The sequence below is a fragment of the Cololabis saira genome, chromosome 12 (genome assembly GCF_033807715.1).
Source record: "Cololabis saira isolate AMF1-May2022 chromosome 12, fColSai1.1, whole genome shotgun sequence".
Classification (NCBI taxonomy): Eukaryota; Metazoa; Chordata; class Actinopteri; order Beloniformes; family Belonidae; genus Cololabis; species Cololabis saira.
Window position 1 is genome coordinate 6,425,656 of NC_084598.1, and position 117,332 is coordinate 6,542,987.

At 40.4% G+C, this 117,332-nt stretch overlaps 7 protein-coding genes across 8 annotated transcripts; 4 read left to right on the forward strand and 3 right to left on the reverse strand.

Moving 5' to 3' along the window:
- Nucleotides 1-7,824: 7,824 nt before the first annotated feature.
- tuba5 (tubulin alpha 5) lies at nt 7,825-19,977 on the reverse strand. Its single transcript, XM_061735291.1, has 5 exons — nt 19,805-19,977; nt 16,327-16,552; nt 14,627-14,775; nt 11,538-12,218; nt 7,825-10,030 (listed from the first exon to the last, which is right to left on the reverse strand). The coding sequence occupies exons 1-5, from the start codon at nt 19,805-19,807 to the stop codon at nt 9,737-9,739; spliced, it is 1,353 nt and encodes a 450-aa protein (XP_061591275.1). The 5' UTR covers nt 19,808-19,977; the 3' UTR covers nt 7,825-9,736.
- A 1,802-nt stretch (nt 19,978-21,779) lies between these two features.
- On the reverse strand, nt 21,780-36,532 carry LOC133456735 (kelch-like protein 12). 2 transcript variants are annotated; one of them, XM_061735292.1, is made up of 13 exons: nt 36,255-36,532; nt 36,066-36,173; nt 35,051-35,277; nt 33,506-33,659; nt 30,252-30,469; nt 27,087-27,236; nt 26,857-26,971; nt 26,665-26,771; nt 26,377-26,572; nt 26,119-26,277; nt 24,214-24,312; nt 23,948-24,134; nt 21,780-22,952 (listed from the first exon to the last, which is right to left on the reverse strand). In XM_061735292.1, exons 2-13 carry the CDS (start codon nt 36,121-36,123, stop codon nt 22,826-22,828), a joined length of 1,797 nt encoding a protein of 598 aa, XP_061591276.1. In that variant the 5' UTR covers nt 36,124-36,173; nt 36,255-36,532; the 3' UTR covers nt 21,780-22,825. The 2 variants fall into 2 exon arrangements, with proteins under 2 accessions (XP_061591276.1, XP_061591277.1); XM_061735293.1 differs by lacking the exon at nt 36,066-36,173.
- A 1,268-nt stretch (nt 36,533-37,800) lies between these two features.
- On the forward strand, nt 37,801-55,238 carry ptpn1 (protein tyrosine phosphatase non-receptor type 1). Its single transcript, XM_061735294.1, has 10 exons — nt 37,801-37,854; nt 37,996-38,254; nt 39,664-39,754; nt 40,548-40,648; nt 44,544-44,642; nt 45,751-45,888; nt 46,456-46,665; nt 47,878-48,039; nt 48,128-48,288; nt 53,251-55,238. The coding sequence occupies exons 2-10, from the start codon at nt 38,198-38,200 to the stop codon at nt 53,540-53,542; spliced, it is 1,311 nt and encodes a 436-aa protein (XP_061591278.1). The 5' UTR covers nt 37,801-37,854; nt 37,996-38,197; the 3' UTR covers nt 53,543-55,238.
- Nucleotides 55,239-71,379: 16,141 nt separating this feature from the next.
- On the reverse strand, nt 71,380-74,914 carry cebpb (CCAAT enhancer binding protein beta). Its single transcript, XM_061735295.1, has one exon. It carries the CDS (start codon nt 74,754-74,756, stop codon nt 73,827-73,829), a length of 930 nt encoding a protein of 309 aa, XP_061591279.1. The 5' UTR covers nt 74,757-74,914; the 3' UTR covers nt 71,380-73,826.
- Nucleotides 74,915-82,952: 8,038 nt separating this feature from the next.
- On the forward strand, nt 82,953-89,567 carry peds1 (plasmanylethanolamine desaturase 1). The gene is made up of 6 exons (XM_061735296.1): nt 82,953-83,128; nt 83,919-84,038; nt 84,134-84,225; nt 84,324-84,468; nt 84,593-84,805; nt 86,277-89,567. Exons 1-6 carry the CDS (start codon nt 82,993-82,995, stop codon nt 86,396-86,398), a joined length of 828 nt encoding a protein of 275 aa, XP_061591280.1. The 5' UTR covers nt 82,953-82,992; the 3' UTR covers nt 86,399-89,567.
- A 4,402-nt stretch (nt 89,568-93,969) lies between these two features.
- Nucleotides 93,970-98,008, forward strand: LOC133456740 (ubiquitin-conjugating enzyme E2 variant 1-like). The gene is made up of 4 exons (XM_061735297.1): nt 93,970-94,037; nt 96,025-96,173; nt 96,464-96,589; nt 97,501-98,008. Exons 1-4 carry the CDS (start codon nt 93,974-93,976, stop codon nt 97,645-97,647), a joined length of 486 nt encoding a protein of 161 aa, XP_061591281.1. The 5' UTR covers nt 93,970-93,973; the 3' UTR covers nt 97,648-98,008.
- An 11,809-nt stretch (nt 98,009-109,817) lies between these two features.
- On the forward strand, nt 109,818-117,011 carry slc52a3 (solute carrier family 52 member 3). The gene is made up of 4 exons (XM_061735298.1): nt 109,818-109,963; nt 112,845-113,889; nt 114,888-115,011; nt 115,234-117,011. The coding sequence occupies exons 2-4, from the start codon at nt 112,883-112,885 to the stop codon at nt 115,444-115,446; spliced, it is 1,344 nt and encodes a 447-aa protein (XP_061591282.1). The 5' UTR covers nt 109,818-109,963; nt 112,845-112,882; the 3' UTR covers nt 115,447-117,011.
- Nucleotides 117,012-117,332: the final 321 nt, after the last annotated feature.

Genomic DNA, 117,332 nt, shown 5'->3' on the forward strand with positions numbered 1-117,332 from the left:
ACTAATATGCATTTTGCCCAAATGATTTGGGATGAAACGCATAACTGACGATAGAATCTATGTGACCGGCAAGTGTTTTTTTGGTTTTTTTATTGAGGCCAGTGGGGTGGCCAGCAAATTTGTAGGGGGGGCCATGGCCACCCCCTGGTGGCGCCACTGTATGAGATACCTGAGCTTCTGCGGTATTTGCTGTCAACACGACATATTACACAGTAATTATTGCTATATACTATTTTCATCCTGCCGCATAACAAGAGCTATTAAACATTTTTCCATTACAGATAGTCCATATAATCTCACTTACAGTTAAACTGCTGAGAAGATGAGTTTTCATGTAGTCTAAATATGCAGCCTAAAGGTTGAACATGGAGTTATATATGCACTCAGCAGGAAACACAAAACATATAAATTAATAATAAAGGAACAGAAATGACACTCATTTCCCCATAATCATAGGCAGCATGACCAACAACAGCCAAAGGGTATACAATGATTGCTGTTTGATAAAAGGTGGGAAGACGAACATCTGCCGTATTTAAATAGGCACTTTACATATTATTGTGTTTCAACAAGAAGCAAAAAATGTTGCTTTATTATTTTGCAGCTCACACTGACAAAACAAAAAGTAAGTTAAACTTGATAGATAATTATGGTTGATGCAAGCCATCAGCAGATTACACGAGTGCAGTGTAAATGTCAGTGCAATAAAAAGTAAACTTATGAAATTGATCAGTTCATTAAAATGTGTTAGTGTTCTGTAATAACTAGCTGTGGCTGTATGTTTGATATAAAAAATTAATATTTTTTCGACAAAATGATCTTGTAAAATGAATTTTCTTGAGTGGTTGTCTGTGATGAGCTGGGGAGCGGTCCAGGGTGTAAATCTGCCTGAGCTGAGGAGATCAGGCTCCAGCAGATCCCTTGACCCCAAATAGGAAGGACTGGGTATTTGTGATGGAAGCTTTTTTTTCTGAGGAATTTAAATGCTTTTTACAGTCCAGTCTGCTTAATGGTCTCATTATTATAATGCTCATAATTACTTTTGGATTTGATATTTCTTTGTTCCCACAGTTGTCCTTGAACTGCAGCATTATTATGTCTGTAATCCAGTTGCAGTTAAGCCTCTATGGCTACAGTTAATAGGTGGCCATGATGTCTCCTCAGCTGACTACAATCCAAACATCTATGTAACACAACCCCGGCCATTCTTCACTTTTCCCCACTTCACACGTCAGTCTAAAAGACGTGGCAACTTTCTATTACGGTATCGTTTTACAAAGACGAAGTCAATTATATTTGTATAACCCTCCTCGCTTAATAGACTCTTAGCTGAGTGTTTACACTGGCGCGGAGGGATACGTGCAGGTGACACCTCCGAGGCAGCCGGGAGTCCTTGTTTAAAAGCCAAGGGTCTGATTGGATGTTAGTCTGTCACAAACGCGTTAGAACATCTGCCACCGAACAGCAGAGCGTTCACACATTGGACCTTTGTTGTAATGAACTTGGTCCCGACTTTTAAAAAAATGCACTTATTTTTTCCCTCATCGAGGAAAAACACAGTTCCCCACTTGTTATGTGTCATTTAACTGATTTCTCTGAAGATTCCCCCAAAAACATTGATATTTTTAATGAATACATTAATGGAATTTAAAGGGGACCTATTATGGCATCTAATGTCTATTTTAAACAGGCCTCGAATGTCTTAAAAACAAGCTTTTGATTTTTTTTGCTAAATAAATTAGAAATTCAGCCTCTGAGCCATGTCTTTATCTTCCCATTCTCTAACCTCATTATATATGCGGGATTCTGAGTGAGCGGGGCTATGATAATGAGGCACTGTGCTGATTGGCTGCCTGAATGACACGATACACCGCTACGGAAAAATGGCGGAAGCTCCGGCCGGCAGAGTTATTTACACCGTGTCCTAATAACTGCATGCGATGCGAGCGAGCATCACCGACAAAATTATTTCAATTGCTTTATTTTCTATTGGACTGTCCTAACTGTCCGCAGCGACGCAGCGACGCAGCGACGCAGCGACGCAGCGCACCCTTTTGAGCTGAACATTTGTCGGACGCCCTGCTTCTATTCTCTTCCTGTCGCTTGCGTTGAAAGCCGGTTGAAGGCGCTGTATGAATGTATGTATGAAACTGTATGTATGAAACAGTCATGGATGAGGAACGGCTGATCCAGTTATGGCCCTTTCGCACTTGTACCGCCTTAGCCCGGCGCGGCTCGACGCGGCTCCACCCGTGTGTTTTTCCACCCCCAGGTGAGAAGTGGGGGGGGGGTGGGGTGAAGCGGCTGTGACGTACTCGATTGCGCAACACCTTTGTTTGTGTCGGCGCAGATGAAAAATCAGCTGGAGCCGCGAGCGGCTGAGAAAAAAACAGCCCGTCTACATCCCTTTTTTAATTCTCTCGTCAGCCCCCAGGTTTATGAACATCTGCACCTCAGAGTTGGATCACCAAACAGACGTTTGCGCTTTATAATAAAATTGCCGCGAGCCGCCAGTCGCCCTCGCGCTGACTCCCACTTCCTGATTCAAACGTCTGCCGGCCCCCCGGCCAATCAGAGCCGTGGAGGGTGCTGACGTCTGAAATAGTCCCGGCTCAGCCCGGATAGAACCTCACCAGAATGGTTACAGAAAAAGTATCGGCTTGGAGCGGCTCTACCCGTCTCAGCCCCTAGTGCAAAAGCGCAAGACGGGGCCGTGGCGGGTAGAACCGAGGTGAAGCGGGACTAGTGCGAAAGGGCCATTAGTTGAAATGAGAAGTTATCTCTATGATACCTCCTCATTTCACTACAAAAACCTCAACGCAACGCAGTGCTACGCGATAGTCGGACACTCGCATGCAGTTACACGGTTTTATAGTTGTGGGCGTGGTTTGCATTTTGGTTACGTAACGAAAATGCACCGAATCTGAACGGCTCATAGAAGCCACATCACACTGGATGGCTCATCCGGGCGGCTGTACAGACACTGCAGAATTTGGTTGCTTTCCTCCTTCTCTGAGTTGTCAGGCTGAGGGGAGACCACTTTATATATGTTAAAGTAAGAGAAAACCTGTTTTTCATAATAGGTCCCCTTTAATGAAAAATCAGTTCAGGCGGATTCAGTCTTGGCTGTGACCTAACACACACCAGGACTGGTGCGTTCATCTGTGGGTGTCATGCAATTAGCTCTTTTTGTTCTTGTTATTGATATTTCTTAATGACTCTGGCATATGTTTGATTGTTAGATTTCCCCCGTGCTCATGACATATATTGAGATAAGATATGTTCAAACACACTAATGAATGTTCAGTTGTTAAGATAATCACAATTTAACAGAATTGGTTAAAGTCTTATGACACACATCATCATTGCGAAGATGTTTAGAGCCTTGGTGCTGTCGTCAATTCAAGCACCTTCATTGTCGCCGCTGGACAAAGCAGGCAGCACTGTGAAAATCATGATTCCTCCAGTGCATTAGACACCATTCAGTCAGCATTACTATGTAAGAAACCCAAGAGAACACAGGTAGAAGCCTCCACAATCACCTGCATCAGCAGACCACAGCTTGTGAGACTGAGGGTTGTGTTTCCAACCAGGTGGTCAGCAGCACAGGAGCACCACAGGGGACTGTACTCTCACCACTCCTCTTCACTCTGTACCACAGACCTCCAGAGTGTTGTCATCTGAAGAAAAACTCAGAAGACTCTGCAGTTGTTGGGTCTATCAGGGGTAGACAGGATACTATAGAGCAGGGGTATTCAACTAGATTCGGCCGGGGGCCACATCTGCAAAAGGACTGTATGGAGAGGGCCGCACAATTTGAAAATGTGGGGGTTTTCAAAATGTATTTTGCACTCAAAGACGAAGACTTATGTAAATATAATACATTTGTATTATACATTTGAATATATCTAGTTTACATATGAATTATGTATTAATTGTGTCCAGATTTAGTAATTGTGAATGTTAAATATAATATTCAAATAAAGAAATATTTTGAATGCAAGTTCAGTTTGAAACCATGCATTGTGCAAACTTAATGAAATTGATATTGACCTACTTTTAATAAAACACGCCATAATGACAAAGCACCACTTTCCACCAAGATTTCCTTATTTGAATATTATATTAAGCATTGAGCACAACCATTTTAGTCCATAGTAGCCAAAAAAAAAAAAAAAACACCCCCTTTTTTGAAATATGACCAGGGGCCACATAAAAGCTCCTGGCGGGCCGCATGTGGCCCGCAGGCCGCCAATTGAATATCCCTGCTATAGAGAACTGGTGGACCATTGTGTGCCATGGTGTGGGTACAATAATCTCATCTTGAATGTGAACAAGACAAAAGGGATGATTGTGGATTTTAGGATGAGAAATAAGTCAAACACTATTTCCATTACGAGAGAAGTGCAGGTGGTGGAGGAGTATACCTAGGTGTTCCACTGGACAAAAAACCCCACCGGAGACACAGAAGTGATACTGTACTAGGAAAGACAGAGCAGACTGTATTTCTTGAGAAACAGCACAACTAATGTTCAAAGCAAAGAATAATTCATTACCGGGACATATACAGGGGATATTTTTTGAAAGAGAGGGAGGCTGCAACCTCAGGGGTCAGTTTAATTTAAAAGTTCTCAACAGAAACACTGAAAAGCTTCTGCATGTCGACCTGCGGATGAAACTGTGGAATAGCCTGAACATGGAACTAAAACAAAGTCAAAACATATCTCCATTTAAAAAAAGATACAAAAAAAAATCTATACAGATGCGAATAAACATGTACATTTATTAATATATGTAGATATATAGATGTATATTATGGATATAGATATGTTATATGTAGGTATGTATATGGATATATTGAGTTGTATTATACGTACAGTATTTATATATCTATATCTCTATTAATATATATTGATTTATAGTTATATGTAGATATGTCAATATATAGATTTATAGAAATTTTTATGTATATAATTGGGGGTAAATATATGAACCAGTATATATAGCATATCTACTCTTATATAGTTATTCAAGTATATTCTTATATCATTGCTGTCTATTGTTCTCTATTATATTGTAGTATTATTGTAAAGTAATGATAATGTAATACTATGCTTTGTAATTACTTATATTATTACATACATACATAGTAGCACAACTAAATACTGGCCGTTTTTTTTTTTTTGTTTGCTTTGATTGGTTTTGTTCATCATTTATATATACATATAATTGAGTAGTATATCACTATATTGAATAGTTATTAAAGTAGGGGTGTTTGGTTATGTGTGGTTAAGTGAGCTTATTGAAACTCTTGTTATATGTAAGAATGTATGTAAGATTCAAAAAAATTAAATACAAATATATATATATATATATATATATATATATATATATATATATATATATATATATATATTTATTTATTTTTTATTTTTTTTCTGTATTCTGGTTCTGTTGAGGGGACTGTCCTGGAGCTGATTGTGCAAAGAAGGACCCATCATATAATGGAAAACATGATGGAAAACACTGAGCACGCTCTTCACAAAAGAGATTCAACGTCTTCAGTCCGAAGCTTCTTCAGATCAACTGCAAAGACTGCTACAAAGGTCCTTCCTGCCAGCCGTAACAGTCAGTAATGACTTTTTAAAGAGACTTAAATACTGACTGTTACTGTAACATAAACAGTCATTTCCCTTCAGTGATTTTAAAAAGTATTATTGAATTGAATTGATATTAATTAAATTGATTGATGGACTCCATTCACCCTTGACGTTCAGGGTGTGAAACAAGTTTTTACACGAGATTATATTACAAACACAACTTACATTTTTAGTTACATTCCTTTTGAATTTTCTGTACTGAAGCTTCAAGAGTTTCAAAAGGATTAGAACATTAGTTAACAGTTAATCCCAAAGGAAATCACATTTTGTTAAGACCTTTCCTCTCTGAAAACAGATGCGACAACACTTTACACTGGACTTATAAAGAGAAACTCTTGACAAAAGAATGTATGTAGATACAAAGATCCAGCTTGCAGCTCAAACATACACAGAATCTCTGAATGGCTCATTATCAAGGTGCATCAATAAATCAGTCACATGAAAGGATGCATTAACAACACTTTAGACAAAAAGATGGTGCAAGAAGGTAAGCAAACATTTAATGTTGTGATAAGAAGACCTGTGTGTAAAGGAGTGGATAATTAAAGGGGTTTGGTCTCTTAAATTCAATCTTAAATGGTCTCTTTCACTAAGTCGAAACCTTTTTCACAAATAAAGGTATTTACATGGTCTCCATTACCGCTGGGTGGTATTAGATAGTGTTTTCTCTTTGTCTTTTCCATAAAATGCATCTGTTGCAGAACTGTCTGTGCATATAATCCTTTTAGTCTTTTACTGGAGTTGATCTGATGACTCGGCATATGAAATGGTTCCAGGATCCACTCACAGACACACACAGAGGGGGCACAACTTCAGGATGTCTAAGGAAATATTCCTGTACCTTTGAACCAAGCTGCATAGTGACTGAAAAAGTGCACATATGCTTAACCAAAACTTAACCATTGCACCATGTTAGCTGACAACATTTAGATCTATGAAGATGGCTGCCTTTTCTGTGCAGGAAAAACAAGGCGTGTTGTTAATAGGAGCTCTAACGCTGCATGACTGTTATATTGGCCAGATTTTCTTTTCAGGACAATTTAAAGACATGCTGTTCTACTGTACATGGATTAAAGGTTAGGTCTTCCACGTGCACTGGCTCCATTGATGGATCACACATGCCCGTTTCAGCCCCGGAGTCACTCTGCAGCTACTTTAACAGCAAAACTTGGCTTTCCATCATCCTTCAAGGAAAAGGTGTGTTTTGGAACAGTAATGGAGGAATGGCAGGGACTCTGCAGGATGCTCGAAGTTTGAGCACGTCTGCACTCTGGGAAATGGTTGAACATTGTAGAAGCCTTTACTCAGCTTGAAAGACAGTGACATTGAAGTGGTGAAGTGTGCAGTGCTGCTGTGTCCTTCACAATCTCTGAGAACGTAATGAATGAACGGCCCACACCTGTTGCAGCAGCTGCTGGTGCCGAGCCTGAGGTCCCAACACAACAGGCTCAGAGCAGCAAAACAACCCGTTATATCAGGGAAGATAAGCACAAATGCTTTCTTTAATCTTTTGTGTGTATGAATTACACCCCAGCGTGAAAATGTAGTTCTTTCCTCTTTTCATTTCTCACCGTATTTAACAAAAATAAAGCTAAAAAAAAACAAAGCAAAAACTACACGCATTTGGGCAGTACTGGGTACCCCCTTACTGTGTTCTGATCTAACTGGCAGTTAGGATTTTCAACTTAGAAGTTCAACAAACCCCATTTTATTTACACCACTAACAACAAGATAACAGCAAAACACACCTGAAAAATACTGTCTCAGAATAAGTAACTAGTTAAGGTAGGTCACCAGCACTTTAGCCATAAAATGTTATCACCTGGAGCAGAGAGGTGGCTGTAATGTAGGTAACGTTATTTAAAGAGCACCTTTCACAGACAATTCAATTCAATTACATTCAATTACATTTTATTTATATAGCGTCTATTACAACACAGTTGTCTCTAGGATCTTTCCAGATACCCAGAACATAAACCCCCGAGCAATTATTACATAAACAATGGCAGGTAAAAAAAACTCCCCTAGTGGGAGAAAAGCCTTAAGCCAAACAGTGGCAGGAAAAACTCCCCTTTAGGAGGGAAGAAACCTGGACCAGGACCTGGATCATAAGGGGGGAAGAAACCTGGACCAGGACCTGGATAATAAGGGGGTAGAAACCTGGACCAGGACCATAAGGGGGAACCTCCTGCTGAAGACCAGCTGGGCAGAGCAGGAAAAGAGAAAACAGACACCAGTCACAAAGTGCTTTATGATAAAACATAATAGTGATGGATGAAAGCGATGAAACAAGAAAACACGCCACAGCGTAAGACAACATTAACCATCACTTAAAAGTCTGAATGAGAATGTTTTCAGATGTTTTTTTAAAAGTGTCCCCTGAGACTATAGAATGGAGAGAAGGTGGGAGAGAGTTCCAGGGTCCCAAAAACCTGATCACTGCGTGTTTTGAAGTGAGAGCGAGGCACCAGCAGCAATCTCTGGTCCGATGACCGCAGAGATCGAACACAAGGACACAAAAGCTCAGAGATATACTGGGGTGCCGTACCATTTAGAGCTCTGAACGTTAAAACAAGACTATTAAAATTGATCCTGAAACTGACTGGAAGCCTGTAGTTTTTACATTTGGAGTAATGATTGATTCCTCATTTCCTACACAAGTGCAATGACCTTCTTGAAAAGTCGTTTCTGTCTTGCCAAAGGATCATCCAACATAATTCCACCAAAGCCTGATGTCAAACTTGAGAAGCTTAAATTCTTCTAGTCAGATGCCAAAAAGAAAGATTAGGATGTGCTGGATGTTCTCCATTTTTCTTCCCTCCTTGACACTATTGCATGGGTGTGATGCCATCTGATGCAGGAACAGCCGTCCACCCTGCACAGCTGGTGGGGAACATGCAGGCCAGGCCAGGACTTCCAGACCATAACATACCAGTCCAGACGGAGCTGTACTCATGCTAAAGAGTGGGGTAGTACGGGGGGTTATTTGAGTCATCTTCCTGATTTCTGACAACGTAAAACACAAAACAAGTGTACCACTACCGACTGGAAGCACAATGGACCACCTTATATGGGTTGAGTTTCTTTATTGTACATTATATAATTGTCAGTAAAAAGGAACTATTTCTTACATTTCAAAAATCCCAAATAAATCGTTGATTCATTAAATATGTGAGATTATTTGCACATGTAGTATTTTCACACAATACTTGTTTTTATATTATGTTCAGAGTAAAATTAGTACAGTACCTTTTTACTATGACATAGTTATGGCAGCGCTGAGATCTGATATGAGAAAGTGGTGATCATCACCTTCGAGCTGTGGTTTCATAAAGAAGATACCAAATCAGACTTTTTTTTTAGAGCACATTTCTGAATGAAGATTCTGACGTAACTTTTTTTAATCTAATGCCCGAATCTACGGTGGCAGAGACTGAAAATAAAAGTAACGCTGCAAACAGAAACAAACGCCGCTGCAAATTAAATAAACGCTTAGCAAATAAAATAAACACTGCAAACAAAAAGAAACGCCGCTGCAAATAAAATAAAAGCTGCAAAAATAAAGAAACGCCGCTGCAAATAAAATAAAAAAACAACGGAAATAAAAAAGCCACAACGGAAGTGAATTACCGGGGACTATTTTTGCTGATGCACCGGTGTCGCACATTAAAAATTACATGTAGCGACGTTGAACACTAAGCTTTTCACTTATTTTCTCGTTCGTTGTTCTTATTCCTCGCTCTTCTTATTTCTTCCTTTTCACTTACGTCCTCTTTGTCTTCTTGTTCTCCTCTCACATAAAAACACAGGTGCATCGGCAAAAATAGTCCCCGGTAATTTAATTCCGTTGTGGCTTTTTTATTTGCGTCGTTTTAAAAAAAATTTGCGGCGTTTCTTTTTATTTTCAGCATTTATTTTATTTGCAAAGCGTTTATTTTATTTGCAGCGGCGTTACTTTTGATTTGCAGCGTTTCTTTAATTTTCCGCAATGGCGGGTCTCGACCACCGTACGAATCACCCCCCCCACAAAAACAACCAAAAAACAAGATCATTACTGGCATCGCAGCTCACTAGGTTCAAACTTCTTCATCGTCGTTTTCAGAGTCCGAGCTCATTCGGCCCAACTCCTCATAATCCTTTTCCAGGCAGGCCAGGTCCTCTCTGGCCTCTGCAAACTCCCCCTCCTCCATGCCTTCCCCCACGTACCAGTGCACAAAGGCCCGCTTGGCGTACATGAGGTCGAACTTGTGGTTGAGCCGAGACCAGGCCTCAGAGATGGCGGTGGTGTTGCTCAGCATGCACACGGCCCTCTGGAGCTTGGCCAGGTCTCCCCCGGGGACTGCAGTGGGGGGCTGGTAGTTGATGCCAACCTGTTGACAAAAAGAGAGGCATCAGAAGGATGAAAGGATCTGGAGCTGCACATCTTACCCTATAGTCCATGGGCCAGACCAGATATCAGCACCACTCAAGGTGACCAAACTTACTTATGATTTACTTATGATTTTTGAAAAGATCCATGTCTATAGATGATATTTTGGTATGATAACCCTTCCTGAGTGGCAGCTGGATCATAGTTATCAGCTCATGAAGTTACCACCCCCTTCAGGTTAATTGATGATTCTAAATTGGGTGTATTATACATTTCCTGTATCCTTATGGTCCTGTGAGTATTCCAGTTTTTGTATTTTTTTGTGTGTATTTTTTGTATTTTGTGTCTCTAATGTTGTTTATAAAACTAAGCTGATTCTTTATCTCATTGTGGTGTCCTTTATGTTGTGTATTTGCATGATAAAGACCAGTTTGTGACATTACTGTTATAGTTTCATAGGAGCCTAAATATGCTCTTCTACTTTAAGGCTCACAATGACCTGTAACAATGATATATTATGGGGTATATTATGCATTTCCTGAATCCTTATGGTCCTCTGAGTATTCCAGTTTTGGTATTGTGTGTCTCTGTTGTTCCTAGATGACACAGGGATAAAAGATAGTATATCATTTAGGCGAAAATTGTGTAAAAATGTGTGTTTTTTATAGTTTAAAGAGCTGCAGTGACCTCTATGGTGGTCAGAAAAGATTCATATCTTAGCTTGAATGAATGCTTAAAAGGTTCCATTTAAAATGATACCAAAGACAATATTGTGAAACATTGACAGATATCCTGAACATGAGTCTAAACCAGGATATGCAGCAGCATCTAAAATGTAATTTTCTGAAGGGGGTGGGTAACTTCATGAGCTGATAACTATGATACAGCTACCACTCAGGAAGGGTTATCATACCAAAATGTCATCTATAGACATGGATCTTTTCAAAAATCATAAGTAAGTTTGGTCACCTTGAGTAGTACTGACCAGTGAGATTTTGGGCTCTGGCCCATGGACTAATAGTAGTGTTTGGGTGCTTTCACACCTGTCCTGTTTGGAGCAGTTGTTCCGAAACAGGGAGCGTTTCCCCCTAAAGATCGGTTGGTTTGGTATATGTGAACACATCAATCGCTCTCGGATGCGAGACAAAACAAGCGAGCCGAGATCTCTTAGGAGAGGTGGTCTCTGCTCGCTTCCATTCCAGACCTGGAGCGGTTCGTTTGCAGTGAGAACATAATCCACACAGCAACCCACACAACTCCCTCACAAGTGTGCTTACGATGCTCCATAGTTGTTGTTTTTCCCGGGGTACGGAGGAGGAAACTCCTTCCGCGTTCATTTCTGACCAATGAGAGAACAGTTGGTTCGCGCATGGCATTTGTTAACAGCTTTGAACCGCTACAGACGGTTGCCTTGTGAACACATACGAAAAACGAAACAACTGTATCGATTTAGCCCCTGAATCGGAACAAAACAAACGGGCCACAGGTCTGAAAGCTCCCTTACTCACCTTGAAGCCGGTGGGGCACCAGTCAACAAACTGGATGGAGCGCCGCGTCTTTATACTGGCGATGGCAGCATTCACGTCCTTTGGGACAACATCGCCTCTGTACAGCAGGCAGCAGGCCATGTACTTGCCCCGACGAGGGTCGCACTTCACCATCTGGTTGGTCGGTTCGAAGCAGGCGCTGGTGATCTCGGACACGCTCAGCTGCTCGTGGTAAGCCTTCTCAGCAGAGATGATGGGAGAGTAGGTAACCAAGGGGAAGTGGACCCGTGGAAATGGCACCAGGTTGGTCTGGAACTCCGTCAGATCAACGTTGAGGGCACCGTCGAAGCGAAGGGAGGCGGTGATGGAGGACACGATCTGGCCGATGAGTCTATTCAGGTTGATGTAACCGGGACTGTTAATGTCCATGTTGTGGCGGCAGATGTCGTAGATGGCCTCGTTGTCCACCATGAAGGCGCAGTCGGAGTGCTCTATGGTGGTGTGGGTGGTCAGGATGGCGTTGTACGGCTCCACCACGGCCGTGGACACATGAGGAGCCGGGTAAACGGCAAACTCCAGCTTGGATTTCTTGCCGTATTCTAACGAGAGACGTTCCATCAGGAGAGAGGTGAACCCGGAGCCAGTGCCGCCCCCAAAGCTGTGGAAAACGAGGAACCCCTGCAGGCCGGTGCACTGGTCCGTCTGAGTGGAAGAGACACAGTCACTGGGTCTGCACAAGCAACAGTCTGTACTTCTATGGTACAAGTGTTTCAAATGAAAAAGAGACTGCAGCTACCAGAATCCTTACAGCCCATTTCAATAAATTATAGACCCAACACAGACTTCACCCAAGTTTCCATTTGGTGAAGGTTTCCACCATTTCCATTGTAGCCTAAATCCTCCTCACCTAGCTCTGATCATCAGAACAAAAGAGTTTGTGTACAACTCATGAACATATTAGAGCATTTAGCAAACAGAGCACATGATAGTCTCCTTGGACGGAGAGAAGGTCACGCACACATGCATGCGCGCACGATGCACATTATATATTGGTCCGTGGCTACAAACATGGGGAAAGTTATTTATTATGGAGCTAGAACAGTCTCATAATTCACAAATGCACAGGACAAGTTTCACGAATACACAGACCGATTTGCAAATGCACAGAACAATTCGGCGCTAACGCAGCTCAAACAGCAGGTGTATCCGCCCCTTTAATCTGATTGGTTAGAGTAAGTCGTGTTTTATCCACTGCTCTGCGTCCCCCACGTGGGGTGCGCTCTTATGATTGGCTGAAACAAAGGAAGACATCTGATTGGTTGCAGATCCTTTTGTGTTAAAAAAAACGTATTTGTGGATCGAGTCACGTCAGGGGAGTCTCAAAAGTCACGCGCAAATCCAGCGCAGCTCACAGACAAAAAAACGTTTGTAAATCAGGTTATATTTGTGTGTGCATCAAAAATACATTTGTATATCTTGTCCTACGCACGTGTGAATTGTTCTGTGCATTTGCAAATCGGCCTGTCCATTCGTGAAACTTGTCCTGTGCATTTGTGAATTATGAGACTGTTCTAGCTCCATAATTTATTTTCAGGGTGTTAAAGCTAATAATTATCTATAGATACAGACAAGGAAATGTGGCTTAAGTCTGAATCCTAAAAGGCTTGAAATGAAGGCCACAAGACTATTGAAGACCTTTCACCCACCTTTGCTACGCTCTAGCTGATTGGTAGAAAAGGGAAAAAATTGAAAAAGATATGTGACAGGGCACCGACAATCCCAGGAAACTCAGCCTGCACATCAGGATGATAAGAGACAGTAATTGGATAAATAACTGTAATGACGTTACATGACATTTAGCAGAGGCTTTTATCCGAAGCGAGCCACAGCACAGAAACACAATCAAGCCGCAGTAACACGGTAGATCACAAAGTCCTGCAAGTGCAGTTTAGGAAGTTGAAGAGAGATCCGTTTATGATGGAAGCTGCTCTTGGAAGAGGAACGTTTTCAAGAGCTTGTTGAACGTAGAGAGGGACGTCTCTGCTCCTGTGGCCACTAGTAACTTATTCTTCCATTGAGGACCTCGTGAGTGAAGAGTCTCGACTGCGGTGGCCTCGTGGGAGAGAGGGCAAGGCCAGTCTGTGTGAAGATCACCTTGTAGACAAGTGTCAGGAGACTTGCAGACACAGGTAGCCCCTGTGGATCAATGAGCAGAAACGCGTGAAAGACCAGAACACGCTGCTGCATTCTGGTCCTTTTGTAATGGTTTGATTGCACAAGCTGGAAGGCCGGCTGGGAGGGCATTGCTGTAATCGACGTGGGATAAAACCATTGCCTGTACCAGGAGTTTAGTTTCATATCGAGTCAGGTGCCTTTTTTTAAAAGATTGTTTTTTGTACAGTCCAGTTTTTATTTTATTTTCCTTTTTGAGACATGGGTGCATTAGAAGCCTTTATTAAAAGTGAGAGAGAGAGTTTGAGCCCCTCATTCGGTTTAGTTACCAGAAGAGAACATCCAAGTTTATTTGCCCCCACACGTCTGTGAATATCAGCCACCTGGCTTTACGAGGTTCATAAAAACAAACGTGAATAGACAATGCCTAGTTTGTGGTTTGCTAGTTTGGGCAGGACATTTGCAAGTTTCATTTTTTTGGATTTGCTTCCCACAGACATGCAAATGAGGAGAGAGATCCAGCTGTGGTATCAGGTCATGAATAAAACATCTAGTTAGCTTGGAAACTGTAAATACTGGAAAACAACTAACATAAGTATAGCTTTTTCAAAGCGCAGCACGACCTTCAAATGTTTGCGAAATAATGCATCTCATTTCATGTTTAGTCTGCCCAAAACAAAGGTTTAATGAAGTTTGAAGAGGGTTAGGAGCAAAACCTTTTTTGGGTTTACTCTCCTGAACTAACAAGGTACAACATGTTAGTTCAGAAACTTGAGCAGTATCGTGTTTCTTCTTTGAATGTAAAATTTAAATTTGGGAAAATAGTTTTGTGGACTAAAATCAATGTGGTGTTGGATTTTCTATTGATGAATTAGATTTGAGTCATCTGTTCATTTGTTGAAGGGCATGTACAGGAACGGTCCGACGTGAGGACTGACCATTTTCCGAACACGCTCCATGACTCCATCGATGATTTCCTTCCCGACGGTGTAATGGCCGCGGGCGTAGTTGTTGGCAGCGTCCTCCTTTCCAGAGATCAGCTGCTCAGGGTGGAAGAGCTCTCTGTACTTTCCAACCCTCACTTCATCTGGAGAGAAACGTTTCAATCAGAGCAGACAACTGGAGAGATGGAAATGTTGCCCACACGTGACACACCAAGGCTGTCAAAACAGTCGGACAGGCCAAAATATATAAAGTTGAACAAGCACTGAACAAGCTTGTTTCACGGTCATTATTTATTCATTAATTTGCATCAAAATCAGAAAATGACTGTGGCAATTATACGGTTGTATTTTCTTTTTCCTGAAATTGCCCCTTCTTGGATTTTCTCATGCCTCTGAACATGGATGAGATGCATTAAAATGTGGTTTGTGAGAGCTTCCCCTCTGTGTGCTGGATCTGACAGGTTCATGCACAAGAACAGGACTTTTGGAATATGAAAAAGGTAATTGTTTTTCCTCCGTTCTCCACCCGTCGGGTTGGACTAGAGCAAGGCGAGGTGTTGGCCGTGGGAGTAAGGAGAATAACATGGAGCTCCATGTTTGATCAGGCTGGTGCAATAAGACGATTTAAAACGTTTTAAACGAGCTCTGTATGAAAATAGACGCAGAGTCTGCTTGAAAGTGAGAGAGCTCGTCATCCCAGCCGAGGTGTCTCATGCCCTTCAGGCTGTACATTTAAAGCCCCCAAATTCCTGATTCATTTGAATGTTCAGGTCAAGATCGGTAAAATGAGAAGCATGTTCACATGTTGAGGAAACTCACTGGTTAAAGACACACTGCCTCAACTGAACTGTTTAATCTGCAATGGGAAGGACTGGGGTTCTCAATCTGGTATTTTTTACAACCCTATACTGTAGTTTGCACACGAGAGGCCTCTCTGAACCTGCTGGATATCTGATTCAGGATTTTACTTTCCCTCCCTGGTTTCCCTGCCTGGACAGAGTGAGTGGATGATTCCTGTTAATTTACATCAGAACTGCGTCAGTGTGTTGTTCACTTAGGTGTATACGGGCCTCGCCAGAAATCTTTTATTTCCTCCACTTTCACAAACCATAAAAAGGACTGGATCATGCAACAACCCACATGTGCACACACCAGTATGGATCACAAGTGTCCAATGCGGTTAATTCTCACATAGACACTTTATAATCCTGTAAATGTGCAAGGATTTTGTTCATGTGCAAATCTAATTTTAACAGCCCCCGTGTAATAACAGCAAAAAAGGACAAAGAATATACTTCAAGTTGTTGATTGAATGATAAAGGAAAATCAAAGGGGTTAAAAAAAACATTTCTTATCAGAATATTGAAAATAATTTTATCTCTTGATGTTTTCAACATTACACATTGAACCACTCGACTATAAAAGGGTCAGATTTGTGGTTCCTCGTAGTCGAGAGCAGGACTTTAATGAAACTGTACAATTGAATGCTGCACTCAACTTCCTGCTCTTTACTGAATGGAGATGGAATAAAAGGTAAAAGAGTCAGTAATGCAGCTGTTGCTAAGATACCGTCGCTCCTATCAGCAGTCACCTGCTTGATCAGTTTATTGCGTGGGTGGACGTGTGTCACACTGGGAGTAAAAGCACTTCTGTGTGTCTTCCTCCTCATCCACACATGAGACCAGGGTGCTCACCGATCACCGTGGGGTCCAGGTCCACAAACACGGCTCTGGGAACGTGGCGGCCGAAGCTCCCGCTGTTGAAGAAAGTGTTGAAGGGATCTTCACGAGAGTTCAGCTCAGCAGGGCCACCCAGGGAGACGCCGTCAGGCCCGATGCCGTGCTCCAGGCAGAAAAGCTCCCAGCATGCATTTCCAGTCTGGACACCTGCCTGGCCCACATGGATGGAGATGCACTCTCTCTGCGTAGAAACGTAGAAAGTAGACGGGAGTTGTTCACAGTGAAGGCACAAACTGAGGGAGGGAAATTAAGTTTGTTTTTCTTTTTTTTTGTCATTTACTTTTTATTGGTTTTGATTTTACATGTACATTTTTTTTTTTTTTTTTTTTTTACATTTTTTTGACTTCTTATATTGACATTCTTATATTTATATATTTTTTGTACATAACGAGACATGCCCCATTTATCTGTTCATTTTATTCTATTTTATTTCTTATTCTATTTGATATTTTCAACGTCTTGCTGCTCAGTTGTCTTGCAATTGCCCCTCGGGGATAAATAAAGTTTTCTGAATCTGAATCTGAAACAGTCAAACAATCAAAATGAAGACCTATAAATCTGAACAAAAGTATCAAGGGGAAAGTAAAAGTGTACATAAGGGGATTGGTAAACACCTCCAGAAAAAAGAAAAAAAGTGTGTACATAAAAAAAATATTCTGATAATCCAGTCTGAAATTACCTGAAGTCCGGTTTTGTGGTAGAGACATATGTTATCCACTTTTGCCAATTATCAATAAATGCTTCTTTTTGTGTTCTTAAATTAAAAGTAATTATTTCCATTACATAGATGCTGTACACAATATCAATCCATTCATCTACACTAGGTGCCTCCCTCTTCAGCCATTTCTTTGTTATTGACTTCTTACAAGCCACCAGTAATATTCTCAGTAAATATTTATCTTTATTCCTCCATTCCAGTTCCTCTAGATCAGGGATCTGCAACCCGCGGCTCTAGAGCCGCATGCGGCTCTTTAGCGCTGCCCTAGCGGCTCCCTGGAGCTTTTTCAAAAATATTTAACCTTTTTTTCTTCTTTTTAAAAAAAATGTTTTTCTTCTTTTTTTCCTCTTTTTTTCCTTTTTTTCTTTCTTCTTCTTTTTTTCTTCCTTTTTCCTTTCCTTTTTAATCTCGACATTTCGACTTTTTTCTCAACATTTTGACTTTTTTTCTCGAAATTTCGACTTTTTTTCTCGACATTTCGACTTTTTTCTCGACATTTCGACTTTTTTCTTGACATTTCGACTTTTTTCTCAACATTTCGACTTTTTTCTCGAAATTTTGACTTTTTTCTCGACATTTCGACTTTTTTCTCGACATTTCGACTTTTTTCTCGAAGTGCATAATAAAAAAAAAAACTTCCCCCACTTATAACTAATATAGATACATGATGCATGTGTTTGCCTTAATTCTAAGGCTTATACAAGAATTTTCATTTTTTGTGGCTCCAGACACATTTGTTTTTTGTGTTTTTGGTCCAATATGGCTCTTTCAACATTTTGGGTTGCCGACCCCTGGTCTAGATCCATCAAATATAACAAATTAAAGCAAAAAGTTATTTTTGTTGAAAAAACAGTCTCAAGGATTTGATGCACTCGCAACCAAAATGGGGTCAAAACAGGACAAGTTTGTTTTTCTACACACTCCCTTTGATGTTATTGGTGTTTTGTGGTGCTTATGTTCATATTTTATGTATATAGTGTTATCATATTTGTTTTGTAATGCTTGTGCTCCTAACTGTCTTGGACAGGGCACTCCTAGAAGAGAGATGTATAATCTTGAGTTTCCTTTCCTGGTTAAATAAAAGGTTAATTTATAAATAAATAGTTTCCCTATTCTAAATAAGTTTTATGGAGTATAAAAGTGTGCTCAAATTTAAAGCGAGGAAACACATTTTTAGATACATTTGTCAGGTGTACACAGGTATCACTAGGAGCTGTTCATCCTTTGTCTCTTGTCCAGAGAAGTATACTAATATAAAAGTATTGGCACATCCACAGCCGGGCCGGGCTTTAGTACGTTTTGCTGCAGCGAGATCAAGACTAACCACGGAGCCACGATGATTCCAAGCACACGTCGGTTAGAACCAGGGCTTTGCAGCTGTTTCAATAGCTGATGTAAACCCAGACAGTCATTTCCAGGTGGGGAAGTGTTACATATGTAAAAGGCAACGTTAGAGCTTTTTATAAGGTTTAATGTATGCTTTGTGAAAGGTTTAAGCTAAATTAATTGGTGTGCTAAATGTTAGAGGTCAAAATCAGATTGGACCACACCCAGTGTATGTTTATGTTCAAACCTTCCAACTCCCTACCACTAATGAGTTTAATCATCATTTACGTTGCTATTAATTAAAGATACATGTGGTGATGGTTTGGCTGTCGGTAGTACGATGGGATGTGAAGAAAGTTCCAGGGAAATCCATAGGCGTTTAAGGCCGAGCTTCTCTGAAAGTATATATGAAGATGCCGAAAAAGAGAGCTGTGTACTCAAGTCCTGCAAAGACCATGAATATATGATACCCCGTGTCTTGCAGCCTGTTAAGTGCTATCTATATATATCTATATGCAGTTGGAGGATCTGCATTAGTCTATGTGGTTTGTGCCCTAATTTGAAATGTCCAATAACAAAATTGAAAATCTGGCACAGCTAAACCACAGAGCTGCAGTGTAGGTTACTTGATCCTGGACGTCTGTCGTCCCGAATGAATCTGGAGACTGCAGACTGAATGCATAGTCATTTAAAGAGGGTTGAAGTAGCAACCAAAGAGAAAATTAATGTTCATTTTCATGATGAGACGTTCTCTCCCATCTGCGGAAGTCTGCCTTCATCTTACATATAAAACATGTGAGATATGGAAGTTTAAATCTGAAAAAACAGAAAGAAAGAAAGAAAGAAAAAAGAAAGAAAGAAAGAAAGAAAGAAAGAAAAGTGCATAGAGATGGAAACTACAAATAGAAATTCTAATCGTTGTCAATATTGAATTTTGTATTTATTTTTGAAAGTTAAACTCCTTCACACTGCCATTTAGGGAACAATTAAAACAATGTTTGCTCGTCTTATTGCACGGCTTTCTTGCTTTCTTGCTCATTAACCATAAAGAACGGTAAAAACTGGACGAGCTCAGTCCCACCGCAGACTGCTGCGGTTTCTAAGCATTAGCCTGCAGTCATGTTTCAACAGGTTGAGAATTTCACATTGTTAGGAATAGATTATTTTCACCGCTGTGGGACATTTGTGAGACAAATAGTGTAAATAGAATAAAGAGAACATAAAAAACTGTTAAAAAATGTGAACATTCAGCTATAAAGCTATAAAGTATGAAGTACAATAAAAATAAGTGTAGAATAATATATATGCAGGTTTTAGATAATTGAGAAAAAGGCTTCAGTCTTTGGAAATGAATGATTCAATATCAAAATGTAAAAAATCATATCTTACCATGTTGCTCCAGGTGATAAAAGTATTAAGTTTTGTTGCAGACTATTGGACGTTGGCCGTCTATCAGTGAGGGTTCTGATGGTGTTAATTCCTCTGCAGGGTCCTGGGAAGCGGCTCCGCCGACACACCGACGAGTCGTCACCTTTTATACGTGCTCTCTGACATTGCTGAGTCAGGGATTTAGGAGGAGGGCGCTGAAAGATGAAGGATGGTCCAGTAACTTTCCCTCCACAAAAGACTAGTTTTCACTAAGTGTTGCTTTTGTCACGTTTGGGGCTTGCTCTTACTTGCATGCATCAGAAAAAAAGACATTTGGACAATGTTCTGTCAACATCGTTTTTCACGCTTTTGTTTATCTTTTGCAGACTGGATAAAAGGATAAAGTAGAAGAACTTACCTGGATCCTTCATTTAACATGAGATGTTCTTCTTGTCCTGTACTAAGAGTAGAAGAATTAGGAAACATACAGTACACATGTATATTTCTTTATCTAAATACACAAGAAGGGAATTAACAGACGTTTTTTAATAAAGACCTATACAATGTTTGAGAAACTTTAATAAACATTGAAAAATTAATATTTATCTTCTCCATTAGAGGACTTTCTGTAAGCATTTACTCACTTCAGTGTGGACTAAGCTGAAGTTCCAGTGTATGCTGTCTGAATTCAGACCCAGAGGTGTCTTACTCTCTGTGCAGAATCATATTAACATCATCATATTTTTGTTACCTTAAAATGAGCATTTTCTATAAAGAGACAGAACTGGCCCTCTTTTATAAATCTTTATAAATTTGCCATCATGTTTTTACTGTAACCAAGAAAGCAAACCGGGCACTGACAAGCGGTGTCCTTTCAGTGTCACTAGCTGCACACACTACTCCTCAGAAAAAATTCAAGTGATATTCGATCTGTGGTTAATTTGAAATTGCTCTTTTTGTGAAAGCGATGGTAGCAGAAAACCAGATTTACCGGGCTCGTCCCACTGGGTGGAGACCTCAGGGGAGATGCAGGTCACGCTGGAGGGTCTATGTCCCTCAGTAGCTTGGGAACGCCTTGGGACCCCCCGATGAGCTGGAGGAAGTGGCTGGGGAGAGAAAAACTCGCTGGCTAGGCTACTGCCCCCTGGATAAGCAGAAGCTGGATGGATGAAGAGCAGCAGAGATGATGAATACAAATATAAACATAAAATAAATCCCATTTGGTGGCAGATACATTTGACCAAGGGTATTCTTTGAGTTTAAAAAACAGAAACACATAGATAAGATTGGAGATACTGGATAATTCAACTCTGATCCAAATATGTAGGGTTCTGTGATGTCACAGACCTGGACCACCTACTGAATGATATACAGTACAATTCTATATACTGTATTTTCTGGACTATAAGCCGCTACTTTTTTTATAGGTTTTGATTATTATTACTATTACTATTATTACTATTCTGTGGATTTTTCTTCCACCGCTCGGGGCGCTCTAACCGGAATTAGAATTAAAACTAAGACAAAATAAATGCAAAGAAGAATACGCTACTTCTTCTTTAGCAGATAGAAGTAGGTAGAAGCAGATTTCAAACAGATAAATACATAAATAAATACCGGTTATTTTCTCTTGGTTCTGTCCCGTTTTAATCAGCAAAGTTGCTGCCGTGTTAAAAGACACTGTTAGGAAAGGATCTATTTAGGTACAAACATGTACATCATTTACAGTTTAAAATCCTTCTGTACATGAAGTAAATATCTAATCTAACAACAGAAATATCTGCAGCTTGCATATTTAAATAGAGCGGATGCGGCCCTTATGCAGGTGCAGCTTGTATATCTTTTTTTTATTTTTTAAGAATAGAGCGGATGCGGCTTATATGCAGGTGCAGCTTATAGTCCAGAAAATACGGTACTCCTGAAGAAACCAGCAGGGGTGTGACACACCTGAGTTTGAGTTAATAGTCATTTCAGTCACCCAAATATGTGTTCTCACAGATTCTTTTATTTTATTTTTTAAATAAAATCTCCCCTTTAAGTTGCAGGTACAATTATAGCACTGGTGGATCAATTTTGTACAGACTGGTGAGTAGGACAAGTTGCTGCGATGAAAAGGCTGGATGGCTCTGATTTGTGGTCGAGGCTTCTTTTCTCACGTGCGATGCCACTGATTCAGATGTCAGAATGTGAAGAGAAAAATGCAGCACACGTCAAGCGTTTTAGTGCATCACAGGTAAGACATCATTTTTTCAGCGTTTTTATTTTCTTCCCAGGCAATCTTAAAAGTCTATATCCTAGATGTCCAAATCTGTATGCAGAGGCGGGGCGGCTTATAAAAAAAAGAAAAGAAAATCACATGCAACTCATTCTTTTATTTCTCAATTTTGTCAAAATGAAGAACAAAATAATCATGTGGTACAACTCGATCTTTTCTAAAACAGTATTCATCTCTAAATATATCTTCTGAGAGAGACAGTACGTATTAAACCTTCTGTATTTAAAGTGACTTAAATCTAAAAGCATAGTTTACAGAAAAATTACAAAAGTGATTTAATCGTTGACTCGTTAATGACCCTGCAATTGCCGAATGAGTTCACTCAACAAAAAGCAAATGTAGTGTAACCGTCAGTCAAATGGGAGGCAACATGAATGTTCACCGTTGGATGTAGGCCAGAGCCATAAGGCATATAGCAGCACGTGGAGTCTAGAAACTACTCCATTGCTTTCTTTCAGTGAGTAAAAATATATATATTGCACTTTGAAGACAAAATGAAAAAATAATCTCACAGATAAAGGCAGACACAAGTATCACCTAAGAGTCATGCGGGTGATGATGGGCTCCTTGGAGATGAAGTCTACCGGGGTGAGGCTGAATCCCTGTCGTATAGTCTGAATGGTGACGAGGTAACCATCCTGCAGAGAACGCTCAGACTGCAGCCGTTCATTCAAACATCTCCCTTTGTGGTTCTGTTTTAGTGGCATTTCAGCAAAGTCTAGCTGCCTGTCTTCCAACCTGCTTCTTCCTCTTGTGCTTCTGAGACATCACTTTTCTCGCAGAACGCAAACCCCTGCATCGCACCGCTGGGTGGCCATAGAGGTGACGACCTCCCAGGAGTCGATCACCGGGTCGTAACATTCTATGCTGCTGAGGAGAGAGTTGCCATCGTACCTGCAGGGGCACAGAGGAGTTGAGTGTGGCAGCAGAACTGAGGAAATACACATTTTAACATCACAATCATACTTCTGTGTTATTTGCATGTTGCAGCATGTACAGGACTGTCTCGGAAAATTTGAATATTGTGATAAAGTTCTTTATTTTCTGTAATGCAATTAAAAAAAACCTAAAATGTCATACATTCTGGATTCATTACAAATCAACTGAAATATTGCAAGCCTTTTATTATTTTAATATTGCTGATTATGGCTTACAGTTTAAGATTAAGATTCCCAGAATATTCTAATTTTTTGAGATAGGATATTTGAGTTTTCTTAAGCTGTAAACCATGATCAGCAATATTAAAATAATAAAAGGCTTGCAATATTTCAGTTGATTTGTAATGAATCCAGAATGTATGACATTTTTGTTTTTGTAATTGCATTACAGAAAATCACAATATTCTAATTTTCTGAGACAGTCCTGTAAGTGCAAAAGCAAATAATCAAATGTATCAAATCAAATTAAAATATTTTCTTGCGTTTTCATCATCTCACAACTGTCTGTAGGGCTTGAAAAGTCAGAGACACAAAGTCTGTCTGAAAGGTGGATATTGTGACTTTATGAACAAGTGAGGATTTGTTACGTGTATGTGAAAGTTAAGTCCTTATTTTTCCCATTTTGTTTAAAATTGCCTCTAATTTCCAAGAGGAAAGTGATTAAACTGAATTAGAGAAAACTAAATGAAGGAAATGCTGAAAGCCTGTGCTTTGTAAAACCCGGATCTGAAGGCCCACAGGTCCACAAACAGCAGCAACTGAGGTGGCTTCAGTGAAGGTCTGGGAAACTTACGGTTACATTTATAATCATAATTATTCCATTTTGTCCAAGTCCAGACCCATTGAAAATGAAAGCATGTTTCCTAAAATAGCTGTAATTCCTAAATGCTATATTTTTGAGAAACCTCAAGTTGAACCTTTAGATGCATAACGAAGGACAATGTTCCTCACCCAGCGATGGCGTAGAGTCGTCCTCGGAGAACGGTGGCTCCTACGTAGCAGCGAGGCGTCGTCATACTGGCTACCGTGGTCCAATAATCGGTTCTGATGTTGTAAACCTCCACAGAGTCGAGGTGCGAAACGCCATCAAAACCTCCCACAACGTAAATGTGGTCATTAAGTAAAGCCACACCAGCCCCTGAAAGAACATTTGAAGGTGTCAAAGAAGAGAGGAACGCAGAGCTGCGACGGTTCATCCCGCTCGTTATTTCACCCACCTGAGCGCTTGGTAGCCATGGGCGTCACGCTGGTCCAGTGGCCCGTGTGAGGGTCGTACCGCTCCACTGAATTCAGTATATTTAGTCCGTCGTAACCACCTGCAGCACAACGTAGCAAAGATTTAAGCTCATTAGAACAATGTAAGATATCTTACATATATTTAAAAGGCTGATTTATGGTTCCGCGTTACACCAACGCAGACCCTACGGCGTAGGTACGCGGCGACACGCACCGAACTCTGCACGTCGCCGCGTACCTACGCCGTCGATTTTATGCAGAACCATAAATCAGCCGCCCATTTGCTCCTGAAAGAAACTCCTAAAATAACTCCTAAAAGACAAGTAAAATATGGGTGATTACTTGTAATCTTTCTACGTTTGTACTTTCTAAACAGAAAACAAGCTTTATATTGTGATATTTAAATGTTCTTCTATTCTCTTCCTGCCGCTCGCATTGAAAGCCGGTTGAAAGCGCTGTATGAAACAGTCATGGATGAGGAACGGTTGATCCAGTTAGTTGAAATGAGAAGTTATCTCTATGATACCTCCTCATTTCACTACAAAAACCTCAATAAAGTGGTAGAAAGAAACGGGACGCACAGCGCAGGAGATCGGGAGCGCAGAGAAAAGGGCCCTCTTCTCTTTTTTCTGATTAAATGCATGCGAAATAGACAAACAGGCGATCTATGAGTAACTTCAATGAGAAATAAAACACAGAGAATATGGATAAAAGGAGGTGCTGGATCCAATCGAATAGGTACCGGATCTTGTTCCGGCAGGATCCGCCACATATTAAGCCCTAATAAGATTCTTCTTATTATTATATCTTATTATCTTATCAGCACCGTCCAGCTCCCTGGCGATCTCCCTCCAGCAGCTGCCACTTTATTGAGGTTCTTGTATTGAAATGACTGTTTCCTACAGCGCTTTCAACCAGCTTTCAACGCGAGCGACAGGAAGAAAATAGAAACAGGCCATCCGACAAAAGTCCAGCTCAAAACGGCGCACCGCATCGCGCCGCGCCGCTCGCAACCAGTATAGACAGTGCAATAAAAAATAAAGCAATGGAATTATTTTTGACGCTGACGCTCACTCGCGTCGCATGCAATTAGGACACGTGTAAGTCCTTATTTGTCTAATATTGTAATAAACATGGAGAACATTGTAAATACTGATAGCATGATATCAAAACTTGCAACTAGTAATTGACAACTCGTTTAATGGTGATTATTGTCGGATTAATTTCTCCAGCATCTATAATAATAAAGCAGAATAAAACAGACAGAAATGCTGTATTTTCATGTTGTTTTCCATCATTTTATAGAGCTGACTGACTTAACTGACACATCACACTTTTAAGGACCTTTTATTGGACCCATCATTAAGGTTGGATCTATGGTTTGGACACAACATATCTTACACTAATTATTAAATGATGGATATAGTATAATACTGGTATAAACCTCAACAGAGAAAGATGAGTGATTAAAAACTAAAAATCATAATCGAGAGTCAATGCCAAGCTCATTTTTAGATTTAATTAGAGAGGAACCAATCGATTGGCTGGTGATTGAGCACTGTCCAAGGCTATGGAGCTAACAATGAGTAAGAGGCTGAAAATAAAAGACAGTAGACCACACAGCAGCTTCGGTTACCTTTTACAGGTCGATTATGTTTCTGCATGCAGTTGATTAAAGTTCATAGAAAAAAAAAAAGAGAATCGAGAGACTAAGAAAACCAGAAACTTGCAACTAGTGCATCTTTTGCTTTAATGATTTCTAGGATATCACAAAAGCTTCTCTCTCATTGACACAGATCCAACGTTGATTCAACTGCTAGAAAGTTGAGACCTAATATGAGCCTCTGTGCCACCAAAGTGAATATATCATGATCTTGCATCCATACCTAAACAGTATATGAGTCCACTTGCCACCACCAGACCAGCTCCTTCCCTGGCCGTCTGCATATCTCCCAGCATGCTCCACTGGTCAATGTTGGGATCGTATCGCTCCATGCTCGTATGACGCCGGCTTCCGTCAAACCCACCGGCAACATATATCATGTCTGTCAAAAGCAAGATGTAGAAGTGACATTTACAAGGAATTGAAGAGAAAGAAAGCGCCAGACAGCTTTGTGGCGTTGAAACACTCACTAAACACTCACCTCCGAGCGTTGTGGCTCCAGCAAGGCCCCGCCGTACATTCATGGTGGCAACGGTGTACCAAACGCCATCCTCATCCGCCGTGTAGTCCAAGCACTCCACGGAGCTGAGTCTCGACCGGCCGTCGTAGCCTCCGATCACATAAACCCGATCGTGCAGAGACACCGTTGCCACATAGCGCCGTTTTCGTGCAATATTCTATTCAGGACATACCAGTTTGTATCAGATAAAAAGCTTTAAAAAAATTGAAAAAAATCAACAAGACTGTTTTTCAAAAACACACTACTCACAGGCAGAAAGCTCCATTCTTGAGTTTTGGGATCGTACTTCTCAACTACGTCTATGGGTGACTGCTGGCTGCCGAAGCCACCTATAACCAGCAGGACTTCTTTGGCACCTAAAATGGAAATAGAGGGGATTATAAGGCTGGTGTAGAAGAGACAAGCATTGAGTTAAATTACATTTAAAAGCAGAGTTTCTACCTAGTCTGGCTTGTGTGCGGGGGCCCTGCATCTCACTCCTCAGCTCTGGTCTTAAGTGGAATTTTTTGGCCTCGTCAACAAGGTCTCGACATGGCAGGCTGCACCGAATGAGAGGCTAAAACATGTAAAAGCTTGCTTAATTATGGTCTTCTACAAACATCAGCAGAGATCTTTCATCTGAAGCTTCGAGTGTGATTACCCAACAATCCGTTTCATGTCGCCAAGCTCACCTCTGCGTCGATGACATCTGTTATGTAGCGAGGGGTGAGGAGAGGCATTCGAACAAACTCAAGCATGTCTGGCAGATAAGGCTCTCGCTCTTTCCGGTTGTGTTTGACCCAGTTTAATACGGCCTCAAAGACGGGCTCTTCCGAGTCCACCTGCGGACAGACGACACCGGCGGCAGCCATAGTTACGACCGCGACAGCAACGCTTCACACCAGCAACTGACAGGTGCAGTTAAAAGATATGCACCCAATGTATTTGTGATGCAGCCAAACTGCAGCTGTTGGTATAACAACCCTGGTTCCCAAAAACCTGCTGTGTAAAATGCAAATTAAACAAACTAAAAAAAATAATAATTGAAACCCCTGAAAATGGTGTAAAGAACACGTTTTAAACAATTACACTTTCATTTTCACTTTCATACCAGCAACGGAAAGCTGAGATCATAGAAACAAGACTGGAAGGGTAATATAACGTGAAAGGGCCGGTAGCATGGATGAATTTAAAAAGAGCTGATTTAAAAATAAAGATGGGAAGATGTTCATGACTGTATGGCGACGGCAAGACAGTTGGGCACATAGTTCAACAATAACACATCTTAATATGACATTTATATTCAGTTTTGTTTCTGTCTGTTAGTTTGACAAAGCTGATGGTAAAAATTCCACCGGAATAAGTGTATTATTGGATATTTTAACCTATTTTTTGAAAATGCTTGAATAGTCCACCCTGTAAACTTTGCAATGCCTTTAGATGCTTTTTTAACCGTTCAGCTGTGATTCCTGAACCATCTCTACAGACATCAGAGCACAATTTTCCTTCCTTAACCGTTAGAAAGACAAAAAGGTTTAGTTTAACAACCCCTGCATCAGTGTGTCTTCGCTGGGGCTGTAAGGGTTTCAAAAATAGAGAGGAACTAAGGTGAAAACTGAAAAACTTCTCTGTGTTTGGATGAATCCAGATTTTTAACTCCTATTCCAAATCGTGATAAAACATATTTAACAGGATTCAAACATTCTTGTGGATTCATCTCTTAGTTTATTCAAAAGCAAATGGACAAAAAGAAAAAAATCCTCCTGTGGTGTTTTTCCTTTTTGCATATTGCTCTTATTATATAAAGGCTTTCATCCCGCGCATGTAGGCAGCTGGAATGTTGTTGAAATGTTAGCGACTGTGTTCCGGCTGCATGGCGGTTAACACCAACGCTAGGGTGGGTTTGTGTGTCGATGTCCAGTCGTGGTCACATGATCCAGATTTGGCGACTCTGGGAAGAACGTGCAGTGACCCAGAACAGCGGTCGGTGAAATGAACCGGTGGAACATCTCTGGTTGCTTTTCAGTTAGAGATCCACATGAGACCACAACCGTTAACAAGGGGAAGTGGGGTCTGCAGTTTTCTGTTTTTGAGGGTCCAATTCACCAGAATAGTCTGGATGCCAGACTTTTGGGAGACAAAATCTTTGCATTTTAAAATGAAAACATATTAATGGAGCTGATTGATTTTGGACATCATAGACGTCACATCCTCCAGACTTAACAGGAAACGGACCACGAGGCTCATTATTGTGAGTTCAAAAGCAAGGATTTCTAATGGTTTAGGGGTTGGATAATTACCGTATTTTCTGGACTATAAGCCGCTACATTTTTCATAGGTTTTCAACCATGCAGCTTATACAAAGGTGCGGCTATTCTGTGGATTTTTCTTCCACCGCTCTGGGCGCTCTAACCGGAATTAGAATCAAAACTAAGACAAAATAAATGCAAAGAAGAATACGCTACTTCTTCTTTAGCAGATAGAAGTAGGTAGAAGCAGATTTCAAACAGATAAATAGATAAATAAATACGGGTTATTTTCTCTTGGTTCTGTCCCGTTTTAATCAGCAAAGTTGCTGCCGTGTTAAAAGACACTGTTAGGAAAGGATCTATTTAGGTACAAACATGTACATCATTTACAGTTTAAAATCCTTCTGTACATGTAGTTAATATCTAATCTAACAACATAAATATCTGCGGCTTGTATATCTTTTTTTTTTTTTTTTTAAATAGAGCGGATGCGGCTTGTATGCAGGTGCGGCTTATAGTCCAGAAAAATACGGTAGTAGAGCCAAGCATCAATAATCATAAATATTTTGTGCAGGTTTTGAGGAAACATGTACTGCTATACCGGCATTATTTCCAAGAAAGTCCTTACTTATTCTGGCAAAAGTCAAATCCCGTTCTGCACATATTCCAACGACATGGCTCTGTAGTTAAGAGTCTTGTCTTTGTGTAGATCCATCAGCCAGTGAACATGGTGGTAGTGGGGTGATGAAATCAGCTCAAATGAGCTATGTATAACGAAAACAAAGCTTCAGCATTTGACACGTTGTCTTTGTAACATCTTCAAGTTCATTTTTCATTTTCATTTAACAGAGGGGACCATTATTAATGGAAGTAGAGTTTTACACCTGACTGCAGTGGACCCATTTCAACCTTTTTTGTAAATGCAAGAGCACAATATTCAAAAGGTAACAGCACAAACTGCCAAATGTAAAAGTTTACACCCAAAAAAACCCTCTGAGATGACAGACAACACCTGAACTGAAGTGAAATTATGCGTGACTGTGTTTTACAGGTATAGTCTAGTTTTATTTTTAAAACAACAAAAATGACGGGAAGAACCATTAAGCACAATGGATGATCTATAAATCACCATGTGATAATGACGGTGTTTATACAAAGCACCGCATGTGCTTTGAAACAGGAATTTCCTGAGCACAAAAGGCAAACTTAAATTAGCTTCGCATCTCTGCAATTTCACTGTCAGATCAATCCAGAAAACTGAGGGGATCTGGAGGTCTGGCGGGGGTGCACGGACTGAGATTAGCACAGGTTGGTACTTGCCCTCTTTTTAATGTTCAGGTATTTGAGAAACAATAAAAAGCTATGACAGTCAAAATAAACAAACTTTTATTTTTTTTTAAGTCGAGCCAATTTTCATGCAATTAAACATTCATTTTAACTACATTAAAGGAGCAGGTGTTTATAAAGACCATTTTGAAGACCTTCTCAATAATAAAAGGCAGCTTTTATGTATTTCCAATAAAGAAAATAGTTATTTTTAGTATTCAGTGACGACAGAACACAGGGAAAAACAAAAAAGTAGAAAACGTCCATATAGTCAAGTCCTACCTGTATTTCGTCACATTTTATGAGTTTTTCCACTTCTGTCTGGCTCAGCAACATGAACTCCTCGTGTTGAACCACCTCGGAGAAATGTTTCTGGGAGAAGAGTTCAGCTGCCTGCATCAGGTCAAGGCAATTGTGGGTTTCGGCAAAATCCCGAATACCCAAACAGTTGGATGGATCGAGCTGACTCTCCAAAAAATCACAACATGCCCTCTTCACCCCTGGGGAAAAACAAGAATATGTTGGTGTATGCCCACACATCATTCACATTCACCCAAACTCTGGCAAAGAGGGCCTGAAATTCAACTCAACTCCTCATTAGGAGGGGCAGAAACTATCTCATTTGAAAACTGGTCCTGTGTCCATTTGGCAAATTGAAAAAAATTGCCAAATAACACTTAAAAAATATTCAAAAAATGTCAACAACAAAACATGGTACAAGTTTCTAAATCAAACACATGCATAAGTATCTAAGGAAAGAAACTTCAACACTTATGCACATTTGCAGCCAACTCTGAAGGTTGGTGTTATTGGGTTTGTGTGCCAAAATTGATAGGATGAAATCTGGTGTGCATTAGAAAACCAGGGAACTGTACGACCCATCAAAACCAAATGCAGAGGTGTCAAGTAACGAAGTACAAATACTTCATTACCTTAGTTAAGTAGAAATTTTGGTTATCTATACTTCACTGGAGTAATTATTTTTCAGATGACTTTTTACTTTTACTCCTTACATTTTCACGCAATTATCTGTACTTTTTACTCCTTACATTTTAAAAACAGCCTCGTTACTCTATTTCATTTCGGCCTTTAAAAAAAAACTATCCAGTTAAATTGCTCCATCCGGATAGAGTGAATTTGGTTGTGGTTGTTTCAGATGTTCTTGTCCAGTTTTGTTCTTACATCCGTTCCCTCAGATTCCTGCAACTAAACTTGGATGTACATTCCAATAAAGGTTAGGATAAATGATAACATGCCTCTGAAGTTTGACTTTTTGCACCATTACAATACTTATAGGCAACTAGTCATCATATCTGCTGCTCTCTGAAACACATGTTAATGCTCAATAGTACACATATATGGTTCTTTAATATATTTGCATTATACTAAGATACATTCATTTTCAATGGCTTTTGTCCTTAATGGCTTGTTTCCCCCTTACATTACTTTTACTTTTATACTTTAAGTAGTTTTGAAACCAGTACTTTTATACTTTTACTTGAGTAAAAAACTTGAGTTGATACTTCAACTTCTACAGGAGTATTTTTAAACTCTATAATCTATACTTCTACCTGAGTAATGAATGTGAATACTTTTGACACCTCTGACCAAATGACGCACAGTTATTGCAAATGCTACCAAAAAAAATCAAGTTGGTACTGCGCCATATCATATTGTCCTTGATCAAATTTAAACACACCTTTCCAGGATTAAATTGCACTGTGATATCAATAATATACAGACATAATGCACCACTGGACCCCAGTGGGGCATATAGCACATGTGTTGGCTGATAAACTCTGTAAACGGTGTGCTGACTCCACCTGTTTGGCATCAAGGTGTGTGCCAGCGTGATAGCAATGTGGACTCAAGAGCGTATGACGAGAAGAGGAAATAGTGGGGGGAAGTTACTGATGTAGTTACATATTGGCTGGGCAGGAATATAAAGCAGAAATGTGTATACTGTATTCCAAAATGTGGAAAATGAGGGCTTAAAAGCTCAACCTTAATATCTCGCCTGTGACATATGAAGCATACCATGAAAGACAGGAAGCTACCCTATTAATGAAGGAGTTTTCTGCCTGCAAAAACAAACATCTGGTCAACCCCATGACTGAACTACACAAACAGATGTGTGTAGCAGCAGACAGTGGACTAGAACACACATCTTTGCGTTGGCCATAGGGCTGGGCGATATGGACCAAAAGTCATATCTCGATATTTTCTAGCTGAATGGCGATACTCGATATATATCTCGATATTTTTTCTGTGCCATAATTGGGGTTTCCCCCAAAGCATTATAGAATAGCATCTCTGTTAGCTTCATTTTTTTTCTGAGGCAAACCCTTAAAAAAACAGTCAGTTTTAATACAAAGCCTCGTGCCAAATGTCACACAGATTACTTTATTAACAGAGGTCACAATATCAAAATGTATAAAACAAATGAAATAAAAATAAACTGCCTGCACATATAGAATAAAAATGTTTCTTGAATAAAATAAAACAAATATCCCTTTCCTGCATAACAATTACATTAAAATACACTGTGCAATTAATACAATGTAGACAGTAACAGGCAGACTTTTCCACTGAGGTTGACAGTTGTGCAAATAACAAAACATTTGTGCAAATCTCAAATAAAACATTCAAGTCAATTTGTCACCAAATAAGCTATATCAAAATCAAAAAAAAAAAAAAAAAAAAAATTAAATTTTTTTTTTTTTTTTTTTTGAAATCGATATAAACGATATTGTCTCGTACCATATCGCGTTTGAAAATATATCGATATATATTCAAATCTCGATATATCGCCCAGCCCTAGTTGGCCACTGTCTGCAAATTTGGCTATCGGTAAGCTTCTTCATCACTCAAAAAAAAAAAAAACTTTCTCATGTTCCAGTAAGAGCCCTAAAAACCACCACCCAAACATTTGTTGTGGGCTACAGTGAGGAAGAGAGAGTACGTGTGTACAAAAGAGGAAACGCTACTGTTTCCGTGTGACTTACTGTACGCTGTCAGAACACACAATGCTGTGTCACTATTACTGCAAGGTCTCATTGCTGTTGATAACATCAGGTGGTGAAAAAGTCACCTAGTATTATATGCTATTAATGACAGCAGCTGATTGGAAATTAAGGATGGAAAACATTATTTTTGTACTAATAAATGCTGCTGATGAAATCTGCATTCGCCAATAAAAGTTAATTTACTTTTTTTTATCTGATCTTTTAAAACCTTTAACAAAAAAACAAACAAAAAAAAAATCAGACCTCAAAATCAGACTTTTTTTTAATATAATTTTGATGATTTATTGTCCACCCCATTTCCTGCGTGATCCCTCATTCTATTCCTTTAGCGTGGCGGTGCCATTTATTGGGTAGCAACACCTTCAGTGACTGACAATAATTGCACTTTGCTGACGACACATTTCGTTGACCTAATGGCTAATCTGTCAAGCATCAACAATGCATCATAAAGCCAGCTAGGAAAAGTAAATACTTTTAAAATGAAGGTAGAAGTCACACCCCTAAATTTACCTTTGAGCTGCAGCAAACACGCTGCGGGGAGTAGTTCCTGTACATTTTCAACCGTGACGAGGACAGTCTCTGTGTAGACAAAGTCCAACAAGATCTCCATAGTTGAGGCGGTGAGGCCTTGAATGTCGACAAAAGATTTCCCTTTTTCTGAAAGCTGTTTGGCAACAGAAAGAAAAAGATCATTAGGAGCTTACTTCAATGTTTCAAATATGGTCAAATAGTTCATTTAAGGCCATTGTTGCATTAAAGATCAAGGGCAGCCACAAATGGGGAAAAAAAGAAAAGAAAAAGTGTAGAACAGATTCTACAATGCCTAGAAAAATGTCTACACCCACTTTGGCATTTTGCAGGTTTAGGTGCTCTTTATTTTCAGACTGTGCCACACATTTTGAGTCTGCAACGTGTGTGAGGCACCAAAACAGAGTAGATGAAGAAGCATTCTAGGACCCTTATACTGCTTTTTAGACACAAATACTGTTTATTTGCCAGTTTGTAACCCACTGGGAGAGAGAAAATGTCAGCATTAAGGCAAATCTTCGAACCCCTATCAGACTCATTTGTACTAAATGGGATACTTAAGAAACTCTACGCTCTTCCTTATTATTAGTCACATGGCTGCTCCTGGTAAACTGCATTTTAACGAGTCCAGGGGGGAGGTTTGCCACCCTGGACAAGTTGTACAATTTTATGGCATGTAGCAGTAAAAATATTTTTGGAGGAGCAGCTCTGTTATCTGTGCAGTTTGTGGTGGAGAGGGTGGCCTGTCATCCACAGTTTTATTGACAGTATTCTAGAGTGTCACTAATATGCCAAGAAATGTCATCCTCAGTACGAGAAGCCAGGAGCTTCTGAATTTCATTACCTTTACAGTTTCCTGTCATCCGTATTTCCACATTGTGCAATGTTCCTGAACGAGTGCTCTGAATAGTCGTGGTGCTCATTTGTGTCAGTGATACACTGAACAGCACATGGGCCGTTATTAAAGCAAACACAATATCTGGTCACAGCATGCTAAATACTGCTCTGTTTCAGACTCTAACAACTTTAAATGATTACTATTTAATCTTACTAAAGGGGCAACAGAGTCATGAGACATGCCTACTTTAGACTTTTAGATTTATTCTGATAGACCACTTTAGCTTTCGCTGCCTGTCTGAAAAGGATATTTGACAACATACTTAACTTGCAATGAACATTACACATTATTTATAAGACTTCTGAATTTAATCTGCAACACCAGTTCTTACAATTGAGCTGAAAAGAAAACCATCTACACATTCATGCATGCACACATAATTTTTCTTTTTTTTTATTAACTTTTTTTTCTTTGTAATTCTTCTTATCCAAATTGAATTATTCAGTGGAGGCCAATAACATGAAATCCCATAACATAATTTAAAATAACAAGTTGCAATAAAACATATAAAAGCCCCCATTAGATGGTATGCTTTTATCTAATGGTTAGGTCCATTAGATATGTTACTGTGAAAATCCATTTATTCTTTTTTTTCTCTTCTACATAAAAGATAACATAGACACTTTTACCTCACTGGTGAACATGGCACAAAAATAGTCACTGCAGGCAGCTAAGACGATCCGGTGAGCAGGAAAATCTGTGTTCTCCACCCTCAGAGTGATGTCACAGAGTGTGTTACTCTTGCGAAGTGAATTCATTGCATTGAGAATGGATTTGGCATGGGAATTGGTCATGATGTCTTTAGGAGCCATGCTGCTTTGAGAATCCCTCAAGGATCTCAAACTACCGCAAGAATCTAAATACAAACAGACAATCTGTCAAAAAGGTGTCACAAAGGACTGATGCATTTCATTACAAACAATTTATTTTTTTACACACCTGGCAAAAGTCACATTGAAATGTGAGGAACTTGGTTTGCGAGTGATTAGTGAACAGAAAATCAGTCAACAGCTACTTGATTAAAAAGCCTGCCCCCCCGATGATAGAATAAAGTGTTTGTGAATTGTAATTATTACTGAAAATAAGTTAAGAATGACTGTGTCAGTTCTGTTTGTGGTAAATTCTAACATGCACATTAGAGACACATCAATTTATTAAAAAATGATGACTCACAACTAAAAGTTAGTTGATAAACTAGAGTGTTACCTCTGTGAGATTGTAAAGCAATTCTTGTTTTGCATTATGCATCACAGAGTAAAATGTATGTATGAATCTAGTACAGTCTTTAGGAAGCCCGGGAAACCCGAGGCTATATATATATATATATATATATATATATATATATATATATATATATTCTACTTCAGTACAGATCACAAATATTTGTACTTTACATAGACTTTATTTATATCCAACAAGTGACTTTCCACCTCATTTTAGAAGAACCTGTACTTCTTCATGATTCATTTCACAAATAATTTAGCAGTGGAAAGAAGTCTGACATGTCTTACTTTGCAAAAGTAATAAAACACTGTAAGAAATACACAGCTTAAACTGGTTGCCTAATAAGCATTTCCTCCATGTTCATCAATACTTATTTTTAGCCAAGTATTTATGCAATGGGGTAATGCCAGTGCAACTTACCGTTGAGAGATCTGAACACTTTTTCCACCACTGGGAGGCAATAACTATAGCTACACATGAGCTGCAGCAGCCCCAGCTGACGGAACAGCACACACTTCAGAAACACGGCTACAGAGCAAGCTCACAGTCAGGAGAAGACAGCACAGGAAGCCACACAAACACAGGATCGTAGCGGGAATGAGCGAGTACCTGTCGCTGCAGTGAGACTGGTTGACACGCTGAGCTGTCGCTAGCTAACGCCACTAGCAGCACAGCCTCGTCCTACTTCTGGCTGTCAGTCAGTGTTTATACACAATGCCGCTCCGCCAGAGCTAATCCATCCTGACCTCTGGCAGGCCACACTATGTTCCGAGAGGACCTGTGTTTGAGTGTCAAAATAACCACATATTCTCCCCCGGGACGACCTTTTGGACAGCAACACTGTTTGCTGGACTGAGCAGCATCAGCAGCAGCAGCAGCGCTGGACGTAAACACACCGCGACGTCACTGTACGTGCGCGCCCCCGCGGCCGGACGAGCGCGGGCACTTCTCTCTCCAGTAATCGAAATTCATGGAAACCCCACCTATCTTTAATACCTTTTATAACGAATTTAAGTTGTACTGTAAATCCCTTGAAGTATATGAACTTCAAATCTGTGAACAAACTGCTGAATTACATTCAGTGTTATAAATTAATAGATTCTGATTGAAATGATGTACAACCCTACCAAAATTATTTTTTTCTTTTTTTCTTCAATAAATCTTTATTGACAAAGATTACAATATACAGTATAAAGATCATAGCGTACAGGTGGAACAGAGAACAGAAGAGCCAGGGGTACATTGTATTATATAAAAACTTTGTAGAGGGTGCAAATATTCACAGTCTTAATAGCCTTTTGATAAGAAGAATCAATAAGTGATTTAAAATAAATTTCCATTTCCTTCTGAAACACAACAAAACAAGGTTTTTTGTTAATGAATGTACTTTTACTGCAAAATTTCTTTTATCCTCGTTTTCTTTTAAGCTACATATATTTATTTTATTTGTCATTATTTTGACATAACACTTATGATGTTTAGAAAATGTATTTATTTAATTTAATTTAAGTTTTTCTTGTTCCTTATTTTCTATTTCCTATTTCATTAATGTGTCCACTCAGTACAGGCCTTTTCTAATGTGCTTGCTACATGGCAGCTTGTTTATTGTTTATTGAGATCCCCATTAGCTGCAGCAGAAACTGAAGCTATTCTTCGTGGGGTCTTAATACAAAATAAAACAAATAGAGAAAAGAACTTAAAAAAATTAAAAAATACAGAATAAGAGCAAGAAAAAAAAAAAAAAAAAAAAAAAAAAAAATATATATATATATATATATATATATATATATATATATATATATATATATATATATATACAAAATCAAGATAATTTAAATCAAGACAAGAACAGAAGAACAGACACCTAGGGGGAGTATTGGGATTGGGCCAAAGAAGTCAACTATATCATCCCCACATATATATATATACATCTATATATATATATATATATATATATATATATATATATATATATATATATATATATATATATATATAAATACCTATTACACCCTATCATATCTAATATTCCAAGTAAATTATATTATATTCACACAGGATGTATCTCGTTTGTTTGTAAATTCAAAATTTTCAATAAAAAAAAAAAAACCTTCTCTCTCCGGTAACAAGATGCCTCCTGCGCGCTCCCGCCTGCGCGCCCCCGCTTGCGCGCTCCCGCCTGCCGATGCCTGCTAACGCTGTGAGAATGGTAAAGTGACTGTTTGGTTCCAACAGTATTACTTCCCGTATCTGACGAAAAAACTTATACATCACATTTCCCAAAAGGAGGACAAAGAGCGGGGTCTTGTCACTTGTAAAGCGGCCGCGCTTCTCTTTTTTCCTGTTTCAGCCCAAGGACGGCGGCGTCCCCGTGTAGGAGGAGCCGCGTTTCCGCTCCAGCAGGCCGACTGTAATCCACCGCACTGACGATCCCCGCCGCCGAGCACCGGGCTGCCAGAGCAGGAAACTGTTTAACTACGGTCTAGTTCTGTCCCCGGGGAGCCCGGGGGTCTGCCGTCTCGGAGAGGAGCCGTGGCCGCGGAAGAGTCTCGATGGAGGGCGAGTTCGTGGAGATCGACGGCAGCGGCAGCTGGAGCGCCGTGTACCAGGTAGGACCGGACCAGGTGAAACTCCTGTCACTGTCGCCAAACTACAGCCCAGTCAGCTTTACAGGGCAGAGACGGGTCTCTGTTAGGTATTTATTATTACTGTTATTGCTGTTGGTACTGTTGGTGTTATTTTAAACTTTTTATCCCACTGTGCTCGGATCATTTCAATCATTCATGAGGTGTTAAGCCCCAGCACGTCCCAGCAGGAGCTGCTACATTCAGGTTCCTACTGCTGGAAATCCTTGAAATCCATTTCATTACAAACAATTAATTTTTTTACACACCTGACAAAAGTCCCATTGAAATGTGAAGAACTTGATGATGAACTTGAATGATTAGTGAACAGAAAATCAGTCAACAGCTACTTGATTAAAAATCCTGCCATGATAGAATAAAGTGTGTGTGAATTGTAATTATTACTGAAAATAAGTGAAGAACATGCACATTAGAGACACACCAATTTATTAAAAAATGATGACTCACTAAAAGTTAGTTGATAAACTAGTGCTACCTATAAGGGTAACTAGTGTTACCCTTATATTCTACTTCAGTACAGATCACAAATATTTGTACTTTACATATACTTTATTTATATCCAATAAGTGACATTCCACCTCATTTTAGAAGAACCTGTAGTTTCTTATGATTCATTTCACAAATAATTACATTCAGGGTTCCTACGGGGGCTTGAAATCCTTGAAAGTGCTTGAATTTCAATGTTGTGTTTTCAAGGCTTGAAAAGTGCTTGAATTTTAATTTAAGTGCTTTCACAAAATTGGGATCAGACTGTAGCCTATAGTTTAGTTATTACAAGGAGAAATAAAACCAGTAAGATGAAACTAGATGTTTACAGCGCAATACAATGTACATCATTGTGATAAAAAGCGGAAAAAATAATTATGAGTATATATATTCCTGTAGATATTTTACCCCAGCGATAAGGTGCTTGGAGATTTTGAAAATGACCCTTGAAAGTGCTTGAAAAGTGCTTGAACTTGACCTGGAAAAATGTGTAGGAACCCTGTAGATTTCTGATACTGCACACCAACTGTCCATGTTGTTGCTCATATGTTGTTAAATATGTCCCAGATATCATTAGATCCTTATTCTCACCTCGAAAATATTAATTAATTATATCTTATTGGTTGTCACTTTATCAGTCTTCTAACCTTATTATGGTCTTGTCGAAAGCTGCCGTGTTTAACTGTTTATCGTTCACACCCACCCACGCACGTGTGATAGTGAGAGAACATGACAGATGTTTTACAGAAGTGTTTCTGCAGAATTCAGTTCAGGAAGGATTCTTCACACTTAATTTTATTGAGTTATATGGATTAAACAGACACATAAAGTGTTAAGAAAGAAGAAAAGTGCTGTTGAAATAAATGTTTTAATTTTATTTTGTGCAGGATATTCGCCAACAGTCGTGTGAACTCCCTTGCAAGGTTGCCAAATTACCCGAAAACAAGACACGGAACCGTTACAGAGATGTCAGCCCGTGTAAGATGATATTCGCTTATATTGGTGCAAACATTGTAAAGATTGAAAACTCCTTTATGTCCATGGCAGCTTGGATTATCAACATGGTGTACCGTTAATAGTGTCCTTGAACTAATGTCCAGTCAGTAACAGTAAAAGTAACATCTGTTGATGAGTGGTATTAGATTTAGTGAGATTTATTCATACACATTCCTATTTTCGTTTCTCTCTTCATCAAAAAACACATTTAAGCTTCAGTACCTCATTTGTTCTCTTAGTTCATCTTTTATATTCCTTAAAACACTTACTAGGACACAATACTAAGGCTTTTAATTATGTATCTTTTGCTTGATTATAATTTTTTTAATCCTTGCAGAAACAGTACATTCTACCACTTTTGTGTCTTTCCATGTTAAAATAATTTTTCAGGGCACATCTTTGTATTCTAGGTGAATTATTTTTTCATAAAATAAAAATATCTCAGTCCACCGCCTGAACTTAGGTGGTTTCCACTTTTACACACTGATATGCAAATTGAGTAACGTGGTTTTGCAAATGGTTACCATTTTTTTCTTATTCTCCTTTGACAAGATGTGAAAATAAGGAACATGAAACTTGTTCATGCTGTTTACGTTTAACAAAGAGGTTCTTTTACTGTAATGGTTCACCTCTCAGTTGTAAGGTCTTCAGCTTGTTCACAGGCACTCTGTTCCCGGTAATCGTGTTGGTATGAGACTTGCGTGTAGTCGTGCAGTTGCTACATATGAAAAAAACGTGTATTTTTCATTCTCTTTTTTCTTTTCCATTTTCACAGTTGACCACAGCAGAATTTGCCTGCAGCTGGGTACGAATGATTACATAAATGCCAGCCTTATAACAGTAGAGGAGACGCAGAGGAACTATATTCTTACTCAGGTAAGATTCATTTTTCTCTCAATGTCTTTTTTTTTTTTTGAGTGTGATAACGGAGACTATCTTTAATTGCAAACACATCTGATGAATGTACCTGGAAAGGCGTTTACGTACTGGCATTTCTTTGTCCCCTTCTGGCAGTCACGATGCCTGTACGTACAGTAAGAGCTGCTTTCCTGAAAGCCGTAACATCTGATCACCTCTTTTTTTTCCGCCTCCTGAGGAAGACCAAAATGAGAATTTAACAACTTTCTGATCATGTAGTACGTGTGCCGACTATAGCTGAAGAACAGAGTCGCACTTCGCTCTAGGGATGAGCAGCGCTCACGGTTAAAACCCACCCAAAAATGAAACAGCTGGTGAGGAAGACCTGGACACTTCCAGCTGGTGAGGAAGACCTGGACACTTCCAGCTGGTGAGGAAGAAGCAAACACTTCCAGCTGGTGAGGAAGACCTGGACACTTCCAGCTGGTGAGGAAGACCTGGACACTTCCAGCTGGTGAGGAAGACCTGGACACTTCCAGCTGGTGAGGAAGACCTGGACAATTCCAGCTGGTGAGGAAGACCTGGACAATTCCAGCTGGTGAGGAAGACGCAAACACTTCCAGCTGGTGAGGAAGACCCAGACACTTCCAGCTGGTGAGGAAGACCCAGACACTTCCAGCTGGTGAGGAAGACCTGGGCACTTCCAGCTTGTGAGGAAGACCTGGACACTTCCAGCTGGTGAGGAAGACGCAAACACTTCCAGCTGGTGAGGAAGACCAGGACACTTCCAGCTGGTGAGGAAGACCTGGACAATTCCAGCTGGTGAGGAAGACGCAAACACTTCCAGCTGGTGAGGAAGACGCAAACACTTCCAGCTGGTGAGGAAGACCAGGACACTTCCAGCTGGTGAGGAAGACGTGGACAATTCCAGCTGGTGAGGAAGACGTGGACAATTCCAGCTGGTGAGGAAGACCAGGACACTTCCACTGCCAATCCAGGAAGCAGGAACACACTGAGACACACGTCAAGCACTGGAAATCTGCAACAAAAACCACAAACAAAACACGGAGCCGACCAAAACACGAGCAGCAATCGACCCAAATCTCGAGATCCGAACATTATTGACTGTACTGATGCTGTACAGGCAGCTGAATCCATCTGTTACACTGTTCAAACCTTCCCGATCAGATTCTCCACATCAGCGTCTCACACACACACACACACACACACACACACTCTCCTGTGCAATTGCGCGTGTACGCTTACACGCGCTCCTGTTAAATAGGCCGTCACAATACGAAGAAAGCTGACAGCATCTTCTCTTCCGCTGTTTAAAAAAAGAATTAATAATATGAGCGTAATGAACGTGATTGACTCTTTTCCGCCTCGTTTCACACACACTAGTCCAGGTTTCAGAATGCCGGTTTCATGTACTTAAGGACACACGTTTACAAGATTTTCCCCGTTTCCTTGGGCCAGGATGTAAAAGCCAGTGGAGTGAAATTGGTGACTCACTTTTACAGAAATGTTACAGAACGCCAGTATTTAAGCGCCAAATAAAACTTGAGTAAAAGCTACTTATTTGAATAGAGAGCTGACAATAGTGTTCAAGACTGTTAGTAGTGCTGGGCGGTATGACCAAAAATGTATATCACGGTATTTTTCAAAATTATATCGGTTTCATGGTATATCACAGTATTTTTTTTTCATGCACAACTGGGTGTTAGCCACATTTTCTAATGATTTGGAAAGGAATTGCTGCAGTAAATTGGCTTAGAATGGCCTATTTTACTGTCATGAGGAGGAAATATTGTAGAAAAACATTAATGTCCACACTAGTATAAATACAGGTTTGCATGGCCTCACAAAATGATGCCGTTTACAATGAGGTGGCGGCACTTATGATTCTAATGAAGTGAGAGAATCAGTCAGACAACACTTAAAGACTTTAAGTGTTGTCTGACTTTTCTCCCGCACTTCTAGTGTTACCTGTAGACGTGGTGGACGCAGATCTCAGCTTCATGCATTCTTGATATTCTATCACATGTTTGCGGCTGAGGTGGTGGAGCAAGTTGCTAGTGTTTCCTCCCGCGGCTACAACTTTAGCTTTACAACACTTGCAGATGATTGTTGTTTGTTGGACGTTGTCTTTTTTAAAGCCAAAGAATTTCCACACAACCGACACGGTTGTGTGGAAAGTTCCCCTGTGTCATGTTCTGGAACAGTTGTGGGACTTTGGTTTTCAGCCATCTTCACCCACATATGTCCGCTGTAAACAATGCAACTGCTAAATAGTGATGCACCGAAATGAAAATTTGTGGCCGAAACCGAAAAAGAAAATAATAATAAACACTTGGCCGAATACCGAACAATACCGAACATGGTTCTTCGCAGTTTTTCATTTATTTTGCCAATTTTTTCACCATTGCATAAATCAAATGAATTTGATTTAGGCATGCTTTTCAAAGAAAAAAATCTTTTCCAAATTACAAGGTAGAAAATATTTATTGAACATAAAAAACTGAACATTTTTTAATTTCCCAGCATTGTTGTTTTGGTTCCACCTCCTGGTGAATGTTAGGTAAAAAATGTATAGGGTATATTAGCTGCAGCAGTTGGAGATTCTGGTGCCTGTTACAGGTGGCAGGTGAAACCAAATGAGCTCAGTGGAAATTCTAGTGTGCCGTTTAAGGCACGCTGTGAATGGCTCACTTCCTATTTGTAAGTACCGCTTTAGTTTTCAAATCTACACTGAGTGTAGTTCCCAATATCTGCAGTATCTGTGAGGGAACATGCATCTGAGGATATATTTCTGTCTTCTTTTAAATGCATATTTGTCTTTAAGACGTTATTTAATAAAATGCAGCCATCGAGTGGTTAACAATGCTGATGCAAAACAAGTTATGAAGGTATATGTATTACTTCCCTGGGTTTGGTTATCTATGTTGGCAAGTGATCAGTACAGTTAACCAGCAGAAAACCTGGATTAGATGTTGAGAAGTAAAAACACTCTTGATTTTAAAATTAGTTATTTATCATCACATATATGTATGTATGTATATACACACACACACACACACACACACAACCGAGAGATATGAACCAGCAATATTTGTCAAGATGCACACTTTTAACATTATGTTTTTATAGACTATTTTGGCCTTTGTTTTTCAAAGATAGATTAAAAAAGCAGGAGAGAGTAGGAGGCTGGACATGCAGTGACTGGGATTCAAACCGAGGCGTGCTGCAGTGTATCTGGGAGCATGTTTAGTTGTGGCAGCGCCCCATGAGCAGCACAAGGCTCGTTACATGTTACCTGTGTGGTATAAATCTGCACCAATCCCAGCATGATCCCTCTATGGCTGACGGTGTAGGAGAAAAAAAATTGTAATCCTGTGGACCGATTGTACCAACTTAACATGAACTTGCCTCAGTCTCCTTTTTAGGAAGAGAGAGGGGAAAAAAAAGCCAGACAAAGAGGAAAAGAAGAAAAAACAACACAGACTCTTGTGTGTTGAGGATACACTTTGTTGGAGAGCCATCTATTATCCATTCCTCTACGTTGAACTCCAGACCCTCTGCAGAAACTAGCTAGAAACTGGTTTATCTGTTTGCATGCAAAAACCATTCATTGTTACTTTTGGGTTGTGCTGAGACTTCCCGTCTGCAGAACATTGTAGAGGAGTGAATAACAGACTTCTCCTGCAAAACCTTTAACCCCTAAAACATGCATACAAGGTAAAATCACTTTCTTCCAGGATGATGTTAGGCTTAGGATAAGGTTACATTTGTCAAAAAACTTACCTTGTGCTTCATAAAAATCAGTCCATCTCTAAATATAAAAACTGTTATATTTCTGGAATACAAAGCAATATTTTTTTTTAATGATGACTTCATTATTTTTTCATTTAAGGGACCCCTTCCAAGTACATGTGGCCATTTCTGGGAGATGGTGTGGGAGCAGAACACCCGCGGCGTGGTGATGCTGAATCGAGTCATAGAGAAAGGATCTGTAAGCACTGGTTTTCTTCCTTACAATGTACTTTAAGACCCGTTTTAGACACGGCCTCATCGCTTTGTTAAAACGATTGCATTCAGTTATTAAGAAGTAGGCCGTCTTTTCATTAAGGTTCATATGAAGCAAACGCACTGCGTTATGTTAGAATAGTGGAGGATGGGAGGAGATGAAAATATTTACAATAGGTCAGGAAAAGGGCCGGAGGAGCAGCTCAAATGCTTTTTTTTCTTTTTTACTTATTTTCTGCAGCTATTTATTCTAGGTAGAATTGTGGAGAAAGGATGTTGATGCAGAATTATACAATCTTTAATGTTTTTTTAAGCAGCTGATCAGAAGCCAGATCAACCCATTGCTGCTGTGTCAGTGTGACTGCTGCTCTGTTTAAATGATGACATGTATGTACCGTATTTTCCGCACTATAAGGCGCACCTAAAAGCCTTTCATTTTCTCAAAAACCGGATATATGATCATTACGGTCATTTCTGTTACTGTAGTCAGGGGGATTGTGGGTAATGTAGTTGGTGTCGCCGAAGTAATGGCGCTAAAAACGTCAGAAATCGTCACAGACGTTCAAGACAACATTAGCAATGCTGACTCGCATAATGGCGACTTTGACGAGATGAAGCAAAGCTGTTTTTTATCATGTTAATAACGTTTGAAATACAGTCTTTTTTTCTTTTTTTTTTTTTGCATTTGCTGTAGGATTTTGTAGCATTTCCTGTAGCGCAGCTCCATCAGGTAGATACGTAACTCAACCCCAGCCACTATAGTACGGTATTTTACCAGATATTTAGTGCACCTTATAATGCAGTGCGCCTTATATATGGAAAAAGTTTTAAAATACGTCATTCATTGAAGGTGCGTCTTATAATGCGGTGCGCCTTATAGTGTAGAAAATACGGTAACTAAGCCCGGTCGAGTCCCAGTGCTGCTCCTTTACACACGACAGCAGCTTAGATGACACCAGATTAATAGAAAGCAGTGGCACGTCTAAAAGGAGCTTTTGTTCGGGACTGTTTTCATGCCTCATTTTCCCAGAGATCCTAACACTTTACATGTTCTCATGTTAAATTGTGTAACATGCACCTTCATTTGTTCTCAGATCAAATGTGCGCAGTATTGGCCACAGAGAGAAGAGAGAGACGCCATCTTTGAAGATAGCAATTTCAAGCTTAACCTCGTCTCAGAGGATATCAAATCTTACTACACAGTCCGTCAGCTGGAGTTGGAAAATCTGTCTGTAAGTCGCCTTTCTGGTTTATAAAAGCCTATAAAAAGATTTATTATTTTCTTTGTTTCCAAATACACATACCAACCAAAAATAATTTGTTTATTTATTTGTGGGTGTTTTAATACCTGCAGCTACAAGTAACGTTCATGAATATGAATGTTTTTCAGATCTTTGGTGATGGGAAATCTTACTGATATGCTTATGGATAAGATGTTTTTGTTTTTGAATCTCTTTTAAACCCCTGACCAGGATCTTTTACTGTGAACAAAGAGCATTTGGCAAATTAAATTCACCAAACTTAATTTGGTCGGATGATGATTCGAGAACTGCAACATCACATACAATTAATTTCCTTTTCCTGAGTTCTCTAATCTGTGTAATCTCAGTTACAAATTTGCTGACATTATGGCTTTACTTTACTGTCTTTTCATTCCATAATTTGTACTGCACACACATTTTTATATGCATATCACCAATATAAGTGCATATACATGTTTCTACATTTGCACAAGCTCACATTTATTTGTAATTGAGGTTTTATCCCTCTTCCTCCTGCATGTCTTATTGTTTTTACAGACTCAGGAGACGCGTGAGATTTTACATTTCCACTATACCACTTGGCCTGATTTCGGGGTACCGGAGTCTCCTGCATCCTTCCTTAACTTCCTGTTCAAGGTGCGGGAGTCAGGTTGTCTGAATTCCGACCAGGGACCAGTGGTCGTCCACTGCAGTGCCGGCATTGGACGCTCGGGAACCTTCTGTCTCGTGGACACCTGTCTCTTGTTGGTTCGTACAGAATATTTCTCTTGTACTAATTATATTGTACATACAAGCAGCAAAAGCTGTTCAACAGAATATGAAGAAGCAAAGCTTTGATTGTTCAGTCAAATGAAAAATGTACAGACTCACTAGGGGTGTAACGATACACTAATCTCACGATACGGTACGATACACGATATTGAGGTCACGATAACGATACGATATTATAGCAGTATTTTTTTAACAACCTTGAATGAGGAACATATGACTGGAAAAAATAGTCTTTTATTTTGAAAGACACAAAATACAAAACAATACTGTGCGTTTGCCCTATTGTTACAGTTTGTAATGCTTTATAACTGTTTAAGTTTTAAAGAGAAAGCCAGGCCAACCATTTTCCACAAACTGAACTAAAAGTAAATGTCAGGTTTGCATTATGCATCTTCAGTTTCTTACAAGTACAAATATTTTGCTACAAACTGAATAGTTTCTCTCATGTATGATTTGACTTTTTTCTTTTCCAGAAATTTAACAACTAAAATTAAATAAATAAATAAAAGTAAATAAATACATACAATTTTACATCATAAAAAAGATTGATTCATGCTCACCTTGTAAGTGTAAGAGGAGATTTATTTTTGTTAAGAAGGTTATTTTGGTAATTCAGGGTTCATTATTTTTTATATTATTTTATAAATATATTCTTTATATTCTGATGTAAATCAGGGACTATAATGACACTAGTCAGTTTATCTGTAGTGATTAGTCTGTTTTAGATTGGGCGGAGTGATACGCCACAGTACGGCACTAGGTGCTGTGTTGATGTTCTAAAATCCTACGCTGTTGAGGGACATTAAAGTACACTGGAACTCAGCAGAAGTTGTCCCCGTGTTTATCCTACTCACCACCCCAAAAAGGTTTAATTTAATAAGGTAAGGCTTAACTCTACACCAGACTTAAAAGTTCACAGCTCAAAACCCTGCAAGAGTCCCGTGATCGGGACCGCAAAACGGTACTAGTTTCTTCTGAGCGGAGGAAGATTTTGGTCCGTGGGTCGAGGCGCGGTCGGATGCGCGTTACTAGTCAACAAAATAGATTAATATTAATAACCCAATATCGCGATACACTTTGTCACCTCCACGACACGTATTGTGACGTTTTTGTATCGTGAAATTTTGTGGCATGATATATTGTTACACCCCTAAGACTCACTTATTGATCCTTTGCTGTTGTGTGTAGATGTCCCTTCGTAAGGACCCGTCTTCAGTGCGCATCCGGGATGTGCTGTTAGAGATGCGCCGCCATCGAATGGGCTTGATACAGACGGCAGATCAGCTTCGCTTCTCCTACCTGGCTGTAATTGAAGGTGCCAAGTACATCAAGGGAGACACATCTCTGCAGGCACGACTCTCCTCACAAATTTAATTTGGTGCACCGTCTTCTCAGATTAAGGAATTTTAATAATAAAGCAAAGCATTTTTCTCTTAAGGAGTCCTGGAAAGAACTGTCAAATGAAGACGATGATCCTCCAGAGTTCAGCCCACCTCCTCCTCTCCCTCCTCCCAGAGACCTTTACTGTGGAAAGGTTGAGCCATCCTCTTCCCCTGAACATGTTGAGATGATCCAGCCCATGGAGATCTGCAGTCTTGGGTAATAACTCCTTTCATGTTTTAAGCTTTACAAACACTATTATTGATTGTTCAGAAACCAAAGCTGTCAGTTCTTGTAATTTTCATTTTGTTTCATAGAGCAAAAAAAAACAAAAAAAAACAATGAATTGAAAGCGGTTGAACTAAAATGGCTGAATCTCAACCAGCTGGCGCTGTTAAAGTTTAAATAGCTGCATATTATTTTATCTCTTTGTAAAAAATACTGTGGCAACTTCTCTGTGTAAATTCAGCCTAGAAACCATTAGGGGTGTAACGATACACTAATCTCACGATACGATACACGATATTGAGGTCACGATAACGATACGATATTATAGCAGTATTTTTTTAACAACCTTGAATGAGGAACATATGACTGGAAAAAATTGTCTTTTATTTGAAAGACACAAAATACAAAACAATGCTGTACGTTTGCCCTATTGTTACAGTTTGTAATGCTTTATAACTGTTTAAGTTTTAAAGAGAAAGCCAGGCCAAACATTTTCCACAAACTGAACTAAAAGTAAATGTCAGGTTTGCATTATGCATCTTCAGTTTCCTACAAATATTTTGCCACAAACTGAATAGTTTCTCTCATGTATGATTTGACTTTTTTCTTTTCCAGAAATTTAACAACTAAATTTAAATAAATAAAAAAAGTAAATAAATACATACAATTTTACATCATAAAACAGATTCATGCTCACCTTATAAATGTAAGAGGAGATTTATTTTTGTTACGAAGGTTATTTTGGTAATTCAGGGTTCATTATTTTATAAATCTATTCTTTATATTCTGATGTAAATCAGGGACTATAATGACACTAGTCAGTTTATCTGTAGTGATTAGTCTGTTTTAGATTGGGCGGAGTGATACGCCACAGTACGGCACTAGGTGCTGTGTTGATGTTCTAAAATCCTACACTGTTGAGGGACAGTAAAGTACACTGGAACTCAGCAGAAGTTGTCCCCGTGTTTATCCTACTCACGACCCGAAAAAGGTTTAATTTAATAAGGTAAGGCTTAACTCTACACCAGCCTTACATAAGTAAAAGTTCAGAGCTCAAAACCCTGCAATAGTCCCGTGATCGGGACCAAAACGGTACTAGTTTCTTCTGAGCGGAGGAAGATTTTGGTCTGCGGGTCGAGGCGCATTACTAGTCAGCACAATAGATTAATATTAATAACCCAATATTGCGATACACTTTGTCACCTCCACGACACGTTTCGTGACGTTTTTGTATCGCAAAATTTCGTGGCACGATATATTGTTACACCCCTAGAAACCCTATGAAATAGATGTTTATTAGGTGATATGGTGATACAGTGAATAGCACTGTTGCCTCCCAGGTTTTCAGCATAGACCCCGTTTACATGTTTTGTACAAGGGTTTCTCCAGATTCAGCTTGAGTGCCAACGTGCAGAACGTGCCGGTACGGCACAACAAATTGTCCAGAACCCTTTCAGGCTCTCCTTGTCATTGGCTGATAGTAATTGAACCCGTCTGCGACATCCCTAAATCTGTACCTCGGTCACTTTTCTGTAAAAGCGAGATGCCAATCTGCCTTGTAACACGAAGTGTCAACATGGGGCAAATCTGAGCTGAATCCAGCCGTATTAAGGAGGATACACTTCCAGCAGCTGCAGGTACATTTGATATATAACGTCTTTTCAGAGGAATCCTACCGTTTTCTTTTTCTTCTTTCTTTCCCATAGCACATGTGCCAGATGAGTTTAAAAAAAAAAACAAGCTCTTAGATGAGTTCCACGGTATTTTGGTCAAGCTGTAGCATGTCTCCTCTGCCTGACGCCAAACAGACCAGCAGAGATGCAGCTGAAGACGGTTGAGCCAGAGGTTACAACGATCACTCGTATGACTGTGAAAAGCTTTTAAGTGAGATGTCAGAGTTGTTTATAACGTCACCTATAGGGGTGGGAAAAAAAATCGATATTTCAATATATTGTTGTGCTCTCTGTTTCAATAAATAATCGATATACTGTCTGCTAATATCGATATTTTATTACAACACACATAATGGTTTACGCGGTTGTCACCGCACTATTGTTCAAGCTCTGCCCCGCCCGCCCCCGCTGCCCTCGTGAACAAAACAAACATATCAAAGCGGCCGCCTGAGAAACCAGCTCAGAAAATACAGAACCACGGGTTACTTCCATAATACATCCATGGTTACTTCGTACAGACAGCGGGCTGAGCAGCACTGTTAATGCTGGAAGTTACTGGTGTTTAAGCTGCCATGTGCGTTAATGTCCGCTCACACAGACAACCAGCTGCGTTAAGAAACGGACCCCGCTCCGCTCGCGCTCCACGTGAGGAGAGCGGCTCGCGTTACACCAACGCAAAACCTACGCCGTAGGGTACGCGGCGACGCGTACAGTACGGTGCGTGTCGCCGCGTACCTTACGACGTAAATCTGCGTTGGTGTAACGCGGAACCATAAATCAGCCTTTACACACGACACGGACACAGACACACGCCCACCCCTGCAAAACCAGTGTTCAGTGCTTTGGATATTTCAGCTTAAATTTCAAAATGTTATATTAGTTCAATGAAGTTCATATTATTTATATTTATTATAGCTTGTTTGGTTTCTTCTGTTATCGGATACAGTTTGTCATGATAAGTGAAAAATGCCTGATGCTTCATGGCAATATGTGTGTGTGGTGACAGAATAAATTAGACAGGCTAAAAGGATATTGGAAAAGAAGGCATATTGAAAAGCCTATTTGAGTTATTTCTTAGTTATTTCACAATAATTATTTGTGAAAGTATTATTTCACTAGTTATTTTACAGTCATATAATTCAGGCAACAGCGCAAACATTTTTTTTAATAACACTAATACACATCAATATCGGATCAAATCGAATCAAATGGTGATAATAGATTCTGAATCTTAAGAATCGGATCAATTCTTGACATTTTAATAGATACCCAGCCCTAGGAGGCAGTGAGGTACTGTGCAAAATGAAGTTGCTTACTGACTTTTCAGTATTAGAAACAAAGCAGTGCACTGTCTTGGTTTATATAAAACATGTTATTAATGTTCATGCACTTTAATTTGTCCAGCTGTACAGTGTTTACATTTACAAGCCTAGGAGACAGTGAGGAAATATACAAATGCACTTTCTTGTATGAAGTTTTAGCATTGAATAAATGCATAACTACAGACGTTTTCCTTTTTATAGGTATTTTTTCTTTTTCAGTCCCATATATCGTGATATATCGCTCTTACCGATATATCGATATATCGATATATCGAATATCGAAAATATCGTGATATTATCGATATCCTAGGCCACATATCGCCAAAGTATCGAATTGGGACTTACCCGTATCGTCCCACCCCTAGTCACCTACTTAATGAGATTAAGCCTTTGCTGTTAATGAAAACTCCAACTGCTTGTACCGCCAAAGGAAACACACATACCAGCGCTGTCTGAATAAAGTGGTGAGGGCATTAACTTTGAACTGACCTACAGTCCGTCTAAATGACAGCCTGCCATCAAGCTGTCATTCAGACTCACTGTAGGTCAGCAGATTGATAATTGCAGAGCTGCTGCATGACCAATATCTGAAAGGTGGATAAGATATTGCTCGTCCAGTATGTCCAGTATTTTATTTGTTTATATATAAACTCACCACAAAAAGTAAGGACATTTGTGTTAGGTAAAGTATTTCTTTTTTGTAACAAATGCTTCTTGGCAAGTTTTTGATGGATGCAACCCACATACTCTGCTCTGCCGCTCACTGTTCCTTACAGTGGAGCCGTTTAAAAGGTAGGTAAACGGACTTTCAAACTTGTATAAGATTAATTGCCAAGAGGCATTGTTAAATAATCTGCCAAACACAAATTTCCTTACCTTTTGTGGTAAATGTATGACGTTATCAGGGCTGACTTAGAAAGAAAAATGAACTAAAACACATTGCATTATTTAAACTGAAATTACTTTGCTTTGAAAATGATTTCGTCTAAATATATGCAAGTAGACGTAAGTGTTTATGTCATTAAGAATGAATGTGCTAACTGTGTTGTCTTTTCCGCTGTATTTAAGTTGCACAGTTCAAGTGTTTTCTTTTTCTCCTGCCCCTCCCATGTGGCACAGATTGGATTAGGGCTGGGCGATATGGACCAAAAGTCATATCTCGGTTTTTTCTAGCTGAATGGCGATACTCGATATATATCGATATTTTTTCTGTGCCATAATTGGGGTTTCCCCCAAAGCATTATAGCATAGCATCTCTGTTAGCTTAATTTTTTCTGAGGCAAACCCTTAAAAAAACAGTCAGTTTTAATACAAAGCCTCGTGCCAAATGTCACACAGGTACCTTTATTAACAGAGGTCTGCACAATATCAACATGTATAAAACAAATGAAATAAAAATAAACTGCCTGCATATATAGAATAAAAATGCTTCTTGAATAAAATAAAACAAATATCCCTTTCCTGTATAACAATTAAATTAAAATACACTGTGCAATTAATACAATGTAGACAGTAACAGGCAGACTTTTCCACTGAGGTTGACAGTTGTGGAAATAACAAAACATTTGTGCAAATCTCAAATAAAACAAAGTCAATTTGTCACAAAATAAGCTATATCAAAATCATAGAAAAAAAAATTATTATTATTTTTTTTAAATCGATATAAACGATACTGTCTCGTACCATATCGCGTTTGAAAATATATCGATATATATTAAAATCTTGATATATCGCCCAGCCCTAGATTGGATATCAACAGAAGACATGCAAGCAGTACAAAAATGCATGGATTTTGATATTATCAAATAGGTTTCAGACCTCAGTCGTGTGTACATAAATTTGATAGTAATCGGATACCTGGATTTGCATCTGGTATCGCCTGTTTCTCGTCATGTCGTATTCATCAAATACTAAACCAAAGAGAGATGTTGACTCTGTTCTGATGTTTCCGCGTTTAGGTTCTCACCAAACGTGGAGCTGCGGAAGAGGAACATCGGCGTCCCCCAGCCTCCTCCCGAAGGGGCCGATCAGGGGCCCGGGGCTCTGGGAATCCAACCCCCTACCTCCAAAGCTCCCAACAGATCCCAGCAGAAGCAGGAGACGGGGGAGCTGGAACTTCCCGCCGCGGCGGAGCAGCCAGAGGAAAGCTCGCCTTCGCCGGGGACCTGGTCCCCTCTACTAACCAATGTGTGCCTGTGCACGGTGCTGATGCTCAGCGCTTACGTTTGCTATCGAGCCTATTTCCACTGATGTTTGTCTCGCCCCCTCTTTTTTTTTTTTTTTTTTTTTTTGCTCACTGTCTCCACAAATGTTTCAAAGTGGACTCGGCTGGCCAGTCAGCCTGCTTCGTTTCTGCGACCGAGTGGACTGTTTTGTGTTCAGCAGATTCAGGTTTCTGTGTATTAGTTTGATGAATGCAGTGCGGGGAGCGGTTGGGTGCCGCTCATTACCCATCCAGAAGTTCCTTCCGTTTGCCATCGTGGGTGCTCAGGGCCTCCGTTTTTTTTTGTTTTTTTTTTAAGGTGCCTCATCCCAAACATGTGTGCCGACTTAAACACAGACCCAGCATACATCACACATCACTGTAATAGAAAAGAGTTTGTTCTGTTTTGATGCTCCTGGTCTGTGAACCAGGATGAATGACCTCTCTGCCCATTTTATGACATCTCTCCTTTCGTATTTACTAAAATGACACCTGAATGTGTGTTTTTCTGTTTTTATCCTTAAATCATGTGTCCATTTGTGATTTCAGATTTTCTTTGTTTTGATTAAAAATGGGTTGAAAATGAATGAGCCACATTTCTGAAGAGCCAGTCTGAAGGGAGGAACTGTCCTGTAACTATGGGATGCTACTTAACCCAGCACTTGAGTGGATGTGGGTGAAATTTGGAAAGAAGCAACTTCATGCCCATTATATGCAGGTTTCTGAAATGTGATGTCATCTCCCATGGCCTGTGGTTACTGGTTGAGTGCAGTCGTACACGTTTTCATGCATCTGAACACTTGCAAAGCTAATTGTGTGAGTTCAGTGTGTTTCATGACAAACTAATGTAACGTTTACGGTGAGACGAATGTGATGTAGATGGGGTGCCCTGTGGGTCCCCCTATGTTCTCTTCCAGGCCATCAAACAGTTTCTCCTCCAGTCGCCTTGCTTAGTCATATTGGCATTAGAGAAATGTTGTAACACCTGGTTTTGGATGCTGTCCTCAGAAAGAATACATCAGATGTGTCAACACAACCTGGAGGCAGCTGATTTCTGTTGAAAGTGAAAAGTGTACAATTCATGCACGTGTGCCAGCAAATGATCAGAAACACAAAGCAATTAAAAATGAATAACGGAACATATTGTGCTGCCCTTTATGTTATGAGATAAGTTCTGAGCAGGGAACCAGGGATTTCTAACAAACCAAACCAAAAACAACACACCAGCGCAGGGATGAAAACGAAACACTGTACTGAATATTCAATGTATCATGGTGTGGCTCTGAGCCGTCAGTATTCTTTTCTTTTCTTTTTACAAAAGCATGTCGCATTTTTGAGTCAAGAGATTAGTTAAGCTGCTGCCATTCGTTTACCTTTGGGACTTGACAAAGTTCATCACTTTGACAGCTGTACCGTTCTGTAGAATGTATGAATGTCTCTCCAGGGACACACCATTGTTAAATTTATATATACATGTGTGTGTATATATATGTATGTATATATATATATATATATATATAGATATAGATATATACACACACATATGTATATCTGTGTATATATGTCTGTCAAATCAGGTTTAATTGTGCTGAGTTCTTTTCCTGCTTTAGTAATGGGTTATTCTCAGCATCTGTGCACCAGTTGCACCAGGTTTCCTGTTTTTCTAACGTTATGCTGAGCTCAAAACCTTTTTTATATATATTTGTTGTTTTTCTTTTTAAATAAATTAAAAATAATCAAAAACGTGTTGTGTTCTTTCTGTAACAGGATTGTTCGATAGACAAGTTCTTCAGTTTGAATAAGAACGGTGATATATTAGTGATGTAGGAAATGTATATTTATGTATATTTAAAAGTATATTTAATTTACACAAGCAAGGCCAAAGTACTCAACCGCTGTCCTGCAGTTTCCTTCATATGCGTTGCAAGTAAATGAGTTAGAAATTGTTGCAGATTTTCAGCTCATACGGATGCTGACTGCTGAGATCACAGCGATGGAAGAGCCTGAAACCTGAAGGATTGCGTATCCAGACTATAATACAGCCACTATAAGAAAACTACATTTTTACAGAATTTATGTCTTCAAATGAGCATTTCAGTTACTTAAGTCCAAACTTTTAACATAAGATTATGGTTTAAAATAGCATAGTAATATAGTAAATGTAGGCATCCTTAGTCTGTGTTTCGATTGTTCAGTTTTAATGACTTTCCAAATGTATTTTTCATTCAGTTTATTTAGATACAAATAGAAAATAATAGATCAATTATTGTCCTGTTGTTTTTACTTTTTAATAATTGGAATTGGCTATTATAAAACTGATTTGAATAAAAGCAAAAGTCAGTATTTATTGTGACCTTCCTCAGAACCGAGCATCTAACCCTTTTTGTCCCATACAGATGTTTGCAGGAATATTCTTTAGGTCCCACTCTATTTAGCCTGAAGTATTTTCCCACTGGGTCCATATCTGTAACTTTCTAAAACTGTGAATGGTTTATCTTGGAACATTGTCAAGGCCAGGCACTAAAATAGCTCCACAAAAACAAAACCTTTGGTGATTATTATCCTCTTACTGTTATAGTTGACTTACCTCTCTTAATGGGGTGAAAGCGCTTCACGGGCTGCAGGATGTGGCTGTTTTAAAAGCACCACATGGTGGCTCTGTGGGACTGCAATGCTCCTCTCTACTCAGTAAATATGAAGTATTGGCTCTAAGTTGCAGCCCACTCTTTCCTGTTTTCTCCACGGTGTTGGGGTTTACACATTATTATATTTCTACTTTCAGAGGACCAGAACTGAGAGTATTTGTTCCTTAGCAGCTATACTGCCTTCAGGTTTGAGGGGGTTTGGGACTGCAAGGCAAAAATGTGGAAATATTTCTCTCCAGTGGTTCAAATTCTTATTGCCACTGTTTATGCAAAGAGTTTTTGTTTTCTTTCTTTAATGTTTAATTTTTGTTCACTTCCAATATTTGTTCTGGACTTTCTCAAAGCAGCCATCATTGTTCAAGACTTTTTTTTAAATGTTTTATTCCTCTACAGCATGTATTACGCAAAAGCATGGAAGTTTGATGTCCAAACTGTTTCATGACACACGACTTGAATGGGTTTATGGCCATTTCAGAGTCAGCGCTAACATCAGTGGGAAGTTGTCTGTAAAACACAGATGAACATGTCCGTAGACACATTCAGTGCTTGAGAAAACTCCATCGTGCGGGCGTATTACAGATGATTTGGCAACAGTCTTGGCTAGAACTTCCTGTTTGGGAAACAAGAAAGAGGCACTGGTACGTGCTGTTCAAGTGAGTAATAGCACTCCCAACTAACGCTCTGCTGACGTCAAAGCGTTGCCATAGTAAGAAACTACAATCAAGGTGTAACCTGAGGCCGGAAGTCTTTTTTCAAAGCCTCGGTTACTTGTAGTGAAACTACGGCCCGTCTGATGTGATGGAAGCATTGTGAGTCATGCATTTGTGGTGACAGTTGTTATTTAAGAAACACAAGCTCAAAAACACTTTGAAGGCATTTAAAATTGAGGTATTTTATGTTGCATGCTTACGCACAGATTTTTTGATGAGTTTGGTTTAGAATTAGATGTTTTTTTGGGGGGGAAAGTGGCTTGAATGAATTTGAAAAGTGCACCGAGTTACTCTACAGTGTCTCCTTACTCAGACTAATGGTACATTACTGCTGAGTCCACATTCATACTCAGCCAAGGAGGATATTGACCCTGCCCTGCTGACTCTTCCAGCATGTGTCCTCAGTTTAGTTATTAACCTGGAACTTCCCAATAGCTGGCCAGCTGTGAGGGTGGGAGGAGCCGTCACTGCCTGTAAAGCCTGCAGAGGATTTTCAGAGAGGCCTGCAGGGATCAGGAAATTCCTGAATGCGAGGAGAGTCAGGTCTTTCCAAGTGTGACTCTGCAAAGTCTGAGTCAACACACGTAGCAGTGGTGTACAATGGACGCTTAGTGGAACAAAGTTTGTTGGCACGCTGTCAGACGAACCATGTCTCTTCATGCCCTTCTCGTTTCGACACCTCAAAAAGCCTGCAGATGAGACACAGCTCTCAGCGTCAGCCAGTGATTAGAAGTAATCAGCACGCAGGCATAATGTTTTGTTTTGTTTTTCCTTTGGGTGTTTCAGATGCAAATCTCACTGCAAGATATAATCTACATTACATACTTTGTATGAAAACAGAAATATCTGAAACTAGACCTGCACCAGCATGGATTTGGAAAATACACATCTTTGCTTTCTTCCAAGATCAGGAGAAGGAAAGTGATACCACCAACAGCAGCTAATCAGCATAACTTTAACCTAACATAATAATTAGAAACAGGTTTTCTAAATGTAACAAAATTCATCTGACAGCTTGCCTTCATCTCACTGGTTAACATGCCACATCTGTTCTGTTTAAGTGTGACAACATTGTGCTGCTAGTTATACTATACAGAGTAATGACACTCTCATGTCTGCATGGACTGTTTCTTGTGATGGACATACTGTCAAAATGCTGTCAGGTGGAGTTTGCTGCTGGTGGATAAAGCCGGGACAACTCTTCCCTCCCGGTTTCGACTTCCTTGCAAATCCCAGCCAGCTGATGATGTTACCTTCATGGGTGCAACTTTATTCTGCTGCAAACTAAACCAGTGAGAGATAAACTAAAATAGTGGTGTAGTTGAGGCCTTTCCCAGTCAAACTGTCTCTTTTTTTTTGTTTGTTCCTTTGACTCCATTTTACCCGTTGAATTCCCCCCTGAACCCCATATTGCCTCTTTGTGTAGTGAGGTGCTCTCACTGCACAATATTCAATCAATTCAATTTTATTTATATAGCGTCTATTACAACATAAGTTGTATTAAGTTTATTTATAAGATAGACCTTATATTTGAAAAATACAGAGGTGTCAAAAGTATTCACATTCATTACTCAGGTAGAAGTATACTGTAGTATACTACAGTAGAGTTTTAAAATACTCCTGTAGAAGTTGAAGTATCAACTCAAGTTTTTTACTCAAGTAAAAGTATAAAAGTACTGGTTTCAAAACTACTTAAAGTATAAAAGTAAAAGTAATGTAAGGGGGAAAAAAGCCATTAAGGACAAAAGCCATTGAAAATGAATGTATCTTAGTATAATGCAAATATATTAAAGAACCATATATGTGTACTATTGAGCATTAACATGTGTTTCAGAGAGCAGGAGATATGATGACTAGTTGCTTATAAGTATTGTAATGGTGAAAAAAGTCAAACTTCAGAGGCATGTTATCATTTATCCTAACCTTTATTGGGATGTACATCCAAGTTTAGTTGCAGGAATCTGAGGGAACGGATGTAAGAACAAAACTGGACAAGAACATCTGAAACAACCACAACCAAATTCACTCTATCCGGATGGAGCAATTTAACTGGATAGTTTTGTTTTAAAGGCCGAAATGAAATAGAGTAACGAGGCTGTTTTTAAAATGTAGGGGGTAAAAAGTACAGATAATTGCGTGAAAATGTAAGGAGTAAAAGTAAAAAGTCGTCTGAAAAATAATTACTCCAGTGAAGTATAGATAACCAAAATTTCTACTTAAGTAAGGTAACAAAGTATTTGTACTTTGTTACTTGACACCTCTGGAAAAATATAAGGGACTGCATAAAAGGGTCAACATGATGAGCACTTTGAGGAAGTTTCACCTGTATCAGCCAAAGCAGTGAAATACCACGGAGGCATTAAAACATTTCACTGGTTGATTTGTTTTTCTTTACAAAAAAAGCTGAGTGTTTTTTTCGGGTGGAAAAGCACTGTGTTGTTCTCCGTGAGCTGCAATGCCGTTGTCACAGGGGGCTGATGTCTTTGGTTACGTCTGTTGAGACATTCACTCGTGAGCAGTTCCTGTTCCTGTTCCTGCCCCCCCCCCCCCCCTCTGAGCTGCTGATATTGAGGACCAACCGTCACACACGACACATACACACACCATCGCTGTGACATACACCGGCGGCTGTCGTAAGCTAAGTTCATGCATATAGGTCAGAAGGTAAATATTGAGAGTATGGAGCTGGTGCTTCCCCCCGTCAGAGCTCCCGCATCCTTCCGGTGGGCGCGCGCAGCCTGGACTGATGACGTGGATGTGTATGTAAACAAAGTAGCCTGACCTGCCTGCCTCACCACAGATGTCATCAGCGTGTTTTTTGGCTTTTTCGCTGATGTTATCCCTACGGCAGTGGCAAAAAAATGTCAAAAAGAGATGCCTTTGATGTAATGATTGTGAGTTTGAAGCAGTGGGTGGAAATAGCACTAATTCTTCTCGTTTACAACATTTAGAAATACGGCAAGAGAACGTGACGATGTCCTCATAGTCAGACTAGTGTGGGTGGTGAATATTTTCATGGTTGCCACCCTCGTCAACACACCCTGCTTCCTGTTGAGTAATCTATACATGTCAAAACCAAACATCACCTACTGCTAACTAACGTTAAGCTGCTGTCTGTGATTTCAGAACACTAATTGAAATTACATAACATTTTACTGCCACACTAAATCAAATAGAAATGAGTTCATTTTTAAATGATCCTGTTTTTGGCTGCTGCATGCAGTCAGAGGATCAGAGGGGATCAAACTTCCCACAGGTTCATGGCTTCATCATTGGTTCACAACTGTGCTGACTGCAGAGGTTTTATCTTGTAAGAACTCAGGTCTTTCATGGGATCCTTCAGAGGTGTCAAGTAACGAAGTACAAATACTTTGTTACCTTACTTAAGTAGAAATTTTGGTTATCTATACTTCACTGGAGTAATTATTTTTCAGACGACTTTTTACTTTTACTTCTTACATTTTCACACAATTATCTGTACTTTTTACTCCTTACATTTTAAAAACAGCCTCGTTACTCTATTTCATTTCAGCCTTTAAACAAAAACTATCCAGTTAAATTGCTCCATCCGGATAGAGTGAATTTGGTTGTGGTTGTTTCAGATGTTCTTGTCCAGTTTTGTTCTTACATCCGTTCCCTCAGATTCCTGCAACTAAACTTGGATGTACATTCCAATAAAGGTTAGGATAAATGATAACATGCCTCTGAAGTTTGACTTTTTGCACCATTACAATACTTATAGGCAACTAGTCATCATATCTTCTGCTCTCTGAAACACATGTTAATGCTCAATAGTACACATATATGGTTCTTTAATATATTTACATTATACTAAGATACATTCATTTTCAATAACTTTTGTCCTTAATGGCTTTTTCCCCCTTACATTACTTTTACTTTTATGCTTTAAGTAGTTTTGAAACCAGTACTTTTATACTTTTACTTGAGTAAAAAACTTGAGTTGATACTTCAACTTCCACAGGAGTATTTTTAAACTCTAGTATCTATACTTTTACCTGAGTAATGAATGTGAATACTGAAGACACCTCTGGGATCCTTGACAGTCAGAGGTAGCGTTTCTTGAAACTGTTCAGTGAAGTGGATAATACATTTTCACTTCCATTATATTCATAATATCTGAGGCGTGGTTGTCAAAATAAAACAGGATGTTGGCTCAACTGCCCACAGACCCAGATGTCTAGTAATCTAGGAAAGTTTTAGACACCAGCTATGAGGAACATCGATGGGCTGAACTTTCAATATTGATAAAAACATGGCGCCTCCAAAGACACGTAGGATGCTTTCCTTTTTCATGTATCAGGTGACGGATTAAAAGAAAGAGGAGCCTGACAGTGAGATTAGCTCACTTTTACACCTGTCGGGACAGTTTCCTGCCAAAGTTTGCGTTATCAGAGGGAGGACTCTTTATAAATCACCTTTGATCCTCGTCCTCTTTTTATTTATTTATTTTTTTAAGAGATTTGGAGTAAAAAGTATATCCTGATAGGAATAATCTCTTTGCAGACGATGGTGTCACCATTCACCTTGATGACTAATTTCATGCTACTAACCTCAGATAAGACTGAGGTTGTCTTTGGAGCTGAGCACTTCAGAAACACCCTGTCTAGTAATTAAGTAATAAATGTGGATGACACTATACTTTCAGATCTAGTACTACTGTCAGGACTCTTGGACAAACTTTTGACCAGGATTTGTCCTCTAAATCTCACATTAAACACATTTCTAAAGCTACTTCCTGTTGAATTTGATATTCTTGCTCTTACAAAGCATCAAAGACCAAACTCCATCATACCTTCAAGAAATCATAGTTCTTTATTATCCCAATAGAGCATTGTCTCCCAACCTGGGGTCCGTACCCCCTGGGGGGGGCGCGAAACTTTATCTGCTTTGAAATGATGCAGTTGTAAAAATTATATTTGCGAATGAGCCATTCATAAGACATTGTTAGGAATAATGTATGAATGTCTTGAATATTTTTTTGTGTTTTTTATACACTGGTGACAAACACAGGAAATTATTTCATTCCTTATTATTATATCATTACTCAACATTTAATCTACTCCGACAGGTTGTTAAAGGAAAAATGTAAAAAAATGTTGGTCTCATATTAAAAGAGACATTTTTCAGAAATATTTGTATGTCCTTTTATGTCCTTTTGTGCGTATTTCATACGTTGGTGACATTGTAGAAAACAAAGTCATATGTATACAGAGTAAACCAAAGAGAAATGTATCAAAAAAACATAATTAATGTTTATTTTTTTCAATTAAAGACTATTTTGGTGCTAGTACGTACGGGTCGGGGGGCCTGGCTGGTCTTAGACACAAGTAGGGGGGAACAAGGAAAAAAGGTTGGGAACCACTGCAATAGAGGACTTCACTCTAATGGCTACAGGTTTGCTTGTGGTTTCTAAAGTTTCCAAATGTAGAAAGTTATCAGGCTCCTCTCTTGTCCAATGAGCTCCCAGTTAGTGTTCAGGACGCCCTCGCTGCCTTTCTGATTAGGCTTAAAACTTTCCATCCATCCAGTTTCTGTAGCAGCTTGATCCACTGCGACGTCTCGGGCGTCTGCTGGAGTCAGTCCCAGCTACTACAGGTCAAAGCTCTCGCTCAGGACGGGGGACGCACCAGTCAAGATCCCATTGCATTGCATTTTTACTGCTAGGTTGTTTTTAAATCATTGGTATTGTGTGAACTTGGAACCTGGTGAAACCTGGATTAAATCATTGGACTGAATCCATTGAATAATTGGACGGTGTTGAACTTGTTTTCTGTGTAAAGTGCATTGAGATGATTTTAGTTGTAATTGGACCAAAACAAATTAAGTGAATTGAATTAAATTCAACATTTGACTTATAGTGTACATTTTAATTTTCCATTGAACTTTTTATTTACCACATTCACTCACCTGCATTCCTTTGACATTTATAGTTTTAGATTTTATACAGCCGATTGCCCTTCAACACTGCTTTCTTTTACTTATAAATGTCAAAAGGAATCATAATTAGGTCATATGAATCACTGAAAAAGATCAATAATGATTGTGAATACACTCTGTTATTACAAAGGGATCCTTGTTTGCAGGCTTTTTTTTGTTTGTAAAGGATTTTCTGGTCTCATGGTTATGAAATTCTGTCTTTTGTTATTCTGTAACATTTTTTGGCACTACTGGCCTCTATTCAAACTAGTTGGACAAGAAATGGCAATAGAGAGAGTGGGAAGACATGCAGGAAAGAGCGGCAGGCCAGGATTTGAACCTGCGCTACCTGCACGAGGGCAATGGCCTCTGTAGATGGACCCACTCCCACCCAGCTGTCCAGGCCCGGGTTTTTTTGTTATTCTTACACAAGAAGCAAACAATGCCACCCTGGCTCAACTTCTATCATTGCAGTAAACATTGCTCACTAGTCAAACATGTCTACCGTTACAGAGTGATGTTTTCTATGCTCTATTTAGTCTACATATTGATTAATGACTAATATACATCATCCCTGTGTTCTGCTGCATCTGCTGGTCACTCTGCCTTTTCCCAAACTGCAAATGCATTGAAGTTAACGCTGTTGCACTAACAATCAAGCCAGTGGTCGTTGTGCAAGGCTGGTTGACTGTTACACAAGATTTGGGCAGTGACACTTGCTGTGTAGTGACCGCAAGATGCTTTTGCACGTCAGTTTTTTATTTTCACAGTCATCTACGACGAAATAGCAGAAGTGAACCAAGATGTTGAAATCTTGGTTCACTTCAAGACAGATCAACTTTTGGTTCGTTTACCGTATCTCACGCTGTCTGGCTTCCCGTTACAGCCCATGGTCCGGATATCCGGTGGGCCTTTCACTTAGCAAGGAAACTGAAATTAAACAATCAAAATCACAGGGTTAAAAAACGCTCAAACTAAGAAATCAACTGTACTTCTCTGTTTTAACTGTGGCAGAAGAGATAGCCCGGGCCTGGCACTTCTGACCAGTTATTTCAGTAGTTAGGGAACAACTTTACATTTGTAATTGAACTGAGAATCTTAAGAGGCGTGTCAGTCATTTTGTCTTTAAAAGCAATCAAAACTCTAAACCAGGGGTCGGCAACCCAACATGTTGAAAGAGGCTGGAGCCGCAAAAAATGAAAAGTCTTGTATAAGCCTTAGAATGAAGGCAAATGGCGAAAGGCGGAATGTCGAGAAAAAAGTAGAAATGTTTAGAAAAAAGTCAAAATTTCGAGAAAAAAGTCAAAATGTTGAGGAAAAAGTCAAAATGTCAGAAAAAAAAGAGGAAAAAAAGAAGGAAAAGAAAAAAAAGAAGAAAAAAGGTCAAAAATATTTGAAAAAGCCACTAGGGCGGCGCTAAAGAGCCGCCTGCGGCTCTAGAGCCGTGGGTTGCCGACCCCTGCTCTAAACCAATCTCACATGTAAAGACCCACCCCAGCAGTTATTACTCTAAAAACTAAAATTTTTTAAAATTGTACATTTCTAGAAAAAATGAAAACTAAAATAAAATAGCTTTTGTACGATTGTACACCTTTTTCCTCATTCAGTGAATGGCGATCCATGAACATTTAAATATGGCCGCCTGCCAGCAAGGATAGCAGCTAGCTGTTTCCTGTAATGTACCAGCTTCTCTGCTCATTGGTTCCTCGCTGATCTTCTCAGTGGAACATCAGCCAAACATGGCTGATTTTTCACATCATCTCCGACGACACATGCGCACACAAAAATATCTTACAGACGTTTTAAAAACAGCATATTAAGTGCTGCAATATAAAAGCTTAAAAAGTGGATTCTCTTGTTGGGCCATCTTTATGGCATTACAGTATCCAGTTGGCATGACATCATTTAAGTTATGCAATAGACCAGCATGTATTTCTGTCCAGAGCTGAATAAATGTGTTTTTGCCAACATCTTGTATTGATGATGTGAGTGTTGGACTGCTGAGTTGGACAGCTTCTCCAGCACGTCCCAAAGATGTTCAAAGATGTGGATTGGTGTGCCATTCCAGTGAGTCCAAGGAACCCTGATATTGTGATCTATTGATGGAAAAAAGGGATCATTCAGCTGATGTCATGTTGGCCTATAATGGTACTGAACATGGACCTGACCTACCACTCTGGAACAGTATAAATCTGGACTCGTCAGGCCATATGATCTTTTTCCATTACTTCAGAGTCCCATTTTTATGCTCCTCTGAAACTGAACTTTTTTTTTCACCGAGCCTCACTGATAAGAGGTTTTCTTAAGGCTGAACAGCTACACAATGTGGGTGTAGCAATGTTGAAAGTTTCACTATTAAACAAAAGTTCTTGGTTTGATTTCAACAAAAGTGGAATCACTATTGTGAGAATATGTATTTGTCAGTGGTGCGCAAAAATGCTGTAAATGTAAAATGTAAATGTATGTAATGGTAAAAATGCTTCAGGAATCTGATATGGGAAGTCCAAATGACATGCAGAGGTGTCAGATCTCAGGATTCAGTTGGTCTTCCTTGTTATCTAGACTACTGGCCAGACCCTCCATGACATCACCAGTACCATATCTAAAGAATGATTTTGAAGCCTCTTTTATCTTCATAGGCTACTGCGTGGTGCCATGTCGTTATTAGCAAAGATCACAGTTTGGCTTGGCTGATTTAGCTTATGCTAGCCTATCATGCTAATTGATGCAGTTTCAATTCAATTTTCAATTCAATTCACACTTTATTAGAGACACATCTTGAGAAGAGGTCCATAAGTTTGACATTACATTCATTCTCATCAAATCTAACCAAATGAGTTGAATCCAGGATGAGCAGAGCTCCACTGGATTGTTTTTAAAATGTGAACTACAGTGGAGATCCACTAGCTGTTGGAAACCGCCCCTAGTGGTCAGTGGATGAGCTGCAAATTTGCCCATTACACTTCCTGGGTGGATATAAACATGCACATATACACTTCAAGTCAGTGCACTTGGAATTACATCACATCCAAGTTGAACATGGTCCAGCTGTAAAACTGTTGAATAAAAAAAGTGTGCTTTTAGAGTCACAAAGCTGTTCCATAAAACATGTACAGAATGAACCTCTCTAAAATGTTTGACTATCCACCCACACTGCTAGCAATTGTTAGCAATACTAATCCATAGGAAAGCTGTATGCAGTATATGTAGCACATACAAACAGCATAGCAACACGGTTACCAATACCAACCAAATATTACTAGGAATGTGTCTGACTAGCAGAGCTGCTGTAAACAGTAAAATGACTTAATGTTTATTTTGTTGATGTGAGTATGTTGAAATTTGAGTACACTGCAAAAACTCAAAATCTTAACAAGAATATTTGTCTTATTTCTAGTTAAAATGTCTAATTTTTAGTAAACAAAATGTCATTAAACTTAAAACAAGACTCAACAAGACTTAAAACAACAATTTTCACCTGTTTCAAGTAGATTTTCACTTAAAATAAGTAGAAAAATCTGCCAGTGGAACAAGATTTTTTTGCTTGTAATGAGAAGATAAATCTTGTCCCACTGGCAGATTTTTTCTACTTATTTCAAGTGAAAATGTACTTAAAACATTTTCAAATAAAAAGTTATTTTTCTGGTAATGACTCTTGTTTTAAGTGTAATGAGATTTTCTGACTAAAAATGAGACATTTTAACTCGAAATAAGACAAATATTCCTGTTAAGATTTTGAGTTTTTGCAGTGTAGGTACGGTTATTTCAACTTTCCAAGCTAGAATTCAGGTCTCAGGGGGTATTCCAGTTGAATCCTCCAACTAGGAACTTGGAATCTGAGAACAAATGGTACGTAGACACCATTACATCGAGCACAAGAGCGCTACACTCATCTCTGGACATTTGACCTTTCATCCAGAGTTGCATTTGTACGATTCAAGATTATTTTGTTACATGCTGGAAAATAATAGCAATCTTCTTGGGTTTTGGCAATCTCACGAATAAATGATCATAAAACATTTGCAGAACAGTGATGGGAGTTAGTGAGACGGAGTGAATCTCTTATGTTGCCCCGTCCCTCGTAACTTTCTATTTAAGAACTGATGGATATCCACTCGTGCATGCACAATCACCGCGGTGAATAATGTTCTGCTCCTGCTTCTAAGAAAACATCATAGACATAACCTGAACATTTTCCAGTTCAAAAGGCCATTGCCCCTGTTACTCAAAAAAAAAAAAGAAAGTTCATAGAGGAAGCACTGGTTTAAGTGATGTCTAGATCATTTTTTGCATGCTTGTTTGTCTCTGTGATGGGCTGGTATCTGTCCAAGGCGTACCTTAATTGCCTCTTGCCCCGTGACACCTGGGAGAGGGTCCAGTTATCCCATGTCTCTGAACAGCATTGAAACTGAAATAAAAAAACCAATAAACTTTCTTAAACGTAAAACTGAAGTGAATTTGGTGTTTTTATAGTTGCCTCTGGCCCTGAGGTGGACTGGTGACCGTTTACTCCCCCCGTGACCCTGGATAGGAAGAAACAGGTAGAGATCATTGTTTGGGTGGATGGATAATCATAATAACAATAAACTATAGTAATATAACACTTTTCTAAACAATGTTACTGAGCCCTTAGCATAGCATCAAAGAACTAATTCAATTCTATCCAAACCAACAGATGGCATCTTTCCATGATCACTGTGATGGCGTCAATTCAGTCAAAGCTAAGGTATGGCAAGGTTACGAGTCACAGAACTTAACTACAGTATCAATCAACATGCCCAGCAAATAGTCTGCTATGTAGCTTCTGTGTGGTCAAGAAAATTTGAACTTTTTCAAATGCAGTCTCACTTACATCCTGCTAATGTAACTATGAACACTTTAACAACGTGTTGATCAATTCAGTCAATGCGCCTTTACGCAATACCAATCCGTTTTCTGCTCCACGGCAGCAAGCGGCAGAGTTAAAGAGCAGAAATAGCGTATCTGACAAACGCAATTTAACTCATTCTGTTCACTTCATTCACTATGTCAGTGCAACAATATCACGTGGACATGGAGTGGCTAACAGCCTGGTTAATAGCCTGACTCCCGCTTTCCCTACCTGCTCCTTCTCCATCTGCTGCTGGGGCAACATTGGACCCATCACTTGCTTTCTTTTTTTTTAAAGAAATTGCAGGGTTGCCTGCTTTGTTTTCATTTTTGTAAGTTAGTAACACTGCAAAGCGCGCTAAAAACGAGATTGACTGAGCGACCACTGTCGTCAGGAACGCTGGGACATCACATTTCAAGATATGAGGGGGGTACAAGTGTTGGGAAAGATAATACCTAGTGAAATCGATCATGTTGTTCTGATTTACATTTGTAGTTATTTTATGTGTATTAAATAATAGAATAATCAATACAAATAGACACAGAGTAATTCCATAAATGTATTTTAAAAACATTTACATTTCCCCCTGAAGCCAAGGCGGCTGCCGTACACAATTGACGCCCCTGCTGTGATCGTGGAAAGATCTCTCGGGTGTACCTACAGGTATGCAGGGTGTACCTGCGTCTTGCCTGGTGACACCTGCTCTGCAAAAACTCAGTTCTAAGAAAGTATAAAAACCTTGTTTTCAAGAAAATTAGAAAACAATTTTAGACTCTTTAGCTAGTTTTATTATTTTATTCTTAACTCCATTGCGAGGGCCGAAGAACATAACCTCCTATCTGAAAATTTCATTTTTTTGGGAAAACACAAAAAACTGTACCTGGTTGGTATCGTTAACACATAATATAGTAATATAGTCCCAAAACAGTGAAATGTATAGGGGTATCCTTAAAAAATAGCATTCTCAGTTTTTTGTTTTTTTGTGAAATTTTCAGATAGGAGGTTATGTTCTTCTGCCCTCGATTGGTAAATTAAATAGCTTAAAATATGACAATCTTAACTTGATTAATGGAGTATTGGGCTTATTTCTAGAGGGGCTGTTGTTTTGTTTTTTAACAGGGTGGGACAGGTTCCCGCTATCCCATGACCCTGCAGAGCACTGAAACTGGTAAAGGAGATGAATAAACTTTCAAAGCATCACGCTGAAATGAATTTGGTGATTTCATAATTGCCTCTTCATATTATTTTAAGACTCAGACCATCTGGCCCTCTGTGGGACTGGTAACATCGTTCCCAAAAAGAGCAAATCATGAGAACACTTCTGGAAATCTTTGTTAATAAACAGTTTATCACTGCATCCATAAATGCAAGTTAACTGTAATCTGTAAACAAAAAACTGCATACATGTACAGAAATGCAGTCACTTTGCCTGGATAAGAGCTCGGGAGGGAAAATGGAAACTCTCTGTGCTAAAACTAGCTTCTTAAGAGTAGTTTAAAATCCATCCAAGTTTAAAATCCATCATTTGTGGTGATCTGGGTGCAAACATCAGGTTCAGTTGGGGAGCTAAACTGCCAAACCTGCATTAGAAAACTGCTACCCACTGAAAACATGCTGTGAATTATATAATTATTGAATTATTATTATTATTATTATTATTATTTAATTATATTAAATACTGTCTAAAAGACTTAGGGACCACTAGTTTGGTTGTTTTATCAAACTTGAAATGAACATCCTTAACTATTTTTCAGCTGGTTATTAAGACAAAAAAAGAAAGTACCGGTCAAACATTATCAGCCAAGATTTGTTTATTGGAATCAGCCACAGAAATATCCATAGCAATTGACCTCAAAATCATATACATGAAATAAGATCACAAAATGTTCAGAATAAGATGATTCTACTTGAAAAAATTTGTTTTTAGCATGACGTACCAAGCTCAGACTGAACTCTTTTTAAGGAGCCTGTCTCATAAAGATGTTTGTCAGGATATTAATTATGATTTTATTTTATTTAAGAGAGTCAGGTGGCTTTATTTAGTAGAAAATAAACATGGATGTCACTAAACCTTGTCTAAAACAACAAGACGACGGTCGACTCTTGCACAGTTTTGTGTGAACAATGCTGCTGTCATGCAGTAATATATTTGTGCGTAAGGCTCCTGTTTATTCCAGCCTGATCAGACCAAACCTTATTCCCTGCAAACATCAGGTTCAGTTGGGGAGCTAAACTGCCAAACCTGCATTTGAAAACTGCTACCCACTGAAAACATTTGCCGCTTTAAGAGTCAACAGCGAAGCCTGAACTGTTGAGCAGATGAATCCTACCATGTCAAGCAATGATGGTGCAATTCACTATCTACACTTGCAGCAGTTTGAATATAATTACAGAGTTGTTAAAGGGAAAGGTGATGCAACACAGAAGTAAACATGCTCCACCTTGTGAAATGTCTTACTGGCATTAAACTGAAAATTAATGCAAATATCAACATTTGATATGTTGCCCAATTAAAACATTGTTTGAGCCATTTGGACATTTATCCACTCTATTTCCACAACTTTCAGTGTAGAAATGGAGATTTAGATAAAGGTTGTTATTTTTATTTGATGATGTCACACTGCAACTTAAAAGACGTAAACAAACATTTTCCGAATTGATCTCCTACTAAGGGGAAAAACGTTTTAACCATTTCTGACTAGCGCAAATGATGCAAGTGCAAGACGAGGAAAGTTCTCAACACGGAGTCACAATCAGCCGTTTTAGTTCTTAAAACGTCCAACATCTCGTACTGGTTTATTGACGAATCATTCTTTAATCTGAGAATAAAATAACAATCCAGTTGGCCACCAGAAATATTAACTCTCAGCGTGCGATCGATCAGTTCAACGCAGACAAGCTTTCATCTAAACGTGAGTGATTAGAGAGAAACCCACTCAGGTTGCTGATCAACTGCTGATGTTCAGTATTTCACTTGCTGTTAACAAATCCCACAAAAGTATCTGTACAAATTGACTGAGTCTCCTTGATTTCTGTGGAGTCACAGCTTTTAGCATTAAATACCTGTGTGCTGTATGAGCCTAAGAAAGCAGTTTAGTCCAGTGTGTGATGTTGACTAAAACAACAAGACCCTGCTGTTTTAGCGCATTATTCGGATAAAATGAAATAAAATAAAATAAAATGCAGCTATAACATTTGCTGAAAGATTTTAAATGGAGACCACGGTCATCTGGACAGTAAAGGAGGACGTGATCATTTAGAAGCATCTCCAAACCATCAAGATCTGACCAGAAGGGCTTCAGGTTCTTTCTTTAACTTCTAGTCTGTCATCACAACTAAACATCTTTAACACATAAATCAGTATCCACCTAGTTATCAGCGGGTTTTTGCAACTGAATAAGAAAGTTGTTTTTGATTCAAACAGCATGCTTTAGCTATGTCTATTAAACAGCGTAATATTCCTAAATATCCTAATTCTGCACGTAACAACCACTTACTATTACTAATCTGTTCATGACTTTTTGTCTGGTGTTTTTTGTGTATATGGTTTACAAAGTGTCAGAGGTGAATCTCACATTTTCTGGTTAAACCGTCCATTTAATTCCCCGGCGTAGGGTGATATAGAAGCACCAAATCCTCATACTTATAGACAGAAATAGCCAATGTGTGATATCATTACTTTGCAATAGCTAAAATTGCCATAAAATCATCAAAACAGCCGATGAAGGGCAATATAGCGTTTATTTGAACACAGTGTTTCTAAATTACAACAACAATGTAAGTAAAGAGTTTTGAGGAACAATTCCTAACATGTCAGCATGACTCATTAGTGGAAAAGTTTCTTCCATTTCACAACTTGTACAGAGTGGACACTGGAATGACAGGTATTTATGTGTGTGTATGTGGGGGTGAGTGAGTGAGTGAGTGTGTGTGTGTGTGTGTGTGTGTGTGTGTGTGTTTGTATTGCTTTATCACAGGAGTTTTTAGGAGACGAGTTGGAGCGGCTGTGATGCAACAAGGAGTTTACGGACAGACACTGCCCATTGCCAGTAAAATGTGGAAAGGGGGCTGGGCTAAACTCTGAAGAAAAGAGGTCATCCTGTGTGGGAATTTCCCCCTGGCCTGTCAGCATGTACCAGGAGCCTAGAAGGACTGCGTGTGTCTTCGTTAGGATCCAAGAGGGGTCATCGAAGAAAGAATGCTCAAAATGTGTGGATGAATCTGTGCCAACACTGACGGCGTTGAGCTGCACGAGCAGGAGCTGTGCACAGAGCAGTGCAGCGCGCTTCTGAAACACTGCTTTGTCTGAGCTTTTGAAATGTATTTTTGAAGCCTGCTAAAAACAATGCGTGTCATTTGCAGTGTTTTGTGCTCACAGGCCTAAATCCAAGCCACAACCTCTTACAGCACTTGGAGGATAACACATTCTTATTCAAATGTGGGTGTAGCAGTCTTCTCATGGCGTTGTGTTGGAAAGGGAGGATGTTGCACAACGGTTTAAAGCACAACAGTTCATCATTATGTTGAAACATCCCAAATGTCATCTCTCACTGTACAAACAGCAGTTATCTTTGTGCTTCATTGGAAGCACATGGCTGCCAGTACAGTAAGCGTATAAGCCCTCAGGTAAAAAAAAAAATTGCTCCTCGCCCTGAGTTGTCACAGAATCACTCCGTGCTCCTTCTGTTTATCTGCTCTGTCTGGGATTTGCTTGCTTGGGACTGATACGATTTACACTGTGCACACAGTAAAAATTCAGGCTGAGGGTTTGGTAAATTCCACTGCAAAAAAAGCATTTGTCAGCTTATCTGTAGTATTTGTCACTCCGCCACTCCTGTCCTGAACTGGTGACTTTTTCTGCCTTCATGTGTTCCAGCTGAGGGTTAAGCGAGGTTTGCTCAGGAGTGACACACATCTCACCTGCCACGGCCGTTCACCCGTGACCCGAGGCAGCGCGATGAGGTTAGTTGCTGATTAATTTCGACGCAACCTTGAACCCCTCTGCGGGCCAGTGGACCCAGCAGACTATTGACAGAGAAGTGTGCGAAAGATAAAGCTAACATTTCAGTGCTGCGTGCAAAGTGACCAAATCTTTTTTTCGTTCTGCTGCCCTCAGCAGTATCGTTTCAGCAGAAAATGGTTTCAACCATTGAAGGATCTGAGGACTTTGTGTCAAATCATTAAGTAAACATAGACATATAAATGAAACTAGGTTTAAGAGCACCACAAATAAAAAGGTGTGAGGTTTCCTTTTTTGGTTTTATGTTACTCTGGTTAGATATAAAGAGACTGATTTAGAGGAATAATCTAATTTTTGGTGGGAAACATAGTTTGACATATAGAGCCTTAGTAATTCTTCCTCTGAGGACATTTCTGTAACCGTGTAATCACACTGGTTATAGCACTGGGTGCTATTTTCTGCATTTTAGATACACAAGATGTGCATGACAACTAAACGCCAATAAACTGGTATCTGTATGTGTTAAATGTCTGCACAGCTACCACATATATTCAAATAAATATAGTGTTATGTTGCTTTTGTTTTATTCTACCATGCTGGCCTGATTTAAAAGAATGCACACAGGTTTATCGCTGTGCTGCTTTCTTATTTGAAATACAAATGACAAATCTCTAATGGGGGTGAATATGAGGCATGCTTAACGCCCATGTCTGTGTGTCTGTCTCCCCCTAAACCTGCTTCAGACAAAAAGAAGGAAACACAAGTGAAATCGTTTTAACAAAGTATAAATCTATTTAATTCAATAAAATATCAAGTACGATTAAAGCATTTCACCTTTTAATATTAAATAATTAGACTTATTTCATTCATTGCCAATACTATTACAAAGAGTTGCATCATTTCACTGCAGCACAACTCTTCCCCTGACAGCCATTGCTGCAGACACACAAAATGTACAAATTCACTGGTATGTATTTAAAAGCTGCACAGAAATACTGCATACACCAAAATTACATCTGAGGATAAAGCTCAGGCGACGTGTGATGGTTGCGCAATCCATGCAGCCACTTATTCAGTCTCAGTCAAAGTGTACTTGTAAACTGGCGGCCGCCGCTTTCACCTGTAAAGCGTTGCGCGTTTGAGCAGCGCGTCCCTCCTGCTCCAAGTCCTGCAGGCGAGCAGAGAGGGGGGGTGGGTGTCTGCGGCCGCCTAGATCTGTCCGGTGGCGGAGAGCAGGTTCCGCAGGGTGGTCAGCTCCCTGGACAGCTGGTCCACCCGCTTCTGTAAGCGATCGTTCTCGGCCGCCAGTTCCAACACTTTGTGCTGCGTCTCCAAGTTGCGCAGCTTGGCTTTGTCCCTGCTCTTCCTCACGGCGAGGTTGTTCCTCTCCCGTCTCTGCCGGTACTCGTCACTGTCCTTGTCCAGCCGCTTCTTCGACTTCCCGCTGGAGGCTTTGCCCCCGTGCGACGGCGACCTGCTGCCCTTACCTGGCGGGGCAGGTGTGCCGGGCGGGCTGGAGCAGGTGGAGGACGCGCTGGAGATGTTCCCCAGGCTGCCGCTGGTGGACTGGTAGTGCAGGTAGGAGCGCATGTCGAAGCCCCCGGAGGAGGATCCGTTCTCCATCTTGCCGTCCTCCTGGCTGTCCTCCCGCTCTCCGGCGGCGGCTCGGTAGCGGCTCCCGGCCATGAGCTCGGGGCTGCTGAGCATCAGCCGCGTCTCCTGCAGCTCGTAGCCCAGCGCGTACGGCGCGTCCCGGGGGGGAACCCGCAGCCCGTCGCACTGGCTGGCGTCCAGCTCGCTGAGCAGCGCGTAGTTCTTGTAGTTGTGTAAAGGTGTGACTCTCTTGATCTTGTTCTCCGCCAGGAAGTCGGAGTACGCGTCCCCCTGCTGCGGCTGCTGCGTGTGCGGCTGCTGCGTGTGCTGCTGCGTGTGCGCCAGCGGCAGCTGCGGGACGTGCGCGGCGGCGGACTCATGCAGGTACACGCTGAAGTCGATGGCTCGCTCCCGCTCCTCGATGCCCAGCTCCGTCATGGAGTCGCCCAGCCGCCAGTACGAGCTGCCGCCGCCGAGGGGGCTGATGATGCTGTCTCTCGCGTGGATCGCAAAGCCGCCCTCCTCGTACAAGCCGGCCACTTCCATGGGTGTGAGGGGGAACCGTGGGGGAGAACCGTGCAGGGTGACTGCCAGGGGGGGCTGCAGGGTGAGCTGTCCGCCCGCGGGGGTCGCGGGTCGCGGGTCACAGGACGGGGGGGATCTGCGGGGAAAGTGGCACAGATGTGCGTGTCTGTCGGGGAGCGCGTTGGGGAGGATTGACAGATCCACGCGTCTCCAGGGGTTTTATTGAGGGCGGGGGGGGCGGGGCCTGGATGGGCAGGTGTGTCACGCGTCTCGGACACGGCTGGAGAATCTGAGACACTTCTGGAGGACTTTTCCCTGCATTCACACACATTGTTTTAATCTCCTTTTCAATGCAACAGATAGCTGTGTTCAAGTTCCCGCACCGGGCGCACTTTTATTTACTTATGAAAAGTAGCAGAACTAAATCACAAATGAAAGAATGGACGTATACAAGTCGTCAGCACATGTTCCCTGACTGAAATATGTGACGGGGGGTGATCTTTACCAGCGTCTGCAGACCACACGTCCCATCACGCCCTCTGCTGTACGTTCACATCTCATAAACCCCGAATTAATGGAAAAATCCCACTAAGACTCTTAATGCTGTTTAATGTCGCGTTCCATTTGTCCTCGGAAGTGGGAATTTCCCAGTTCCCAGTCGGATTTTTCAACTGGAACGCCCCTCGAAGTGGGATTTCCCACTGGGAAAGTGGGAGAGTCTTCACCACCCCCGAGTTCACATTCCGAGATGGCTGCCCCGGTTGTAAACAGTAGAAGAGAGCTCTGTAAAAATTCGTAGCACTTCATTCTAGTTTTGGTCACACTAAATCAGTCGTATACAAGTATTGTTCGGCATATATGCTGCTATAGTGTAATTTACATTTTTCATGTGGTATATGCGAACTACAAACTTGTTTTCCGACTTTGTAACTGGAACGCTGATAATTCGGCTGTGACGTCATTCCCAGGTCCGAGTGCCGACTTCCGAGGTAAATGGAACGCAGCATAAACCTGATTTAGCCTATGGTTCCGTGTACGGTGCGCGTCGCCGCGCACCCTACGCCGTACGCTCTGCGTTGGTGTAACGTGGAACCATAAATCAGCCTTTACTCTCTGCGAAGCTCCGACGCAATCATCTCGAAACAGCACCGATCACCAAAGCTGTCCCAAACACATCCAGACTGCTGGTTCCCCCCATAACCATATCAAACCAGTATCAAACCAGTATGGGTGTATATTGCTGTGCGGGGGGACATCTCCAGGAGGACACACTTACTCAAACACTGTAAAAAGGTCAAAACATCCAGCCAGTCTCGGTTATGTCTGTCACAGTTCAGGGTGTCTCAAGGATGTGCGCAACTCTGTCTCCTGGGGAATGAAGAATGTTCTCCCACAAAATGACATTTATAACAAGTAGCCTGGAAACTAACAGAGCAGAGCGCAGTGGTCGGCTTTAAAGTGCGTCAAAACGGGTCTCTGTAGGACTTATATCTGCTCTCAACTTCCCATAAGCCCCAAAGATATTCTGGCTGTTAAATTCTCCCCTCGGCTATTTTTACAAGCAGAAAAAAAGAAGTGATCCGAATTTAGTCCCAAATATCCTTACATAGCTCAGTATTTGCATTCCAGAGAGGTTTTACGGTTTATAGAGAATGTAACTGATCTCAGAGCCTCGAGTCTCATGTAGAACATGGTTGTGCTACTGCCACCTAGTGGCGAGCTGCAGGCCGCAGTCCTGGAGACGCATGGACCTTCAACAACAAACATTATTGTTCTGTTTGCTCGTCCAAACATCCCTTGCTTTTTTTTTTTAAAGAATAATGCAGCTTTGAATACACACTTGTTTTTACTGACTTCAGTAACTTAATGAGTTAATTTGTATGCATTTATTTCTTCTTTACTTGTGATAAGCTCGAGACAAAACTGGTGACTTCCTGTGTGAAGCACCCACACCCACACTGGATCTACATGTCAGGAGGTCACTGAGAAAGATCCTGCTGACAGGCCTATTCCTAATCAATCAATCAGTAATATCTCAAGTAAGGTAAGGTAAGGTAAGGTAAGGAGACTATTCATCCCCGAGGGGAAATTAATTTGTCACAGCAGCACGACACAGAACTGGAATAAAAATGCTCAGTCAAAAAAAAAAAGAAGGATATAAAAACAGTAAAAGTGCAGTGGTTTAAAGTGTTTTTTTTTTTTGCAGTAATGTCATGCGACTGTCACTATGACAGCAACAACAACAACAACACCGGTAAAAACTACATGGAACTGTTAAAAAGTCTGACTGACATTGGGATAAAAGACTTCTGGAAACGCTCTGTCTTGCACTGCTGGAGCTTATCAGGGCGCTCACCGTCACATGCAGGGGGTGGGAGGAGTTGTCCATTATATATATAATAAATTATATACATATATATATATATATATATATATATATATATATATATATATATATATATATATATATATATATATATATATATGACATTATATATATAATAAATTATATATATATATATATATATATATATATATATATATATATATATATATATATATATATATATATATATATATATATATATATATATATATATATATATATATATATATATATAGGCCTAACACATAAAAAAAAAACAATTCTGCAGGCGCACCGTGTATCCTCCTTGCTTCAAGTACATGTGACTTTTTTTTTTCCTTTTTTTCTACACAGAAGAACTAAGCAGACCTGTAACAACTGTACCTGGCCCAGATAGTGTTGCTGGTCCCAGCTCTAGATTCTGACATGAAGTATTTCTTGAAGGCAGGGCACAATTAGGTTACAATGCCTGACCTGCCACAACTGAGACTATAATCTAATGATGCAAATTACATAACATATGTGCAGTTAATCAAATTCAGACACTCAAAAAGGTCATAGTAATGTTGGACCTTTGTCTGCGTCACAACAAGTGTTTTTTTGTTTTTATTGCTTATAAATGCTTTGGCATTTGCCTTGTATAGTTGTGCAGCTATTTATTTATTGTACAGTATACCACATGTCTGAAACAACAGAGTATGAATTTTTCAGGTCCTATAATCAAACTTTAAAAAAATCATGTTTACTACAGTTCCCTGCAAATAATAAGCAGCTGTGATGTGAAGTGTCTTATCGCATACCATCATTTTATTTTTTTGTTTTATACAATTAATGTCTTTTTTTTCATTTAAAACCTACTTTCAAAATGGCTGTATGGTTAAATCTATCGTCAGGTGTCATACAGCATAATATGGTCAAATATTTTGTTATATTTTACTCAGATATCCAGGTCATGACGTCCCAGGGGCTCTCTGAAGGTTTGGGGACCTCTCTGATGTTCAACACACCTTCTACTCCAGTTACATTTCCACAGTAGAGGGCGGTGCTGGTGAAACAGCCAGCTGATGAATGTCTGAACAGCAAAAATATTATGTCATTTCTCTGCTACATATTGGCTAATTTTTATGTTTTATTTACATTTTTCCCAACGTTTACTGGATTCTGGTGTTGCACTTGCACATTCCACCAATCATCATGTGCTCATGAGATCTGGACCAATCACCATACGAGTCACTTTGGATGGTTTGCTTATTCCTTGAGAGCCCCAACTCTGAAACAGGAACTAAGAAAGACCCCATAAAGCAGTTCTATGAGCTACAACAGGCCGCACTTTTTCAGGTGTGGTCATCGAAGACTAAGAGACTTCCTCCCGTAGTTATAAACGTTACAAACTGATTGTGCAGCATCTCTTCTTACACTACAATATCGTATTGGGCCCTGCTACCATATCCACTATGAAGTCCTGGTTACACATCAGACATTTCTATTTTGCATAAAGGTAAATTTTTAAGAAATGTGTACAAAAACAGGAGAATGCTATTAGTGTCAATGGATGGAAGTGGAACGCACATACAGTTATGTGCAGGAGATGTAAGATATTAGTAGGCATGTACTCATCACACATTCCCATCATCAAGGGGGTTGATCCTCCCACATTTACTCTGACGCGCATCAAGAAACAACGTTGGGGGAAGATGGATGCCGAATCATTTGGTTATGGTTCAATATCCTGCTCTCTGTATGTGACATACAGTATCACGTCTGTATCAGGTCTTCCTTCTTTCACTTGCATGACAGCAACTCTTAAAGGGAACCCTGCATATTAAGACATGTAGTCCCTAATTAGCCACAATTGTTCTCTTATACTAAAATATGTTGTTAGAAACACATAAAATAATCTAATTGCTTTAAAAATCTACAATGTTTATTACATATTTTGACCTGCGGGAGGCGCCATGTTTTACCTGCGCAATGTATTCTGGGGGCGATGACGTACGACGGTGGCTCTGGGAAGATAAGCCCCATTAGTTTAACTGGGACAGGTATCTAAAACATAGTTGAGCAGCTCTCTCCCGGCCGTGGAGGCTGACGAGGGAGCCCATAAGACGTCTCGGTTCAGGCAAACTGGATCAAAGTTCTGTGATGCACGGGAGATCTGCAAAAATGATCAATGTTGTGCGCATCTTACCGGTGCATTAGGCTCCTGCGTATACGGCGTAGCCTACGGCGTAGACGGCGTAGGCTACGCCGTAGCCTGCGTAGGCTACGCCGTAGCCTGCGTAGCCGGGGCTCTACAGCCCGCAGCGCTCCGCTCTCCGCTCTCGCTGCCGCCGCCGGGATGGAAACGCCGGTGGGCAATATGCACGTTTGAGTGGGCATAGCCCCCCCCTCTCCCCCCTAAAACCGGCCTCGGTGCTGTGTGATGACAGACCCGACGCTGAGGGGACTGGCCCGGGACTTTGACGAAACGGGAGGCGCAGACTTCGCTTCAAATAGGCAAGAACATCTTTATTTAATTTAATGACGCCAGATCTGGCTGGGGTTTTTATTGTAGCATCGGTTATCTGCTAGTTGAAACGTGTGGTCTGTTAGTCTATCTGAGTTTTATGGTGTTTTTATAGTTCATGCTGTATGGGGCTGCACTTTTTTTAAATTTTATTTTACTTTTTTGTAGGTGCGCCGTCACCTTAATGTTCAGCTGTGTTTTCATCTGTGTTTCTGGTGCGCCGTCACCTGTTTAGCTGTGTTTTCATCCGTTTCTGGGTGTCAGAACAGTGGACGGGGGTTAGCAGGTGCCACCGTGTGACGTTACTACCCAGAACGTAAAAAACAATGGCGACCTACATGTTAAATTATATTTTCAAATTTTATAAAAACGAAGACATCAACAAGGTTTTTTATATCACATTGTTATAATTGATACCAACATTTATCTTTTAAGACCTACATGTCTTAATATGCAGGGTTCCCTTTAAAAACAGTCAGAGGGGAAAAACAGCTTCAGAAGCAAGAGCTGCTTTTCCAGAAATCAGAATATCATCAGAAATAAATGCATATAACAGGATTCTGGGGCTTAGTGTGCCCAGCTTTGTTTTCACAGTGGCAAAGAAAACAGAGCTGTCTGTGAGGAAAGAAAAAAGCCTTTTTACAACAAATATAAGAATCCCAAAAGCCACGTGACAGTTGTCAAAAGATATTGACATTCCTTTTCCGGCATTTCATCATAGAAAGATTTGGAGTAAGAGGACAGCTCAGCCTCCAGAATGTGGAGCAGAGAATGAACTTCAGGAGACAAATCTTTGAAGGTTGAAGCAGATTGATAAGAAAATAGCCCCCGGGACATCTTCAGAGGATCAGGCTGAACCTGTGTGATTTAGAGAAGTCTTCTCAAACCGTTACACATGCTGCACACTGAACCGACCCAGGCATGAATTACTGTTTAATGTTTGATCAGATCAAAAAGAGTTTTGCGTTAACACTATAAGCTGCCTTTCTTATGAATGCAGTATAACGTAGATTTCAGTACTGAGATTCCCCACTGGAGTTGCTTATGTAGAACTCGTAGTGGGCAGGATGGTGGTTTAGTGGTTCGCTTCACTGCCCCTGTCACTAGAAGAGTTGACTGCATCAATGATGATGAAATCAAAGGATTTTGGAGCTGCAGAAACTGTCAGTTGGCTACAAGAAACATTTAGAGACCACCATTGTGACACAATGTTGGTGATGTGTGGCACTTTGTGTCCAATATTTACTTTGTGTTTGTAATTTACATTTCACTGTGTAGACTTGCTGTGACTATTCAGTACATGTTGAAATTCATTCATCCTGATTGTGCAACATTTATTTGCATTCATATCTGAGCATATTATCATTTATCTACTTATTTTTTTTTGTTTGTTGGCACAGCAGTGATTATATTTTTATGAACTCACTGAATGTAATGTGTAACACAATGATTTGCTGTTTTGTAACTAGGGTCCTTTCTTATTACTGTGCTGGCAACGAAGCAGTTTCATGTTGACGTTTCTTTTTTTACCTAAAGAAACACTGAGTACAGCTGTAGGAGCAACCGTGCATTTACAGTAAAATGTTGAAAGCAGAACAGCAGAAATAGCAGAAGCAGACTGATTCAGCAATTTCCGTAGACGTTTGGGTTGTTGGCATAAACAATGGTCACACACCGCACAAGAAAGGAAGCAAGAAAAAACACTGATCCTTGAAGAGATTTGTTTTTGTTTCGTAGCAAAATGAGCTTTTATTTGTATGGAGAAAAATGTATTACAAAAAAGGATAAATGAGTGTAGAAAATATATACAGTGTCATGCAACGTCTTAGAGCACTGCGGTGTCTTGTCTGTTTAACCATCCGTATTTACTTTGCAGTTTGTTTGCCTTTTTTTTTTAAACATCCATTCATGTGCCCAGAAATTGTCTCCAATTTTGGTCTGGACTTGTGTGCACACTCAAAGTTTGGGGCAAGACATTTCTAGTTCTAATCAATTGATTCAGTTTTTTTGCCAACATTTGCCACAGACATTGTCTTTGCAGTGGCGTCACAAACCCTGACGGTTGCCAGATGTCGCTGTGCGTGTGTAACCATAGACATATATACGTCGTAGACGCCCCATCGAGTGCTCAGCCGTACGTCAACGTCGCCGCCATATTGGATGTTGCTGTAAACTAATACAAGTAAATGGACTTATTTTCATAAAGCGCCTTTCTACAAAGAAATTTACGTTTTACGTCTCATTTATTCATTCACACACGCACTAATATACTTGGGAAACAGTTAGGCACCAAATATAATATATTCAATTTTCTCAGATGGCAAAAATAAGAACTTTATTGATCCCACATAGTAGTAATTCATGTTATATCAGCTATAGAGAACAAGGTAGTGCCGAAAAACAATATATATCCCCCCTCACAAAAATAAGAAAAATAGGGAAACATATTTTCTCATCAACAAAACATATTTTTAAATTTTCAAGTAACAAAATAACATATTTGAACTATTTTTCAGATTTTTTCAATTATTTTATTGTCTGAAAAATGGTTCAAATGTTATTTTATTGTCTGAAAAATGGTTCAAATGGTTATTTTGTTATTTGAATTTTTTTTTATTTGTTTTGTTGATATATTTTTCTCTATTTTTCTTATTTTTGTGAGGGGGGATATATATTGTTTTTCGGCACTACCTTGTTCTCTATAGCAGACTTAACATGAACTACTCCTATGTGGGATCAATAAAGTTCTTATTTTTGCCATTTTTCAGACAATAAAATAACATGTTTTGTTGATGAATAAATAATGAATGAATAAATAAATAATAAATATCTAATAATATTAAAGAAATAATGAATAAACATCCATTCATGTCCCCAGAAATTGTCTCCAATTTTTGGCTGGACTTGTGTGCACACTCAAAGTTTGGGGCAAGACATTTTCTAGTTCTAATCAATTGATTCAGTTTTTTGCCAACCTTTGCCACAGTGGCGTCACAAACCCTGACAGTTGCCAGATGTCGCTGTGTGTGTGTAACACCCTTGTTTTACACAATCTCTGGTAACTAACGCCTGCAGTTTGTTTTGTTTTTCCACATCTCCGTCTCCGTGCAGCGCCCCCTGCTGGACAGCGGGGGGTGCGACAGCTGGGGCAGGACCGGGTGGGGCGAGGAACACGCAGCGAATCCGCGTTGTAATCAATCTCGCTCCCCATTGGTCAGCGAGCAACACGGCGAACATTTCCCCGCGCGCTGATTGGCTGTCGCGCTCATCGGCTCGCACCTGATTGGCTGAAAACGTTGCGCCGTCTGTGGGCCGAGAAGTTGACGATTCCGTTGGTTCCTGGCTGCGAGCAGAGAGACTGAAGGGGCCGGGCCCACAGCGGAGAAATGGCGAGTATGGCAGGCGAGGACGGGCGTGGAGCGACGACACAGACCCCCCAGCAGCAGGGCCCGGGCCGGGGCGCGCTCAGGTGGGGTCCGCAACACGCCGGCGCCCGGGAGCTGGCCGGCCTGTACTCGCCAGGTGAGATAATCCCCCCGCACCTCCGTCCTCCCGGGGCTGGGCTCCTGGCGGCTTCAAGTGGCCATAAGTGGGCTGACATAACCATGACTTGACTCAGCTGGCAAGAAGAAACTACCTGGGGGAATAAGCTTAGAAACAACAGACAGAATCTGCTCTTTGATATATATAGGTATAAATGAGAGAAGCGGCTCCGGCAGCGCTGCGGTTACACAATAGGAATCATGTGAGTCCGGGGAGATGTGTGTGGAGGTTTTGGAGGTGTTGTGCTGCGTTCCCGCTCGGGTCATCGCGGAGAAATGAGAGGAATCCAGTGAGGATCACAGGCAGGCTTTGTGCAGGATCTGACCTTTGCTGACTGGGCTGGTCCAAGAAGAGCGGAGTCCCAGAGCCGTGAATCAGACCAGCCCGGCGGCTTCAGTCTTACTGAACAGGCTGATTTGCATGCTCTGAATGGGGGGTCTGTAAGTCAATTATACAAATATCAGCTCGTTTTCATCTCCTTCATCTCCCAGTCTTTTTTTTTTATCTGTTCATAAAGCAGATGGGTGTGTAGCTTTATGGTAATTGTAAGATATGGACAGGTATTTCCAGCCCAGCTACTCCTCACAGGAATGCTGCCACACAGAGTCGCACTTTTCAAGAGGAACCTGACTTAGCCAAGTTTCTGACATTTTAGTAGCGGATAACGGGATATCATGTCGTGTTTGGGTGATGTGGACTGAAGACTGTGTGGCTGATGAGCATGATTCTGGAAAGTTGTGTGATAAGCTCATGTATTTTCTCCCCTTAGGCAAAAGATGTCAAGAATGGATCAGCGTCCTCCTCTGCTTCTCTCTAATGGCCTTCAACTTCATTCACCTTCTTGCCAACTTCCATTTTGGACATTTGTGGTCGATCCTGTTAGGCATCGGTGAGCCCTTCATCCAGAACGATTTCAGGTCCAGATGTTGTGTTGTCAATGTTGCCTCAGTTTTGTCCTGCTCTCCTTCACAAACTCCTTTGCAGTGGCAGGGATACTCACTGCCGACTTTGCGTCAGGGCTCGTTCACTGGGGGGCTGACACCTGGGGGTCAGTGGATCAGCCCATCTTTGGAAAGGTGCTTCTTTTTTTTTTTTTTTTTTAATTTAAGATCTGGTGTTTCACTTCTTTTTAAAAGGGAACGTTTTCCCTAAATCAACATGTGTTTTCTGTCAGGCTTTTATACGTCCATTCAGAGAGCACCACATCGACCCCACAGCCATCACCCGCCACGACTTCATCGAGACCAACGGTGACAACTGTATGCTGACCATATTCCCTCTCGCCAACATGGCCTTCAACTTTCTCACCTTTTCCCCAGGTGAGTCTTTTCAGCCAAAAAATGCAGTATCTAACCCCGTTTCTTCAAAAATAGTCCTCCAGAGACAACAAAAAAAAAGGCAACAACAAATGAACAATGTCCTTTCTGTCTTCTTGAATTGCAGCTGAGATTTACCACATGTACCCCTGGTACTGTTACTTGTTTGCACTGGCCATCTTCGTGACCCTCACCAACCAGATTCACAAGTGGTCTCACACATACTTCGGCCTTCCTCGCTGGGTGGTGTTCCTACAGGACTGGCACGTCATCCTTCCTCGCAAGCACCACCGCATCCATCACGTCTCGCCTCATGAGACGTACTTCTGCATCACCACCGGTTTGTCCTGAATTCTTAGAGGGGTTACACATGAGGATACCACCGGGATGAGAGCAGAGTAGGGGTGTAACGATACACTAATCTCACGATACGGTATGATAAACGATATTGAGGTCACGATAACGATAAGATACGATATTATAGCAGTATTTTTTTAACAACCTTGAATGAGGAACATATGACTGGAAAAAAATTGTCTTTTATTTGAAAGACACAAAATATAAAACAATACTGTGTGTTTGCCCTATTGTTACAGTTTATAATGCTTTATAACTGTTTAAGTTTTAAAGAGAAAGCCAGGACAACCATTTTCCACAAACTGAACTAAAAGTAAATGTCAGGTTTGCATTATGATCTTCAGTTTCATACAAGTACAAATATTTTGCCACAAACTGAATAGTTTCTCTCATGTATGATTTGATTTTTTTCTTTTCCAGAAATTCCAGAAACTAAAAGTAAATAAATACATACAATTTTACATCATAAAAAAGATTGATTCATGCTCACCTTATAAGTGTAAGAGGAGATTTATTTTTGTTAAGAAGGTTATTTTGGTAATTCAGGGTTGATTATTTTATAAATATATTCTTTATATTCTGATGTAAATCAGGGACTATAATGACACTAGTCAGTTTATCTGTAGTGATTAGTCTGGTTTAGATTGGGCGGAGTGATACGCCACAGTACGGCACTAGGTGCTGTGTTGATGTTCTAAAATCCTACACTGTTGAGGGACATTAAAGTACACTGGAACTCAGCAGAAGTTGTCCCCGTGTTTATCCTACTCACCACCCCCAAAAGGTTTAATTTAATAAGGTAAGGCTTAACTCTACACCAGCCTTACATCAGTAAAAGTTCAGAGCTCAAACCGGGACCGCAAAACGGTACTAGTTTCTTCTGAGCGGAGTCAGATTTTGGTCCGCGGGTCGAGTCGTGGTCAGATAATAATGAATAATGACTTGGATTTATATAGCGCCCTTCAAGGCACCCAGAGCGCTTTACAGAGATCATTATTCATTAATTCACATCCTCACTGGTGGTGGTAAGCTACAATTTGTAGCCACAGCTGCCCTGGGGCAGACTGACGGAAGCGTGGCTGCCATATCGCGCCAAACGGCCCCTCCGACCACCACCAACATTCATACACATTCACAAGGGGCAAGGTGGGTAAGGTGTCTTGCCCAAGGACACTACGACAGCAAACTGGGAGAGAGCGGGATTCGAACCGCCGACCTTCCGATCATTGGACGACCCGCTCTGCCACCTGAGCTACTGCCGCCCCGCGTTTCTAGTCAACACAATAGATTAATATTAATAACCCAATATCGCGATACAGTTTGTCACCTCCACGACACGTTTCGTGACGTTTTTGTATCGTGAAATTTAGTGGCACGATATATTGTTACACCCCTAGAGCAGAGCGACGGTGATGCTGAGTTTTTACAGTTTTTTCTCCCCCCTCTCTCTCCAGGTTGGCTGAACTACCCTCTAGAGAAGCTGGGTTTCTGGAGGAACTTGGAGGATCTCATCCAGGGTGTAACGGGGGAGAAGCCCAGGGCGGATGACCTGAAATGGGCTAAAAAAGTGAAGTAACGCTGCAAGCCGACTGCACCCTACCTCAGAAGACTCTGGCTCGGCCCCAGACTTCTCGTCCAGGCTCTTTTTTTGCGCTTCACTTTTAACTGCAATTCACAGAATGAAAAACTAACAGTTTCTGTGCCAAGTCTTCAAGTCTTGCACCTTTCTTTTCTTTCTGAAAGTGAGGGCTTTGTTGATGGACAAGTCCGTCGTGGTGAATAATGATCCAAATTGAAACATGTTCTTTGTATATCTTACATACCATTAAGGATGTCACCAATGTTTGATCATATACATTCTCACCAATTTCTATTAACTAAAAGTGATTTCTCTCACCTCAGAAAGATCTGCCAAATGCAGGAAAGAGCACTTTTTTTGTTTTCTTTGGTTCTCCTGAGCCTCTACGGTGATTAGGAGAGTAATATTTAGCTCTGCTTTATTTTCTCTTTCTGTCTTTGCATCATGGTCTGAATAGTCGCGTTGAGGTGTAAATTATAAAACTGGATCGAGGTCATTGTTACTAGCAGGGTTGATCTTGTGGATGCTCTACCGGTGTATATAACGGAAGATCAAATTGAGTGATTTACTGTTACATTAGTTGTGTACTTGCACACTTTGGCTCAGCTCTGCAGGCTTGTTGACAGGTTGATGACAATATTAGTTACAAAAACACACATGTATTTCCCTCAAAATGATCAAAATCCCATTGTTTATTTACCCCCAAATGAAGCCATATTTAATAGTTGAATCAAAGATTTGTCCATCGTAGATGGTCGCAGAGGAAGTTCCAGTGCTGCCATAAATGTGCTGAGAGATTGTATTCACAAAGAATTTAAAGAAAAAAGGTCCATAATATTAGCTGTCGGCTTTAATTCTGGCAGCGTTTGTGTCACCAGCGAGGATGCTCGGAGGAATGCAGAGGAATCCGTCTGATGATCATGTGTCTTCTGTGGAACGCTCTTGTGATTTTATGTGACTGCTGGTAAACGTGCAGCTTTGCAGGCGCGAGGCACGTGCAGTTTTAACAAGCTGCCTTACACACCACAGGTGCAGTACTGTTCTGTCCCCAGTGTCTCTTGTCGTTTCTTTAATCGTAGTCGTGCAGTGGGTGTTTTGGGCGCTCTGGGTTGTGTAAAAGTCGCACTTAATCAGACGCAGATGCTCTACAGTGTTGTGCCAGCTGTGTGTAACGTCATTTTCACTCCTCGTGTCTCTTCTTTTGAATCATGGGAAAGGATTGGGCTGTTTCAGAGCGTTACACTCCCGCTCAGGAAGATTGTCGCCGCGGACCTTCGCGGTACCTGTGTCGGGATAACTTTAGTTATGTTTTAAGGGCTTCAGGGAAAGTTGACGGTCCGGGAATTTTCTCACACTAATAGATGAGATGAATTGGTCAAAGAGTTTTACTTAATGCTTTAGCCAGTAATGTGTAAATGTATTGTACAGCTAGGAACTATGCAGTGTAGTGGGAGGCCCTTCAATATATGTCTTAACTTGGCTTAAGTCAAATGCCTTTCTTTCTTTTTCTTATAGTTTACACATTTGCTAAGTTGGAAAACTGAGGCTGCAAACATAGCTGCTTGACAAACTGCATGTTAAATTCATTTTTCTCATTAAGATGTCACTTGCACGGACACAACATCCCGTGCGTGCATGCAGCATGTCAGCTTGTGCGAGCTTTACACGGGGTCACCAGCGTTCCTCTGCGGAACAGGGAGGACGGGGCTCTGCCTCGGGTGACACGGCTCCCAAATGTTGACCCACCAAACTGTTTTATCATTCCCAGATAATCCCGGTGACGGTTTTAGGTTTATAGGAGAAGTTAACCTTGCTGTTCTGTTGGGCTGACCAAGTTAAAGGCTTATGCTTTTGTTGTTATAGGTCAAGTAGGCAGTTTTAATGATGGTAATATGTAATTCTACAGCCAAAGTTATGCTTTATGTTGCGTAAAATCCAGTCTTGGAATCCTTCATACTTGATTATGTATGCTCGTTCACCATAGGTCGAGAGGAGCACACTCCAGTGTGCGTAGTGCTTGTCGAGTGTTGTTCAAGGCGGTTTCGTGAGCGCTCACTGCTTTCGACTTGTGGCTCTTGATCAGTGTTAGAAAAAATGTTCAGAAATATTTTAACATTGATGAACAGCTTTCTAAATAGGAATTATGGCTCTGCTGGATGTTTTTGGCGCTTCAATAAATTGCTTTGTGTTGTTTTTAGAAAGTTAATGACAACTTTAAGGATGTTTTGTGCTATTGAAAGTCAGTGACATAAGATAGTAGCTGTTCAGGGGCGATTAGCAAATATTGGATATGAAACGCATTAATTTGCTGAGGATACTTTATGTTGAAGATATTCGGTGAGTCACAAAAGAACCTAAACCATAGTAACCTTTGTTTGACGACAGACTTAACGTAAGTGATGTTTATGCGTGTTGCAGTGGGCATTTTGGTTATAGACAAACTTATTCTCCAAATTATCTCAGGACTCGTGGTTTGAGTGATTTAAAATAGATTAATAGGAATTTATGGGCAACAAGAAGCCATCCTTTAGCAAAGTTAAGGATGTTGTTAAATCTCTAGTTATATCAGATTCTGTTGGTTAAGGCGGTCACCTGACTTATGCACTATTTGTTTATTGTAGCCAAAATAAGCACAGTTAACTTTCATGATTAAGAATTAGTCATTTCAGAAGTGTTGGGTTTTTCTGTTCTGAATACACTCAACTTTCATTGGTGGATTTACGGGCGATTATGACTCTTATTTATTTTTTGTTTTGTTTTTTGTGACATGTGTCGTCAACTAAACACTTTCCCACATTTTTGTGACGATTATGTTCTGAAGTCAGGCGGGCAGTTGTTGGTATGTGTGACATTGTGATGAAATCACTCTTGGAAGGACCCCTGAACTTTTAAATTGAATTGCCTTAAGCTTCTCCTGACTGATTTGCCATAAATCTTGCAGTGTGGGGAAAACAGTTGATTGACAGACTTAAAATTGCCCTTCATTTGACTCACTTCTTCTGAGGCAAGACCTACATGGATGTTGTTCTCAGTTATGTACCAATGGTGGTGGAGTTTTAGATATCAGAATAATGCCTTGATGCCTTTTAGTTGTCTTCCATGTGGAAGGCTTACAATGTATACTAAACTGTATTTATAAATAAACCAATAAACAGCTTTCTCAGTGTTTTTCCTGTCTTTCTTTGCCTTACAGATGTTAGCTACATATTTTGGCATGCCTACTTTAACCTTTTTGTCAGTAAATAAAAGGTTGATGGGGGGGTATCAAGTCAAATGACTATCTAAAGCGGCGGTCTTGTCTCCTGGTCCTGGAGAAATCCTGTCCTGCATGTTTTAGATGTTTTCCTGCATCAACACCCCTGATTCTGATTAACAGCCATCACCACCTTTTCATCAAGTCTGCACAACTCTGCTGGTGACTACATTAGTATCAGGATGTGTTGAAGCAGGGAAACATCTCAAACATGCAGGACAGTGGCCACGGTTACATGATGTTTTTTAATTTGGATTTAATTATTCCGAATCAAACTATTTTCCTTCGAGTTTACATGGAAATAGTAATTCCGAATTGAGGTTTACATGGAAAACACGTTTGTTCGGCTTTATCCAATTCCGCTTAAAGAGCATATTGCAGGTTAGAATTTTTTCAAAAATTATACCTGACCTTATGTTAAAATGACTATGTGAGAAGTTAATGTAGGATTTAATATGTTTTACAAGACATAAGGGCACTTATTCAGAGGAAAAAGTGGCTGATTTTAGCCAAGCTCGTACAAACGCTTTTTTTTTCGAACACCGCGTCATATGACGTCACACCAGGGAGCATCTCCACAGCTGCCCCATCTGACTGCCCAGACCCCGTACACACGTAGCCGGGTATCTGCTAAACCAAAGATATTTTCCTACGTTTGGACCTGTCATCCACATGAAAACGCAAATAAACGAATGTTTAAAAAAAACTCCAGGCAAAGGGAAGATTTTTGAAAACTCCGCTTATGTAGATGCGTGTAGACAGAGACAACCGGAGTTTTGCGTTTTCGAACGTCACATTATGCTCCAAAACAACAACAAATCTGCTCTGATTCTGACGTCTAACGTGCGACCCAGAACTACAGATGATCCACCATCTGTCCTCCAAGCTATTTATTAAATAAATGGTCTCTGCTCTGGACACCGTTACACCGACGCAGAGCCTACGCCGTAGGGTACGCGGCGACGCGCAGCAGGGCTGCAGCTGGGCTGCGTCGATTAACGCGGCAGCTCCGCGGCGGACACGGGGAAACTCCAGCTCGTTACCCGAGGAGGAGGCGCGGATCCCGGGGAAGCTGCGCCGCAGAGGCGGCCCTGAGGCTGGAAGACCAGATGATCTACAGGTTTGGAATGCTTATGAAAGTGGTCGAAAAACGCATATCTTCGGTTCTGTGTGGAAGGTTTTTTTTTTTTTTTAACAACGATGTAATGTGGATAAACGAAGGGGGGGAAGTATTCGGTTTTAAAAATACCCGGTTATTTCGGATGCTTTTAATCAGAAAAAAGAGAAGATAATAAGCCTGTTTTCTGTTTAGAAAGTACAAACGTAGACAGATTACAAGTACTCACCCATTTTTAAGGAGTTTCGGAGTTTCTTTCAGGAGCACGGGCGGGTGCTGCAGTGAATAAAGGCGGATTTATGGTTCCGCGTAAAATCGACGGCGTAGCCTACGATGTAGGGTACGCGGCGCATGCAGCGTTCGGTGCGTCGCCGCGTAACCTACGCCGTAGGGTCTGCGTTGGTGTAACGCGGACCAATAAATCAGCCTTTTAAAAAGCGAGTTTCAGCTGTCAATCAAAAGAACGTGGGGGCCCTAACGGGTTCGTAATTATAAGGCTGTGGCCTGTCATATTGGTGTGAATACACATTCACAACCTCTTCAGTGTCACAACTAACATTAAGATCCATTAGTTTTCCTATTGTTGAATTCACCGCGCTCCCCAATGCGACGTCACTTCCGGTTCAACTTTTTCAGATGCGGAAGTAAAATACTCTCACAAAAACAACTCCGGAGGTCACTGTAGTAGATATTTATGCGTATTTCAATGAAAATTCAGTTCCTACATTATTTTCCTACACATTGATTCACAGGGGTCTCCAACCTGCAATATGCTCTTTAAGGTCTGGGGATTGGGAAGGTTCTGATTGGATAGGGTGGCGGAAGTTACATCACCGGAAATTACGTCTACCAGAAGAAAAACAAACTTAGCCGCTACAACTTTGAAAAGCTCACAATTTTTTTTCCTGCCATCTGTTCTTTTAATTATTTCCAGGTCCTCCAAGCTATTTATTAAATAAATGATCTCTGCTCGTGACCAGCGTTTACTGCGTGCTGCCATCTTGAAACTTTGTTTGGAAAACCAGCCCAGTGCAGAATATAAGCGTCATGGAGACAGACGGGCGAGGGAACGAGCAGAAAGAAAGACCGGAATTAGTTTAAAGCGGAATGAGTGTATACATGATCGTGGAATTATGCGGATTTAAAATTGGATTAAACCAGCCACTTACTTCGGAATTAAGTTTAAAGGGGACCTATTATGAAAAACAGGTTTTCTCTTTAACATATATAAAGTGGTCTCCCCTCACCCTGCCAACTCAGAGAAGGAGGAAAGCAACCAAATTCTGTAGTGTCTGTACAACCGCCCGGATGATCCGTCCAGTGTGATGTGGATCTACGAGCCAATAAGATTCTGCTCCTGTCGCTACGTAACGACGGGAGCAATGTGTGAAACCACGTCCACAACTTGGTGTACTACCCACTGGCCTTTCACTGCCATCCCACTTTGCTGAGCTTGTTGTCTTTCTCAACATTGTTAGCAAGACGTGCCATTCTGATGCGGTGGAAACGCCCTTACCCTCCCTCTCATTCTCAATGGATTAAAGACGCCCTGCATTTTATGAGACTGGAAAATATTAAATACTCTCTTCGTTTCTCCGAACGAAAGTTCCATAAAATATGGCGACCCTTCCTGGATCATGTCAGATCTCTCCAATTAGAGATCGACCCTGACATCTAGACAACCTAGTCTTGCTGCCCCTCACGCACGCACACACACGCACACACACACACACACATGAACATTAGCCTATAGTGCAGAAGCAGTGTTTTTTTTTTAATTTTTTTAATTTATTTAGTTATTTATTTATTTATTTTTTGCATTTATGCACGTACTGTGTTAATTTCGTTTTTACTTGTACGGGAGGGTGGGGGTGGGAATTGGGGATAAAACTGCCTCTTGTGAATTGTATATCTGTATAAGTTTCATAAATAAATCATACAAAAAAAAACCCCACGTCCACAACCAGCCGGCCGGAGCTTCCGCCATTTTTTCGTAGCGGTGTATCGCGTCATGCAGCCAATCAGCACAGTGCCTCATTATCATATGGCCCTTTTCCACTAGTACCTACTCAGCACGCTTCTACTCGCCACGCCCCCGTCTTGCGCTTTTCCACTACGGGCTGAGGCGGGTGGAGCCGTGCCAAGCAGATACTTTTTCTGTAACCATTCTGCTGAGGTTCTAAGCGTGCTGAGCCAGCACTATATCTGACATCATCACCCTCCACGCCACTGATTGGTCGGGGCTGTATATTTTATTCTACAGCGCAAACATCTGCTTGGTGATCCAACTCTGAGGTGCAAATGATCATAAACCTGGTGGCTGACGAGAGAATTAAAGAAGGGATGTAGACGGGCGATAAGGAACGATCAGATCCTTCAGGAGCTCTGTTTCTTCTCAGCCGCTCGTGGCTCCAGCTGATTGCTCATCAGCGCCGACACAAACAAAGGGGTTGCGCAATCGAGTACGTCACAGCAGCTTCACCCCAACCTGCCCACTTCTCACCTGGCTGTGGAAAAACAAACGGGGACAAAACGGGTGGAGCCGGGATGAGGCGTGACGAGCCGAGTCGGGCTGAGTAAGTACTAGTGGAAAAGCGCCAATAGCCTCCCCGCCCACTCAGAATCCTGCATAGATAATGAGGTTAGAGAATGGGAAGATAAAGACATGGCTCAGAGGCTGAATTTCTAATTTATTTAACAAAAACAATCAAAAGCTTGTATTTAAGACATTCAAGGCCTGTTTAAAATAGGTATAAGATGCCATAATAGGTCGCCTTTAATTCGGAATGGCCATTTTCATTCGGAATTAGGTGTTTACATGGTAATTTTTACCCATTTTAAATCGGATTTAATTTTAATTCTGAATTAAAGAGGAATTCAACTTCCCATGTAAACGCACTGAGTGGCTCTGGAGGACCAGGAATAAAGAGCACTTATCTAAAGGAAGAATGCACATAGTGTAAATGAGCGCCACCTGGTGGTAACCCTGGCTTATTCGTCATTTGTATGTTTTAACTTTAACTAAATGTTTTTTTTTTTCACACCACGGCACGTTAATCTATAAACATGAATAGCAGTTTATTTGTAGATCCAGCAGCTTTGCTGGTCCTGGTCGTGTGTGAATGTTGCGTCTCCGCTGAGTCAGAGGCGACGGCGGGGGGACGCCGGGCGTCGCGGGAGCGCGCACGCACCGCTGCCCACAATGGCAAAGGGGACGTGCGCGCTCCCGCTGTGTAGCGACAAGATGGCGGTCGCCGCCGGATCAGGTGAGAGCCCGAGACACACAAACTACCGGATAACCGGCTATTTAACCATCCCCCCGTTTACTCGTTGTGGTGAAGTTAAGTTTACGGCTAAGGCTGGTGTTTGTGGTCCGTTTGAAAAAGCTGCAGCTACAGCGAGGCTGCAGAGAGCGGGGAGAAGGGGCGCTGCTGCCGCTAGCGGAGCTAACGCTGCTGGGGAAGGAGATGCTGCATGACTGATCAGTCCTGATCATGACTGATCAGGACTGATCAGGACATCCCGTCGGGCTGGGGCTCCCATGGACCTTTTATGAGGTCGCAACCGGCCCTAAATAACACTGGTTTTTGTCGGCTTTCATTCAAACCAGAGCCGGGGGGGGTGGATGCTGGTGGAGCGGAGTCCTGGTGTATTTACTGCCGCTGGGGGCGGGTGTGAGCGGGGGTGAGGCGGTTCGCCTCACCCCCGCTCACACCCGCCCCCAGCGGGGTGTGGAGCCCCAGACACACACACCCAGGCCGGCATGGCTGCTGCTGCAGGGGGGCAGGTTTGCCAGCCACACCGGGGTGTGGTGAGAGCCTGCCGGGCTCCGGGGGGCCGGTAACTGCCGGTAACTACGCAGCACCGGCGGCTCTCACTGCAGAGGCCACACGCTGCGGCACCGCCATCAGAACACGACCCAGAACACGACCCACACCTGACACAGCTGCACAACAAAGCAGGGCCTGCAGGCCCCTTAAAGCCTCTCATTCAGCCCGGTGTCGTGCCAAAAAGTGACTGCCTGCGTCAATTCAGTGGAAGCTAAGGTATGGCAAGGTTACGAGTCACATTAACTAGAGTATCAATCAACACGTCCAGCAAATACTCATCACACAAGTCTGCTATGGAGCTTATCTGTGTGGTCAAGAAAATTGGAACTTTTTCAAACGCAGTCTCACTCACTGCAAAAACTCAAAAGCTTACCAGGAATATTTGTCTTATTTCTAGTTAAAATGTCTAATTTTTAGTCAGAAAATCTCATTACACAAGAGTCATCACCAGAAAAATAACTTATTTGACCATTTTCACCTGTTTCAAGTAAATTTTCACTTGAAATAAGTAGACAAATCTGCCAGTGGAACAAGATTTATCTTCTCATTACAAGCAAAAACATCTTGTTCCACTGGCAGATTTTTCTACTTATTTTAAGTGAAAATCTACTTGAAACAGGTGAAAATGGTTGTTTTTGAGTCTTTTCTTAAATGTAATGAGATTTTTTTGGACTAAAAATTCGACATTTTAACTAGAAATAAGACAAATATTGTTAAGATTTTGAGTTTTTGCAGTGTATAATAACTAGTGAAATCGATCATGTTCTGATTTGCATTTGTAGTTATTCTATATGTATTAAGTAATAGAATAATAAATACAAATAGACACAGAGTAATTCCATAAATGTATTTAAAAAACAAACATTTACATTTCCCTTGAAGCCAAGGTGTGGCGGCTGCCGTACCTGGCCCTGGTCCTGCCAGAATCTGATTTCTCCCCTGAAAATGGGTCTTTTTACCTGCCAAAAATTGATTGAAGGCCAAATACAGTTAATGAAAGGTTGTTTCTACCTAAATATGATTTGATCTCATTCTTGAGCTTCATAATATAAACACTAGAGCTCACAGGCTTGCTTTTAACTCTTTTAAAGGACCATTACAACACAAAATAGGCATTTCACCTGCCAAAAATGGATTGAAGGCCAAATACAGTTAATGAAAAGTTGTTTCTGCCTAAATATGACTTTATCTCATTCTTGAGCTTCATAATCTGAAAATCTGACATTTTAGAGCTATCGCTCAACGGGCTGCTGTGCGCGCTCCCGCGGCCAGAAATCAGATTCTGGCAGGCAATCACTTTTTGGCACAACACCGGTTCTGCCCAGTAAAGCTCCGTTTTTACGGCTCCCTCTCACCACGTCCCGCTGGACCTGGGAGTCCTTGAGCGTAATGGGTTTTGCCATGTGTGTTTGTCCACAAACAGGTGTTAAGGTGCCCCGTAATTTCCGGCTGCTGGAGGAGCTGGAGGAAGGTCAGAAAGGTGTGGGAGATGGAACCGTGAGCTGGGGACTGGAAGATGACGAGGACATGACCTTAACACGCTGGAGAGGGGTGATCCTCGGCCCTCCCAGGGTTAGTGGTGGCATTTTAATACCAAAGTGACAACTGAGCCCGTAAGCCGTTAAGAAGATCGGCCGAAATAGTTAATGGATTGTTATGTGACTAAAAGAGCGACACTTTGATTTGTACATGTAAGCACTTTAGCAGCTACGTACGATGATGCAGGACACACGGTTGGACTTTACACTGGACAAAGATTTACAGTTTTTATTACTTGCTTGGGGTTTGTTTCATACGATGAGCAATGTGTGCCATTGTTCCATACTGAGTGTGCTGTCCTCTCTCCACACCTCTGCCAACAGACGAGCTATGAAAACAGGATGTACAATCTGAAGGTTGAATGTGGGCCAGGTTACCCAGAGTCTCCACCGTTTGTCAGATTTGTGACAAAGATAAACCTGAATGGCGTTCATACTTCCAACGGTGTGGTATGTAAAACATCCAAACTTTCCTATTTTTTTTTCTTTTTCTAATTTAAGCTGATCATGCAGTTATGACCTTTTTGTGTTCTTTAAGTTTTTTTTTTTGTTACATTATTTGGGATTGTGTGCATTCACTACAAACTAAGGTGATCACCCAGGAGTGATTTGCATTGTTTTGTTTACATGACTCATGGTTCTGTAGTCTGGTCTGTCCAGATCAGCAAGTTCCTGCTGTGTGTCAGCTAGAGAGAAGGAAAAACTCTCATTTCTAAAAATATTTAGTAGGGCTGGGCGGTATGGACTAAAAAAATGTATCACGATAATTTCTGGCATTTATCCCGATAACGATAAAAATGACGATTAAAGAAATAAAATAAATAGTCTTTGGAGCCCCCCCACTGCTCTAAAAGAATACTAAATGCTACTAAACTACACCAATTAAATTGAATTAATAAAAAAACAATTAAATGAGTTACACCTGTACTGCAAAACTGGAATGACTCAGATCCGCCATGTTTGTTACACAAAAACCTCATCAACAGGAATCTTTCTTTCTTTCTTTCTTTCTTTCTTTCTTTCTTTCTTTCTTTCTTTCTTTCTTTCTTTCTTTCTTTCTTGCTCATTTCCTTCCTTCCTTCCTTCCTTCCATAAATCCACTTTACACAAAAACGTCATCAACAGGAATTTATCATTTTTACCGCGAGATGACAAATTCTTACCATGGGGAATTTTTTGGGCGGTTTATCGTGAACGGTAAAATATCGCCCATTCCTAATATTTAGGTATTTTTCAAGATGAAAAATACATAGACCAGTTGTTTCTGCCGAGCTTGATTTAAATTGTAGTCCAGAAATCTACAGCTTAATTTCTATGAGCTTTCTGGGGAGTAACCTCCCATGTGTTGTTGTGGCCTGCAGGTTGACATGCATGCAGTGAACGCGCTGTCCAAGTGGCAGAACTCCTACAGTATCCGGATGGTGCTGCTGGAGCTGCGACGGCTCATGACGTGCAAGGAAAACATGAAGCTTCCTCAGCCGCCCGAAGGCCAGATCTACTCCAACTGAGCTTCTGCTACTTATGACTCTGACTCTCTCTCTCTCTCTCTCCTTCTCCATTCATCTTTCATTCCTTTATCCTCATCCCCTCCCACCAAGGCACACACACACACAGCAGAAGACTTAAAAAGACAAGATCAGATGCATTGAAATGTACATGCCCGCACACATATCTGCATACAAACTCATTTGTGAACGTCATTCCAGGCCCTGCCTCCCGTTCTTTTGTCACTGGACCTCTGTGTTGACTTGACTTGTTAGTTCACACCAGAGATGATCATTTGAAAACTGTACATCTTATTGATCTTTTTTTTATTATTTGTTAAATAATGCAGATTGTACAATAACATAAATTATCTTATTGAGTGTTTCTCTTTTTCTGTTGCCTTTTTGTACCACGGAAAGCAGCTATGTAACGTACGTTGCCATAGCTGCTGCTTCTTATTGTTAAGACAGAATTCTCCATCACTGTGTACATATGAACCCCTTTCCAAAACATATTTAATGATGTGACAATTAGTTTCTCTTGTGGCCAGAGGAAAGGTTTTTCTTCATCAGCATTGGTTTGACATTTTTTTTGTTCTCCAAAGCAACCTCATAAATGCATAATAGGTAAGATTTGTGAACGTTGTGTATCTATTCAACTCTATCTTATCTCAAGATGCATAGTACGCATATCTACTGTAGTTCTCAGTTTCTACCATGCTTGAAAAGAGAAGTGAAACCAGCTACCTACTTTGGTCCTGTGTCACATCAGAGGGGCTCCCTCATATGTAAAACTGTATTTGCAATTTAAGTGTGTTAGTCAGATTGTTTTACTTTCTTCACCTTTTCATAAATCTTCATCCATGCATTCACGTTGTAGATCAATTTGTGTTGGAGCTATAAGTTACACATCCGGCAGGTTTTAAGAGGACATTGTGTAATGTTTGATGATTATCCGAGGAAGAGATCTGAACATATTCCATTTCTCATTGAAGTCAGATCAGGTGTAAGATTATTGCAGCATTGTAGTGCAGATTAACCCTTGGATCAAGTTATTGTTGACCCTGTTGAGTGGGACGGATAACTGACCGGGCAGAAGGACCACACCCGCCCTCAGGCCTGGCAGAATACATATAGAGATTCAAAAGATGAAAAGTAACTAAAAGATACAGACAGTGGAAATGATTATATGAAGGTGATTGAATAGTAAATAAAGATAGATCTGCTTTGCTATAAAGATGTGCAAAACGTGAAAATGCCAGAAACAGAAAATGCCTTCACGGAGATATGTAAATGGGTATAAAAAGGTGTAAAAGAAGGAGGTTCACGTGATTTGAGATGAAATTGCATTGAAAGAAAATTGACAAAACAACTGAGAGGAGACAAAATAAAGTCAAATTGATGGATAATGTCAGAACAAACAATTCAACTTAGTAAAAGACTTATTCAAATTTATTACATGACAAAAATACGAATGACGGCTATGAAGCAACACAAATTATCCTCTGACTGCAGGGGTGAAAATAAGTCCAGAACTTATTTTAAATAAAAAAAAGAAACCTGGTAAGTGAGACCATGCTGCACCACTAAATCTGCAAATCTATCCAAAATTTTTTGAATAAAAACATGACTCGGCCAAAGTAAATACATTCAGAAAAACCATCAACTCTAGATTGTTCCAAGTTAAATATTTTTTCTTCAACTTTTCATGATGCCATGGATCATTTTAGCAGTGAAGATGTTTCAGACTTCAGATCAGAGCTTCTCATGCTAGTGATGGACGTGATCCTTGTTTTCCCCAGTGGTAGCTGGGATACGGTGGCAGACCCCTGTGACCTTTACTGGAAAGAAGCGGGTGTAGAAAAACGGATAAATGACCTGCAAACCTCCAAATAAAAAGTTGATGGCATCAGACGACATCTGTGGGAACCAATCCACAGAGACCCAAACTCTCAGGGCTCTAAGGACCTATAACCAACTTCCTGCTTCCACACAAACAAACCAGGATTTTTCTCCATGACCTGGTGGGTCAGAGCTATTTTGGTGTAAAAATGAGTTTTATTATTGGTTTACTGATACCGTTATTATTTTACAGACTAGGTATATATTTTTATTTATTTATTTTATGATTGGAGAGTCTAGCCTAGGGTGGGATGACTGGGCCTGCTGGTTGCTACACAGCTTGTCTATTCAGGAGAAGATGGTTGCTCTTCACATCCGCGAGGGAGGAAAAACCCACCTTCACAAAAATATGTTGTGGCAAAAGGTAAAAGCTAAGCTTTGGTTTTTCCAAGAGCTGGAAAAACCAAGCTGAGCTTCCTCACAAGCTGTCAGATTTGAACTGCCAGATGCATTGTCCCGCCTCCAGGACTCAGAATCAGAAAAGTACTTTTTAAATTGAACTCCCAGTGCCTCCAAGTATCCAATAATTACAGGTTTTCATGACAGGCACTGCAACATCGGCCAACACCTCCTCCAACGCAGTGATCATAACATCAGTAACATCAGAGTGATATATAGGAGACTATTTGAAGCCTAGATCTACCAGCATTCCACCCTGCCCTGAATCCTGCGGCCTGCGCTTGTCTGCTCCATCCCCATAACAACTGGGGAATCCCTTGAAAGGAAGATCAGTGGCTTTCTTCGGAAGTGGCTGGGCCTTCCCCGCAGCCTTACCAGCCCTGCCCTGAATGAGACCAGTGGAGGCTGCACTTCACTGGTCTCACAAGTTCCCAAGAGAAGCTCTACGATACAGGGATTCTGGGGACTGCAAGATGTCATCAGGCGGCAATAAAGTGAGGAGAGGAAGAAAGTGGAAAGCAGAGAGGGCGGTGGAGGAGGCTGAGTCACGCCTAAAGCCTGATTTAAGGTTCTGCGTTAAACCAACACAGAACCTACGCCGTTGCCGTGACGCCGTCGTGAACCCTTCGGACTTCTCCGTCACTCCATTTCTCCGTGGTGCAGTACCCCCCCAGAGCGCTAGTTGATACTTTGTTTTATCTTCCGGTTTTTCCAGTCACAGTAAATCAAAGAGATAAGGACAACTATTGTGCAAGAAACCAAAACAACCCAAAAGAAATCACACACACACGAAGAAAAGAGCGCTGAAAGTTCACGGCTGCTTCAAACCGGAAACCGGAAATGCGTTGCTACCAAGCAAACCAATCACAGCCCTCTCGGTCTGCGTTGGGTCTGCGTTGCCTCGATGCGTAGTTCCATTTTTTGGGAGGTGCAGGTCAGGCTACGGTGTAGGCTACGGGGAGACTCCCGCGTAGCTGCGTACCCTACGGCCTAGGTTCTGTGTTGATTTAATGCAGAACCATAATTCAGCCTTAAGGCAGACGGCATTGGTGGGGGCACGCCCGACGATAGGGGGGGACAAATGGGTCTGTTGTCCCGGGCCCAGGGTAGGGGGGGGGGGGGCCCAGAACTGAAATTTTTTTTTTTTTATTATCATTAAATTATGGAATCATTTTTCAAAATATGCCTATTTGTGGAAAAAATATGTAGTATTTGAGTTACATAAAAGCTTGTTATTTGTTTTCTTCCTAATTGTCCTTGTGGTCAAGAACCCCCAACACTAAAATGTTTTGGCCGCTGATCAAAATTTGATGTTATCATTTAATTCAACCATTAGAATGGTCAAAATGTCTCGTCAGCACAAGTCTGGTGCTCAGAAAAGAAGAGAAAAGAGAAGAAGAAAATAGAGGCCTCAGAGTTTCTCTACACACATATTTTAAAAAGGTGGTGACGGTGAAGCTGGAATTAATAAAGTCAGCGTAGAGCAAGGTAAGAAACAGCAGCCAACGTTTACCAACCTTGTAACTTAACCTAACTGGCTAGCTCTAATGTTAACGTCCATTAGCTTGTATAAAAACCTGAAGAGCAGAGGGAGAGGAGAGGAAGAGGGAGAAGGAGAGATCCGGGCGCAGGGGGGCCCATCTTAGATTATTTTGTCCGGGGCCCCGGCAAGACTGTCAGTTGGCCTGGGTGGGGGTCTCAGCGACCCAGCCCAACAAGGTCCGGGGCAGGGACAGACACCAGCTACTCCAGGAGCAGGTCCCGGCCGGCGTGGAGGAGGAGCCAGTGAGCCGGGCTGTGGGACCAAACGGGGGAGCACCGCAGTGCAAGCTCACCTGGGCTAACATCGTGCAGGCAGGTTTACATCGGGTCCAATTCCTTGCACAGGCAGTCCATGATGTCCTGCCAGGCCTGGGGGAAGAGCGAGACACCTTCCTGCCCTCTTTGCTCTGGGAGAAGCCCCTTAGATCATCTCCTCAGCAGCTGCCCAACACCCCTGCTGATGGTGGCCACCGCTGGCACCACAGGGGACCAAAGCAGTCGCTGAGAGCATCGACTCAGCCATGAACAGCAGCAAACACCAGCATGTCCCCAAAGAGGTCGTCCCCTCCATCACAGCGGGAGAGAAACATGGATGTATTATAATAACTGGACACCAGACAGGAAAATGGCCGCCGTTCATTTCAATGTAAGTTGCTCGCCTGGCGCATACGCAGAGAAATTTCCTGACTTCCGGGTTTACTTCCGCGTTGTGGGGCCCATAGAGCATGCGCAGTTGAGTCACCTCCCATGATGCTCTGGGGCCTCCCATCATGCCCCGGGGCAATGACGCGAGTATTAATATAATATGTATTAATATAATATATTAATGAATGTATATTATTACATATATTATTAATGTATTAATATAATATAATTATATAATATATATATTAATATAATACATCCATGGAGTGCACGGACACAGCCGTGACGTAAGCCGTGACGTCACGCCCAGAAAGAGACTTTTCTTTGACTTTTCTGGCCGTTATAAAACATTTTTGACGGATATAAAGTCCATGACTTAAAAATATAGAATACAAAGTTTAGTAATTGCCGGTGATTACAGCTGGAGGTTCCTGTGAACAGTTTTAGAGGCTTCTCTTTTACTATTGCGGTCTATGGGAAAAAAGCTTTCTGGGTCCCATGGGATTTTTTGTTGCAGTACCGCGGCTGGCCACTGGGAGAAATCGGCGTGCCTGCTGAGTGCGAGATTGGGGGAGTGGAGAAAAGACTAGTCACAAGTGCGTGGTTTGGGACTAGTCCGTCCGTCCGTCCATCCATCCACCAACCAATCAATCAAACAAACTTTATTTATAAAGCACTTATCATACATAGTACAAGTTAGCACAAAGTGTTTTACATGATTAAAAATTGTACAATTTAAGTTAAGTTAACTTAAACCCACACACACACACACACACACACACACACACACACAAACCCCACTACCCAAGACAAATCATAATAATCAAAATGTAAAGTATAAAAAATGGGCACAGGGGGACCAGAGAGGAAACACCGCCTTACGGAGCCGTCTACATCGGGAAGAGGACGCCAACCCAGCCATCCCACCCGTCAACAGGGGTGGCCTCCACCCCAGGAGGGGGGAGGGGCGAAGAGGTCCAGCATCATCCTCCCACTGGCAGCAAGCCGGACCCCCCCCACCGCACCAGGGCGTGGTGGACACTTTGTAATAAATTTACAAAAGTCGCATCAAAACTTCTTTCATGTTGTCATTATGGGGTATTTTGTGTAGAATTCTGAGAAAAAAAATGAATGTATTCCTATTATCAATAGGGCTGTAACATAAAAGAATGTGGGAAAAGTGAAGCGTTCTAAATACTTTCCGGACTGACTGTATACCAATAAACACACATGATAATCCTTCACTTTAAAAAAAAATCAACTAAATATCTGCACCAAGCTACAAATCTAAACTTAAAAAATGTAATCAACAATGCTTAGACTCAAACTTGCCCCCGCCCATGAGGTACAGGAACTGTGTGCAGCGTGATCGGCCACTTCTTGCACTTAACAGCTCTGGTCCCCTTGAGCGGATCTGTTACTTGGGCTCTGAGACTCTCCAGCAACAGAGATGTTTTCAGCAGAGCTGAGGAGTAAGCTGGCAGAGTATCTGGGTAAATATTGTGACATTTTGGCTGAACACCAAAGGAAGTTAGGACATTTTCTAAAGCACTTGCTCTGGTTGGGTCCATTAAAATGTCTGATTCCTCATCAGAGATGCACCAAGACGGTCCTGACTAGTTCACGACATTCATGGAAACTGCACTCTTTTCTCTGAATAGGAAAGCTGGATTGCCTGAGAGACAACCTTCAACAAAATAATGCTGGAGCCTTTTCTAAGAAAGTAGAGGCAGTGATGACATGCAGGTTTCTTCCCTCTGAACTACGGATCATGGATGAGACGGGCGTCACCACTGCGCAGACACCACCCAGGGTGGAGATATAAGCAGGTGGGTTAGTCACCCTTGCTTGTGCTGTCTCAGCCAGGGAACAGCATCCCACCCTATCCAGATAATCACAACTCCCACCTTTCAATCACAGTCTTAGATTGTACATTGGAAATGGCGTAGTAATATTATCCCTTCCAGCACTGTTCACACAGGTTGCAATGTCTCGACTGTCCAGGACCCTAAAATAACAAAACAACAAAAAAACACACTCTGTGATGCTTGGACGCTAAACAACCCAGGAAAAGCCTGATGTGGCTGGAACTATTGCTGCTGCATATCTCTTGGTAGCGACCCTGCCAAACATCCAGTCTGGATTTCCCTCAACTGGGATTTTTCACTTTAACAGAGGTGTGTTGAGGATAAAGATTGTGCCTCCATGTCCTACCACTGCCCCTTATAACCATCAATCTCTTTTGGGAGATCCTGTTCCAACCCCAAGTGGTGTTTACACTATTCATTCAGCCCCTGAAGATCTGTGGCCATTTTAAGGGCCCAGCTAAGAAAAAGAGGGTTTTGTGTGTTAATGGTTGTGTCTGACAAACTTATCCTTTTGTTGGTGCATACTCATCACTCCCAAACATAGTTTTGCATATATCACTGGCTGTGGGCAATATCAACTCTTCTGCAGGTAACTATATATATTTTTTTTATTCTGAGAAATGCGATGAGTAACGTGACATAAGCCTTACAACTTTCAACCACTTTCTCAATATGTCTGTTGCTCTTTTAGAGACAGACAGGCCTGAACATACTCATGTGGTTTATTCTGAAAGTAGAGATGATGAGTCTCCAAGGTTTTCTCAGCTTTGCTGACTTCATGCTTTCGTTTGAGAGTGACACTGAACAAATACCATGCAGTTACAACTCTATTCCTTTACGTTCTTTGAAGGTAAATCCATCCTTTAGGATGGTTTCCAAGTGTTTCCGGTTCTTCTCTTTTGTGCATTTGTCGGTGAGGTGGACTAATGCTAGCGTTAAGCATTGAGTCCCGAGCTTGAGGCCTATTAGTACAACGTAATCGATTCAGCTTCGCATAACAACCTAGTAACCTTAGTTAGCTGGTCCACATTATGAATGAGCAGAAGCTCTGTTTGCCTTCCAGCTTTTTTGATTGGCAGCTAATACTAGTCATGTGATATTGGTCTCTGCTTGAGTGAATTGGTAATTTTGCAATCATTTTGTCCAAAGAGGCTTGATATTGCGATCAATGCTTGGCCTTTACTCAAAACTATTTACGCTTTAATTTTGAAAAGTAAACTTTTCACACAAATTATTATTATGGACTTTTAAATGATTTTGGTATCCACCCAGAGCCGGATTAAATAAATGGACTACACTAGGCAGACTGTGATTTTTGGGGCCCCCTCCATCGATGTTATTTATTAATTGAAATCTTAAACTTACCAAAGTTACTAATAAAAGTTAATTCACATTTTACATAGCATAGTCATAGTCAAGTTGGTTCTTTGTATTCCAAAATAAGTCATGTGTTGTATATTAAACAGTCTATCAGACTATTTTTTGATTTTTATTATTTATACGTTATTACACCGCTCTATTAAATGCTATTAAATTATCCTTATCGATTGCGAGTATCATTGTTAAGGTATTAGTACCAGTAAATCACCAATAGGTGTCAGCATTGCTATGTAAACAGAGTAAAATAAGATAAATGTTTTAAGCTATTGCAATTTGCAGAAAATCTTAATTAAATGTGTTGATTAAATTGAATAGTTAAATAAGTACAAATAAATACAAAGACCAATAAAATTTGCAGTAACGAGCGCGTGCGAAATTTTGGGGTTTTTTCGGGTCGGATCCGGTGTCTCTATGCACAATTTTAACTCTCCAATTAGCAAAATACTGGATACCTTCCCCTGCCTCATCATCATTTGGCTTGCCTCGACGCGGGGCCCCATGGCTGCTTGAGACCCGGTCGGATCGGTGATTTTTGTAAAAAAATTTATCAACCGAGCCTTTCAGAGAGGCATTAAAATCTTCCATTTTCTTTAGTTGTTTTCTTTTTTCATCCCCTGATGGAAATTTCCTGAATCTGTCTCGTTCTCTCGACATTGTGTGACAGTTTGTTCCAACTCCACCGTCTGGATCAGAGCAGCTTGTGTCCGCGCTTGGTCTGATCAGTTGTATTGAACAACAGACACGCGTCATCATTGCACATATATCTATTGATATGCACAGACTAGTACACATTTAGGTCTGTAATGGAATGTGACTGTTGATATTTATAAGGGAAAAAAGGAAAAAAAACAAAAAACGGCCCATAGCGCGAGGGGCCGCGAGGCCCCGTGCGGTCGCACGGTTCGTACACCCCTTGCGGCGGCCCTGTGCGTATGTATGCGTATATATATGTATGTATACTAAATATAGTAATAATGCACATATATATATGCCTTGGTATCAACCATTAATATGTGTGCAGACAAAAAAAAAAAAAATAAATAAATATTTTTCTTGTTTTTTTTGTCCCTCTGTCTGGGCCCCTCTCCTGTCAATCGGGCCCTAGGCACATGCCTAGTTTGCCTTTGCGTTAATCCGGCTCTGTATCCACCCCCTGTAGTATCTCCTCTTTGTGGTTACATCCTCTAGGTTGAAGACCCCTGTTTAATTTATTTTCTAGTTATTATTATTTAACTACTTATTTTTCAATTATTTTATTATGTAATTATTCTTTTATATTAACTTTGTTTTTTAGGTTGATTTTAATGTTGTTTTTACTTTTTCATATGTTAACTCTGGTGCTTTTCCTCATGGGGATCTTCCACACCGGGGACTATCGGTGCGTCCGAAATGCCATAATAAACAGTATACAAAAAGTATACTTAAATTTGGCACACTTTTGAGTAAATATCAGTAGTGTGCATTAAAGCGGACGTACTATTAAGAGTGCACACGTCACTTCCTGCCGTTGGGAGGAAGTGACGTGTCACAGCAGCAGTAGCACCGCTCCGCTATTTCCCGTTTATCCTGGCCGAAACAAGATGACATTATATAATATTATTATATGCGAATATTATAATATTAATATTATAGAATAATATTATTATACTTAATATTATACTCATGACATATACGTATCACTTAGCAACCAAACACCGCTGCATTGCATTGTGGGACGTTTCTGCTTAGCTAGTGTCCATCAATCCACACTAATACATTTCTCCAGAATGAGTATGGATAGTACATACTATTGAGTACGTACTAATGTTTCGGACGCACTAAAAAATCTTGAATACTCATTTTGCATACTCATTAGGGTGGAAGTATGGGATTTCGGACGCAGCCTATGCCTACTGGCCCTGTGGGGTCGTTGCCGTGGGGACCGCCCTGTTCGGGGTCACTAGGGAGTCCTGGCTGTGGTGTGGACGCCGGCTGGCCCTGATCTGGGCGGTTACCGTGGTGACGCCCTCATTGGTCATTGGTGGGGGGGCTCCATGTGTGGATGGATCCCCAAGATATTGTTCCTCACCTCAGTGTCAAGCCAGGTATTTGTTTAGATATTTATTTATTTATAATGTTTTTTTTGTTTAAAAAAATATATAATGTTTTATGATGTTCATGATTATGTTATAATGTTTATGTGGGGGAAGGGCGGGTATGTGTGTGGGTATTAAGGTGAGGATGTGTGTGAAAATGACCAGATGTGTGTTTTTAACCATGAGTGTGTGAGTTTTTCTATGTTAAATGTTGATTTTATTATGTAAAGCACTTTGCGTTACTCGTGTATGAAAAGTGCTATATAAATAAAGTATGTGAATAGTGCGCTCTGGTTCTATCTTAGCCAGTTAAACCACAAACACACTTCTTTGGTTGAAGAAAATGAAAGAGTAACTGTTTTTATAAACTTTGTTCAGCAGAAGATGAATCCTTGTGACTTGTTATTGCAGGCTTTGCCTCCACTGCCAGCACAAGGTTCACATTTGCTGTTTTGACTGAAATGTCTCAGCAAATTTGGCAGGAATTGACTCTAATTTTAACACTATTAACATTCCCTTCAAGATGAATCATTCAGCAGAGTCTTGGTGAATAAGTGACTTTAACTAATAGCATCTTCAGGTCGGCTCAGATTTATGTCCACGTTGCTGCTGTTACCGTCAGCTGTATCTGCAGAGCCCATGGGAGGCCCCACAGCTGCACACTAAAGTAGTTCAAGGGCCTTTGTTTCTTTTTGCCATGCATTTTTTGCACAACCATTGTGCAGCCAATGCGACTGCAAGCAAACATATAAACCTGATGAACTTAACTGAATTGTGCCCTTTTTTTCATTAACATATCTCTGAATATGTTTGAATGAATGAATGAAGTTTATTCAGTCACGACAACACAAAAAACACACAAAAAAAAACATTGTGCACAGCATTAACATTTCATACAAAACCAAAAATGTGTTGAACAATGACTGAAAAGGCATAGGCTGAAACTGCTTATAAAAGCCTGTCCTATAGTACCAACTTTATTTTTTTGGTGCCCGAAAACCAAAAAGAGAATAGAAAAGCAAAGAAACAACAAAAGGCAAAGAAACAATAGAAAAGCAAATAAACATTTACAGATAGTCAATTGCATTTATAAGCTTCAAAAATAGCTTTACAAAACATTTTCTTAAAAACAAAAAGAGAACGACATGTTTTTAAATGTATGTTGGCATCATTCCAGAATTTAACTCCAGTAATGGAGACACATCTCCTTTTCATACCTTTTTAGCTTTTTGTACTGTGAAATTGCAGACACCTCTAAGATTATAGGGAGTTTCCTGAATTGAAAAGAACCTCTGTATTGGGTCAGGGAGCATTTTTGATTTTGCTCTGAACATAATTTGCATGATTTTATAATAAAACAAATCATAACATTTAATAACATGAGAATTTAGAAAAAGTGGATCTGTGTGAGCGTAGTAATCAGCCTTATTGGTGATATGTATGGCTCATTTTTGAAGTTTTATTATTGAATTTTAGGTGGTTTTAAAGGTGGATCCCCACAATTCCACACAGTAAGATAAATAGGGAACAATCAATGAGTGGTAGATCAAATGCAAGGCCTGGGAATTCAGTACATTTCTGGATTTATACAGGATTGCGAGTGATTTTGATTTTGTTTCTATGTAAAATCCATCTAAAGGTATGAAGTGCAGCTAATTTACAGACTTACATGAGGATATGGAGTTTTTTTTGTGGAGCAACAATTATGCGGATGCCTCTTCCTGTCCTGTTTAAGACTCATTTAACTCATATGTTCAAGCAACCTGAAGCTCCTGGTGATAACTGTGGTTCAGTTACGGCACAGGCTGCGTTTTCCAGCAGAGGGCAGTGAAGGATAAGGACCCACACAGAGTGTCACAGGAGTTGCATAACTGAGGAGGAAGTGAAAGATGTCAGCTGCTGAAGTGAAAGGAAGAAGAAAAAGCTTGATAAGAGCAAAACTCTCGGCTTCAATTTGGTAATCAGCTGTATAACTTGTTGCAAAGTGGCACCATAAAGAGCATGTCTAACTAGCTGCTCGCAGTTTCTATAAGTGAATTACTTACGCATGTACAGATTTGTCTAAGACAACTTTTGAGGTGTCTCTTTTGTTATGAACCTCAGGACATTTGCTTATTATGGACCTTTAAATAAATCCCCTTTCCAAGAGGTTTCAGTATCACTGAGTGAATAATTGCGCACATCACGTCTCTCATGTGACCACAGCTCTGCTGATGTGTGATCCGGACAATTATTCAGATTATTATGTAATATTCTGATGCTTTACCAAAACCAGAACATGTGATGTCCTGTCAAAATCCCACGACTTGACTTGACCTACATGAGAGTTGCAGAAAAGAGAAGTGACTACATTTAGACTCTGCCCACTCTTGTGTTGGAGGGCGATCATTGGAGCTGCAGTGGACTCTGACCGACGCAACTGTAACCATGTGAATCTCATCTCGGGCTGCTAAAGAACATCAGTCACTAAAGCCTCCTTGTACAATGATAACAAGTCCTTTCCAGTGCTTTGAGGAACTGGCCAAACTTGTAAGTACATTTTTATATCTAGCAGGAGGAATATTTGCAGGAGGAAAGTGTCAAGAGTGTGGTCAAACATTCTCTGTGCTTTCAGCACTTTCAGATCCATTTGTTAATTTGACCTGATTACAAGGGGTAAAGCGTTATCCTGTTGTTTCAACAGCCAGAGGGTTATTTACTGGAAAATAATCACCATGTAACTTTTTCCAGAATGAGAGAAATGTGCTGGAGTCTGAGCAGTGCTCTGTGGTTGTGAAGTGACATGAGTGGTTAAAGTGCTCGTCCTTGACTCCCTTTCTTACATTAATGAGGTCATGGTTTACTTACAGTGACTTGTGCTCTGCTAAAAGTGGCATTTTGACAGCAGATACGTATTAGATATAATTGGCGGAATTAACTGAAATTTGTCCAATTCGCACTGCTTTATTCTTGAACCTTTTACGCTCCTACATATATTTGACACTAGCTTAAGTCTCCAATTAAGATTGTATGAGCGTATGGATTGATCCAGTTTGGATCAATCTTATCATCATTGACACCAGTTCCATCAATAAAACACTGCTCAGACTTATATTTAACCATACATTGTATATAACATACATTCAGAGGGGTGGTTGGGGGAAGTTACATAAACTGGATATGTTACACTATTTTATTGCTACTTTATACATTTTTATTTTACAAAATAATACAGTGATTCCTTCTAAACATTGTTTTCTTTTACTGGAGGTGCTTTCCTTAATCTAAAATACCGTATTTTCTGGACTATAAGCCACTACTTTTTTCACAGGGGTCAAAGACGTATAAGGCCTTTGTAGCCCATTTTTAAAATACTTAAAATAAAGATATTTTTGGCCATTTTCCAAACATTTGAAATGTAGTGTACACATACGTGTATGTGAAAACTTCAAACAAAGGTATTTTAGTGTTTTTAAACCTTTAAACTGTCATTTGGGGCGACCATTTATCTCAAAATTAATAGATTTCCATAACAAAATTTATATTTTAATAAGTATCAGTAATTAAATTAACTGTTCAAGAAAGATAGACACATTTTTCCTTTCATTTTTTGAAAACCATTTTTAAATTCATTCTATCCATAATGACAGTGTCACCCTCTTACTTACTCTAAAATTCATAAAACTGATTTAAAATGTGTACAAGGTGTATCCACTTATGCATGCTATACCAATAATTTATATTTGAACCAAAACTGATAGACATTCAATTTTGAATTTGATACAGAATTGCCATTTGTTGGTCACCCCACATGATGTTTTCACACTTCAGATGGCAGAAAATGACCAATAACCAACATGTTTAAATAAAATAAGAGTGGGCACATGTAGAAGGAACGTATTAGACATACATGTTATATTTTTTATTCATTTTTATGTTTATTATTAGGTAAAAAGTTCCATCGGACAGAAAAAGTAAGCGTCACGTCTTTGACCCATAGGTTTTCAACCATGCAGCTTATACAAAGGTGCGGCTTTTCTGTGGATTTTTCTTCCACTGCTTTGGGCGCTCTAACCGGAATTAGAATCAAAACTAAGAGAAAATAAATATAGAGAAGAATACGCTACTTCTTCTTTAGCAGACACAAGTAGGTAGAAGCAGATTTCAAACAGATAAATAGATAAATAAATACCGGTTATTTTCTCTTGGTTCTGTCCTATTTTAATCAGCAAAGTTGCTGCCGTGTTAAAAGACACTGTTAGGAAAGGATCTATTTAGGTACAAACATGTACATCATTTACAGTTCAAAATCCTTCTGTTCATGTAGTAAATATCTAATCTAACAATATAAATATCTGCAGCTTGCATATCTTTTTTTTTTAAATAGAGCGGATGCGGCTTGTATGCAAGTGCGGCTTATATTCCAGAAAATACGGTACATTTAAGTGTCATCAGTAAGACAAGAAAAGGCCACTAACATCAAAAGTAATTTCCGAAATGCTGTAATCCCTGACTCAGCATTATGAAAGGGGAACAGTGAGGAAAACACTGCACATTTGCCTCATAGTAACTTGTCACAGTGACCTCGGGAGAGTGCAATAAAACTCCTGATAATGATAAGGTCATTTATCTTTCTAGCGGCGTAGTGATTAAGAACATTTTAACTTGCAATAAATGAACAGAGATTTTAAGAAATGTCTAACGCTTCAATTTAATATCAACGTTAGGGCTGGGTGATATATTGAGATTTTAATATATATCGATATATTTTCAAACGCGATATGGTACGAGACAATATCGTTTATATCGATTTAAAAAAAAAAAAAAAATTATGATTTTGATATAGCTTATTTTGTGACAAATTGACTTGAATGTTTTATTTGAGATTTGCACAAATGTTTTGTTATTTGCACAACTGTCAACCTCAGTGGAAAAGTCTGCCTGTTACTGTCTACATTGTATTAATTGCACAGTGTATTTTAATTTAATTGTTATGCAGGAAAGGGATATTTGTTTTATTTTATTCAAGAAGCATTTTTATTCTATATATGCAGGCAGTTTATTTTTATTTCATTAGTTTTATACATTTTGATATTGTGCAGACCTCTGTTAATAAATGTACCTGTGTGACATTTGGCACGAGGCTTTGTATTAAAACTGACTGTTTTTTTAAGGGTTTGTCTCAGAAAAAATGAAGCTAACAGAGAAGCTATGCTATAATGCTTTGGGGGAAACCCCAATTATGGCACAGAAAAAATATCGATATATATCGAGTATCGCCATTCAGCTAGAAAATATCAAGATATGACTTTTGGTCCATATCGCCCAGCCCTAATCAACGTACACAAGTTTTCTTTTCCTTTTTTCTGGTGTATGACCTTATCAACCAAGTGAACCTAATGCAACCTTTCTGCCTCATGCTTCCATGCAGATATGACACACACAGAAGTGGACTGACCCGGCTGCACCATGGCTCTGCTCGTGCACCTCCTGGCCTGCGCCTTCGGCCTCGGCTCTTGGGTTGCAGTGAACGGTCTGTGGGTGGAACTTCCTCTCATCGTCAACGCTCTCCCTGAAGGCTGGGAGATCCCCTCCTACCTGACCATCCTCATTCAGATGGCCAACCTGGGCCCGCTGCTGGTCACCCTCACACACAAGCTGTGCCCGGGTCGCCTCAACGAGCGAGCTGTCATTTACTTCATCCTCTGTCTCGGCATCGTGTCCTGCATCCTGCTCGCCTTCTTCTGGGACAAGACTACCGTCGTGGCCGGGGCATCGCACAGTACGGCCTTCTTCATCATCACCTTCTTCCTGTCTCTGGTGGATTGCACGTCCTCAGTGACCTTCCTGCCTTTCATGATGCAGCTTCCGGCAAAATACATCACCACATTTTATATTGGCGAAGGCCTGAGTGGTTTCATTCCTGGCGTGGTTGCTTTGGCACAAGGTGTAGGCATCTCCAAATGTGTCAACTCCTCTCAAACTTCAGAAAATCACACATATGGGGACACGTGGTCATTACAAACTGAGTATCTGCCACCAAACTTTACCACAGAGGTGTTTTTCTTCTTTTTAGCTGCCATGATGTGCCTAAGTTTAGCTGCTTTTGTTGCACTGAACAGGCTTCCTCGGACGTTTGAACTGTCCACTGAAAACCTCGTGCAAGACGTTGTAGCGTCAGTCAGCTCCGGTTTGGACAACCCAGGAGCACGGACTGATGGAGAGGTTGAAAAAAGCCCAGAGCAGGGAACAGCTGAACGCAGGCGTCTGCTAGCCTATCCCAAACACTCCGTGTACGAGCTGACCTACATCTACTTTCTGGTGGTGTGGATTAATGCTGCAACTAATGGGCTGCTACCCTCGGTCCAGACGTACTCCTGCATGCCATATGGGAACCTCGCCTATCACCTCTCTGCAGCTCTGTCATCGGTGGCCAACCCAGTGGCCTGCACTATCGCAATGTTCTTCCAAAACAGGTAAGAAAGCTCAACCGGTTTATTGTTTACATGGTTTGTGCACAAAGTGTAAGCTCATCAAACATCATAGTAGGGCTGGGCGATATGGACCAAAAGTCATATCTCGATATTTTCTAGCTGAATGGCGATACTCGATATATATAGAATAGAATAGAAGACTTTATTTATCTCCCAGAGGAGAAATTCAGTCGTGCAGCAGCCAAAACACACACACACTTTATACAAAAAATTTAAAATAGAAATAACCAATAAGTAGTTAAATAATAAAAAGAGCAATATAAAAAGTAGAAAAAGAGTATGTACAAGAGAAAAAAATAGTAAACACCAAAAAAATGGATAATATTTAAAAAATATTTACAAAAAATTTACAAAAAATTTATAAAAAAATATATAGATATTTTTTCTGTGCCATAATTGGGGTTTCCCCCAAAGCATTATAGCATAGCATCTCTGTTAGCTTAATTTTTTTCTGAGGCAAACCCTTAAAACAGTATTAAAACAGTCAGTTTTAATACAAAGCCTTGTGCCAAATGTCACACAGGTACCTTTGTTAACCGAGGTCTGCACAATATCAAAATGTATAAAACAAATGAAATACAAATAAACTGCCTGCATATATAGAATAAAAATGCTTCTTGAATAAAATAAAACAAATATCCCTTTCCTGCATAACAATTAAATTAAAATATACTGTGCAATTAATACAATGTAGACAGTAACAGGCAGACTTTTCCACTGAGGTTGACAGTTGTGCAAATAACAAAACATTTGTGCAAATCTCAAATAAAACATTCAAGTCAATTTGTCACAAAATAAGCTATATCAAAATCATAAAAAAAATGTTTTTTATTTTTTTTTAATCGATATAAACGATATTGTCTCGTACCATATCGCGTTTGAAAATGTATCGATATATATTAAAATCTCGATATATCGCCCAGCCCTACATCATGGTCTCTTTTTAACGAGGGGTTGTGTCTGTGTTTGTCTGTATTCAGGTCCCTGATCTTCCTGGGTTCTCTGACCGTGTTGGGGACGGGCTTTGGCAGCTACAACATGGCCATGGCAGCTATGAGTCCATGTCCTCTGCTCCACGGGTCTGCGGCGGGAGAGGCGGTTATTGTGAGTCAAACGCACGTTCTGTTAGAGATGTGAAACGTTGAGATCTTATCAGAAACAGTGGCAAAGTTCAACTCCCAAGTGTTCAGCTGTGTAGTGGCGAGGTTACTTATTTGGATTGTTAACCACTTCTGTGTTTTTCCACAGAAGTGGTTATGATTCTATCCCCAGTTCACGGCTGAGATGAGGTTACGAGGTCACGCTGCTGTTTTGTCCCCCCGCCAGGTGCTGTCTTGGCTCTTGTTCACGGGCACGCTGTCGTACGTGAAGGTGATGGTGGGGGTGATCCTGAGAGACCGCAGCCACAGCGCCCTGGTCTGGTACGGAGCTGCAGGACAGACGGGGTCACTGGTCGGCTCGGTCACCATGTTCCCGCTGGTCAACGTCCTCAAGCTGTTTAAGTCTGGAGACTTATGCAACATTCAGTGTCCTTCGTGAGAACTGCAGCAGCGAGCAGAAGCTGGAGACTGAGCTGAATGGACAGATTTATATTTTGGGATACATGCTTATTTAATTCCTTGCTGTCAGCAGTCAGCTATGGAGGATTTTTTGTGCCAAAATTAAATAAATAAATACATCATTAATTAATTAAAATGGGAATGAAATATATCATTAATTAATTAAATGTGTCATTAATTAATTAAAATTAGAATGAAATATGTCATTAATTAATTAAAATACAATTCATTTTAAGTAAAAATATATATTTATTATCTCAGCATTTAATTAATTAATGACACATTTAATTAATGATTTCGTGTTACGTGTGAATCATGAAATGTAAAACTGCATTTAATTAATTAATGACACATTTAATTAATGATTTCGTGTTGCTGAATCATGAAATGTAAATGTAAAACTGTCAGTTTCACTCGTCAAACTCAGTGGGCGGGGCTAACGCGAATCCAGTGGAATCCACTGCTTTGGTCTGAAACTGGAGGTAGAAGAGGAAGCCGTTCTAAACATGACAGCTGTCAGTTCGGAGGATTTTCGTGAACTTTGTAGAGAGTTGGTGAGCGATATCTTCGACCTTGCAGAGTATGTGGAAGCAGGACCTGCTGACCCCGAGCATGTAGCGTGTAAAGCAGAGGAAGTTCCTCTGCTTCCTCTGCTGGATTCGCGTTAGCCCCGCCCACTGAGTTTGACGAGTGAAACTGACAGTTTTACATTTACATTTCATGATTCAGCAACACAAAATCATTAATTAAATGTGTCATTAATTAATTAAATGCAGTTTTACATTTCATGATTCACACGTAACACGAAATCATTAATTAAATGTGTCATTAATTAATTAAATGCTGAAATAATAAATATATATTTTAACTTAAAATGAATTGTATTTTAATTAATGAATGACATATTTCATTCTAATTTTAATTAATTAATGACACATTTAATTCATTAATGATATATTTCATTCCCATTTTAATTAATTAATTATGTATTTATTTATTTAATTTTGGCACAAAAAATCCTCCATAGTCAGCAGCGTCTGTACTGTTTTAGAAAACTGTCCAAATTCCATGTTGATTCATCCTTGATGTCCATGTTCTATTATTCTTTCATTGAGTCTGTATTAACTTTTTCTTTCATTTGTTGGTTTTCATCACTTAGGGTAAAGCAGAAAACTGTTCTCACCAAGGTGGTTAATGTCTGTAGTAAAATAATTGGCTCTGCTCAGGTGACTCTACAGGACCTGGATAACAAACAGCTGTATAGGAAAGCAAAAACTATCAGACTGTTCCATCCTCTACACCAAGAGTTTCAGTTCCTCCCATCGGGTACATTGGTCAGACTTCCACTTGTCAAAACTAACAGATATAAACATTATTTTGTTCCTTCTGCATCTCCCTTCTCAATTCCACGAGGAAAAGGTAGCTGTTGTGGTGCTTGGATTTTTAGATTTAAACTCATTGTCTTTTTTTACTATGTGTATATGTGTATATATTGCTGCAAAATTAATTGGCCCATTGGGGACAAATAAAGTTATTATTGATTGATTGCTGAGTAATAAATAGATACAGTATTTTCTGGACTATAAGCCGCTACTTTTTTCATAGGTTTTCAACCATGCAGCTTATACAAAGGTGCAGCTATTCTGTGGATTTTTCCCTAACCCTAACCGGAATTAGAATAAAAACTAAGACAAAATAAATGCAAAGAAGAATACGCTACTTCTTCTTTAGCAGATAGAAGTAGGTAGAAGCAGATTTCAAACAGATAAATAGATAAATAAATACCGGTTATTTTCTCTTGGTTCTGTCCTGTTTTAATCAGCAAAGTTGCTGCCGTGTTAAAAGACACTGTTAGGAAATGATCTA

Coding starts and splice junctions, on each gene's coding strand:
- tuba5 (XM_061735291.1), bottom strand. Junction 14,776..16,326: donor CCTGGACCCCACGGTGATCG/GTGAGCACCCTG, acceptor GTTTCTCTCCAG/ATGAAGTGAGGGTTGGAAAG. Junction 12,219..14,626: donor TGGAGCGTGTTCGGAAAATG/GTCAGTCCTCAC, acceptor TCTTCCACTCAG/ACGGACCAGTGCACCGGCCT.
- LOC133456735 (XM_061735292.1), bottom strand. CDS start 36,123: ATGTGTAGCTATAGTTATTGCCTCCCAGTGGTGGAAAAAGTGTTCAGA. Junction 24,313..26,118: donor TGGACTCATATACTGTTTAG/GTATGGATGCAA, acceptor GTTGTGCTGCAG/GTGGTTACGACGGACTAAAT. Junction 22,953..23,947: donor CGACTCTACGCCATCGCTGG/GTGAGGAACATT, acceptor GTGCCCCTGCAG/GTACGATGGCAACTCTCTCC.
- ptpn1 (XM_061735294.1), top strand. CDS start 38,198: ATGGAGGGCGAGTTCGTGGAGATCGACGGCAGCGGCAGCTGGAGCGCC. Junction 39,755..40,547: donor TTACAGAGATGTCAGCCCGT/GTAAGATGATAT, acceptor CCATTTTCACAG/TTGACCACAGCAGAATTTGC. Junction 46,666..47,877: donor TGGACACCTGTCTCTTGTTG/GTTCGTACAGAA, acceptor TGTTGTGTGTAG/ATGTCCCTTCGTAAGGACCC.
- cebpb (XM_061735295.1), bottom strand. CDS start 74,756: ATGGAAGTGGCCGGCTTGTACGAGGAGGGCGGCTTTGCGATCCACGCG.
- peds1 (XM_061735296.1), top strand. CDS start 82,993: ATGGCGAGTATGGCAGGCGAGGACGGGCGTGGAGCGACGACACAGACC. Junction 84,039..84,133: donor GTCGATCCTGTTAGGCATCG/GTGAGCCCTTCA, acceptor ACTCCTTTGCAG/TGGCAGGGATACTCACTGCC. Junction 84,469..84,592: donor CTTTCTCACCTTTTCCCCAG/GTGAGTCTTTTC, acceptor CTTGAATTGCAG/CTGAGATTTACCACATGTAC.
- LOC133456740 (XM_061735297.1), top strand. CDS start 93,974: ATGGCAAAGGGGACGTGCGCGCTCCCGCTGTGTAGCGACAAGATGGCG. Junction 96,174..96,463: donor TGATCCTCGGCCCTCCCAGG/GTTAGTGGTGGC, acceptor CTCTGCCAACAG/ACGAGCTATGAAAACAGGAT. Junction 96,590..97,500: donor TTCATACTTCCAACGGTGTG/GTATGTAAAACA, acceptor TGTGGCCTGCAG/GTTGACATGCATGCAGTGAA.
- slc52a3 (XM_061735298.1), top strand. CDS start 112,883: ATGGCTCTGCTCGTGCACCTCCTGGCCTGCGCCTTCGGCCTCGGCTCT. Junction 113,890..114,887: donor GCAATGTTCTTCCAAAACAG/GTAAGAAAGCTC, acceptor GTCTGTATTCAG/GTCCCTGATCTTCCTGGGTT. Junction 115,012..115,233: donor CGGCGGGAGAGGCGGTTATT/GTGAGTCAAACG, acceptor TCCCCCCGCCAG/GTGCTGTCTTGGCTCTTGTT.